Raw genomic sequence first — 140,027 nt, forward strand, 5'->3', positions numbered from 1 at the left:
GAGCTATGCAATGTGTCCCCCCAACCCCACTCCTACAAGAAGACACGTCCTGAGCTTCACCTAGAAGCTGTGCAGGTGACACAGTCCTCAGCTCTGCGGTAACGAAGGTGGGCTGGGTGCCCAAGGCAGCCTGTGATCATCACAGCTGGTTTCAGGACACAGAGAAAAGCCCAGTTCAGCACACAAGCAGCTGGGGGGGTGGCCCTCAGAGGGGATTTTTTTACCTAGTTAGGGATAAAAACAGATCTGTTGCAGTGCCTGGGTGCAGACTTGGCCCTTGGCTAAGCAAACGTACCCCGTGCACATCCAAGAGCCATCACTAGATCAAAGTATGTTCCCTACATACAAAACTAAGATAGTTTTGCCTTTTCTTATTCCTTCCTGTCTGCACTCCCTCCCATCTGCCCCCAGTATCCTAAGGCACTTAACACCTTCATACTTCGAGCCAGCTTGATTGAACTGAGCCGATGCTGATGTTACCGATAAAGGCTTCCGTCAGCGTGAAGAGCAGAGCCCTGAAACACCCTATGTGAGCCTTAAGAACTTCTTGGCAAAAGGGAGGGATTGGTGAGGGCCCCAGAGCCAAATCCAGGGCTACATGGGTGGCTGGCTGAACACAGAAGGACCCTTAGACAAAAGAAGTTCTCCAGCCCCTTGGCCAGCTCACCTCTGCCCCAGCAGGACCCGAAACTGAGCCCTGTGCTATTTAAGGCAGCAGATTTTAATGAGGGATGTTTTTATTACCTACACTGAGTGGTTTTATGGGCTTTGACATGACAATTTTACTGTTCCCAAAAAAGTAACTGGTAGAAAAAAGCTTTTGAGTCCCAGTAGCATCTCTGCTGTGTCACTGTGACAGTCCTTGGTGGCACCTGGGGGCCATCCTCCCCCCTCTCCATGCTCCCCAGCTCTTACCACCTCTGAGAACCAGCTGGGTCTCCAGCAAGCAGCAGCTCTGTAAGGAAGAAGCTTGGAGGGGGTGGCTGTGAGGAGGCTCAGTCATCATCAGAGAAAGTTAAGTCTGCCACAATGTCCTCTTCCCCTTGGGCCAGCTGCTCGAGGTCGGAGCGTGACATCCCACGAGCGCCGCTCCTCTGCTTCCGTGACCCTTGGGAGCCCTCAGCAGCTTCCTGGTCTTCCTCTGGGGGAGGAAAGAGTGAGAGGAGTGAATCCTGCTTTCCTGGGAGCCAGAGTGAGGCGAGTCGAGGCAGCTCATTGCTAATTAATCCCAGACACTCATTAATTTCTTGGCGCCACTGCAGCTCCCAGCTAGCGGCAGGGCAGCGCTGCGGGGTGCTCAGCACGGGGCTGCTCCTGAGGGACTCGGGGCGGTAGGAGGGGAGGAGACTGAAAGGAGACTGAACAAACTGCTACACCTGAGGCAGAAATGCAGAGTAAGAACTGGGGGCATGAGACAGGCTGTGCCTCCAAACCTTCAGCCCTCACAGCTCGGGTCAGTGTTCCTCACTAGAGATGTCAGGCTGGGCAGTAAGGGCTGACAGAAGCTGTCACAGGTAACAGCAAGACTCCCACATGCAGACCTAGCCCCAAGCTCCCTCCTGTTGGAAATGATACTTTAACAGCTGGGAGCACAAGGGAGAACTGTTTAACATGTCCTCATTCCCACTGCCCTTCCTTCTCATTCCAGAGCAGCAGGACCACTGAGGTGCCTCTCTCAGGCACTGAGAGGCGGTGCAGAGTTCTCTCCCCTAAGGGCCTGGCCTGCTGGCAAGCTGTCACAGACACAAGCTCCTCACTGTTGTGGTTAAAAGCACAATAGGGATGCTCAGGACACAGCACTTTGCACTCAGGAGAGGTGGATCTGCCTGGCTGATGTCTGGAAAAAAAGTGCCACAGGCCAGGAGCACCCAGGCCTGAGTGTCACCCCCACTACACCACTGTACCCAGGCTGCTGGCTCCACACTGTGTTCCTATAGCCCAAGGTGAAAGAAGCTGCTGTTGGGGGTGAAGGGAGAGTGGATCAGAGCTCCTGCTCCCCCAAATACCAGGAAAAAGTGCTTATCCTTCAGCCTCAGTACTCTGGTAAGCAGAGAGGGAAACACTCCCTCTCGATCCTTTACGGCATTGTCAGAACATGCATCAAATCCCCATCTATTCTGGGCGCTGAGGTTTGGGTGCTCATGCCAAGCCACAGCCATCTGCCACGCTAAATCAGTCGGATTTTGCTCTCATTTGGACTCTTTCCCCCTTCCTGCTCTCCCTGCTCCCCCAACTAGCAAAGAAAGCCAGCACAGAGGAGCCTCTGTGGCTGCTCCCCACAGCCACACATGGCACCCGGTGGCACGCTGAGGAACAGAGGCTTGGCACACTAATGCAAAAGCCTGAGCAAGAGGCACAAAGAAACCAGCAAAGGAACCCCACAGCAGCCAGAGCCTCAGCAGGCCCAGCTCTGCTGGGGGCCGAGCAGGCTGCGGTGCTCTGCAAGGGCTGGACGGGGAAGACACGCTCTCCTCAGCTGCAGCAAAGCCTGGCTTGGTGGCACCACAGCCCTGGCAATGCCACTGGCATCAGTGGCCATCCAGGTGGCTGTCAGTAGCCACTCAGGTGGCTGTTCTGAACCTCAGACACCCACACCCACCAGCCACGGCTCTGGGCAGCAGCTACAGCCTGGCAGAAGCCATCAGGACCAAGCATGGAGCAAAGCCACAGGACCTCTACTCACACCTCTACTGTACCAGTACAGAAAACCCAGAGGAATGCAGGATACAGACAAGATCTCCTACCCTGAGAAGCAGCAACTAAAAGGTTACCCCTGTGCAGCACCCCAAACCCCAGGCAGGGCTCAGATGAAGCGTGAAGCACACCCCCTGCACCCCCTGCACGTGTAACCTGTGGCGAGCCTGGAAGCAAGGTTTCTGTGCCCCCGTTGGGCTGGGCTGTACTTCAAGAGTTTGTTTGAGCCTCTCTGCAGGAGGCCCCAGAAAAGAGATGAAAGGGACCGGTGGCTTGTTAGAGCAGGGCCTGCAAAGACCTGCAAAGACCTGCAAAGACCTTAACCCTTTCGCTCTCTCCGTGGTGTGAGCTCAGAACTGCCGTGTCTCCCTGGCCAGGGGGGTGAGTTGAAGTCCCTCCTGGCACCCCGCAGCACAGAACAGCAGCACAGCAAGGGAAGCAGATGGGTCCTTTGCAGGGGAGCACACACACCCCCCAAAACCCTCTAAGAAAGCAAAGGAGCTGCCAGTTACCAGTGAGGTCAGTAATCCCCTCCCCTTTGCCCGACTTACCACCCGAGTCGCTGTCTTCCTCCAATTCTTCCTCTTCCTCCTCAACTTCATACTCTCCTTCTTCATCATCATCATCCTCACCATAGTCCTTGCTGCTTGCTTCTGAACTGTCATCTGATGCCTGCTTGGCTTTGGCTTTACCTGCAAGTGTACATGGAACCATGAAGAGCAGCACACACACGTGTGAGCAGGCAGGATGCACAAAGGGTGAGGCACTGCCATCCCATCACCTCAGGAGTCACACACACACTCAAGTAGATATTTACCCTGTTTCTCCAAAAGCCACATCCCCTTGAGCCAGAGGCCCAAAGGAGGATGCTCTTCATTTCAGAGGCACCTGCTAGAGGCCAGGGAAGCCGGGCCACAGGCAGAGGCACAGCCTCAGAAGCCCACAGCAGGGTTTTGCTGCTGGAAACCAGCGTTTGCTGCTTCCTGGTACTTCTGGAGCACCCAAGTGCTTGTCATGGCAATACCTGTCTGCCCTGCTCAGAGACATGAAAGCAAGGAGAGGAAGAAGGACCAAAGATTACAATGAGAAGAAATGAGCCTACTGATCAGCCATGAGAAAGGAGGAGGATTAAGCCCCGAAGTTGAGGGCAGGGAAGGGGTGGTTCCACTTACAAACTGTGCCTGTGTATACCTACCTGCACCCCTCCATGGCTATGTGCAACAGAACACAGGTCAGGCTCCCTGGTTTGGGGCATCCTTGTAAACCCTTCTCAGTTTTATACTCTGCAGAGGTGGGGGCAGAAGAACTGGCTGCTTCCTGCCTCCTTCCAGCCACCCCTCCTGAGCTAAGCCCAGCTCTGCTGCAGGCTGCCTGCCTGAGGAGAAGCTATTTATTCACCCTTCAGACTCTGCCTGGAGTCCAGTGGTGAGTCTCAGCCCCCACCATGGCATCTATTTTCTTGCCCCATCCTCCCTCCTCAGCAGCTGACCCATGTTACTCACTGAGCTGGATCCAGAGCCATTAATAAGCTGGCTGCTCCGTTCCCAGCTCCCCACCATCGCCCTGCTCACTCTGCTCTCACCCATCTGTCAGCCCTGCCAGCACACAGCAGCCTCTGTGCAAGTGCCCCCCAGGGATGGGAAGCTCTGAGTCAGGCTGGAGCTGCTGGGTGCTGCAGCCACGCGGAGAGCGCCCGCTCCAGCGGGGATGGATTGCAGGGCTGCTCACCACATCCTATTGATGGGCACCTGAGCAGCTCAGCCAACAACTGAGCAGGGCACGCTCTCATCCATCAAGCAGGAGCAGCAAAAGCACAGATCCAGCTACCAGCTCATCTGGGGGTATCAGGGACTGGGTGTCGGGTCCTCATGTGGTTCCCACGCAGGAACAGGCCACTAAGAGGAATGTGCTGAACTGCTCCAGCCTCCTGCTCCTCTCCCCTAAACTCAGCCCCCATCTCCCCTTCCATCACCCACACACAGAGGCCCCAAGACAGCCTTCAGGCAGGAGGCAGCTTCCATCTCCTGAGGCAGAAGCGTATCAGTGAGACCCCAGACACCAACGCTCAGGGTGCTCCAGCCGACCTCTCTCATCCTCCTCCAGCTCCTCAAGCTGACAGCCCCCAGCAGCAGTATCCTGCCAGGGAGAAGGGCTGTGATCACTCTGCTAGGAACTGGAGATGTCTGACCTCTCCCTCCACACCCCAGCCCCCAGCAGTCTGGCATTAAGCTGATGTAACGTGATTACCTGAGCGATAAATGAAGAAACCTGTTCAAGTTCATTAGAGACACCAACACCTGATGTGGACAGACCACTCATTACAGCCAGGCCCGGAGAGACGCCGCAGCCACGCTCCCCTCTCGCCTTTAATTGCCTCACAAGGCAGCCCAGCACCTCTCCAGAGCCATTAATGACTTCCAGGAGCAGCCGCTCTTCCTCCCAGAGATCTGTCAGCTGGTGAGAGGAACTTCCCACCTCCACCAGCACCACGCAGACTGATCAAACCCAGGCTCTGTCCTCCCCATCTCCCAGCTCTTTCTGCCCTGCTTGGGGGTTCCCAAAACGTGCCCTCTTGTTTCTCTCAGCCCCTTCAGACCTTGCACAGACCCAAGCAAGGGAGCCTCTCCTGCCTGGCAAATGCCTTCTCCATCCCAGGGGATCTACCTTGATGTGAGGGACCTGTTTGTGTTCAGCACCTTTCCCAGCCCCCTGGGGAGAACAACCGGGGGTGGAATCCTGCCAAAAAGAGCAGGCAGCTTCCAGCTGCACCCCCACGAGGCAAACAGAGGGGGAATCTCTCTGCAGACACACGGGATTAAAAGACAACTGCAAATTCATCAGCTCCCTTCCTTTCCCTGTGCAGCCACCTCTGCTGCCTGCCACCACTACGCTGCTTCCAATCCATTCCCTGAGGTGTGGGCTGAAACAAAGCACAGGGACCAGCAGCATCCCCCAACAGCCATCGGGGCTGAGATCTCCCTGAGCAACACAGGATGCTCTAGCAGGGAGCAAACCAGTGCTCCCAACTTCCAGGTTCTGAAAGGAGAGAACCACCACCCTCCCTCTCCATCCTTCCAGGAACCCCCAGATAAAGAGCAGTGCTGGTACTGACAGCTCCCCAGCCCCTCAGCCTGGGAAAAACACCTGTGGGATTGGAAAGACTTCTCCAGAAGTCTACTCTGCTCTGAGAAACACCAAGGTCTTTGAGCTAGAAGTTAGTTAATGAACAAGCTGTTCTGGCTAGCAATGGTTAACCCAGCAGCTCCCCAGGCTCTTCCAGAGGGACTTGGGATGGTGTAAACCAAAATCAAGTGAAAGAAAAGGTGAGGGGCCTTTGAACAGCAGCTCAGTAACAGAAAACTGATGATTTCCTGGACTTTAGCAGACAATTTTCCACTCTTGTGGATTTAGTCTGGGACCTGACAGGCCAAAACAACTCCTAATGGGAAGGAGAACATCCTGTCAACACCAGGAAGGCTGTGCCAAGCCAACCAGTGCGGCTGGGGAGAGATGGGAGCCGCTCTCAGCACGCCTCCTGCCCACAGCAGAGACACGGCGATGCTGCACCAGGCTCTGAAATCCAGAGTCCCATGTAGTCATCAGAGTCATCCTGCAACCACCCTGCAGGACTCACCCCTGGGGTTGCCTGGGAGGATGTTACAGTAACAGAGCACTGCAACTATCTAGCTAGGATAGTCCTGGCAGGGAATTTCTTCCTTTCCAGAATCCCTTCCTCACACTTCTTTGCAGAGACTTACTTGCTGGGGGCACATCCTTGCTTTTGCTCTCCCCTCCTATTCTCTGCCAGATCACCTACCAAAAATCCACTGATTTCAACCTCAAGCTATCCAGAGAGAGCTTTCCAACCTTTTCTTCCTCCTGTGTCACAGATGTCTGTGAGGGAGCCAAGGCTCAGCAGTTCAGCATAAGTCCCAAGATGTACCCTCACACCACACACACAGACCAGGACACAGACCAAATCACCAAATCACCACCCAAGAAAACTCCATATTCCTGCAAGCTGCCCCACTATACAAATGAGAATGGATTCTGAGAACCTGTGACATCCCAAGCATCCTAAAGTACAGAAAGAACACCCTAAGTTTTTCCTCCAACTACATGATGAACTTCTCAAGCAGGTTCCACAATTTACTGTGGCCCTCTCGTGGTCACAGCCAGAGGGTGACATCACTCTGGTTTCTCCAGAGGCTCTAGACTTTCTTGGCTGCTCAGGAACACCTGCAGCATCAGTCACTATAAAATAAGTCAGTCAGAAGTGCATGGAAAGAGAGGATAACCATTCTTCCATCAAAGATGCTTGCTCTGGTAGCCAGCCCCTGTGACTGCTACTGCTTGCAATGCCATACACAGCACAGACCCAGCACACTGTCAGGCAGAACAATGTTCTTATTCCTCTTGTATAGGTGCAGAGACAAAACATGGGCTTCTGCACCTCCACTCATGATGCAAAGAGACTGTTACATTTTTGTCCTGGCTTTGCCCCTCCTTTCTCATGAAGAGCTGAGAAAGTCCTTGACTGTCTGACAGCAACTCAAACCATCAGGGTGTTACCAGCACTGCTTTCATTTTAACACCCAAACACAGCATTCCATCCACTGCTACAAGAGAAGTTACCTCCATCCTGACTGAAACCAGGACAGTTTTCCAAGGTGTGGCTTCAGCCCAGAACCTGCACAGGTTTTGAGCACAGGAAGGAGAACTCCCTCTTTAGGAGTTAAAACATGAACCACAGCTGCTGTTTGGAAGCAGGGTCTGTGTTCAGCCAAACATCCCCTGGTTCCTGGGTTACAGTGTTGAGAGTCAGTATCTATGACAGGAGAAAGGTGCTAAGGGGAGGAGAGAGTACAGTCATGTGCTGAAGATGACTCATGCAGGACTAAGGCTTTAAAACGAGTTGGAGCAAGAAAGAGATACAAAAGCCTCCCAACTACCTGCTGCCTGTCCCTTTGCAAAGCCTCCAAAAGGCATCATCATCCTGTGCTCTCTCTCCCAAACGGTGTATCTTGAGTGGGACATGGCCAGTAACCATCCCTCAGAGCAGAGCCACCTCAACCCACATCATACAGAGCTCTGGAGAGGGAGAATGTATGCCCAGCTCCATACCTTTTATATGGAATCCATCATTCTCCTCATCAGAGTCACTGTCCAGCTCAAAGAGGTCCTTGAATTCCTTCTTATCTTCCTCCTTGTTTTCATTTTGCTTCTTACGTTTAATTTCTGGGAAGTTCAAGTCTTCAAGCTGGAAAAAACCAAAACCAACAGTAAGAACAACCTTAATTTGTACTTTTAAACATAAAATGCTGAGCTTAAACACAGGAACTTGGCCTTGACCCGTGAATGTAAGCTGCACTGCCAAGAACAGTTGGGTCTGCTGCTGCCAGCCAGGGAAGAGACAGCTGAGATTTGTGAGACAGTCACAAAGGTGAATGATACCCTCAGAGCACCACTGCTCTATTGATCTTTACCTAATCATCTACTTTTGCTAATGGGCTATCTACCTCTGGCACCTCAGCATGGATGGGAAGGACAGCCAGGACAAGCTGTGCTGCATCTCTGGACTGAAAGCCACACACCACACACAATCCAGCCAGGCTGTGCTGGTCACCTCTGAGGTAGCTGTTTTCCACCCACTCCAGACGCTGGGATGCCTGCAGGAGAGGCTCTTTCTGGCTGCAGATTTCAGCCCAGTTAAAGGACAAGGTGCTGAGGATGCTTAAGGTCTGTCTACACCCTGGCTGGCCCGGTTGACAGCCCTTGAGGAGATCAATGGGCCAAGAGCCTCCTGCTGCAGCCAGCCAATACCAATGCCATTAAGCACTTGCAATTGACACCACCTCACTGCTCTTTACACCTCTCCGGAGGGGGATTAGGGGGAGGATTTACTCGCCAGGGCTCAGGCCAGCAGGGCAAAGATAATCAGAATGCAAATTAAACCCCAAGTGCTCTCTGAACATCAGCTGGCCGCTGCCCGTGCCTGGCTGCTCTCCTCCTGGGAAGCACTCCGGCATTAGCACACATTAGCTGGCTTGGAAACAGTCACCCGAAGAGTAATAACTCATTTGCTCTCTCCCACCCATCAGACCACCCCTCAACAGGCTCCTCTCTCTGCCCACATCCCACTCCAAGCCTCCTGGGAGCTTCTCCCAGCGGGAGGAGCAGCAAAGCAGGGTCTGTGCAGGAAGGCAGCTCCCAGCAGAGAGGGGGAGCAGGGGGATGGGGAGATGGTGAGACACACACAGAGGTGCATTTGCTCCTGCAGCCAATTCCAGCAATTTCTCCCAGCCTGTCTCATGGTTATGGTCCCCAGCTGGGCAATATTGATTCTGGGAGCTGAGCACTTACAAGCAATAATCTGCAGCACCAGGATGGAAAGTCAGAAGCTGGCCAGAGAAAGGGAGAAGGGAGCAAATCACCAACCCCCATTTGCAGGGTCCTACATGTTAAATCCTCTCCCCACCAGCTCTCCTCCACCATGAGATGCCTCTCCTTCCACCAGCTCTGCAGAGACCTTCTGGGCTGCCTCTGAGCTGGGAAGACATGTGATGCAAGCAGCACACAACTGGCTTTCCAAACATGCCAGGGAGCAGAGTGGGGAAGCAAAACACAGCAAGAGCAGCAATCCAGAGTCAGGGCCAACTGCCTGCCCTCAGCTGACCTAACAATGGACTGCAACCACCCTCTTCCCTAGGGTCATCATGCTCCAGCAAACTCTGTCCTGGGGCAGGGGAGCTGCTAGGATGGAAACATCCTCCTTACCCCCTGCCAGTTCTGGTGCACAGGCCAGGCCTGTGCTCCACTCCCCTCATCTGTTCTCACAACAGCTTCATGGAGGGTGGGGCAGACACTAGAGAGATGGATGCAATGAGAAGCTCCAGAGATAAAACACAAAGCTCTGAGGCATCAGGCTGCAATCAGACACAGTCCCTGCATCTGCTCCTTTGAATTCAGACATCCCTTGTGTCAGTGCCATGGCCAGGTCACGCTGCCACTGCCCCAGCCTCAGGTCCAGCACCCGTGCTGGACCACCACGTCCTCCCTCAGCTGCTCCATCTGGGAGAGGGGCTCTCATGCCCCAGAGATGTGTCACTCCAGCAGGTGCTGGGGACTGTACCCTGTGGCATCAGCACAGGAGCTGAAGCTGGAAGTCTCACCAGCACCTTGGAGCCCACTTCTGTCCCAGAAGACTGGTAGCACTGGTAGCACCGTGCCAGGAGACTGGTGGCACTGGTAGCACCGTGCCAGGAGACTGGTGGCACTGGTAGCACCGTGCCAGGAGACTGGTGGCACTGGTAGCACCGTGCCAGGAGACTGGTGGCACTGGTAGCACCGTGCCAGGAGACTGGTGGCACTGGTAGCACCGTGCCAGGAGACTGGTGGCACTGGTAGCTATCGCTCTTCAGCAACAGCAGCAGTTAAACGGGAGCCCAGCAGCACCTCGCCAGGAACTGGATGAGGCTGCAAGTGTCAGGCACAGGGATAAAACCAGTTCTAACAACAAAACAACTGCTAACTGCTCCTAGTCCTGTTCTTAATGACCCCAGCTCACTGCTACTGCTCAGCAACAGTAAATGAAATGCAGAAATCAGCCAAGGTCTCATTCTCCTTCCTCACACATCCTGAACAGGGGATGTTTCCATGGAACACATCACCCCATAGGTTCAAAGTGGAAATGGAGCAGTGTAGGAGTAAAATGTCTCAAGTATGTGACGTGGAACAGTCTTCTCCAATACTCCAAGCCTCTCTGATTCAAGGGAGTAAAAGTGAAGTATCAGCCCAGCATCCCATGCAGGGCAGGTACAGCAGGGAGCTGTTAGCTGGGACTTGTCTTTTCATACTGCCTAGGGGAAGTCCCCACTTCCAAAGGCACCTGTAGGTTTGGGTGACATCAGCACTGGCTGAACTCAACACCTGAGCACATTGAGAAGGACCTGGTGTGACTCATGCTGAGTTGTGCTACCTCCAACCCTCTGAGACTCCACAGGAGCACCTTCAAGATGGGCACCTCAAAATAAAGGCCCCAGAAACCCCCCCCTGGCTGCAGAGCGATCCCAAAGCAAAGGAATGAGATTTGCACTGAGCCACAGCCCACAGCTCACAGCCCCTGCTCATCACCCAGCAGCAGTAATTAGGTAATTTGGGGGCCAGTCTTTTAATCCCCAGCTAGAAGGTCACTATCTCCTGAGTCTCACCAAGCCGATTAGTCCACATCCCATTAAAAACCATTGGGAAAAGCAAATGGAACGGGCAGAGGGGGTCGGTGTGGTTATATAAGGAAAGCTGCAGCTCAGAGCAAGGCTGATTTTTTCCTGTTATTATGTTTTTCCCTCCCAATGGCTGCTAATGGGACATGGATTTTCCCAGCCCTAATGGGCCTCATGGTGTTCACTCTCCTGCTGGGGCTCACAATGCTGCATCATTAAGCTGGCAGCCCCCACCGAGAGAGACAACAGCCCCATTCACCAAGCAAAGCTGTCAGGCAGCCACCAGCCTTTCAGGAAGCTAACTCCAGAGGCTGGCTCTCTACAGTTTACCTGTTCAGGCCACCTTCTCCGAGAGAAAACAAGTCCCTGTCCCTGCCCTTCAGACTGGCCCTGGCTTCACAAGTCACCCTCTCGAGCCCTGCTACAGCAGAGCAGCCCCTCTCAAGATCTCTTCACCTCAGCTGGTCCTGGTCACCCCACGGAGCTCCTGCTCCCTTCAACATGATGGGGGCATGTCTGTTTTATAGACTAGAATGAGGTCTACACTGAGACCTCATCTCCCCTCCCCTTGTGACAGCCGCTTCAGTATCAGGAAGTGTCAGCTCACACCAGCACAGACAGCTCTGGGCAGGGACCAGCCCTGCTCACAGCCACCATCTCTTGCTGTTTCTTAGCTTTCTCCTCCAATTTCCCTTCTGCAAAGGCCAGGTTCTCCTGATGGGTTTGCACAGACAACAAGCATGCTTTGTGTTCCCTCTGCACGGCTGCCCCAGAGAATTTCACCCCCCTGTCCTCATCTCAGGCAGTTAGATGGTGCTGAGCATCAGATAGGATCTCCCAGGTCTCCTACCACGCTCTGGGACCTGGCTCAGAGCCAAGCATCCTCATATCCCATCGATTATTTTAATTGTTCCCCACCATACGCTGGAGACACCAATTATATCTATTTCCTGCTCCCTGGCCAGGAGCCTAGCTCAGCCACTTTCATTGCATTAGCATCCAGACAGCTTTCCCTCAGACTCCTAATGTAAGCAAGCTCCCACCCCCTCTCCTGCACCCTGCCCTGCAGCAGCACCAGGAGCAGCCACAGAGCCTTCCTCTGGGTGGGAGATGTGGGAAACAGCAGCCTGAGCTCTTCTGTCCAGAGAGTAAGTCCCACCTCACACCCAGCTCCCCACACACAGGTGAAATCAGAAAACACAAGCCAGAACTCATTTCTGGTAGTCCCTTTGCTGGGAGGGAGGCACCTTCCCCTCCCTCCTGCCTTGGAAGGTTTTAAGCACAGCAACCCACTCATGCTCTGCAGAGCTGGGGAGAGAGCTGGAGGCTCAGAGCCATTTGATTTTACTACAAGAAAGCAACAGAACAACCAAGAAAAGATGCAAACTGACTAAAGCAATGTGAGGTGGCTCAGGAATGTGGTGGTGAACACACAGAACCACCACGCTGTGTGGAGTCTGAACTGCAACACCACATCACATACTCTGCCCAAAGGAACACCCACAATTAGGCTACTGCTCAGACACAACCAAGTCCACCTCCCAGCACCAACCCCTGCCAGGACACACAGTTACTCTGTCACTACTAGCTGTGGCTTCTTACCCTTGGATTACAAAGGCTGCTGTACAAATGGTTCTTGAACAGCACGAGCCTGAACACAGAGGGACAGGCACAGCAGTGCTGCTTCACCCAGCTCACCTGCCCCAGGCTGGGCAAAGCAACAGGCTACGAGCAGAGGGGACAGATTTTTGCTCCCAGAGATCCCTGCAAATCCTCAGGGAGGTGAAGAGACCAGCTAGGCTGCTGTCCAACCACACTCACACTCTCTCCAAGAACACCCAGCCTCTGCTCTCACACAGCTCAAGCCAACCTCAGCTCACGGCCCTGGAGCTGGTTTTAACCAGTCACTATCCTGCTGCCAGGACTCTCTTGTCTTCCCAGGGCAGGGATGATGCCCAGGAAGTCAGAAGATGCCCAGGAAGTCAGGCATTTCATTCTTACCCTTTCTTTGCCACTGATTTCCAGCTGTATCTCCTTCTCTCTCAGCTTCTTCCACTGAGTATAGTACTTGGTCAGAGGTGTCCCCTCCTCTTTGACCTGCTTCTCCCATTGCTCCTGTGGAGAGAAGGGGTGCAAATTTAAGAAAGGTTTCCAAAGCAGCTTTTCAACACACCTCCTGCCAAATACAGCAAGACAAGAGCAGAGGATAAGACCCTTTCCCAAACCACCTTCTCCCAGCTCATGGGTAGGAAATGGGTGACTGTGACCAAGACTCCAAGCAGGACTGAGTGTGAATTCAGACACAACCATTTAAGCAACCAGAGAGTCAGGAGTGGTGTGACAGCTCCTCTGAGGTAAAGCAGCAGCTGACACAACACTAAAGCACAGAGACCAATGGCACTGAAGGACAGCATCGTGTCCTCATACAGGAGCATCTAGATGGTTGTCCATAAGATATTTCAGCTTATGGAAGATCACCAAGTTTTCTCAGCATGGTGGCCCCAAATGTGGGTTCCCAGAATCCTGCTTCTCCTTTCTTACAGAGACCTGATTCTCAGAACTGCTATGAGCTCACAACAGGCTCTCCTAAAACCAGCTCAGAGCCTTCTGGGATCCACTGTTATCTTGCCCTTGAAGCTTCACTTCTACTCCAGCTCTAATGAGAAGAGACTGATGCAGAAGTCAAATCAGATGATGCAGCCCAATAAAAACCAAATTCCTTCAACTGAAACCTGAAGGTAGCCCTGGGACAGGCTGCCCAGGGGGTGTGGAGTCTCCTTCTCTGGAGAGATTCCAGCCCTGACCTGTCCTAGGGACCCTGCTTGGGCAGGGGGTTGGACCCCATGGGCTCTGGAGGCCCCTTCCAACCCCTGTGATTCTGTGAATCAAAGACACAGCTCAGAGGATCTATCAGGACAAAATTTATCCCCTGCTCCTTCAACAGAGGCATCTGATCACCTGCTCAGCACTTGCTTTTTAATTCAGAAAAACCTCCCACAGGCATTTACAAGACTGAAGCACACAGCATGTCTGAGTGCCTTTCCCCCTGTCCCACAGCCAAGTGTTTACTTCCCAAACAAACATTCCCCTGCAGGGCCTTGGACTCATCCCAAGCTGGAGAGAGCAGAGCAGGAAGAAGTGCTGAGCCTGTTTCTGCTGCCCAAGCAGGGAGAACCCAGGAGCTGCAAACACTGTAACTGGTGGGAAGCAAATTAGATGGTTTAAAAATCCTTCTCCACTTCAATCCTTTGGCCAGTTAACGCTGAGAGGGGGTGGTGGTAGGGCACAGCCTCTCATTCTTAACCTGCCCACACAGAGCCCTACCTGTTAACTGGATTAGCACCATGCCCATGGGCTCTGAACCACCCCACAGTGAAAAGCCAAGCTAAGGTAAGCAGAAAGACATGACATGCAAATGGGAACTGAAACAGGCAAAGGAGGAAGCAACAGTAAAGATACACCCAGAGGTCAGCCTGGAGCCAAAGAGAGCATCCCCAGTCCAGGGCTGGGAACAATCCAGCTCTGTGTACCCAATGCTCCTGTCTGAGGCTGGGAAAGTAAGGCCAGACCAGCAGAAAACACACCAGCAACAGCTCAAATATTCTTCAGTAGATCCCAAATCAACTGCTTCTGGGGAGCTGACCCCCAAAACTTGGGAGCTATGGCGTGTTGGCTGCAGCCTGGGAGCCAAGGTGGGAGAAAGGTGGTTTAAAGAGCAGTGTGTGAGCAAAAAGGCAGAGAGAGAGAGCAGGACTCTGCAATGGACAGCAGCACAGAGCTCCCAGCTCACACACAGAACCAAGGACTGGTACATACTGCTGAGTGAAATACAGCAGGCTGTGCCAGCTCTCCCTGTGCTCCATCACTGGGAGGGAAGTGGAGATGATCTGCAGTCTCCCCAGCTGGCACCAGGAGCTGAACTTTGGCCATTAAACAGCGACCAGCTTGTGTCACCTGCACTCTAATGGCCCAGAATCTATTTATGCATCCTGCAACAGGCACTATCAACACTGCATCCAGCCAAACAGGCCCTTTCTGGCAATCAGGGGTCCCAGACTCACCGCCCCCAGGGGACTGTTTGTAAGGCAGCTCCAGGTCTGCAGGGCTGGAGCCTGTGTCTGCTCCCAGGGCTCCTCCCCGGCACGCTGCCTGGGAGCAGAGCTGATGTCCTGCCAGCCCAGCAGCACTCCCTGGCCAGCAGAGACACCAGGCAGCAGACAGCACAGCCCCACCGGCCGCCTGACCCACCCCTGGAGTCCCCCTGCTTACAGACCAGGCTGTGCCAGGCTGCCAGCTGCAGCCAGGCAGCGTGCTGAGGCTGTTTGGTATGGACAGACTCCTGAGAAAGCCTCTGCTTACAGAGGGCAGAAGTCTATTTGTGCTGATACAGCTCCTCTTGTTCTGAGAGTGTGCTGGAATCCAGAGGTAAAAAAAGACCATTAACACCCTCACATCTTTCTAGTTAGAACATCCCAGTGTGGATTTTGAGCGCAGATGCCAGCACAGCCACCTTACCCATTTGCAACTCTCCTTCTATTACCCTTTTGCATCGCTCTGCTGTCTCAGGTAACACCCCTGGATCCAGCCTGCAGTGCCAGCACCTCTATGAACGTAACAAGGATCATCACCCACCCTCTGGAGAAACCTCCCATCTCAATGTGAGACAGGGATGAATGCAGAAGATCTGGAAATCCCATGGGAATGAGGCTTTCCAGCAGCTCATTCCCTCACTTCACACTGCACGGGGCTGCTCAGTTCTAAAACAAAGGTTGCCCAGGTCAGTGCAGGGATCTGCCTGGGAGCCACAGAGCTGCAAGACATCCCAGCACACATCCCAGGGCCTGGTGCACTCTCTTCCTTCCCTGCATCTTCCCATGCCAACCCCAGGCCCACACCAGTGCAGATGTTACACACTTCACCACGCTCCCTCCACAGCACCAGGTTTAATCCTCAGGCTGTTTCTTAACAATTACCTAACACAGCCCCTCAGGTAAAACCCAGTCTTCCCAAGCATGCCCACTGCTCAGGAGTGCAGATCCAATCACTTTCACAACCTTCATTCCCCCCATTTAAACCTATTTCTCTGTAATCCCCCCCAGGAAAGCTGCATTTTGGCATGTTGCATGGAAGAATTAGCTCCAAATTTGGGCTCTGCTCCCTCCAGTGGAGCAGACACAAACACATGGGTGTGAATACCAGGGAGCATTTGCTTTCAATCGCTCCTGCTGGCAAGGGGGACGTGCAAAAACCTCCCCTCACCCCTCTCTGTCCCTCCCCCTTTCTGGCAGCGTTTGCTCAGAAGTGCCAATGCCCCATGTGTCCCAGGGACAACCTGGCAAACTCAGCCCAGACTTGAGGGATACTCCAAATCATTCTGGGAAAGCCAGTCGCTGTGGGAGCTTTGGCCCTTCTGGGGAAGCCACACCATCTGCTTGCAAAGGAGGTGTAGGGGGGTTAAAGAGAGGACCACCAGGGGAACAGAACCTGCCCACAGATCAGCCACTGCTGCTCCTCCACCCCACACAAGCACTGAGGGGGCTGTTCCCTCTGCTCCCAGGAGCACTGGTATCCTGTTAATTGAAGGAAGAGAAAGGCTCCTGTCTCCCACAGGACAGCACGGTGTAAGAACAGATCAGGGAGGCAACCCAGGCCCCCTCCCTGAGCAGGGCTCCCTACTGCTCCCAGCCCTTCAATGGCAGAACTGGTGGCTGCTTCCACAGCCACCCCCATGTCCCCACTCAAGGCTGCCCAGCCAGAGCCAACCCAGCACGGTTCACACAGCCCCCCAGATGCTCCTGGGAAAGCAGGTGCACCCATGAGGAGACAGGCAGGCAGCAAGATGTTCAAATGATCATGTAGTGCTGACACAAGGGACCCCAGCCAGAGCTGCTGCGAACAGCAGGGATGTTGGAAACCCTGTTTTATTCAGCCAACGACCTTCCCCAGCCCATCTGTTCCATGGAGAGCCCCAGAGGCTGGAATCTCTACCTCTGCAGAGCGGGTGGGTGGTCACAGCTCTGCCCACAAACACTACAAACCCACAAAGCCCTAACCACTTCACCCCAGGCAGGAAGCCTCAGTCCTCCAGCAAAACAGTCCAGCCCAGAAAGGCATTTACAGAACCAACCACCAGCCACCTCCAACCCGGCTCCAACAACCCTTTAATCCCAGAATAGTGCTGCTGTGTCCTGGTGTGGAAATGTCAGGGTTCCAAAGGATAACTCTCCTGCAGTCCCTGCCCCTGAGTGTCTGAAGAGGAACTGGTCTGCACTGCAACTTCTGCTCCATGCCCAGCCCCGTGCCAACAGGTGGAGCTTCCAGTGATGGAGAACTCCAGACTCCCCAATGATAGCACGTGGCTGCAGAAGACCACTCTGACCCATTAATCTCCTTGCAGACAGAGATCTTTTCACCTCTTTCCTGCCAGGCAAGGAAGAATCAGACCCACTGCTTCCTCTCAGAGGCATGCACACATGCAGATCACCCTCTATCAGGCTTGCCAAGGCTGCTGTGCTGGATAAAAAGCCAAGATAAAAGATCTGTCTCAAAGGAAACGTAAACGAAGCTTCACTAACAAGGTTTCCTTCCCTTGGCTTCATTTCCATAGGGCCTGGACTTCAAATACCTCAGGGTTGAGGTCAGGTCAACAGGTCCCCAAAGAAGGATGGAGCAAAGCAAAAGGAAGAAAAGCTTCAAGCAAGGACACTGAAAGGAACACCCTGACCATATGCTGCATCGTCCCTAGAAGGATGTGGCTCAGGACAGGCAGACTCCTGGAGCAGGGGAAAACAAGGAGAAAGGCAGCATATAGCTCAGCCTGTTCCACCCAGAGCCACTGCAGCTTTTCTCAGTGTCAATATGCTCAGTGTTTTCTCAACAGGCCTGGTGCTTAAGCTTCAGACAGAAGAAGACACCAGCATGTCTCCTGAGAAGTGCCTAGGATGCTCCAGCACTGTTTTAAAGGCTCACAATGCTCCTGGTGATACAGCTGTCCTCCACAAGGGCCCAGGAAAATGGGGAGAGGTTTGCCTCAGGATCCTGCACTGCCACGTTGTGGGTTCTACGCTGCAGAGACTGGTCTCTGCAGACTGGGAGGACACAGAATCCCCCATTATCACTGGCACCTCCGTATCAGGAGCGATGCAAAGCAAGAAACCTCTCAGCAAAGGAGCTGCCCCAGAGGCCCTTCCAAGGGTGTCATTTCTAAACTGTGTTTTCCATAAGAACTTGGCTGCAGAGTCCTGCCAGCTACAGCATCAGAGCCCTGCCCAGCTCAGCTCTTTGCAAGATCTGCCCCACCCCACACGCTTCCCCCCCCCCATTTCCATGTTCTCCTCGGCCCCCTGCCACCCCCTCAGCCCCAGCAGCAGCTGGAGTCTGTCTGTCTTTCCAGGAAGCCCCAGTGGCAGCAGCAGACTCACCACAGCCTCCCTGCTCGCCACGCCAAAGGGGGCTTTCTGACGCCTGCTGGAGATGTAGGCAGAGTTTTCCTGCAGCTTCTCCAGGAGCTGCCTGATGGGCTTGCAGTAGTTGGCAACCTTGCATTCCTTCAGGAAGGATTTGAGCTGGGAGGAGGGAAAGGAGAGGAAGAGTAAAGCAATGTAACAGCTTCCATAAGCGGATCCCAGCAGCAAAGAAACGTTTCCCACCCCTGTGACAGACAGCACGGGGCTGCTTCTCCCCTCAGTTCATACCGTGCTCTGAAGTACCACCTGTGTGCAGCCCTGGGGAGGTCCCACCACCCTGGGCTAGGAGCTGCACTGACAGCCCAGATGTTTGAGCAAGCCCTCTGCTCTGGATCCTGTACAGCACCAGCTCTTTGCACCCTTTCAAACTACTATTTTTGAGAAAAATCAATCAGTGGAGTTCAAGCAGCAGCAGGAAAGCAGCCTGTGTTCTCTGGGGCTGCAGGTCCTAGCTGCCACTGTAGCTACACCACCACCTCCTGTGGACCAGGTGCACAGAGAGCAGGGATAAGAGGATACCTGGGGATGCTAGATGGCCAAGAGCACAGGGAAGCCAGGGTTGGAATGGGAAAGGTGTCTGTGGGTTAGGACTGTGGAAGACCAGTGGATATTGGAATGGGAATACCAAATACAGGAGTCTGGGGGTGAGACTGATGGCCAGGATTGAAGGCAGAGCTTGTGAGGACTTAAAATCAGGGTTGGAAGTGTCTGTAGGCTGGGACCAAGGGTCTTTGGCAGAGCTTAGTGGGAAAACTTGGTGCTGCAGTAGCAGCATGTGGGTCAGGACAGACCTCTTTCCTCCCCACCAAAGATTTCCCCTCCCAGTACAAACCCCTCTCCAACACCACTGCACTGCTCTGACACCTCCAAACTAAAAGCTGAGGCAGCAGTGGTTGGGAGAGACAGAGATGTCCAGCTTTCACCAACCCCAAGACAAGCCTCTGGAACACTGTCCAAATTCTGCAGGTCAAGCTCTTTGCCAGAGCCATACGTACACATACTCATGCAGGACATAGAGACATTTCATGTAAAGAAAGAGATCCAACCAGGCAAAAGACAAATGCTAACCACAAGGGAACCTTCCCCTCAGCTGGGACCTGCAGATGCTGTCACAATAAAGGGGTCTGAGTCAGCTAACACGCTGCTGTCTTCTCTACTTTGGGCTTCGGATGCTCTGCCTCAAAAGACAGAGCTGAGGGAAGGAAGAGGTCTCCCTCCTTTCAAGCCTAGGTGTTGGCTTGATCTTACATGCCTGGTGGGTAGGTATTAAATGTTAATCAGGAGGTGACAGTCACACCCAGCCTCTCCCTGTCAGGACACTGCTCTCCTGACGGGTTTATTGCTGCAGGATCTGCTACACACACACAGAGAAGTCCCCCAGCACCCAGCCCCAGGGGCCTCTCTCATCCCTTTATCCCCAGCACACGTCCACCTGCCACCATGCACCCCATTCCAAAAGATGGGAGGTAAACCCAACCTTCCCCCCTCCCCACAAAGCAAGCAGCCCATCAAACCAGCACAAAGGAACCATCAGCAAAACTATTCTTCTCCTGGCAAAGCCTGTCCCACCCTCACCCCCCCCTTTCTAAAATATTTATTTTTTATAGGTGCTGCATATTTATCTCCACTGAGAGATGCATTTGTCATTCGATTTATCTCCCTTGATCCCCACAGCTGCAGCCCCAGATCCATTTCATCCGCTGCCACATACATTATCATTTTTCTTTCGTTGCAGAAGTGTCACCAGAAATCCTGCAAAATCTCAGGCTCTATCTGTGCAGTTGGGTGTTGTGTGTTCACCCTCCCAGACATATGCTTCATTTCTTCCTTCCCCCCTCCTCTCTCCCACCCCTGCAATCCCTCACAGTCCCACCACTATCTGCCACAGATATTAACGAAACGTAATGAGATCTCAGCCCTGTGCAGAGAGGAGGGGAAGAACCAAGGAGGTAAAAGAAGATAGAGAGAGAGAGAAAAGGACTCTGTGTGTGCCTTTTTCTGCTCAGCCAAATACAACCACCATATCTTTCCAGAAGAAAAGCAATCAGAACATGCATATGTGTGTGTGTGTGCACACATATGTGTCATTAACATCTCGTGTCAGTTCCTAGGGAAGCAGCTCTGTGATTAGAGGGATTGATTCTGTCGAGCTGCCAGCCTTAAACACCAATGGTTTATACCAGCAGAGACCACAGCAAAACCCCAGCTTCTCTTACTGTAAACGACGTGGGGAACTCTAAATGATCGGAAGCAGTTGGGTGTATGTGTTCCAGGGAACCCAAATCGAGCCCAATCCCTCAAAAAAAGCTGGGGGAGTGTTCAGCTAGGGACAGAGAGCAAACAGCAGCAGCAGGAGTGGCTGCTGGCAAGGCAAAGTGGCACCTCCTGCCCTTCTGTCCAGCTGCAAGACATGCCTACACCATGCCACCTCCTGCCTGCACCCAGCACTACCCATGCCTGCCCAGTTTTAGTCTGTTATGTGCCCATCACTGCTCTGGGAAGTCTGTCAGGGCTCTAGAGGAGGGAAGAGTCAGCCCCTGCCAGCCATCCAGGCACAGACACTCCATGCTCCCAGCTCCTTACCAGCCCGTGGAGGCAATGACCGCCCTGGGGTTGTCCCAGCGGTGGGGCATAACAAGAGCCTTCGAACTGGCTCTCCCTACCTTTGATCTTCCTGCCTTCCAGGCAAGGAGGTTTTTAAAGTTCAGTCTGAAGGCAGCTCAGCCCAGCTTCTCCCAAAGCCGCTGACCAGAAGAGGAGGAACACAGCCCTCGCCAGCTGGAACCCAGCCCCTCCGACACGGCACTGCGAGAGGCGTGAGCTCATCAGGGAGGAAGAATCAGGACAGATGGAGTTTTACAGTTAACTGGAAGCATTCCAGGAGAAAAGCCTCTCCCCCCCTCCCCAACACACACACACTTTCCCGAAGACTCCGAGATTTTGGGAAGCTACCCTCCGCACCCCAGCCCAGCAGACGCCGCGAGGCTGTGGTTAGTGGCAGCCAACCAGGAACCCGATAGCATGAATTTTCTGCAGAAACACAGCCCGGTCCCAGGGTGTGTTTGGAAGCCACAGGGTGCTGGGTGCCAGAGGGCCGCCAGCCGTTTCTCATTCCAGCTCCAACATCAGCTCCGACAGCTCCGCTGCTCTCAACAGCTGCTGGCTGGGAGCAGGGGGCTTTGTTCACTGCCGACAGGCGAGGAGCACGCGAAGCGGGAGCAAGCACGGGAGCTGCTCTCCGAGCACACAGAGCCTGTCAGCTCGCATTAGCCAAGGCTGCCTACTGCCAGCCAGGCGACAGGCCTGTGCCAGGCTGCAGGGACCCCGCCAAGAGCCGTGTGCCTGACAGATGCCAGCCTGCAACATACAGCAGAAACGAGGAGATTTGCCTCCCGAGCAGCCCGGGGGGTCCCAACTGAGCCGCTGCTCCCATGGCAGCAGCACGGTGTGCGGACACGGGGTCTCAGGGCTGAGCCCAAAGCAAAGCTGAGGTTCGTGTCCCCCAAAGGGAATATGGCAGCAGCCCTCTGCCAACCTGGCAGGACACCTGCCACTCGTGAGTTAAAAATAGGACTGGGAGGATGGGAGGGAACGAGTTCCAACACGTTTGCGCTGAGCAATCCGACCGTTCACAGCAGAGGAGCCACTGCTCATTCAAACCCCACACCACCCAGCTAGCAAGGCTTTAGGGGGGATTATGCACCCAGATGCACAGTGCTGTCAGGCAGCTTTACTGTCATCTGCAAAGTATGTAAACATGAGGTAGCCAGGAAGAACACCCTGCGCCCTGGAACGCCAGGGAGAGGCAAAGGAGACCGCTTGGCAGCACTCACTGCTGTTGGGTGAAGCAAGGAGGGAGGGAGACAGGAATTGTACTGTTTTGTGTGGAGGCTTGGGGGAAAAGTGCCCCAGTTGAGAGAGACTGTGAAAGGAGAGAACATTGCCATCTTGTGGAAAGCACGGGAGGGAGGCTGTAAGGCAAGGAGAGAGGCTACGGGCTCACAGGGCACGGATACTACTCTGGGACTACACAGAGCTCATCTACAAGCACTAGTCAAAAACCTATCTCTACACTAGTTATGTGGCCCTCTGTTCCACTTTAGTTCCCAAAAGAGTAGCTAACTCCACAGCCACTTTCACCTACCTTCAGTCTCCTAATTACACGATGCCTCTGTTCCCCACCAAGAATTCCCAGAAACACAAAGAAAAACTCTAATTAAGAAAAGGTAAATGGCTCTTCCCCCACACTGTGAGGACTGTTAGCTTAAAGGACTTTATCCCACTCCATGTGCCTTCATGGTACGACTGAGGAGCATCTTGCACCTTACCTGAATGACAGTGGGGAGAACCAGCTCTGGGAATCCAATGCTGCAGGCTTGGCATTGGAGATATTCAATCATCAGGTCATAGAGCTGTTCAATGAGTCCATCCTGAGCAGGGGAAGCAGAAATAGAGATATCAGATAGGAAATAGACCCTAGAGCAGGCAGACTGGAAGTCTCCAGCACTAGAGGGCTGGAAGATGAAGCCATGGCAACTCTGCTGATCAGAGAGCTGTGTGCTGTGGGCCACTGCAGCTCCACTTACTCGGAAGGCCTTCTCCTGCAGGTTGGCATTGGAGAGCTTCAGGATCACTGCGAAGTTTATGGGCTTGGCACTGATACGTCCTGGCTTCTTGTTGAAATCCACTTGCTGGAAAACCTACAATGGAAAAAACTGCGTGTGAAGATCACCACAGTGCAACACAGAGCAAATGGCTCAACTGAGATCGTGCAGGTGGTGGCAGAGCTGGCTGAGAAGACACTCCAGAAATCCCAGTTCCTGCTTGCCTGTTCTGGTAACTGTCCTACAGCTGGGGGAACACTATCCCAGCAAGCCCAGGGTGCTCTTCCCCTGAAGTGGGGATACAGGAGGGAGCAAAAGGTTTCTAAACTGAGCAGTAATTAAACTGAGTGTGTCCTTTCCCAGCCTGGCAGGGGCAGATCTCAGGAGAAAGATGGTAAGAACTGTAAAACCCACTTGAGCTGGGGCAGATTCCCAGAGACCCCACCTGGGGATAAAGGGGCCATCCAGGAAGGTGTTCACTAGGAATGGGCTCTCATTTTAACAAAAAAACCCGCAAACCAAACAAAAAAGCTGCCAATAATTAATAATCATTTGCATATGCAATGATCACCACTTTGAGGGGCTGATGAGAAGCATATCCTGCCCACCCATACTTTCACTCACCTCAAAAAAAACCTCCAGTTCCTCTCCCTGTCCCCAGCGCTTTTAAATCACACTCCTCAGCAGGAAATAATTCCTATTCCCTCTATGCAGCAGCACCACATCCATCATCAGACCCCAACCAGCCCAGCAAGGTGTGGACACAGCACAGCGACTGCTGGAGGGAGAGGTGAGGAGGAAAGGGAGGGTGTTGGGGTCACACCAGTGCCCCCAGGCCAGAGAAGCATGGAGACGACTATTGATCTTTTTACATTTTATTTGTCAATCCAGGTTATTTGGAAAGGAGGGGACAAGCTTGGTGGCTTGTGAAAACAAAGAGCCCTAGCCTGGGGAATCGATGCTATAAACCTCGTTATGCACGGTTATTTCTTTGGCCAAAACAGCAGTATTGATCCCCGAGGTCAGAGGCATTAAAGTGAAAGGCACGGGGCTCTGTGGGACCCTAACGTGGGCCCTGGGGGATCCTAACGTGCTGCCAGGCAAGGGGGAAACCAGCCATGGGCTTTGAAACTCTCCCAGGAGGTGCTAAGGAACCAGTCAGGACGTGTGGGAAGGGGGAAAATGTGGTTCCCATCTCAAGACTGTGCAGAACGGATCAGCTACCAGCCAGACTCTGAAGGAGGGGATGACTGATGTCTAGGAATCCTGTGGCAGGGTGGAGAGGCGATAATGAGGGACTGGAGGGCCAGAAAATGTCAAAAGCCAACAGCTTGGCTTAAGTGATAACCACTAGCAGACAGAGGAAAGGACAGGGCAACCCAGGCAGGAAGGAGAAGGATTTTTGGCAGTCTCAAGCTCCCAGACGATTTCCACGTGGCTCGTGGGAAGGGTGCTCAGCCAGGGAACCAACTCTGCACCCACAGCACCGCACCACCCACTCCCCATTTCCTTCTCCCAGGCTCCAGAAAAAGCCTCCTGGCATCTGCTTTTGATCCCCCCCAAAGCCAGCTGCCCCAGGCCAGCTCACAGCAAGGATTTGGTGCTTCCCTGGGCCTGCCTGCAGCTCTCCTCAGGTCTGTCAGTCACAGAGGGAATAGCTGAGTGCACCCAGTTAAGCTGCTCCAGCAGAATCTGGTTACTGCCAAGTTCAGACAAGCTGCCCAACTTTCTGCAGAAGCTGCTCACAAAACAGTTGTGGACAGAAGGGATCTCTGGAAGTCACAGAGCAGGGTCAGCTGGAACAGGTTGCTCAGGGTCATGTTTGGCCAGACTCTGAGTTTCTGCTCCACTATTTATCCAGGCAATCTGTTCTAGCCTCACCAGAGAAAATTGGTGGTTTGGTTTTTTTAGTGTTTAAGGGGGATCTTAATACCTCCTGCATTTCATTTTCTATATAGTGCCTCTTGTCACTAACAGACACTGAGAAAACTCTAGCTTCAACCTCCTTATTCACAGGGTGGCTGAGGCTGGACAAGAGCTTTGGAGGTCCTCGTGTCCAAACTGCTCTGCTCAAGCAGAGCCACCTAGAGCCAGCTGCACAGGACTACATCCAGGCTGCTTCTGAGTATCTCTGAGTGACCCTCACAGTGAAATAAAATAAGTTTCCCTGTGTTCAGGCAGACCCTCCTTTCAGACATTCTGATGGTGCTACTCTGCTCTACCATTCAAACCATTAATGAGTATGAAAACCAGTAGCAGCCCCAGTATGGATTTCCAGGGTACACCACCAGTGTCTAACCTCCAGCTAGATGATCAGTGTGAGCCTGGAAATTCAGCCAGCTGTCAATGCCCCTCACAGTCTGCTTATCTAGTCTGCAATTCATCAGCTTGTCTGGGAGGAAGTTACGGGAGATGGTATCCAAAACCTTGATAGAGAGAAGATAAACAACATCCCCTGCTCTCCCCTCATCTGCTGAGCCAATCATCTCATCATAGAAGTCTATTAGTTCGGTCAGGCATGATTTCACTCTCACAACCTCTGGTACCTGCAGGGCTGTGATCCAGAATTTAAGAGCTGCAATATAGTGGTGGAGGGAGGAGAATGAGGAAAAGGAAGGACAGGGCTTCAGTTCGTGCAGTGGTTTCACTCAGTCTGTCTGAAGCTGCAGCTTTTCCTCTCTATAAAGGAGGCAGAGAGTCCACATCTCTTAGAAAACTAATTTCAGGTCTGTGTTTAAATGTATAACATCTCACATTATCAATTCTCCAAATATAATCTTCACATCAGCCAACCTCCTCCAACACCATCCAGGTCCCACTCCCATGTATGTTGCACTCCAAGCCCCCAGGGACTGTGTCTGAAGCAAGCTGCACATCCAAAGCAAGAGTCAAGCCACTTTTAAGTGTCCAAGTAGAAAAACTCATGCCTTCCTAAGCATGTCAGGGTTAATTTTAAACTGGCATGCAAAGGCTGCCTGTGGGGAGATTTCCACCTTGTTTATCCACACCTGCCTTCCAGCAGAGGAACCACCAGTTTTCCTGCTGCAGAAACTGTTACACAATAATTGAAGTGATTAAAGAAGAGCCTGGGATCTCACAGTAACAATACAAAAATAAAAGCCTGTCTGATTTACACGCTCTCCCAAGCCACCTCCACCTATCTAAAACGTAATTTTACCAAGCTGCTTTTGCTCCATCCTGGAAAGCAGAGTCAGAGAAGAGACAGCCCTGGATGCCCACGCTGGGGAGCATCAGCCCTTGTCAAGATGCATCAAGCAGCCAGCTCTCATCTCCACTGGCAGGGGCTTGGGGAATTCCTGTGCCCACGGGAATCGCACAGCCGTTCAAGCTGCCACCTCCTGAAAGCACAGCAGCAACTGAGCTGAGACAAGAGGCAGCAAGGGCTGGGTTTCCTTGATGGAGAGGGGGAAGGGAAACAGTCACACAGTCACTATTTACACAAGGAGCTTCAGTGAATCTACAACTCTAAGATCACGCTAAACCCTCTCTAAAAAGGGCCCAAAACAGGGTCACCAACTCACCAGCCATTCCTTTATTGCACTTGTGGATTCAGGTCCAGCAGTGACAGAGCAGCCTTTCCTCCTCTCTACCAAACAGAGCACACCTTATGTGGGGGAGGCTTTGTTCTGCTCCCCAAAGTCATGCCTCTCAAGTTGACTCCTGCACCAAAGCTCTGATCAGGCCCCTCAATCTCCTGAGGGTTTGGATAATGGTCTTTAAATGGAATTTCTTTCCTGACATGGGGTGGCATGGGATTAATTGACATCTATTGACTTAAGCCACTGCTGAATTTATGAGCTTGTAGAAACAGGCTCATAGTTAAAGCACTAGGATGGACATCAGAACACAGATTTTCCCCCTAGCACCACAACAGCCACCTCAGGATGGTAGGCTGGTCACTTCCTCTGTCTGCTAAAGCTTCCTATCATCATCCACCCAGCCTGCAGACAGCTTGTGGAGACACACAAAGGGTTAAGCGTTCAGATACCTCTGTAACAGGGAGAAGGGAGTTCAGAAGAGATACAAGTACAAGGGGAAAAGCCCTGAATGCTGTTGGAAACTCCATCTGAGGGATCCCTTGCAGGAGATGGGCAAGAAGAAGGGAAAGGCTGACAGCTGCAGGGAGATCTGGGCGTTCAACATCCCACCAGGCACCTCGGGTTGCAGAAGTTAAAGCAGAGTAATTGTTGAAATAACGTGAAAGAACATGCAAGCAGCACACACAGAGACATCACCCTGCCCCCAGCCCTCCCTTGTCTCCAGCACCTGGACCAGCAGAGCTGAGCAGTGCCTCTCAAGCACACACAGCGGGCTCGGATGTGGTTGGGGGTTTGCGGAAGCTGGGAGGAAGCCCAGCGTGCGGCGTGGTAACGCCTGGCTGGGGCCAGGCACACAGATTACAGCTGAGGTGTCAGGGCCAGAATGCAAAGAGGTGGGGAGGCCCTGAAGGGAAAAACACTTTATCTCTCAGAGCACTAAAAAAAGCAAAGAAACCATCCTCATCCCAAGCCCCACCACCCCGGAGCCGAGATGCCTCCCTGGCTGAATCTGGCTGGCAGAACTTCAAATATGCACGAAGAAGAGGAAGGAAGCAGGAGAAGGGTAAAGCCACACAGGCCAGGGAGAGGCAGAGGAGGAGGGAGAGCAGGAGATTTATAAACATCGCTGCCTTCCACAGGCACAGAGGATGTGGTTTGCAAAGGACGTTTACAACAACACAAAACCACAGAAGCCTTTGCTTCAACAGAACTTGATTAGCAACGAGCCTGGCTGACTCAGGTCGTTTATTATAGAAGTCTCCCTCCCTCCCTCTTCCTCCTCTATGTCCAGCCTCATGCTGACCTACTGGGGCTCCTGTGCTCCTCACCCCACCTCGCTCAGGCTTCTTCAGTGAAATTTCACCACACCACTTCTGTACTACCCTCTCACAACAGAGAGGCTGGAAAGGCCTATGTGGACAGATCACAGACTCACAGAGCTGTAGGGGTTGGAAGGGACCTCCAGAGCTCATCAGGTCCAGACCCCTGCCCAAGCAGGGTCCCTAGGACAGGGCACACAGGTCAGTGTCCAGATGGGGCTGGAATCTCTCCAGAGATGGAGACTCCACACCCCCTGGGCAGCCTGTCCCAGGGCTCCCTCACCCTCACCAGGAAAAAGTTCTTCCCCAGATTGGTGGGGAGCTCCCTGTGCTCCAACTTGAGCCCATCACCCCTTGTCCTGTCCCCAGACACTGAGAAGAGGCTGCCCATGGCCCCTGTGTCCCATCCTTCAGATATTGATAAACACTGATCAGATCCCCTCTCAGTCTCTTTTCTCAAGGCTGAACAGCCCCAGCTCACTCAGCCTTTAGGTGTCTGAGATGTGGGGAAGCTGGATGGTCTCTCAGCATTGATATTTCACCAAACATCCTGCACTTTACCAGGCTGCATTTGCAGAGATCTTAATCCTTGAAGGGTTTTTTCCTTCCCTTTGTCTGCAGTTAGGAGAACCTCTTCCTTTTGCTAAGTTATGAACACATTAGCAGGATGAAGTAGCAACAGCTTGGGGAGTTACCACCACCATCAGTTGAGCCTCTAACTCCCTTCTTTGGCAAACTCTTTGCCTACTCCAGAGACATTAGTTAAGCCACCTAGGAATGTATTTTTGCACCCAGCTGATCTGATATTCTCTTCTCACAGGACAATAAAGAATTAAATCCTATTTGCTAACTAGAACAATACATTCTGTCTGATGCTGTTTGTCAGAGGGTTTAGGAAGGAAGCAAACTGGGCGATCTGGGGAGCTGCTGGTGAGTACTGAGCTGTTGGTTAAGTGATGTGTTTATTAGGGAGTAGGCACCAGCCATCACTATGTGAGCAGGAACCAACTAACCTCCAGGATAAAGGGCAACACTGGGATGAAGGTCCTGGTGTTCTCAGACAGGAGTGTGAGTGCGCGGATGCAGTGCATGCGCAGCGGGTAGAAACGAGCCATTGGGACCAGCCTGGAGAGGGAGAGAGAGAAGACAACATTAGGCCAAGTCTTTGGAGGAGCTGTACCTGCAGCCCTTGGCGACACCTGAGACAGCCAGCTTCAGGACTGCACAGCAAACTGAGCTGCTGGAGCTGTGCCACAGCTGGAAATAAAATTCACATGTGTTTGAGCTACACAACACACAAATTCCTGCCCAAAGGTTTCATCTGCTGCTGGGAGAAAGTGCTACAAGGCACAAAGCTCACCACTGATGCTGTAGCCACGTTCAACACTTGCAGCTCTCCTGCTCCCAGCACAGGCAGGCACACAAGGAAACAGTGGCAGGAACACCCATGTAAAGCAGCAAGAAAAGGGCTCCCCCAGGATACCAGAGGGACTACAAGGAAGATGAGGTTTCCCACTTCAGGCTACAACACTCTCCATGTGCCCAGAGCTCATGCTGCCACCTGAACAGTGAACCCTCTTAGTGTGGGCTGTTGCTGAGGCAAAAGGACCTGCACTAGCAGTGACCAGTGTACCCAGATGGACCAAAGGGCAATCAGTGACCCCTCAGAGCCAAATCTGGGCAGCCCTCTCCAATCCAAAGGAGCACCTGTACATTTGAACAGCCAGTAATCAGCATGGAGGGGAAGAGGCCAGATTTTCTGACCCACCTTTCAAGCCATTAGGTATTAAGCAAGAAGTCCAGCCAACTCCCTTTGTGAGGCTGGGACTGAGAAGCATCAGCAGCCCCAGCCCCACGTGAGCCAGGAGCAGCAGGGAAGATCCAGAGCCATCCCTAAAAGCCACCAGACCTCATTATTATACCACTCCAGAACCCTCTCAGGCTGAATGACCTGCACTTGAAGACATGGATGGCTCCAGCATTAACAAGAATTTATTTTTATTTTTTAAAAAACACAGTTCCCAGACAACAGGCTCAAGGCTGATAAATGAATACCTCCCCTCCTCAAAGAGCCTGCACAACAGTCCAGGAGGTGGGGAAAAAAAAGCTTTACCAGGCATCATAAATCACCTGCATCTCCCCCCCCTCCCCAAATAGTGAAATAATTATCATTGGATCCATTATAGAAATAAATCTACCTTGCACCCCTGATCTGGCACCACTGGAGATGACGAAAGCCATTCTCAGGAATTAATTGATCGAGGAATAAACCTGTTAAGTGTATAGATTTACTGTAAACCAAGACCATTAATTTTAGAGTGCATGGCGATGCAACACCCTGCTCAGCTTCCCGATGGCTGGATGCACAGGGAATACAAAACACAGCTGGGTCCCAGCTCTGCTGAGGAAGATCCAACTGCCTAGTCACTCCAGGGCACAGCCAGGGGGGGTCAAACCAGCTCACATTGTCTCTGTGGAGAGTGTTCTGTAATATCTTGCCATCACTATCTCCTGGAATGCATGCTGTACCTCCCCCATGCAGCCTGGGCACAGGCTGTGGTGTAGAGAACAGTCTAAAGGCTCCTCAAGGTTTATTTTTACTCATTAACAGCTCCTTCTGTTACACTCCTGAGTAACCACAATCTTCCTCTGGCTAGAGAGGACAGAGGAAGCTTCTTTTAACATCAGCCTCCACCCCACCAGGACAGATTCTGAAGAGAAGCCACTCAGGCACACCAAGGCTATGCTTGCTTCTCCCAGGAGGTGGCTGTACCTGCTTTCTTCCCTGTACATGCTGAGAGGCTGGAAACTAAAACTTAACAGGCATTAAAAATCCACACTTAACTATAAATCAAGAAGGAACTTCATTTTTATAGCTTAGACTGTGAGCAAGACAGAGATCCAAGCAGATGTGTTTGAAAAACACTTTGAGATGAGTGAAAAAGGGGGTAACACAGACCAGGACCTTCAGCAACAACTCTGCTGCATAAAAACACAGACAACAAACTTGGACATACACAAGCACACAGATGAAAAGGGGGGACTTGAAGGCTATGGAGGCAGAGAAAAGCACAAAGAAGAGAAAGGAAGGAGGGAAAAAAATCACCTCTCCTACATCCTCCTATCTCTGCAATACCTACAGCCCCACTCCGCTGGTCAAACTAACTGTGACCTTTCAGCTGTTTGAGAGATCACCACCACTCATCATTACATGGCCATCCCAGGAGAAACACTCAGCAATGAGGCTCTTCCCAGCATCCCAGGACTCAGAAACCATCAATTCCAGCGCTTCTGTCAATATCCCAACTTTCCTAAACCAACACCTTGAGCACAGGTAACTTCAGACACAGATGGGATCCTCTGATGAGATGTGTTATTATTAAAACCAGTTTCAATGCATTTTACATTCTGGAAAGCACAAAGAGACAGTGAGGAAACAGGGGAGCCAATTCTGATCAGAGCAGGCAATCCCTTTCTACTCATTACCTCGTTTGAAACAAGTTCTGCCCTAGTCCCTGCATAGAGCCAAAGGCCCCTGATGGGTGGTGGTTCCTCCCCATTCCTCTAAGAGGTCCAGGCTGCACAAGCACCTGACAGTCCCACAGACAGACAGACAGACAGCCCAGCGCTGCCCTTTTGCTGGAGCCAGGCGCCACCTCCCGGTACAAGCAGCTCTGGGGAAGGGGACTCCCCTCCCGGCACCAGCCCCCCTCCAGATGTGCCCGAGGGCACTCTGCCACATCTGGAGCAGCAGCGAAAGAAGCTCTTCCAGATGTTACACAGCGTCCTGCCCCTCCACCTCCTGACAGACACCTCGTAAAGCAGAGCAGCCCAGACAGACACAGAGAGGGCTCCATCTCCACGAGAAGGGCTGATCCCAAGCAGCACCCAAGCAGATGCACCCCCCCAAACAGACCTTCTGGAAACACACAAATGAGTACATGAAGCAGAAACCCCCTTGACCCACAGGCTGGATTGTTTCCTCCTCTCACCTCAAGCAAACAGCTCGAGTTCTTCTGTTAACACTCAGCTGCCACAGATGTTTACCTGCTCCAGGGGATGAGGTACAGAGACTGACCCTCACCAGCCAGTCTGTGCCACAAAAGCTGCCCATAGGCAGGAAGGAGACGCTACATATAGGGGAATGAAGGTTTTAAAAGGGTAGATAATAGCAGGACAAGGGGGAATGGATTGAAGCTGAGGGAGGGAAGGGTTGGGTTACATGAGGTATTGGGGGAAGTTTTTTAAACAGAGAGAGTGGTGAGGTGCTGGAAAGGGCTGCCCAGAGAGGGGGTGGGTGCCCCGTCCCTGGGGGTGTTCAAGGCCAGGTTGGATGGGGCCCTGGGCAACCTTGTGTAGCTCCAGGCCTGGAGGTTGGTGGCCCTGCCTGTGGCAGGGGGTTGGAGCTCTGTTATCCTTGGGGTCCCTTCCAACCCAGACCAGTCTATGATTCTACAGACCGAAGCTCATGGAGCCATATCTGCTCACCTACCCACCCTCCTTTACACCCTGGGCACCAGCTTGGCTCAGTAACAAAGCCAGACTGGGATCTATTTTCCCCATCCTAGAACCCATCTGGTGGGTTCCCAAATCCCTGCAGCCTTGCCAGACAGTTACTATACTTCATGCCAAACAGCCCTGTCCATCGTGGATGCCAGCAAATACTATCTGCTGCTCCTGCAGAAATTCACCCCACTCACCTTTCCTCAGCCTCAGACAGCTGATTTATCTGTCTGGACAGGTAGAAAACTGCCTGGATTAGTCTGCAGGTCAATTGGAGCTCTACAACAGCAGCAGGAAGCAGCCCATGTCCATGGGGGCTGGGAAGAGGGATGTATGCACAGCCTAACGATCATTTAAATCTGCTTATCTTCACCACCACTTGGGAGTTGTTCAGACCAGGTGGGTGGTGTTTTAAAGCTGAGAATCTGGTTAACAGCACTAACAGGATTTCAAAAGATCACCAGAGATTCAGAAATTCCCACAATGCTCATTAGTAACAACCATTTCAAAGCACAAAGTTTCATCTATCAACTGATGGGGGGGGGGAAAAGAGAGAAACATTTATTGTTTTGAGTTTGTATCTGCTGAGAGTTTGTCCTAGTTTTTCAAATTCTAGAAAATATGCATAAGAAAATGTACCTTCTAACTGTATTTACAGAGCTAGGAATGAGGACTGGAGTCTGTACTTGAGCACTAGTGGGTCCATTTTTCCTTGCCACTTTGCACAACTGGGAGAATAATCTGTCCAGGTTATTCAGGTTGAACGTCTGTGGAGCAGAGCTCCATCACCTACCCTGCACACCATCCCAAAAAAGAGCCTTGCTACTACACAACATAAAGTGACTGGCTGGTATTAAGAGATCATCTCCCCTTGGTCTCCAACTGCACACACACACATTAACACCACTGGGATTCTATGATAACCACTGGGAACTATTCCCTCGTGGTTCAACTTCATTAATGGAACTACTGGAGTTCAGCAAGCTTAAATGCAGACTGCTCTACCTGGCCAATGCTCTGGAAAGAAAGGAAAAATCTCAACCCCCTAAAGATACAAAGAAATACACCCAAAACCCAACCACCCACACATGAGGATAGTTTTGACACTGCCAGAGATACCTGAGCAGGCTTTCCCACCAGTGTGCATAATCTGACCACGCTTGGACCCCAAACCCAAGTCCCCACCTCCTCCCTCCTTTTTTCCCAAGCAGCTCAGCTCTGAGACAGTCAGAATCTGCTATACATGGCACACCTGCCCTTGGATGGTTCCCCATGGAAATGCTGAGGCTGCTATAACCTCTTGGAAGGAGCACTCAGCAACACAGCCACACTACCTGGTGCTGCAACCGCCCCACACGTGACAAAGCATTCTGAAGGATGTTAAAGGCTAGGCTTCCTCCCTTGGGCTAGATCTTCATAGGAATGTTTGGGAACTACTCTGTTATTTTAAGCTTTTTCCAAAAAAAAAAAAAAAGACACTATCTAGAAACTTCTTGGGGACAGAGGTCTCCAGCAATAGGGGCGTCCTGTTTTTTTAGCAGCACAATTGCATTGCTTTGGCTCTCCACAGCTCCCCACTAGATGAGAGTAAGAAGTGTTTGCCCTACTCAGACACGTGCCCAGACCACAGAAATCCTGCAAATATTCTGGACCATAAAGGAAGAGGAATGGAAGAGTAATTTCTGTTCCCACTGCTGGGCACTTCTTAGCTACTTCTCAGATTAGCCCAGAAATGGTAGCAGTTTGACACTGGTCACAGACCAGATTCTCTTTCAACAAGGAAGGACTGGAACTGGACACCAAGCTATGCAGAACTGAAATTCCTTATACAGACAATTCAGTTGTGATGTAGGTTATCATCTCCAAGGCTTTCTTGCCTCCTAACCACACAGGTGCTCACATCATCTTCAGCTCAAATACTTCAACCAAAAGCAGCTCTCAAGATAACTCCTTACAAATCAAAGTTGAATTCAACTTGTGTAACAGTAACACCCCTTGGCAAGTGCTCTGCCACAGAAAGCAAGAGGAAGAGGAATTGGCAAAATAAGGAAAACTCCTACTTACTTTATACAGCCAATGATGACCTGTGTCAAAGGGTAGATCAGTGGCTCCATGACCTCACTGGGATAGATTGTGCTGAGAACCCGACACCAGAAATACAGGCAGTGGATATACTGCCAGTTATAGACAGACTGGAAGTTCTCCTGCAGAAAAGGGACACAGACACAAACATGAAAACGGGGCTTTTAAGAGGAGTTCACTCTGGTTTCTCCAAGAGGACACTGTGTATTGTTAAGAGGACTAATGAACATTCCAGCTGGCACTGTGGCACCAGTGGCTGACCCACCACCCAGCAAGTCCAGATGCTGCCCTGACAACGTGATGACTTGGTTCTAGTTAGTGCCTTAAAGGGAATAGTGGCCAACACAGACTGCTTTTCTTCACAAGCATGGCTCGTTCAAGAAGGAAGATTTAATGGCCCAGCTCACAGCAGATGGTGGGATGAGGCCAAGTGTTAATAAACCTTTAATTATTCCACTCACCCACAGTCCCTGGGACAGTCCCTGATGTCCCATGGGTAGGGAGGCTAGAAAGTAGTGCCTCTGACACCCTCATGAATTGTCTTTTGGCCTCTGCAGACCAGAAGAGGGGGGAAAGGCATGTAAAGCTACACCACAGAACCAAATTAGTAAGAAGCTCACCTGAATTCATCTGGATTTCCCCTCTCTGCACTCAAATGCCTCTGGCAGCTTTGTAGCAGCTTTCCTTCCCTCAGCTGTATCAACCAAAACCCTCAACCATCACACCCCTAACTCTAAAAAGTAACATTAGTCCTCATTTTAAAGATGCTCCTATGAGTGTTCACTGTCAAAGCCAGGACCAAAAGACCATCCCAGCACTCCTCCCTGCTTCTGGAGAAGACACTACCCAGGGTAGTTTGATGTCTCAGTTGTAGAGTAAGAGTGAAAGACAGCAGAGCTGAGCACAAACCTTCAGCTCTCTCAGTCTTTGTGGTTACCAGCAAAAACATCCAGCAGCACGCCCAGCACACAGTGACACACTGAACCAGACTGCAGGATGGGTAGATGTGGGTCAGGTCTTGCACCAATCCAAGAGACATTGTCTTCAAGAGCAAGGCAAACCCCACCTCCCTCCTTGCCATGCATTTAAGCAGCCTATAGTGCCAGATGAAATAACAGCCCAGAAGAGCAGGGAAGCTCCTTAAGGACACTCTTTCTAAAAAGTTCTGCAGGCCCAGAATTGCACTGAGACCTCAGGTTACATTTAAGGTGCCCCAGCTCCAGCTTTCAAAGCCCAGGTCACCTCCTTTATGGCATGGATGAAGCAAGATGTCCAAGTCCTGACACAGGACCAGAAACCCTCAACTGCAGCCACTGGGCCCAACCTTGCAGCAGGGACTTAAGCCACAGCTGGGAACAGCAGAGCTTTCCCAGCTCCCAACAGGCCACTGCGACGTACCAAGCTCTGTTCTCAGCTTCTCCTGCTCTGAAGAGATAAGCAATCTGCTCTTGTAATCACCTTCCACAACCACCCACTGCTTAACTTAAATTAATTGGCTTACTGCTTGGATTTGTACATTTTGGTGGTGGTGGTGTCATTTAAAAGTTCCTACAACCCTCCCCAGCTGTGAAATCAAGCGGATTTAGTTCTTGTCTGGGCCAGGACTGAGGGTGTAAGCAGCCAACGCAATCCAATTAGGGTATATGCAGCCCAGACTTCATTTATCTCTGCTCATTTATCCCCATGTCTGAACAGTCAGGAGATTTAACTGGTCACCAATCCCACGATGTTTGGGAGCGGCCCAACAATTAATCCCCAGGGGTCTGTTTTGCTAAACAGGAATAAAGCTGGGATTAGCAATCTGACTCAGATTTCCCAGGTCAGACTGGAGGTGGCTGAAATCAGGGCTGTTCCCAAAGGTCTGAGCTGCTTTGTTCAATTAAGTCTTTTAAATAGCGTGGACTTCACTGGGAAGACACAGGCACCAGGGTGGTTCCTAATCTTCTTTACCTTGAGGTTTTGTGACAGAGGCTGCAAACAGCAGTATCACAGAGTGGGAAAAGGGTGCTCAAGGCAGAAGACTGAAAGCACATCACCAATTCTCACAAGGTGGGAAGAGGAAAGTGACTTCCAGCCTACAGATGTCTTTTCACAGAATCACAGAATGACAGAATCTTAGGGGTTGGAAGGCACCTCCAGAGCACATGGGGTACAACCCCCTGCCCAAGCAGAGTCCCTAGGACAGGGCACACAGGTCAGTGTCCAGATGGGGCTGGAATCTCTCCAGAGAAGGAGACTCCACACCCCCTGGGCAGCCTGTCCCAGGGCTCCCTCACCAGGATGAAGTTGTTCTGCAGATTGGTGTGGAACTCCCTGTGCTCCAACTTGAGCCCATCACCCCTTGTCCTGTCCCTACAGGCACTGGGAAGAGGCTGCCCATTTCCCCCCGTGTCCCACACTTCAGGTATTTATAAACATTCATAAGATCCCCTCTCAGCCTTCTTTTCTCAAGGCTGAACAGCCACAGCTCACTCAGCCTTTCCTCACAGGGGGGATGCTCCAGTCCTTTAATCATCTTCTCCTTTCTTGTTGAAATTCTAGATATGGACAAGGGGATCTCAAACTCCCAGCCCCTGGCAAAAAAAAACCCTCCTTGGCACATTACAAAATGGGTCAGACAAGCACCTTTTAGAGAGACTACGAAAAGCCCACAGTGGCTACCATCCTTTTCCCCTCCCCACACATCCCCTGTCAGCAGGACACACTCTTCCCAACACTGATGGGTACCTACCTTCTTCTTGACAGTCATGGCGCTGCGCAAGTGAATGGCAAGCTGGCGGATGTAGATGAAGGCGTGCTGGTAAGAGGTGTGTGTGTCCAGGGCATACATCTCTGTCAGCGTGCGCTGCATGAAGTTTATCATGGGCAGGGCGTTGGGAGAAGTGAACCTGGAGTTCTTCACAAAGGCTATGTACATTTGCTAGGAAAGAAACGAGATGTAAACACTTTAAACCAGAATAAAAACACGCTGGCGCCAGCCTCCACCCAGCTGCGCCCAAACCAGGGGGGAAGTGTTCCTTTTGTAAGGCAGCTCCCTTCAAAAGAACACACAAAAGTCATCTGCCTGCTCCTTCTTCAGAGAGGACAGTAAGAGACAGAATCTGTTTGTGCTCACACACTGTTTAGCACAGAGCTTGCAGATGCCCCTGTCATTGCTTTTTCTGCAAGAAGAGAGGAACTGCAGGAGGGCTTTGAGCTATACATGCTTACAGTTGGTCCCAGTCCTCTTTCTGTAACAGTGGTACATCAGCAAACTACACATGAGAACCTCAGCTGTTAGCTCAAAGATCAGAGTAGCACTGAGCAGTGTGGCAGCACTTGATGAAAACCCTCAAGATTCTGGAAGATGAGTAGTTATCCAGTAGACAGAGGAGTACCAGAGACCTTTCCTGCTCAGACCCTGTGTTCCTCCAGCAGGAAGGGCAGGTGTAGGAAGCAGGGTATCACTGACCTAGCAGAATTTCTTCTGTTTCTGGAGTAACGAGCATCATCTCCAGCTCCTACCCTGGCTGACAGGCTGTAGCTCATGCTCTAAGGTCTTCACATACATGAGAAAGACAAGCAGCAGAGTACAGCAAGTACCTTACCTTGAGCAAGGGACTTAGGTACACCTCTTTCTTGTAGCGGCAGATCTTGTTCAGCACAAGGAAGGCCAGTACTCTCACTGTTTCCTCACCAGTGCTCCACAAATTAATTGCTTGCTGGAACAGAAAATAAGACACAGATAAGGGACAAAACCCCTTCCTTGTCGTAGATGTTGGGAGTACAAGTTTCCTTCCTCTTCACACCTTTAGTCTGTGTAAAGCTCTAGGCTAACAGACAGCCCACCAGTGACATGTAAACACATTAATCTGAGTTTCATGTATCTCTGCATCCGGTAAAGCAGTCACAGACTGGTCTCCCCCACCAAGTTCTTGAGAAGCAAATGAATAGATGTCATTCTTCCCATTCCTGTCTGCGTTTGTCTGTTCAGAATACAGATTCACTTGGACATGGCTAGCCCCATCAGGAACCATCTGGTACAACAGGACCACAGTTGTGATCGATGTCTCCAAAAACTAGTTACCTTACTTGCACTAACAAACTCCATTGGTAAATCAGAGAGATTCCAGCTGCAGGGCTAAAAAGGCCTTCTCAAAAATCCCTACTATAGCAGCAAGCAGACTGCCACACCTTCAGATATGAGCTGTACCAGCCTCCCATTGCCGTACACCAGTCATCTATCACCAAAGGTTCCCAGCCTCATTCAAATGTTGTGTTGCAGCTTTTCATTTAAATGTCACCCTGTTGCTGTCTCCTGCAATTCCACACCTCCTTTGTTGTTCTTAAAAGCTCAGCAGTTGTGACTTCAGTTTCTGCAAAAATATTCCACCCCCGGCTCTGAAGAGGGAAATTCTCTCCCAGCCACACACCCAGACTGCACACAGGCAGCAATTACTCCATCTGCTCTGAGGAAGCAGACAGCCTCCCCAGAACCCCTCTGTGGCACTTTGTGTGGGGATTAGCAGGAGCTACACACAGAGCCACACACCCACTCACCTCAGCATGCCAGCTCTTCACGGCACCTTGAGCAGGAGTGCCTTCCAGGAAAGAAAAGCAAGGGAAGAGGAGGACAATAGACTGAGGTGTCACAGGATCCTGCCCAAATGCCATGAAAGGCTCATCTGAAGGGGTAAAGTGCCTCAGATCCAAGTGGCTTATCATACAGCATGTCACCTTACCTTGAGAAGCGCACGGCACTGCTTTGGGAAGGACAGGTAATAAGGCACTGTGGAAATCACATGCTGAAGGACTGCTGCACCAACTGAGGCTTCTGTTAAACAAGACAGGAGCTAGAGATGGAAAACAAAACATGATCTCATTTAGTGTGTAGTCCTCATCACCTCTTCCTTTACCATTAAGCATCTGTATTTTGCTGTTTGCAAGAGCTTCTGCATTACCAAGGGACTGGAAGAGCAACCTCCCCTAGGAGGAACCTCAGATAAAGCCCAAAAGCTGTTCAGGAAAGGAGCAGACATGGTGGGTGAAATAACTCCCCCTTGCAAGTACATCATCCTGGCAGATGTGAGCTTGGTCTACTGGACTTGGATGGCTAATGGCACCCAAGCTCATTACATAGAGCTTCATTTGTGTCACAAGTCTATCTACAATTTAAGACCCCTTACAGATGGCACAACACCAATGCCTCTGTCACCTCACTACAAATGGTCAGAACATAACAAAGACAACCTCATTCTACACATGGCTCAGAAACAGACCACCTGAGCCACATGATGACTTGCTGGATTTCACTAGGACTTCTTTAATGGGAAGCTAAAATCCTATTGGGTATCACAAAGTTAATTCCAGCTCAGGAAAAGGTCAAACAAACTATTTAAGAAACATCCTGGTGTTTCCAGGTTATCCAGCTTAGTTCACCTGGAGCCAAACCCAGAGACTTTTACAGTTCCCAGTGTGAAGATAACAGTAAGCTCCAAGTGATTTCAGATGGAGACAGGTTCTGCCTGATGCAGTGCCCCTTCCTGCCTGTGATCCCAGTTACTGGAAGCAGAGGCCTTTTTTTCTACTTTAACTTTCCTCCTCATTCTCCTCCTTGAACTGCAGAGATCCTGGACTGAGCAGGTCTCCTTTGCAAAGTCCTTTACATACAAAAAGGAGAAGACATTGTTCAGAAACTACCATGCCAGAAAAACCCCTGTAGTGAAGCTGGGGCTGAGGGCACTCAGCACAGGACCAGGGATTGCTCCAACAGGACTGCACTGCCAGCTTTTCCTTTTTACTGCAATCTTTAGCTCTGCTGCTGGCAAGAAGCACCACGGCTTGAGGGAAAAAAAGCTCTACTGATCAAAATGCTCTTTCTGCTAAGTCATTCTGCCAGCTTACAGCTAAGAGACATCAGGGCTTGCTTTCCTTACATCCCCTTCCCTCGGCCTCTGAAGAACGAGTATTTCAATGCCATCATTTTGGGTTTGTCAGCTCCAATCTGGGGATGTGTGCTGAATCAATCTTAAAAGGAAAAAGCTTTAATGGAGGCAGGGATTTCCTTGAGAATTATCCATGATTTGTCTGGTGTTTGAGAGACATCAGCAACTTCAGGTGGACTATCCTAGTGGGATGGAGCACAATCCTACTTGGAGATGTCATATGTGAGGGGCAGAGGTTGTCAACATAACGTCTTCTTAGTATTTATGACAAGGAGGTGAGATCACAGAGCCAAAATCTGAATTCAAGATGCAGAATGCAGGAGCACAGTACTGCAGACTACTTCAGAGCTCACTAAACACTCATCTGCCCAACAAATTAAACCAGAAGCAACTGCCAGAATACTACCCCAGCCCTTCATTACAGGCTGCCTATATTGTGACCCAACTGTCCTCCAGTCCCCAAACTGGGGGGACCAAATACTGCCAAAACAAGACAGGGAACAGGGTGGGCACACAAATATGACACCCAAGGATTCGAGACACTGTCAGACTGCTTTCTGCTCACTGCAGCCTCAGCCAGGAAGTCTTATTTATTCTCCACTACAGAAGGAAGCTTAAAAACCAATATCCAAGGATCCCCATATTATGATGGCCAGAAAGTTACCCTCAAACTGGAGTAACTCTCCTTTTGAAAGGAAAAGCCCCCAAAGCTCTAACTGTTACCTGCTTCATGAATTATCTTCTTGATCTCTTGACTTTCCTTTTAACAGTAGTGTTTACAGATGCAAAAGCCCATCTGCCTCACTCCAAATCACCCTGAACAAGAGCCCAGCAATGCACAGAGCAACTCCAGCACCACAAACACTTGGAGCTTCTTACCTGTATAGTACAGCTGAGGTATGCCTTTATGTCCAGTCGCAGCTTGCTCCAAAGCGGGCTGGTGGAAGGGAGAACCATTCTGCAAAGAGCAACAGGTGGGTTTAACTTTAAAAAGATAAAAAAACCCCACTAAATCTATTAGATTTCAGCAGCACAACCACCAGTGAGCTCACTCCCTCAAAGCTGCCAGTGAGAAGAGACAGCTGCTTGCAATGCAAGGAGTAAAAGTAGTAACAACTTCATCATGGGGGAAAAGAAGTTCTTTTACTCTGTGGAAGTGCTGCCTGAAGGACAGTATTAGAAAAGTCAAGTCAAAGAGCTTCCCAGCAGAGTACCCAGCTCTCTGGAAGCGTGATACAAGGAGCTGTGACAGGCTGGTGGAGACCCACATCCCTCACACTGCTATTCCCTTTCAGTCACTGCCTGAGAACAGAGCAGCCTGGCCCAGAGCATGAAAACCTGTATTGGGGATCAAACTAGTTAGGAGACATCTGCTCAGTCTCTTCTAAACTTCTGCCCCTGCACTGGAAGTAGGACTCCCAGGCCATCCCAAAACTCAGATGCCATCTGTACAAGTCAGGCCTAGGGAAGAAAGAGGTTGGTATTTACACAAAGAACTGGAATTTACTTCTCAGACTAGGCACCACTGTCTACAAGGAATTTAGAGTTTAGCTCACCTCCCTTCATCTGTGACAGGGAAATTAAAAACAACTGCCACAGAAGTTACCCTGGAACTGAAATAGCTTCCAAAATGTGACAAATTCTCACTGCCCAACAATGGGAAAAACAGACTAGGAAGAAAGTAGTAAAACTGTGTCCTGCTGAAACTCTAGAGGAGGCTGAGGTTAACAGCTTGTCTAGTAGGAGACAGGCACTGGGGCTAAATAAGGCTGCAGGAGCTTGTAAAACATACTGGGAGCTGTGCAGCTTGTTTTGTGAAACCAGGCTCCTAGTCCCCAGCTATGGTACCAGTTCATCCAGCAAGAGTTCACACTGGCACTGGCTGAGCTGCCAGCACCTTTTCTGGTTGTTCCTGGGTAAACCACACAGATGCCTATTCAGTTATAGGACAGCCTGGCTCTGAAACTCTTTAAGCACCAACCCATACAATACCCACATAATTCCCAGCTCCCAGGCAGCAGTTGAGTCATTTTTCCTCTCCAGTCAAATGAAATTGCACCAGCAAACGTGATACAGACATACTGGACCAATGCTGTCATTCTGGGGAAAAAAAATGACTTGCCCCATTCTTTGCCCAGCTGCATGCTTGTTTCCACTCCACCCATGCTTTAACACTGAACAGCTCAAACTCAGATGAGCAAGCCCCTCAGACTGCCAGACCCTGGGCTGCTAAACCTGGATCAGGTGTCACATACTTGTGACAGTGCCTACACATGGGCAGAAGGCTTGGTCTCCTCCTCTGAAAACAACTCATAATGCTTGTACAGCACTCTGGAGTGCAAGCACATGCAACTCCAGATCTGCTGAAGTCACACACCCTCTGCCAATGGCTGGAGTCTCATACTACAGAGGATGTACTTCCAGGGAAGAAAGAACCAGCCTAGCTAATATTACTGGGAATGAGACAGCTCTGCTTGTGTTCAGGTGCACCTGCTGTCTTTTTCCAGCTTCCCAGCCAAGTTGCAATTCAGAAACCTCAAATCTCCACCTCTCAGATCTCCCCAGACTTACTTACTTTTGTTTGTTCTTTGGGGTTTTCAGGAGCAGCACCTTCTGCAGGCAGGGGAAGAGGTCCCGGATGCAGAAGGACACGAGGGCATTGAACACTGATTAAAAAGAGAAGTCAATAAAGCATTTCTAAATTGTTTTCCACAAATTCCTGGTTTCTCAGCTAATCTAAAGAGAGTTCCACAAGGACCTGAAGCCAGTAATTCCCATAGCAGAACTACTGCATTTCCACAAGCCTCTGGAAAACATCAGTTTATCTTATGCTAGATCTTTTTAATCCAAGCAGCAAGATTACAGCTGACAGCTTTCTGACACAGGGGCCTTCTCTTTGCTCTCTGAGTAAAGAGCACCAAGCACAAAAGCAGCCTGACCCATGGCTAGGGAGTCTATACTACCATGAATCCCCCCCCAAAACGCAGTGAGAATGAAAGTGTGACTTTATTAAAGAGTCACAGAAACAGTTATGTAAATTCTATGTAATGTCTTACACTAAAGAATGAGAGATATAAAAACCCTACTCTGGGCAAGAAAGGATTAAGGAGAACACGTGGGTTTAAGCAGTCCCACTCTACAGTGCCAGTTCCAGATGGCACACAGTAACAAGCCCATAAAACACAGCAAGAAAGCACCTGCTAATTCAGTGGTAAAAGCAGGCAGGCTGCAGGCCACGTCCTAGGAGACACTAACAGAGATGTTCCCTGCTCAGCCATGCTGTTTGAGTCTAAAGCAGGACTGCCTGTGAAGCCTGGAGCTCACACAAAACAGGGCTAGGCTGGAGAGAGCAGCTGTGTCTCCTTTGTTCTCCAGGCATGACAACCCTGTAAGAAGGAGATCTAGGAATGCAGCATTTTGAGAGGTTCTGGCTATAGGAAAGTGAATCTGACAGGGCAACTGAGCTCTGAGCTGCTGTGAGGTTACAGAACGCTGTTTGGTAAGAAGACTTAAAATAGTCTTGTAGGATTAGTTCAGGGATCAGCAAGAACCATGCAGCAGTTGCCCAAAAGCAGCACACTACAAGTATGTAAACAGTACCTAGCTTCACCTGCACTCTAACAACACTGGGAAATGAAGCATGGTACATTCCTCAGGAGCCTGCAAGCCCAGCTGCTCCAGGTGTGCACACCAAGAGGCATGCTTACACACTGGGACACCAGAAGAGACACCACTGCACAGACCCACCCCCAGGAAGAAGATAAGCTGCTTCAGTGCAATGAAGCCTAGGAGAGGTTAGGTTCACTCCTGCCAGTGCTCATCCCTCCCAACAGCTAAACCTTCCCTACCAAAAGGCTTCCCATCTCTCACAGAATTAGGATGGTGACCAACTCACCTGCAGCATCAGTGACTTGAAACTTGCTGGGATCAGCCCCACCACTATCTCCTTTGGTGGTTGCTACAGCTGCTTTAAAGGCTTGAGTGATTTCATGGAAAAGCTTTGGTGTTAGCCTTCTCTGGGGAAAGAAAAGGGATTGCTGAGGAGAACAGGGGAGCAGCATTCTGAAACACAGAGCACTTCACAGGGATGGGACTATTGGAATTCATGGTTTGACTGGAGAAACAGCTCCATCCTCTCAGAGGAAGGAATAACGTCAGGACTAGTCAATGCTAGTGGCCTTCACTGGCTTTAAAACAGGCTTCCAGGGCTTTTAATTGGCCAGGGGTTGAGAAGCAATGAATCAGCTGCAAGCAACTATCCAATCTGACTTTGGCCCCCCACCCTTAGTCAGCAGCAAGCTGTTTCATCTCCACTTAAAACGTGACTAAAGAAGATCTTGGATCTGCCAAAGACATGATATTCAGCAGGAGGATGAATAATCAAAGCTTAATCATTCAGACCTCTTCTGAACCACACAAGTTTCTCCAGCTTCTCCCTCAGATGAAGTGCAAGTAATCTAATCTTGCAGCAGCCCAAGCAAAAACATGACCTTGTAGGTAGGACATTCATCATCTCTGGAGATTTGTGTGGAAGATGAACAAATTAAAAGTTGGTCTTTTAGCAGCAGCAACACATAGGGAAGAGCATTTCAAGGGGAACACTCAAGCACCTCATACTGCAATCCCTGCTCACCTCTGCATCTTTTTTCCATTCTTCAACCATTTTCAAGCTCACGGAGATGAGAGAAACTTTCTTCCGCTTGACTGGTTCGCGTTCTTCATCATCTTCATCCTCATCACTTGCTTCCTAGAGAAGTCAGTACCAAGACTGAGAAAAGGCCTACACAACACTCCTTGTCTGGCCCCACCTCTTTTGCTGAGTAGCTACCAAAGAGGAAGGCAGCTGAGAATTCTCTCAGCACTGCAATCAATCAGCACTTTCCATAAGGCACTAACAGAGTTACAGCTACTACAAGCTCAAATCAAAGCTACTTAAGCCCCACAGCTTTGGTACACAAATACAACAGGGAGTAACATAAAACATCAAGGAGAAGACATATTGCTTGAGGCAAAGCAAATTCTCAGTGGGAAAGGAGTCACAAAAGCAAAACCACAGAGAAAACACAACTCAAGGCTCCCTTTTCCCAATCTTTTAACAAACTCCTCACACTCAGTTCAAACCCTCAGCTGATTTACAGGTGGGTCTTTGGGGAAGCTCCTCCCCAGCCACTTGTGCCACTACAAGCCCAAAAGTTCCTTGCACAGGAACTCAGACACTTAACACGTTACTAACTGCAGTAACTGATCTCAGCACTCCAAAGCAGCACTGTACCTCCAGGGTATCAGGGGGTATGTGCAACGGCTCCTCCTCAGAGCTGTCTGAATCATCAAAGTTCAGCAAGGTACGGTCATTTTCCTCCAAAAACTTGTAAAACTCAGGATCTTTGTCCTTCAGCCGGGTGAGCTGATCCTTATGTTCAGATGCCTTTCCCTTCTTCCTGGGAGATAAAAATGAACACTCATTTATTCCTTACTCCAGCTCCTGCTGATGCTGTAAGAACAGGAACCAACTTCTGGGCACTAAAGCACACCTGGGGGTTATTTGAATGCTGATGATCTATCAGGGCTGTGGCTCTGAATCTCATTTAACACCTGCTCTAGAGGACTTGCACAGGTTGTTCTCATTAAGCATTAAGTAGCTTTGATTGCAAACGACTGGTTTGTATCAGGATACCCACCAGAAGTCTTGCAAGCAGAAAAAAGTCCTTTCCTCAATTTCTCAGCGTTACTCTCACAAGCTTTTCATACAGAATAGTGAAAGCTGTACTGCTATAGGGATCACAGAATTGTGGGGGTTGGAAGGCACCTCCAGAGACCATGGGGTCCAAGCCCCTGCCCAAGCAGGGTCCCTAGGACAGGGCACACAGGTTGGTGTCCAGATGGGGCTGGGATATCTCCAGAGAAGGAGACTCCACAGCCCCTGGGCAGCCTGTCCCAGGGCTCCCTCACCCTCACTGGGTAAAAGTTCTTCCCCATGTTGGTGTGGAACTCCCTGTGCTCCAACTTGAGCCCATGGCCCCTTGTCCTGTCCCTACAGACACTGAGAAGAGGCTGCCCATGTCCCCCTGTGTCCCACCCTTCAGATATTGATACCCATTGATCAGATCCCTTCTCAGTCTCTTTTCTCAAGGCTGAACAGTCCCAGCTCACTCAGCCTTTCCCTGTAAGGGGAGATGCTCCAGGCCCTTAATCCCCTTGGTAGCCTCCCCTGGACTCCTTCCAGAAGATCCCTGTCTTTTTTATCCCAGGGAACCCACAACTGGACACAACACTCCAGGTGAGGCCTGACCAGGGCAGAATAGATGGGGATGATCCCCTCCTGTGACCTGCTGCCCACACTCCTTTTAATGCACCCCAGGAAATCAGACAATAAGAACTCAGTAAAACGTTATCCAGCACCAAAGAACTGGTTTGGCTTCTAACAAAGATCAGCAGTGCCTAAGGACTACTTCATCGTGTCCTAGTTGCAGATGCTCCAATGTCTTTCAGTAAGAGCAAGCCCACACACACTGCAGGTGAACACTGCAAGCTCTGTCTGACGCCAACAGAACCTGTGAAAGGTTAAAAGACACTCCAGCTTTTCTTTACAGGCATGACAGAAACCCAACTGTCCTGCATCCCACACCCACACCACGCTGCTGAGCACTGCCCCATCCCAGCCTGCCCCACAACGAGCTCACTGAGTGCTCATCGCGTATTTACACAGTCACCGTGCATGGAAAACGCCTTTAACACCATCAAGTCCAACCGTCGGCACCACACCACCGTCACCTCCAAACCCCCCCCCAGGCACCACACCAGCACGCTGTATGACCGGGCCCAGGGACGGCACCTCCCGCACCCCCGGGCAGCCTGTCCCAGCGCCTCAGCGAGGAGCTTTCGCCCAATATCCAACCCGAACCCATCCCCTGCTGCCCTGCCGCTGGTTGTCAGGGAGAAGAGGCCAACCCCCGCCTCGGACAAAGCCCCAGCCGCTCAGCAAAGGCGGCTCTAGGGGCTCGCTGGCCGGAGGGGCCGCCCGGCCGGGGGCCGGCAGCGCGCCCTTACCTCCCCGCCGGGCGCGGCCGCCTCTCCCTGCCGCCCTGCCGCCGCTGGGCCGCGGCTCCCTCGGCGGGCCTGGCGGCCTCCTCCTGCTCCGAGCCGCCGTCTGGCTCCGACTCGGAGCCGGCGGCGAGGAACTCGTCCAGGCTCAGCTCCGCCAGCTTCCTGGTGACGGAGAGGAGAGGAGAGGGAATGAGGTGAGGTGAGCTCCGCGGGGGGACAGGCAGCGCCGGGCCTGCCCGCTCGCCTCAGCCCCGGGGCCGGCAGCGCGGGGGTGCCGAGCTGAGCTGAGCCGCGCCTGGGCCGGGGCCACCCCGCCGGCCTCCCCGCCGCCCGCCGGCACTCCAGCCCGGGGCTGCCCCCGGCCTAACCCAACCCCGCCGCCGCGCACCTCTTGCCGGTGGGCGCCATGCCGCCCGCTCGCTGCAACGCGGCCGCCGCTTCCGCTCCCAACGTGCCGCGCGGCTCTGCGGGGCGGAGCGGGACGCGCCGGTCCCACCCCCGCCCGGCCCTCGGCGGCCGGGCCGCGGGGCTGCTTTGGCGGGGCCGGTGCCACGCGTGTCCCCGCCCCCCCCCCCTCCGCAGGCCGGGCCCCCGCGCCCGATAAAGGAGCGGCGGGGCGGAGCAAACACCCCTTGCACCATCCCCCCTCCTCCCCCCGCAGCCCGGTGACATGTGCGTGGCGGGATTCAGCTGCGGGGAGGCGCGGCGCAGCGGCACGCCGTGCCGCGGGCAGCTCTCGCACGGCTCCGTGGCGGGGTTATTCCGGGTGAGGGAGGAAGCCGCAGCCGTGGGGCCGCCCCGTCTCCATCCCCATCCCTGTCCCGCCGCGGCCCGAGGAGGAGCCGTGCACCTGCCCGCCCCCCAGCCCCCGCCGCGTCTCCCCGCCGCGGGGCCGGCGGTAGCGGTGCGGGTGTAGCGGCGCCCGCAGCATCCCGCGGGCCCGGGGCCGTCGCTGCGCCGGAGCCGTGAGTACCGCCGGGGCACGGCCCTGCCGCCGCCCCCTCCTCTCTCCCTCTCGCCGCAGCGGCAGGGCCGGGCGCTCGGACGCGGCGGCGGAAGGTGGGGGGGGCGGGCGGGCCGGAGGGGTTGTGGGGAGGGGGCGGCGGCCGGAGGGTACCCCCGGAGCTCCTCGCCATCCTTCCCCCTCCGCTGCTCCCCCGCAAGTTTGCTTGTCGGGGTACGAGGCGGCGCGTCCGGAGGGACACCCGGTGCGGCCGCTGGCGCTCCGCAGCCGAGGGCCGGCAGCGTTTCTGCGCTATCCTTCCCCCGTCCTCTGCCAAGTTTGTGGAGCGAGCCCCGTTGGTAGAGGAAAAAGCCGCAGCTTGGAGCCTCGCAGGATGCTGGGGCGCGGGGAACGGCGGCACAGAGGTTCTGCCGGTGCTGCTTTGGCTCAGCCTCGGCGGAGCTCAGGGGCTCCTCGGTGTCGTTGGCTGTGGGGGAGCTGAAGGGCACGGGGAGAAAGCTTGCCTCGGGTTTTCTGGGAACTTGCAGGGGGAAGCAGGAGGCAGCTTTTTTCCTGGCGTCTGCAGTGACCAGAAGGGCAGAGGGCTGTCCTGGAGCTATAGCATCTCTTGCGGAGGGGTGGAGGGGGGTTGGCCCTAAGGAGCAGCAGGGCTGGCAGCTGGCTCGGCTCTGCTGCCTGAGCAAACACCTCCCTCTCCGAGGAGAGCCGGGCCTGGGACCTCGGCTGCTCCAGAGCAAGGAAGAGATGCAGCGGTCGGGTGGCTGTCCCCGCTCCTGGTGCGTCAGTGCACAGCCACGGGCTGACCAGGCTTTTGTGCCAAGCTAGCAAAGTGCAGGAACAGCCACCTTGCTTGCTTGGGGTTTGTTTATAAAGGAAGCCTCCCCCATGATAGCACACCTCAGACAGCAGTCGCTGAAGCCAAAGGAGAACAGTGGAAGGCTTCCCTTATTACAAAGAGGCTTCCACTGTTCTCCTTTGACTTCAAGGCTGCTGTCTGAGGTGTGCTATCTTGGGGGGCTCTCTGTCACTGGAGACCACAGGGGAGGGTGTTAGCTCTGGAGTGATTCAGCAACATGTGGATATTCAGGTGCTTTGGATCCTGACAGCTTCCAGGTGTGCTAGGCTGATGCAGGTAACTTGTTGCCCCTAGGGCAGGGCACAGCTGAAACGAGCCTCAGAGAGCTACAGCCCCTTTTCAGTATGGATAGTGTGAAGGCAACGCATTTGGGATGTGTGTGTGGTAGGGATATGCACCAGGAGGGGCTGGTTTGGGACACATTCACTGTCATGTGGCTTGCTAACGCTTCAATGCCCAGCAGCCTTCTGGTTATGGTCACTTCGGGCTGGCAATCACCTCTCTGGAATCTCTCCCCTCTGTACCCCAAGTTTCTCTCCTGACCCATGAGCATCTGCTGGAAAGACTTTATTCGACACGGCAGTGAGTAAGACTCCTGGGAATCTTGGGTGTAAAGATCTGAGTTTCCTTCCTGAGAACTGACTCATTCATGAGTCCCAGCAAACAGCGTTCAGCTCGGAGCAGACCGGGAGCTGGCAGGTGTAATAGTTGCCTGCTGTCTTGGCTCGGCAATCTGGGATCCAAATGGAGCTGCTTCTTAGCATCTTGGGTAGCTGGGCTGGGCCCTTATGCCTTCTGTCAGCTGAGGTCAGCTTGGTAAGGGTGGCAGTGGAACCTCTTTGCTCTGCCAGCCCATCTGGTGGCCATCTGCCTTTGCTCTCACCAGCGTCAGTCGGGGTCTCTGTAGATGGAGCAGCATGTGAAAACTGAGGCAGGTGTGCTCTGAAGGCTGGGGATCTGCTGGGGAGACTGTTCCGAGTTCTGGTCCTGCTTTGCTGCATTTCAGGCTCAGGAGCTAACAGAAAAGAAAATCAAGGAGCTGTGCCGGTCTCCGTGCCAGTCTCTCTGCTGGCTTCTGTATTTCATCAGGGGCTGGAGCCTTGTCTCCAAACCCTTGGGCAGGCTGGACTTGGTAGCCAGAGAGCCTTCACCTTTTCCCGGGCTGCTAGTACTGTCTGCAAACCACACTGCCTTTACTAAAGGGTGTGACTCCTCAGGGACAGGAATTGAAGCTCCTTCAGCTGGAATTCCCGTGGTCTGGGACCCGCTGGCCTTGGCAAACTTGTACCAGCAAACTCAAGGCCATTCTGTCACATGCTCCTCACAGCTCAGCTTTCACCTCCACGGCCTGTGCTGCTGCCTGCAAGGAGACGTGAGGGAATTGTCTTAATTGTTTTCTGGCTTGGAAACAGGATCCCAGCGCTCCATGAAGCACTGGGCTTGTTCTGAAGGGGAAACTCAGATCTGCCTATGCAGCCCAGAACATCTACACTGCCAACGCTCACTATGGCTGGGGCTGGCAGGATGAGGGATGAGGCTGGGGTGCAGCTGGTGATCTCTGCTGGTTCCCCTCTGGTTTGGAGAGTCACTCATGAGCAGCACCTCAGAGGACAGCAGCAGCAGCACCGTTCCTTGGCTTATCACAGAATCGTAGGGGTTGGAAGGGACCTCGAGATCATCAAGTCCAACTCCCAACTGTGAAAAGAACCTCATCTAAAAGGTCTACTCGCCCCTTTGCAGCCAGCAGAACCCCAGTTCTCCCTAGTCTGGAGCATCATGGAGTCAGCTTTCCCTTTAGAAGCCAAGTGGAACCTCAGGCTGAGTCTCACCAGGTTCATTGCTGTTGTCTGACATCAGGGCATTGCTGAGAGGCAACGACCTGCTCTGAACTGGCCCCCTGACATCTATTCAAGACACCATCACCTTGCACAGTGGACGGGTAAAGGGCACAATCCCTCTTTGAACAGCTGCTGGCCAAGGATGATGCAGGCAGGAAGCTCCTGGGCAAGTCTAGGAGCCAGGAATATTGAGCTCCTGTGATATGGGCTGTCTTGAGTGACCTGAGTGCTCTCATCTTGTCTGTTTACCTGTCTGAAAAATGAGTTGGGGACAGAGAATTCTGTCATGGAGGAGGCTAGAGGGAGATCAGGAGTGCCACAGTGATGGATAGCACAGCTGAAGCTGTTGACTGTCACTGTGCCTGGAGAGGAGACCTGCTTGGTGCCTACGTGTAGAGGTTTGGCACTGCCTGTGCCATAAAATAGCACTGGATGCGACAGTGGCTCCTCTCCTTTGTCTGCTGAGGGATGCTGGGAGGGGGGGAATTAGGACATGACCCACATTTCCAGCCCTTGTCAGAGGCAAAGGGCTCCTTTCGCTTAGATTTTGGTGTGCTTTGTGCTGGACTGCAGGAACTGCTGTCTAATCCCAGCGCAGCTGGAGAGCTGCATGTTTTGCTGAGCGCCTCAAGGCATCAATTAGTTTCCATTTCTTGTTTCTCCCTAACCTGGGAATTCAGCAGTTCCAAACCTATTTGGGTCCCAATCCTTACAACCACCGGTGACTCAGTGACCCAAATGTAGCACAGATGCCTCTAAATCCCTCAGCCACGGAGTCCTGCTTGGAGCTGCTGCCATCCTCTACATGCAGAATAGGGAAGGAGAAAGCTGAGCTTAAAGATGTCTGCAGGAAGCGTGCACAGGAGAGGGGGGAGAGGGGGGAGATGGGGTACCCAGCTGGCACTCAGCACGCTGGGTAGCCTTTATTGCCTTTGGGTATGGGGATGTCCCCATGCAGGCTTTAGGGCTCTGCCTTGCACTCCCTCCTCTCTCAGCTAAAACACTTCAGAGCGTGAGCTGGGGTAAGAGAGAGCAACACTGAGCTGAGTTTCCAAACAAAACTCCCCACGAGTGTCGGGGAGAGAGGCTTTAATTACAAAAGACCTCCAGCCTTCTGTGCACACCAGAGCCGATTGATGACAACCCACTGAGCTGCTGAAAGACACTGACTAGGTCAATGTGCTGAATGCCCTTCTTGCCTGAAGCCAGCACTGTCTCTGCTGTAGAGCTGGCAAACGTGTGCAGTTCCCCCCCCCCCCTCCAACATCCTTCCCCCTCCCTGCCTTGCCGAGGCTCCACATCCTCTCTGGCAGCTTGTCATTTCTCTGCAGATGTCTAGACAGGAGGATTCGGTGCGTGTCAGTTATGCCTAATTCATTAAAAAAAAAAATCCCAACCCCAAACCCTACTGGGAGCTGGGGAATCTCAGTCCTGCAGACTCAGCGCTGTCTGCCGTGCCCCGTGCTGCCTTGAGGCGAGCTCAGAGCAGATTCATTCCACCCATCACAGCAGCAGCAGCAGCGTGTGCCTCGACCTCCCCTCTGTGATGGGGGGGTGCTCAGGGAATCGAAGGCAGACATGATCAGGGGGTGCAAGGAGGAGGGTTTGGGGCTGAGGTGTGTGCTCCTTAACCTCTCCGTGCTGCTCACCCCAGTTGTGTGTTCTTGGTGTGCTCGTGTCCGCTGGGAGCTGGCAGGGGGGTGCAAAGTGTCAGAGTCCTCAGTCTGGCTGGCTGAAACTGCCAGCTTCCCAATTCTTCTGTCCCTCCTGCCACCCCTGAAGGCAGAGCTGGTGCCAGGAATGACAGCTCCCCTTGCCACAGTAAGTCACTCTGCCGTCAATATTTGCTGCCCTGACCCCTCATGGGTGCAGCTGTAAATCCACAATCATAGGAGCAGCAGTTCGGAGCAGCTGCTTCCCTCTGGTCCTGAACTTTGGGTCCTCACAGTTGCTGCCCCTTCTAGGCTGAGCACACAACTAACCTTCTTTTAAAAAGACTGAATGTGAGCCCTTGCATGCTGTCAGTGGCTGTTTGAATTCCCTGGATGCAGTTAAAACGTTGCAGAGGCTGAGAAGGGTCTGAGCCCCAAAGTGTATTGATGGGGGCAGGGTGGGCAGAGTTTTCTGTCTGTATCAGTGATGCTAATGGGACAGGTCCCAGTGGGGACAATTCCCTAGATTTAGCACCTGGTTTGCATTTGAGCCCTGGGTATATACAGCTGGATGATTTCCAACCCTCTTTGGTCGTGTTTAGTGTGGGGAGGGCAGCAGGAAAGGTGGGGATGCAATAGGTTCTGTAATGGGCACTGAAAGACGCTCAAAAAAAGGAGAAAGAGCCAGTGAAATGGGCTCTGAAAGAAGCAAGAATTTGGGATATCCAAGTTTGGGGGGTAAGGGCAGGTAGTACAGATCTGCTGTAGCTTGTGAGACCAGCCCTGGCATCTTCCACTTGCCTGCTGCAAGGGGATGGCTGATGCACAAACACTGCTGGTTTGTCTGGTAGCTTAAAGCTTCACCCTAGACATGGGCTTCAGAGCCATGGATGGGGTGCAGGGGAAGGGGCAGCTCAGCCAAATTATCAGGGCCTCCACAGAGCAGTGAGGAAGCTGAATATTTTACAGGCTGCTGAGTACTCAGCTGCATCCCTGGATGCTGGTCTGAGCTGTGTTAGTGGTTTTACTTCGCAACAGCACAACAGCAGCTATTGTTACTGCCAGCTCAGCTGCTCGTGTCCCTTGTCTGCTGAAGGGAAAGAACACAGGAGCACATCTTCTTCCCAGCCCTGCTCCCAGGAGGGAAGAAGCTACTCGTGCTTGTGTGCACACCCACAGAGCTGGGGCTTGCCTGTGTCCCTTAGGCTGCCCTGCCCTGGTCCTGCCCCGAGCTTTAATGTGCACTGCACGTTTTGGGTTCTTTGGGGGGATTGTGGGAGGCTGCTTATGGGTAAAGGGTCCTGTGCTTCCTCTCAGAGGGGTTAAAAACAGGATTTCTGGTGTCAGGGAGATGGAGATGGACTCAGAAGCAGTGATCCTTGCCTGTGCCTTTTCCCAGGGGGAAAAGGCAGCTTGGCAGTGGAGTCACAGGCAGGATGCTCTGCCCCAGGATGGGTTTTGCTGTGCTGTTGTGGAGGGCACTGCTTTGGCTCCACCACCTCAGCGAAGACCCGCAGCTGCTGGGCACAGTGCTGCCAGCAGCCCCTTCCTGCCTGGGGATGGAGCCAGAGGAGGTCTGTAGGCAAAGAAAAGGGCTTTATGCCTGGGAGATGGACCCCCAACGCCAAGGAAGGGGGGAGAAATGCTCTTCTGAAAAGGAAACTGGCAACATGGTGCCACTTTGTTGACCTAGTTTGTGCTGCCCTCAGCTCTGTTACTGCCACGATGCGCTGGGGTGAGGGGAGAACCAGCAAGGACCCCCTTATCCTGGGGGTCTGACGGCAGCACATGGGTGGGAGTTGCAGTGCCAGGCAAAAGCTGGGCTTTGTAGCCCCTTTACCACGAAACAGGTACTGGGGTGACACCAACACAGGGACAGGGCACGCGTGGGACTGGTGGCTTGTGTGTCAGGCTTTAGGGCATGTCATGCCTTGGAGTAGGGGATGTCACCTTATCCACAGCAGAGACACGTCCCCCAACATCTGACCAGCTGTACAGGATGTGTCTTTGCAGTCCCCTACCTAGCCTGGCAGGCACAAAAGGTCCATCCAAGCTGTCAACAAAAAGCCATTCTCCAGTGCCTTCCTGGAGAAAGGGCAGGCTCTGAACTTCTCCCCAGAGGATGCTCTGTTCCCTGTTTATTACTCAGCACGCTGCTTTTCCCTCTCAGCAAAATATGGGGGGATTTTTTTGTGCAACGAGAACAGACCTCCCTTTGGGCAGGGATCATTTGCATTAATTAAGGGAGCTGTTATGCGTGGCCACGCTCTGTCACACAGGAGCCAAACAAACGCTGCCTTTTCTCTTTTTGTCATAACCTACGAGTTATTCCAAGTCACCCACCGCCTCCGTGGTGGCTGGTGGGTGACACGTGTGGTCACGCTGCTGCGTGCTCCACAAAAGTGAGCCTGTGTTTACTCCCCCCCTCGCTGGAGCTCTGGACACTGCCTTACTGTCTCGTGTGGTCCAGGCTCTGTACCCCATTAATTATATCTTAGCAACGCTCAGAGACCTTCATTTCCTGGGAATGAAGTTTTACAAGGAATGTTTAGTGCTGCTCGTGAGGCTGAGAGTTCAGAGTGGGGGTGTCCTTTGCTTTCCCCCACCCTGTCCTGCTGGATTATATCCTGACCTGTTAAAGCTGTGATGGGAACAAGTTATTGCAGGCCAGAGGGGACACTGGGAGGTGGAGTTGAGGGTGCTGTACCCACTGCCAGCATCAGAGCAGACCCATGCCAGTGCTCCCTGCGCTGCGGGACCTGTTCCCAGGGTGGTTGGTGGGTGAGGAAGTGCTCTCCAGGGAAGGGACTGCTGGGGCTGTAGTGGAAAACCATCGAGCAGCATTGTTTGAGGCTGCCTGCAGCCATGAGTCAGGTCAGCTGTGGAGTGTCCTGTGGTGCAGGGATGCTCTTGGGAGCCCTGTGGCAGGGCGGTGGCTGGGATGGCATCTCCCCATGGTTCTGCTCCCTGCTTGGTCACATCAGACTGGCATGGCAATGGTGTAACTTAGGGTGCTACATGGTGAGGGAGGCACTGGTGATGCTTCAGAGCTCTGTGAGGTGCACGCCGGCCCTTGCTGGTGACAGCAGGGGGGTGTGGGTGAAGAAGGGGATGAGCAGTAGCTGGTCTCTACCTCTTGGCCATGAGAATCATTGCAAGGAAAGGTAATGTCACCCTTGTCACTCTCTGCATTTGTACTTCCCCAGGCTCGTGCAATGACTCAGTGGCAGGGCTGGGAAGAGAGCCCAATGCTGCTGACCCTCTTTGGAAATGTGTTTGATTATTGTGATGCCAACGCATCGGCTGCAGCAACCTTCAGTCTGCTGTGCCCCCTCTCTGTGTCTCCCTGCTGACTGCTGGAGCCGAGGGGCGTGCTACCCCCCTGCCTGTCCAGGGCAGCACACCTTTCCTCAGTGCCCCCAAGAGCAGTCCCATCTTCTCCCTGCTCCTCTGTCCTGTCCCCTGATCCTCCTGCTCCTGTGGAGCTGGGAGCTCCCATCCTTTGGTACCAGCACCCAGGAGGGGTGAGGTGAGAGCTCTCATTTAGGTCTGGAGCAAGATGTAAATACTGATGGGGAGCACAGATGAAAAAGATAAACCAGCTGGAGCAGGTGAGGAAAACCCTCAGGCTTGCAGCCAGGGAGGGGGATGCAGGTGAGAAAGCACAGACTGCTCTGCCACTGAACCAGATCTGGGAAAGGTGCTCTTGAGCCCAGGTTGAGATGCTGATAACCACAAACCACCTTCATGCAGCACTTCTCATCCCTCAGTTCCCACTGAGGGTGTCCTGGGGATGCTCCTGCTTTCTGAAAAGCTCAGCTGAGGGGCATGGGAGGAGAAGTTCACTTCATACGCTCCTCTTCCCTGTCAAGGGCACAATGGCATCCTCCTGTCATTGCTGGAAAGCATCAACAGGCGCTGCCTTTGTTGTGTGCCCCTGAGTGAGTCTTCCCCGCTGACGGGGAGCTGAGGAATCTCGTATCACGCAGGATGATGCAAATAGGAGAGGGCACTGCAGGCTTCTCTCCTGCTCAGGGAAGATGTTTATTCATCTCTCTTCCTCCCCCAGACTCTAGTACGTGCTACAATTGCTATTTAAAAAACGAAGGGATGGCTGCATTTGTGGCTGAGCAGGCACAGCATGGTGGGTGTCTATTTATAGGCTCAGCACGGCTGGCAACGTGTAGGTGTGGTGAGGAGCACAGGGGCTGAGGGGATTCTCTCGCCGCAGGGATGCGGGGGCAGGCGCACGAGTGCAGCACACGGGCTTTTTTTCCCTTCAAGCTGCCTCTTTCTCCTACTCCCTCCCCCTTCTCCTTCCTGCTGCTCAGTCATTCTTCACTCCCCCACCTTTCCTCCCCGTGCTGCTGGCAGGGAGACTGTCAAATGCCGTTAGAAGCACCATGAGCAGCCTGGATGCAGCCAGCATGGGAAGAGGGGGCATTTCGGCACAAATCAGCGCCCTTGTTCCTTGATAAGGCAGTTTTTGTTTGCTGTGAGCCAGTCAAGTTTATACCCCTGCTCCCTGCCTGGGCTGTCCCAGATGCTGTGGAAGGACTGCCCTGCTCCATCAGTGCAGTGTATGTGCAGACCAAGTTCTGCTTCCCGACCAGCATCTCTGTTCTTTGCTGTCTGTCACAGAATCCCAGACTGGTCTGGGTTGGAAGGGACCCCAAGGATCACAGAGCTCCAACCCCCTGCCACAGGCAGGGACACCAACCTCCAGGCCTGGAGCTACACAAGGTTGCCCAGGGCCCATCCAACCCGGCCTTGAACATCCCCAGGGATGGGGCACCCACCCCCCATCTCTGGGCAGCCTGTTCCAGCCCCTCACCACTCTCTCTGTAAAGAACTTCCCCCCAATATCTCATCTAACCCTCCCCTCCTCCAGCTTCACTCCATCCCCCTTGTCCTGCCAGTCTCTGCCCTTTAACAAGCCGATTCCCCTCCTGTTTCTCTGCTCCCTTCAGGGACTGGAAGGCTGTATCTATGTCTGAGATTCCTCTAGCCCAAGTGCAAGACCTGACACAGCTGTGTGGAACCTCATTAGGTCCACCCAAGCCCACCTTTCAAGCCCTGTCCCTCCTGTCAGCCTTGTAAAACAAAAACTACCCGATGTTCAAAGTTCACCTTTTGGAAGGGCAGCCAGTGTCTCATCCAGGGCTGCTTCTAGGGAGGTCTGGGAGCTTTGGTTGCCCAAACCACCTGCTAGGCTGGTGCAGGAATGGAAACCTGCAGTGCTGGAGTGGGACTGTCAGTGTGGTCTTAAGGCTGGGGTGAGGTTGGATGTGCCTGGGTGGGGGATTCTGGAAGGAAGTGGAGATCAGAATCCTGTTCCCTGACAACCTGGGAATCCCTAACCTCTAACCTCTGTCTGAAGAGAGACTGAGAGAGGAGAAGTCAAGTCCCTGTGTGCAGGACTGGCACTGTAGAGCTCTGTGCTGCAGTTGCCTTCACCCTCTGCCTTATCCTCCTGAACCGTGTGTGCACAGGAAGGGCAGCAGCTCTCTGAGCTTCACTTTGGAAGGCAGGTACACACATCACCAATCTCCTGTCATCCTCTGGAACCTGGAAGGGAACAGCCACCACTGGGAGAGCTGTGGTCCATAACATCACCCTTGCCTTTCAGGAACGGGGATTCCCTGGTTATTGTTTTGTTTAGGCTAATCAGGGTTGTCATGTTCACTGTCTCTGGTGGTCTGTCTAGGCTGTGTTTGATCAGTGCAGGACTGGCATGTCCTGGTGAGGCTTCTAGGATCAATGCTTCTGCTGATACTGCTTGGAAACACACCTTGTTAGGTGGATTTGGAGGCAGAGTAACTTCAAGGGGGCCCAGTGTGTGGTAGAGCAGTACCCTTCTGAAGGCAGGCGAGGAGGGCATCGATCCGGAGATGAGCGCAGCTGGGAAGCAGCGAGCGGCGTGGAACAGAGAAGGGTCTCAGCATCGCTTTGTGTTGCTTGTGCTCTTCCAGGGACTGCCTCCTCCCCATCGGTGCTTTATGAGCAGGATGACGTTTCCCTGGTTAGACATGAGCTGTTCTTGTGCAGGCTCTTTGAGCAGCAGCAGGTGTGCTATGGGAATTGTCTGGAGCCTGAGCAATTCCTGCCTGAGTAACGCTTTGGTTTCCCCCGTGGCAGTGCTGCTGAGAAGGGAAAAGCCCACCACCCACCGCCTGCAGCCATGGAAGGGGGTGTGCAGCTCCTCAACCGCGACGGCCACAGCATCTCCCACAACTCCAAGCGACACTATCACGACGCCTTCGTGTGCATGAACCGCATGCGCCAGCGCGGGCTGCTCTGCGACATCGTGCTGCATGTGGGCACCAAGGAGATCAAGGCCCACAAGGTGGTGCTGGCGTCGTGCAGCCCGTACTTCCACGCCATGTTCACAAGCAAGTAGCGTCCTCTCTTCCCCATGGCCAGGGTGTCCTGTTCTTCAAACCCTCTCTTCCCTGCGCACCCCTCTATCTATCCTGCCCTGCTCCCCTTCTTACTGCCCTACCCTATCCATGGAAGAAGGAGGCCTCTGTATCATCTCTGTGAGCAAGTCCCTGGGATGAGGAGAGGTATTTTGGTGCCCATCCTCAGACAGACCTGTTCCCTAGAGTATACTGCTGCTCCTCCTTGATAAGAGGTGGGCAGGGGATCTTTGTGGGCTGTGATGCTGGGCTATGGAGGTGGCTTGTTCCATGCACAGTCAAGTCTTCCTGTGGGGAAACAATCCTGCTGAGGGACTTGGCTGATGTGTAGTTATCTGTGTTGTCCCAGATGAGATGAGTGAGAGCCGCCAGACCCACGTGACGCTCCACGACATTGACCCACAGGCCCTGGAGCAGCTGGTGCAATACGCTTACACGGCGGAGATTGTGGTGGGCGAGGGGAACGTGCAGGTAGGAGCTTTCCCCAGATCCCTCCTCTCCACCAAACCTTTGCGTACGAGACTTCCCTCCCCAGGGACTCCTCTCTCCCTCTGCTCAGCACTTTCAGCTGTTCTGTGATGGCACCTGCATCTCGCAGTGGGCAGGGAGTTCATCTCAGAGGTGCAGGTCCTGTGACTGCTGTGGCTGGGGATGGCCCCTGAGTGCTCTGTGATGGGCAGGTCTAGTCCTGAGCATCTGCCATGCCCTTGCCCTCTGGGGAGTTACAGGTGCCCTTCTCCGCTCTTCTTCAGCTTGGTCCTGTTGGAAGCAGAGAATGCTTTGTCCTCTGTGTGCCTGAAGGTTCTGTTACTGACTTGCAGTGAGACAAGGGTGAAAATGGTTTCCTTGCCCTGGAAACTCTCTTTTCCCCCCCCTTTCTTTTCCACTGCCAGACACTTCTTCCTGCTGCCAGCCTGCTTCAGCTCAATGGTGTGCGGGATGCTTGCTGCAAGTTCCTCCTCAGCCAGCTCGACCCATCCAACTGCCTGGGGATCCGGGGTTTTGCTGACACGCACTCCTGCAGTGACCTCCTCAAGTCTGCTCACAAGTATGTCCTCCAACACTTCGTGGAGGTGTCCAAGACAGAGGAGTTCATGTTGCTGCCTCTTAAGCAGGTGAGGTCCTGACAGGAGTGTGAAGGTATGGCTGGGGCAAGGCTGCTCGTGTCTGGCCAGGAAGGCACAGTGTCTGTCTTGGGAGCCCAAGGAGCCTGCCCTGAGGGGTAGGATTTGGCAGGGGAATGTACCCAGACTCTATGCTACAGTCCTCTCTGCTCGATGGAGAGACAATACGTGGAAGAGTGCTGTCAGAGAGTGAGCTTAATCCCATGTGAAGTGGGAATGGGATGGTGGCACAGGGGATAATTGCTGTTGCCCGGTGCTTGCCACGTGAGCTCTGAGCACACCACCCTCCCTCTGGGAGCACGGGCCAAGGAATAAGTCCTGACTGCCCTGGTCACAGAGCTGTGATGTTTAATTCAGAGCTCAGCTAACGTTTCCTGCTGCTTTTCATGTGGTGCCAGTACAGCCCTGGGCTCCAACTGCGTGCGGGGTGCTGTGCCCTGGCTGCAGGCATTCCCAGTCCGTGCTCTGCATCTCATGACCCTTTGTGGTCCCTCATCAGGAGACAGACACTTCCCTTCACCCGTTCTCAGGGCAGTGGGGTGTCTGGCAGCAGGAGGAGGGGTATGTATCTCCACTTGCTCCAGCTCTGTTGTCCTTGGCAGATGAAGTGAGCACTGGGAACAGCCAGAGCACCTGGCTCTGTCCCATGAAATATTGAAGGGACTCGTGCAAGCTCGTTCGCCTGGTCCTGGTGATGCTGATTGGAATTGTCAGGCACTGCAGCAGCCTCAGACGCAGAAGGGGGGGATGAGCCAAGGAAGGTGATGGAGGGCAGAGCTGTCCCCACACCAGTGCTGCACGGAGAGGAGGGGGCACAGCTGCACCTGCCTGGTTTGGGGACCTGGGTTCTCTTCGGATCCTTCTACCTCCAGTGAAACCACTAACATCTACAGGGGTTCTACCTCTGTTCTGCTGGGTCTATCATCTGGGTATGTGAACATGTCTGTTCCTCCCAAACCACACCAAACCTCCCTTCCCACCCCACTCTGCAGGTGCTGGACCTCATTTCTAGTGACAGCCTGAATGTGCCATCAGAGGAAGAGGTGTACCGGGCTGTGCTCAGCTGGGTCAAGCATGATGTGGACAGCAGAAGACAGCATGTCCCCAGGGTGAGTCTGCTGCGGAAGGTGGCCTGGTTTTACCCACCGGAGCTGAGGGATGCTGCAGGGTGGCCAGGCTTGTAGGGGAGATGTGGGGGCGGCACTGGGACGAGCCCTTCCCACCCTAATGGTGGGGCCTGACTCCTTTCCCCTCAGCTTATGAAGTGCGTGCGGCTGCCCCTGCTGAGCCGGGACTTCCTCATGAGCAACGTGGACACGGAGCTGCTGGTGCGGCACCACTCGGAGTGCAAGGACCTGCTGATCGAAGCCCTCAAGTACCACCTCATGCCAGAGCAGAGAGGGGTCCTCAGCAACAGCAGGACGAGGCCGCGGCGCTGCGAGGGGGCCAGCACCGTGCTCTTCGCCGTGGGTAAGGCCCTGCCACGCGCCCCGGTACCTGCAGACCCCCCTTCCCAGGGCCTGGCACTGTCCTTTGCTCTGTTTGCCGTCCCCTGCGCAGGTGGGGGGAGCCTGTTCGCCATCCACGGGGACTGCGAGGCCTACGACACGCGGACGGACCGGTGGCACATGGTGGCCTCCATGTCGACCCGCAGGGCCAGGGTGGGCGTTGCCGCCATCGGGAACAAGCTGTACGCTGTGGGCGGGTAAGGAGGGCGCGGAGCCGGGCACGGGCAGCTGGCAGCCGTGCCTGTGGCAGCACAAGCTGCTCTGGGAGCAGAGGTGGCCAGCGGTGCCTCCCAGGGCCTGCCTCTGGGTGAAGCAACCCTGTACCTGGGGTACTGGCTGCAGCAGCAGCAACTCAAAACTCAACTGATGTCCCTGCCCTCGCGGTTCTGAGCAGGGAGTCTGGTGGTGGCCCTGTCCTGGGCTTCTGCTGTTTCCTCCCGTTTGCCCTATGCCGCAGCCTGTAAAGAGGCTCCTAACTCCCCAGCCCACCTCTGTCCCCGTGTGTGGGGCCAGCTGAGCCCTGTTTTCTTTGCAGACCCCAGGAGAGCTCAGCTATGGGCTCTGCACTTTCAACAGTTGCTTTTGTGCACTCTGCCTTGACAGAGCTGGGCACGGGGGAAGAGGGGAGGGCTGGTGAGAGGGACGTGAGGCTCTTGGTTGACTCCAGAGCTGTAGGACCAGTCCAGAACCTCACCAGCAATTCAGGCTTCCCAGCTCTTATGTATTTTCCCTTTTGCTCCCTACAGCTATGATGGGACCTCTGATTTGGCCACAGTGGAGTCCTATGATCCTGTCACCAATTCCTGGCAACCTGAGGTATCCATGGGCACCAGGAGGAGCTGCTTGGGTGTAGCAGCGCTCCATGGGCTTCTCTATGCTGCTGGAGGATACGATGGGGCCTCGTGCCTGAACAGGTAGGGGATTGCCTCACTACAGGCTGCTCCGCTGCTCTTGCATGCACTGTTCTTGGTGCTGGGTGCCTGCTCCTGACAGACAGACTGGCCCCAGAGTAGATGCTTTGCAATCCAGCTCTGTCTTCCAGTGTCTGGCCTGGGAAATGTTTCTTCGGGGGGGAAAAAAACATTGTGTAGCCCTCTGCCACGAGAGAACACAGCCTTTGTCAGTTCTTCCCTCCATTTTCCCTGTCTATTCCCAAGCTTCCTTGGGAGCTGTCCCTGAGGGCCTGTGTCAAAGAGCTTTGACCTGGGCTTTGCCAGTGTCACACCTTATGTTCCTGTGTCCCTGCCTGCTGCAGCGCAGAGCGGTACGACCCTCTGACAGGCACCTGGACATCCATCGCTGCCATGAGCACCAGGAGACGCTACGTCCGGGTGGCAACGCTAGGTGGGTGATGGCACGAGGACCTGACTGACCATGCACACTGTCCCTTGTGTTTCTGGTGGCTCCTTTTGGTGTTGTTCTGTTCCAATTCCTGCCCCTTCCCCCTAGATTCCCTAGCTGTGAGTCTAGGTACCCCAGCCATTCCTCTGCCGTGTCCTGATGTGCTCCCTGCCTCTGCCTTCCTCCTTGGTCTCCCGAGTAACTGGGTTTCATCACATTCTGGAGGCAGTTCCTGAGGGGACCCACAACTTGTTCCTCAGCTCCTTTATGCCCCTTCTGCTTTAGAGCAAGAGGGCTGGCTGTGGATGATCACCTATCCCTAGAAAGGAAGAGACAACCTCATTACTCCCTTGTTATGAAAGCAGGACTGTCCTTTTAATGATGATCCAAGCAGTAGCGTGGGGTCAAAACTGTCTCTACCAGGGGTGTCACAACATTAGGTGCCATGCTGTGTTGTCCCCTGGCTCCACTGAACAAGTTCTATCCTTAAGGAGGCTGCAGCCTGAAAACTGTCCCCCTCATTCTTTAGTGCAGCTGTGGGGTTAATGCAGGTACCACCCTAAGAGGTGCTGGACCTCCCTGGGGATGCCGCAGCAGCTCCCCACTGTCCCAGGAACTGCCGTGCAGCGTCCCAGTGGTGCGTCTCCCTTACCCTGCTCTCTGGTTTCAGCTCTCAGTGCTGACTCAGAGGTTCCCTCCCCTCCCTCCCCAGTTCATACCCTGCCTGCTACAGCCTTTATTGGCATTCCCCCTCTCCAGCCTGCGCTGCTAAAAATAACCCGTTCCTCAGGCGGGAGCTCTTGCAGCTCCCATAATGAGAAGGTCAAGAAGCGGCAGGCGAGCGACCGACCTCTTTGGGGAGCTTGCAGCACGGCAGAGAGATTGCCTGATGAATATTTCACAATGCTCCGTGCTGAGAGGGGAGGGGGAGCTGGGGGAGCCCTGCTGAGAGGAGCGTGGCTGCCTGGGGAGGGAGGCACTGTGGCTGGGGCTTGTACCGACCCTGGGCACCCTGTGCAGGACCTGGGGGAGGCTGTGCTGGGATGGGGCCCTGCGCTTTAGCTAACGCCTGTGTGTGTGTGTGACTGTCTTTGCAGAAGGCAACCTCTATGCCGTTGGGGGATATGACAGCTCATCCCACTTAGCCACAGTAGAAAAGTATGAGCCCCAGGTAAATACATGAGAGCGTGCCTGGGAGCCCTTCTCCCCTCCTGATGAGATCCTGAAGAGGCCCTACAGAAAGCTGAGGGCCACATGAGTTGCCTAAGAGCCTGGCAGACACTGAGCCACCAGCCACATGTGGTCTTTTAGCAGACTGCTGCTGTAGCTGAAGATGTGTCTGCTTCCGAGCGAGGTATCGCACTGGAGCAGGAGGGATTGCCCACATGAGCCCTGCCTGCCTCCTCCAAGGCCAAAGTCACCCTGCATGACTCTGAGATGGAGTGGGGTACCAGCCCTCACCCCAGCTCTTCCACAGGGGTGGAGTATCTGGGGTGCAGTCCAGAGCGAAATGAGCCAAAGCTCATCTGTATTTTCCATCAGAGCACTCTGTATCCCTGATGCCTGCAGGCCAGCTTGGATTCTCTGGGAAGAGCGGTTCTTGTTTGTGCCTGGAGCTGTTTCCAGCTCCCAGCTGAGGCCCTTGCTGCATGGGCATCCAGGGTTGGGGCAGGCTGGGGACGTGTGCTGTGCCCGGGGTCTCACAGCTCTGTTAGAGCAGGCTAGATCACTGGGAGATCAAAGGGAAGAGCCTGGGGGCATTTCATGAGTGGTAAAGCCACAGCCCTGAACTTCCACAGATTTGAATATCGACAGTTTAGCCCCCATGACTGGGCTGGGATTCAGCTGTGATGGGACTGGTGGGCTGGCACTGAGAGCCCTGTGCTCAGGCCCCCGGCATGGCAGCACTGCTCCCAGCTGTGGCTGTGCTTTTCTGAGCCAGGCTGCAGAGGTCTCCTGGGGCCCTTCCCGCAGGCAAGTTAAAGGGAGAGAAGCCCTCCCCAGGACTAATTTCACAGCACCGGGTTGGAAGGGCTACGTGAAGAATGACTTCTGCCTCTGGCTAATGAATAAAGCTTTGCCTCTTCCCAGATCAACACCTGGACGCCCATTGCCAACATGCTGAGCCGCCGGAGCAGTGCAGGAGTGGCTGTGCTGGAAGGGATGCTCTACGTGGCTGGTGGCAACGATGGGACCAGCTGCCTTAACTCTGTTGAGCGTTACAACCCCAAAACCAACACGTGGGAGAGCGTGGCGCCGATGAACATCCGCAGGTAAGGAGCTGTGCCCCTGCCGTGCTCCTGAGCTGCAGGAGAGCCTCAGCTGCTGCAGTGGGGAATGGGGATCCCATCTCAGCGAGAGCTTTGCTTTGCTTGGCACTGTGAGCTGTAAAATGCCCCAGGGCCTGGCTACCGCTGCGGCTGGCTGGCTCTGTGCTCCCTGCTGCACTGTGAGGGGCTGTGAGGTGTTTTCTGCAGAGGGATCTTTTCTCAGCAGTCTGTGTGGCCGTGAAGAACCAGGTGGTAGAGCTGGCTGAGGCCACTTAGGAGATGTGGCTTGGCTGAGGGAGGATTTAAGGCTCAGAAGCCCAAGGGTTTGAGGCTTCTAGGGCCTCTTATTTAGTGGCACTTCTCCAGTGGGAGAAGGGTGTCAGAGTGAAGGGCAAGACCTGAGGCTCTGTGCTGCACTCTGCCATGGACGCTTTGAATCCCAGTAGTTCATTTTCACTGGGCATTTGCGAGGATGGGCGCTCCCTTTTGTGGGTGGCAGAGCTCTGGCCAGTTCATCTGAGATGCCCAGCTCCCCGGCGCCCCACATACGCTGTGTTTGAGCTTCACACACCCCTGTGGTCTCTGCATGGTCGTTCCAGGAGCACCCACGACTTGGTGGCCATGGATGGGTGGCTGTACGCAGTGGGTGGCAACGATGGGAGCTCCAGCCTCAACTCCATCGAGAAGTACAACCCCCGTACCAACAAGTGGGTAGCAGCCTCGTGCATGTTCACACGCCGGAGCAGCGTGGGGGTGGCTGTGCTGGAACTCCTCAACTTCCCACCCCCCTCCTCGCCCACCCTGTCGGTGTCTTCGACGAGCCTTTGACAAAGGATCAGGACCTACCTTACCTCAAGGGGACAGGGGTGCCTGGCAGAGCCCTAGGCCAGCGTGGCCGGCCCCGCGGGGCAGCCGGTCGCTGTAGGGGAGCAAAGGTACCGGCTGCTGCCTCCAGCCCCAGCGCTCCTGTGAACCCCTGAGAGCCATCCCCACTCTTGGTGCACACGTCAGACCAGCACCACCACAGCAGTTAGAAAAGTGCTTCCTGGACAAGCACCCTCCTTCTAGAGGACATGGGGAGGGGGATGCTCCCTGCTCCATTCAGACCCATCCCACCGCTCACCCAAAGAGCTTGTATTTTCTTTGGGGAGGGGAGAGACTTCAAACCATTGCTGCTTCTTGGATTCACGTGATCCAGCCGGTGCCACACATGAGCACAGCCAGCCTTGGAGGCTTCCAGGAGCCCTGGGGGGTGGCAGAGGTGGACAGCACTCCTCCCAAGGACTCGGCTGAATGTGCAACCGCTCCTCTGAATGTCACTGTAGCCAAACTCTTTACCAAGCCTATCGTGCACTGTTAAAGACTCTGAGGCCGCCGTACGGCTCCCGTTGGTGTCTAATTGATGCCTTAAAATACACAAACAAAAGAAGCCCAGCGAAGGGGCAGGGCCTGGAGGAGGGGAGCTTTGGAGACAAAACTGGACGCAGCATCTCGCACCCTCCGGTGTTTCCATACTCAGCCGGCCCCACCTCATTCACTAAGATCCCAGCTGACCATTGCTCTGGGCAGTCCCCAGCCAGGCAGAGGGGTTGAAGGACCTTATCTGCAGCTCTGCCACCGCTGTCCCAGGTTCCAGTGACTCTGCAGCTGCCTGACCTCTGCGCGTGGTCCTGGGTCGCAGTTTGGCTGGGGATAGATCGGCCTGTTTGCTGTTTCCCTCTCTGCAAAGCAGATCCTGGGCTCGTGGAAAGGTGTCAGTTCTTAAAGAAGAACAGTCCAGCCTTCTGAGTGAGGAGGATTTCCTGGTGTTACTCTTTTTGGTGATATTTTTTTTGCCTTTTTTATTTTAATGCTAATATTTTAATTTGTAATGACTTCATATCCCCTTATTTTTTACACTGTCCTGATATTCCCCATCCCATCTGCTTTTAAGGCAGCAGAAGGGATGCAATTACTCTTCTCACTTCTTGATGAGATGATGACTGTCCTGGAAGACGTTCTCTATCTATGTGTGGGTATGTGTGAAATACCTTATGTACAGCGAAAACAGCACGGAAGGGACCATTTGCAATTAGCAACTCCTTGGCAATTAAGCAATCAATTTAATTAACAAAAGGGTGAATAAGTTAGTACTGTAAGTCACAGGCCTGTCCTAGACCCAGCCTGTGCCATGGAACCTCTTGGGTGGTGTTTTCAATGCGTGCGCTGTCGGGTATGTGCATGAGCCTTGGACTGAGACACACCATCAGGTGTTCTCCACATGGTAGAGGAGTGACTCAACCACTGGTACCTCAGTAGTGTTCAAATGTAGCATTGGGAATGTGGTCTGTTTGTTCTGAACTAATTCCTTTCTCCTTTTTTTCCCAGCTCCTTCTCAGTTCTCACTTCCCAGAGTTCAGGTTTCGCTCGTGATGGTGTTTGTTGGCCCAGATTTGTTGGCTAGGGATTTCTTCTCTCTTTTCTTTGAGGTGAGAGTTTGAGATGAGATAGGGACTCCCCAATTTAGGACAATTTTTTCGGTGATCTGATGTCTCCTGGACAGGTGCCTGCATGCTTTACAAGCCTGCTTACAGTGCCTAATATTAGACACCTGAAATTACCAGAGGCTTCTGGAAATCTGGGCTGCTTCTCCCCACAAGGACAGTCAGGGCTTCTCAGGCTGTGGATGCCTTTTTGGTTGTTAGAACAGACTCTAAATTTGCTTTTCATTCCCCTCTCACTTGCCAAGCCCCTGCCCCAGCCTGTCCCAGCTCAGGAGCTCTCCCACTCCTCTGTATTGCAGAGGCCCCTGCGAATGTCCAGGCTCTGCTCATGCAGGTTGCCCCTCAGTCAACGTGGCAGTTGGGCTGCCCTAAGTGAATGAATCTTTCTTTGAAGTAACGATGGAATTGGTGAAGTCTGTGTACCCACGAGCGAGGTCTTGATCCTTTTCTTCCCATTCCTACAAGCAACATCAGGATTTTAGTCTTCTGCTGGACTCGTATCGCCCAGCACCTTCAAGGTGCCCCTGGCTCTAGGGTCCTTTTTGGAGGAGGATCAGCCTAAAACCCTCATGGCTCTGTCAGAAGTGAAAGGTGCTGGTGCTGAGGGAGGAACAGGGCTGGTTTCTAACAGGGAATGAGTTGTTATAACAGCAGCTTGGCTTCTGGTCCAACTGTGGCTGCTGTAGTGCGAAGGGAGGATGCTGCCGGAGTGGGACGGCAGGCTGGCCAAACCAGAGGGGTAGTGAGCTGTGTAGCAGGCTGAGGGGAGTGTTTGTGCCACGTGCCCTTGGGTGTAGTTGTGATCTTTAGCAATTTATACTACAAACGGTGTGCAATGCTGTCCTGCCTCTTGGGGATAAGGGAGACAGGTGGTGTGGCTCCTGTCACCCACCGGTCAGGTCCTGAGCAATATCACCACTGAGCCTGTTCTGCAGAAACCAGGGGAGGAGGGAGCCTTTGTGTCTCTGATGTACTAACTATGCAGGTGCTCACTGCTTTCCTGTAAAGGAGAAGGAAGGAAGGAAAGGGAAAAATAGTTCCCTGGCAGCTCGCGGGGGTCCAGAGCACCCCGACCCACACTGTGTGGACACGAGGTGTCAGCGTCTGCCCTGGGAGATGCCAGGGTGGAATCGCTTCTGGTGCTGCACATCCCTTGCTGAGCAGGAGGCCTCGGAGGGGATGTGTGTCTGTGTCTGTCTGTCTGTGCGTAGTACCCTGTCTGAGGGGAGGAGAGCTGTCCCGGTGTGTGGACTCTCTGCCAGTTTTAGTTGGCGGTGTCTCGCCCAAAGTCTCGTTCGTGCCATTTCCCATGTGAGCTTTTCCCAGCAGAGGAGCAGCCCCGAGCGGGTGGCTCCAGGCTCTGTGTCTTGACGTGTTCTGCCCAGGGACCCCGGTGTCAGTCTGCAGTGAGATGGCAAGGCAAGGCAGGAGCCCTCACCCCAGCGTGGGGGGAGAGGTTTGCTTGGCCTTACCGGGAGGCAGACTCAGTCTACCCCATGTCAAACCGTTGTCACTTTGATTTCTCTGTAAGTTATCTGACTTATTTATGTGGAACTCTGTTTCTCTGAATTTTTTGCACTACATGGGATTGGGGAAGGGATACAAGCAATAGAAGCCAACATGTACAATAAAGATGTTTTCTTGAATACTGGATCCTGCCTCTTGCATCCTTCCTTTCCTCTTCCCTGGCCCTGCTCCTGTGAAGGTCGGGAGCTGCTCTCTGTATTGCCCTGTGCAGAGGTGGGGAAGGAGCTCTGGGCAGAAGGTACATGTAGCAGGCTGCTGGGTTGGAGGGAGACCTATTTTGAATGGTCAGAGTTTGCACTGAGTTCTGCAGCACACTTGAGCAGCCACTGATGGCATCTGGTCTGCCTGGCTGCTGCCACTCCAGGCTTCGAGGCTCTTTGTTGGAGAGCAGGGACAGGCACCCGTCTGGAGGCCACTGGGGACTGGCCCTGCTGCTGTGTGCATTGGCAGAGGAGCCAAAAACCAGTTTGGAAGGATCTGCTGCACCACAGGTGAGCTAAAAGGCACAACTCAGCCCAGGTCCTGGCCCCACGCTGGGTGCTGAGTGCCTGGCTGGGGAGGTGCCTGTCCTGCTGACAAGGTGCTTCGTATTTTCAGTAAGGGTGCTGTGCTGGGACTGCCTACAGCTCTATGCACCTTCACCCTCTCCCAGAAGAAGAGCAGGGCAAAGATGCTGATGGCATTGGAGACTGCTGGGGAAAGCTCAGCCCAAAGCATTGGGACTTTAGGAGCAGACTGATTTACACCTCTCCTCCTGTTAAAAATCTAGCTTGGTCTCCCTAGGAGTCCCCATCTCCAGGACTCTCTGTCTCCATCACTGTTGACAGCTTCGCCCTGCAGTGGAAATGAAAAGCAGGTAAGGAACAGCCTCCTTCACCTCCAGCTGCCCCACACACCTTGCCTGGGGGCAGGCGTTGCCTGCGGCCAGGCAGAGCTGGTTTATCAGCCAGGAGGTCTGGAGCAGATCCTATCAGCCTTCCCTGGCTGCTGCCAGTCCCTGCTGCCTGGGGGGGAAATACTAAACCCATTTCACGGTGGTGGGAGTGCAGGGGGTGAAAAGAGCAAGGAGAAGCTGTGTGGCAACGTCCCGTGGGGCCTGGGAGGGAACTTTCCCATGCGTGTGTACTCCAAGCCCTGCAGTTAAGCCAGACTTGGCTACAGCCAGGCAGTGTCCCCTTTCTCTCTGCTCTCTAGGCTCTTGCTTCTCTTTCAGCTTCTATAAATACCCACTGCACTGCAAGAGCCTCCAAAGTGCAGCCTGGCTGTTTCCCCACCCAGCTCACCCCCCAGGCACAGGGCAGGGGGGGCCAAGAGAGCAGTTTGCCCTGCAAGCCCAGCACACAGAGGGGACCCATCCTCAGCCATCAGTCACGCTCAGCCCTGCCAGCCATGGTGATGGCCCAGCGAGGGAGATGATGCATATTTGCAGGACCCACAAGAAGGGCAGGAGAGAAGCGGTTCTGTCGCTGTCTGGAGCTGTAAGGTTTTATTTAGAACCCTGGTGGAGGCACAGCACGTTTCTGGTCACAGTGCTGCCCGTGTTAGCTACGGCCCTTAAGAGGAATCATATTTTTTTCCTGAATAAAACCCAGTTGTTGCTGTTACTGTAATTTTCTGGCCTCTGCCAGGAGGTGCTGGGATGTGGATTTGCTGTTGGAAAGTTATCTCACAGCTGCCAGAGAAGCAGCTTTGCAGAAGCACCCAGACATAGATCTGGAGTTTCTGATCGGAGCCCTGGGGTGTGAGGGGTGTGTGGGGGGGGTCCTGTTGCTTTGCCTGGCTGTGAAGGGTTAATGGATTATACAAACCCAAATGGGAAGGGGATAAAGAGACTGTTCTTAAAGGTCAAAGATGTGGAGGACTTTGAGAAATTTCATGGCATGACTGTTAGCTGCAGCCTCTCTGGGCAAGTGTTGCCTGGCTGTACAATTACCTCTTTGGGGATGTCTTGGTTTTGTTACTATGAGGTGACTTCAGTTCCAAGACAAGGCAGATACAACAGAGAGCCTCACAGGTCCAGTATGCCTGTAAGACTTGACAGGGCAAATCCCAGTTTGATTCAAACAGATTTTCTAGGAAAGCATCCTCTCCCGGTTTTAAGAATCCCTTGTTGAAGAAGCCATGAGGTCCTCTGGGAGTTATTCAGGTAAGAAATGACCTCTCCCTTCACAACACGTGTTCCTAGGTTCAAATCATCCAGCCTCACGTTCTCAGCATCTCCTCTGGCTGTCTCTGCCAGCCCATGTTCACAGCTCCCATTCCCCGTGCAGGTACTTCCAGCCTCCCTGCATCCCTGTAGCCTCTCTGCTACTGTAGCAAGATGGAGCTGCTGGACTGTCACTCCAAACAGCCTGGAGACAAGACCTGGAGCACCCAGAGGAAATGCTCTTCCTGGAGAACAGTCACATTTGCTGCTCCCTCTCCCTGGCTGGCCAGTCTGCAATAGAGCTGTGGATCCTGAGGTCTTTGTAGGGTTTCAGGGTCTCACTAAGAGGTGTGTGACTCACAGTAGTTTCTTAGATCAGTGCTAATATTTATGTTAACTGAATATCTTTTCATTTTTTCAAATGTGATAGCAAATTAGCTTGACAAGATCTAATCCTCATAACCTTGAGTTGTTTGTATTAATTACCTTCTATTCCTTTAATTCTTAATCAAACTCCCTAACAGCTATTGCATCACATTCCTTGGAATCAGTATCCACTGACAAAGCCATAATTACCCATGGAAACATCGGCAGCCCATTAAATTATGGAGTTTCTCTGCAAATTCCATAGTTTCTTCTAAAAATACCCCGTTTAGTTTTGCTGGGTGTACACACCTCCTTGTGATCTTTGCTTCCTTTATCAATTTTCCGTAATTCCTAGATTCCAGTACAAGTTGGCACTATGTAGAGGGCCACATCTTGATAGAGCCTCACCAGCTCAGTACCAGCTTTCCCCTGTTTGTTGCAATTTTATTCCATCTGTTTCAGTTTACCTTGTTCTTTGTAACTGATTCAACCTTTTGTGTTGCAGCTTTTGGAAGGCCTTGGAGAAACCTGAAACAATAATCACTGGTATTAGCTCTCTGCATCCATTTGTTCTCCAGCTGAACCATACAGCGGTTGTTGTCAGGGCCTGGAACAGGCTGCTCAGGGAGGGGGTTGAGTCACCATCCCTGGATGTGTTCAAAAAAAGGGTATATGAGGTACTTAGGGTATGGTTTAGCATAGGATGGGAATGGTTGGACTTGATGATCTTCAAAGGTCTCTTCCAACCTTGTGATTCTGTGGTTGATTGCCTTTGGGAAAATGCTCCAGACTCATTTATTAAGGGCTCCAGCTTCGTCCTGTTCGCTGCTGAGAAGTGTTAGGGTGCTGTGGTGGCACCTAGGCACGGCTGGGTTGTTAATCCTGTGGTTCATTCCTCTTTCCAGGGATAATGAGGTCAAAAACTGGATTTGTCCACCTTGAGGGCACCGCTCTGTGAGTCGAGAGAAGCCCAAGCTTGAAGTGCTTCCAGTAAGGAGAGATGGGACCGGGCGTGGAGAGGAGCTCGGGGGTGAGGGCAGGTGATGGGGACCCGGGCCAGGTCTCTGAGGGAGGCTGTGGGGACCCAGCTTGGCTTCCCATAGGATGCTGCAGGGACACGGACGGGGTTTCCGAGGGAGGTGGTGGGGACCCTGCCTGGCTTCCCATGGGAGGCTGCAGGGACCCAGCCCGGCTCCCCATGGGACGCAGCGGGGACCCAGCCCGGCTCCCCATGGGAGAAGTGGCGAGGACCCAACCCGGCTTCCCCTGGGACGCGGCGGGGACCCAGCCCGACTCTCCGAGAGAGCCTGCGAGGACTCAGCCCGGCTCCCATGGGTCGCGGCGGGGCCCCAGCCCGGCTCCCCGGCAGCGCTGCCGCCCGCGGCAGGGGGATGCCTGCGCTCCCCCGGGGCACCGGCTGCCCGCCCTCCTCCGGGGCCGCTGCCGCTCACCTGGCTCGCCCCTCCCAGCGCCGGCGCTGCCATTCCCCGGCGGGGCGGGGGAGAGGGGCCGGGGCAGGAGCGGGGAACCTCGGCCGAAAGCCACGCAGAGCCCACACCCACACGAGTCACCGCGGGCGGAAGGGGAGCGTCTGCCCGCCCGGCACAGGCACAAACCTCCGCGGCTCCCCAGCTGCTCCCGTCGCTGCCGGCATGGGGAACATAACTTGTGTGCCTCAGGCCCCGGGCAGGCTCAGGAGCTCCTTCAGAAGGAAGCCTTCGCTGAAGAAAGAGTAAGTAGGCTGGCGTTTCCCTTGGGCTGCTTTACAAGGGGTGCCGAGTCTCCCGGTGCGATGCCCGGTGCAGAGCGGGGCTGGCAGCAGAGCCCTGCTCCCCCCACACCCCAGGAGCTAGTTATGTGGGGGGCTGCGTGGTTTGATGGGGTATGTGTGGTTTCTGTGGGGTTTGCCTGGTTTTGGGGGTCTGCTGGGATTTTTTTGCGGGGTGCTGGGCAGCACTGAATGTGATCAGCCCACCACAAGTTTCTGGGAGGGAATCCCAGGGCTCAGAGTATATCCCAGGGGCACTGTCCCTCCCTAGGAGAAATCATTTCATTTTGAAGACCCAAACTCCTTCCTACAGGACAGGCAGGACAAGGTGTGGAATGCCTGACGCTCCTTGTTTTCACTTGCAATTGTTGGGGGTTTTTTCTTTGTGTTCACAACAGCTGGAGTTGTGGTGCTGTGAGAAAACATTCCCACTCCTCTCCCTTCAGGGAGAAAGCCCCAAATCCCAACACTCCGCTCAGTGTGATTTGATCTGCCTACATAGACCCTAAAGGAAGGCATGATGTGTATGTCTGTGAAGTCCTCTGGGGATCTGGGTGCTGGGCTGGCTGGGGCAGTGCTCAGGTACCACAGCGATGGGTGGCTGTCCCAAAATAGAGTGAAACGGGGAGTGTGGAGCAACCTTCCCTGAGTGCTGCCCATCCCGCTGCTCGTGCTCCCATCAGTGTGCTGACAGTGTTGCTGCTGGTACCCAAGCACACCTGAAGCAGAGCCCACCCTGTCCTGAGCACCCCAGGCTGGAAGGAGCTCTGTTGGGAACCAGCATGGTTCTTTGTGAATCCACCAACCCCATCTACCTTGGATTCAGTGTACACGCTGGACTTTGAGACAAACCTTAGAAACTCTGCTAGGCTGAGGGATTCCCAGGCACCAGGAGATGCTGAAACTGTCCCCTCGGTCTCCTGTGCTGCCGTAACTCAGGAGTAAACCCATAGGGATCCATGGAGCCACTGTGGGGTAAAAGAGAGGGCTCATTTGGGAAATTTTGGGCCAGGAGGGTGGACATCAGGTAGCTGCAGCGCAGTGGCCAAGCCCCAGAGCACCTCCTGTCCCACTGACTCCCGGCTTCCCATGCTCAGGGCTCTCTGTGGAGGTCAGTCTGGGTTCTGCTGAGCTAAACGCCATAAGCTGGTTGAAAGAGAGAGCAACTGCTGGGAAGTCCCAACAAAGCGATCCTAGTGCTTCCCAAACGGCATCGGGGACTGGTTGTTAATGGTGTGCAGGCAGAGAGAAGCTGGGGGCCTTGCTGGGGGGGGGGGGGGGGGGGTGGTGGTGGTGGAAGGAAAGAGAGGAAAGCCACAAAGAGAGAAATGAAACCTGTCTGTGTCTGTACATCGTGTGTGTGTGTGTGTGTGTGTGTGTGTACACACGCATCCCCACGCTTCAGGATAGTCGTCAGGACTGGATTTGGTCTTTGTGTTTTGCAATAGAACATCTGGTCCCCACGCTGATTTGGAGATAGGGGTGAGCCTGGCTGAGCGTTTTGTGAGGCCAAGACATACAGAAAAGCAAAGAAATGCAAAAGCAAAGTGCGCTACAAACCCCATTCTGATTCTCCCAGGCTGTTTATCAGCCCTTTGCTGGTATGATTAGAAAGCCCGTGACAGATTGCTTACTTGGCTTTCTGGCTTCCTTATTTCTGGGCAGAATTCACTGTGCTTCAGCCTAGATCTGTGTTTGTATGTGTGTTTTATTTCTGTTTGGGTTTTTTTCTCTCCCCTCTGTAGACAAAATGGCAAGAAAAAACTGCCCAGCTTCTTTGGTACAGAAGGAGGGCAGGAGAGAGATACGACCACAGACAAAATCCTGCAGTATATTCCAGGAAAGGCAAGTACAAACACATCTAACCCCCATTCCCCACTGCTCCCAGGGGTTATTCCCACAAACCCCAAGGACAGCTCTTGTGCACGAGGGGGTCTGGATCGGGGTGGGTTAGTACCATGTCTGGACGTCACACCTGCAGCCCAGGAAAGGATGAGCCTTGTGCCCTTCCCAGCAGCAGAACTGGCTGCCCGCAGTCCCCATGGAGCTGCTGAGGGGGACACCTTGGCCATCAGCCAAAATGTTTGTGATGGGGTGAGGGTAGCAGGCAGCATGGCAGGGGCATCTCCTGCACCCCTTCACTCTCAATCTTCTGCCTGTGAGAGAAGGGAAAACTAGAGCAAGCATTCAAAGGTAGGATGATTCATTCCCACGCTGGAATGAGACGGAGCAGGCAGCGTATTAGCAATAAGCCCTGGGAAGGTGGTAATCAGGAAGGGCAGGTCTGTCCCAGGCACGTACCAGCCTTGTGGCCATATGGCCCGTTTCCCAGCACGGCTCAGGGAAAGCAGAGATGAAGTGATGAGTCCCAGTGTGTTAGCTCAGTCCCTCTGGGTGGGATGTGGGCTAAGCTTAGGGGTGTGTTGGGCTGTGCTGTGCATCACCCCCACAGCACGGCAAGTAGGCTGTGTGGGTATGGTAAAAGGGGGAAACTGAGGCAGAATGATGCAGCTAGACAGAGGTCATTTCAGAGAGGGTCAGCAGCAGGATGTTATCTCCTGGGCTTCAAGCTGCTGGTTAGGTGGATTCCACTGGTGATGAGGTCAAAGGCCTGCTGTAAGGCAGGACCTAGCTCTGAGCAGCCCTGCTAATGTGCTTCTGGTTGCTGTGGAAATTCAAATGTCTGCTCCCCACACGCTGGGACCCTGTGGTCCTTTTCCATTCGGTTGCTCCCAGATTGGCCCTTTCCAACTCAAAGGCCCTTTGCTTTTCCTCATGAGAGAGGAGTGGGACTGGGATCCTACTCCTGGCTTGTGAGGTGGCTGTGGGGGAATGCCAACCCCTCTCTTGGGGAACACATCCTGGGCTGTACAGGTGGGAAACACAGCAGAACTGGGAGTGTTTCACAGTGCTGCCCCTTCTTTGTGAATGAAGGTCGAGGGCACGTGGCGAGGGCACGGTTCCCTGCGGCCTCAGCTCCATCCGGAAGAGCTGGGTGGTACTTGACGAGACCCAGCCCCAGATGGACCCTGGATGCTTCCCCTTGGGAAGGAGGGAGAGCTGTCCTGTTAGCGGATCCTGGAGAATGAACCCTGGAAAACGAATCCTGTGAGCTGACAGATCAAAGGTCACTGGGAGATTGTTCATTTGGGAGCACAGAGGAGTGTGGGATCTCTTCAGGGAAAGGAGGAGGGCGGAGCAGTTGTTTAAGTGTTACCCTCGCCTGGGGCAGATGAGATTCAGGCTCCCTGCTCAGCCACAAGCTTCTTGTGTGGCCTGGAGAAAACCTTGCCTTCGTCCCATTCACCTCTTTCCAGAAGGGACACCTCCAAGAGCAGGAGGTGACCAGATTAAGCAGGAGCTGTCAGCATCATACTCTTCTGATGCAATCCCAGAGGAGATGGGATTGTCAAACTGCTGGCCATGGCAGCCAGTTTGGGACTGGGACAAGTGACATCCCTAAAAACCAGCCCCCCCATCAGGACCCTGCCACGGGCGGCTGGCACACGAAGCCTTTTGCTCCCACCTGCCTTCTGTCCTGGTTCCCACACTTCCCAGTTAAGGCTCCTGCAAAGGCTAAGGCAAAAGTGAGGGGAAAGGATGTGCCAGAAGAGCGGTAACTCTCATTAGCTTATTTTATCATTAAACAGCAGTTTTTGGGGCCCCGGGGCACCAGCCTCGCAAGGCTGAGCTCTTCCTGCTGCCAGGATCAGTGATTCAGCTGGGAGTCACTGGGGTCTGCAGGGGCTGGGGCAGGTTAATTATTAACTCGCTCTACCTGTAGGATGAGGAATCTGAGACAGAGGGAGAAGAGCGAGCGAACATGTCAGGGCACTTGTGAAGCCCGAGACCTGCTGCTTCTCCAAACCCTGACAGAAACCAGGTTCCCAGAGACCTGCTTTGCCTCAAAGCCAGAGGGAGGGCTGAGCTAACGGGAACGGTGCTGAGCAGGATGGGGCTGGGGGAGGAGAGAGAGGGCTTCCAGCCAGGGGAGCACATGGCTGGCTGGGGAGGGTTTCAGAGGGATGACACACACTCATTGCCTTTCATTTTGGCTGCACGCTGAGGCATCCCCATGGTTTGGGGGGGGTAAGTGGGCCAAGGATATAAGTGATGCTCGTGGAAGAGGCTGTGACAGTGCTGGTCCCTGACCTTCCAGGACATAGACTCATACGATCACAGACTGGTCTGGGTTGGAAGGGATCACAGAGCTCCAATCCCCTGCCACAGGCAGGGCCACCAACCTCCAGGCCTGGAGCTACACAGCTTCACTCCATCCCCCTTGTCCTGCCATTATCTACCCTTTTAAAAAGCTGATTCCATCATGGGGTTCCAGTGCTATTTTGGGGGGGACGGCCAGATGCAGGCTGTGCTGGTAGCTGTAAGCCCATCTCAGGGATGCCCTTATAGGTCTGAGCCCAGAGACACCTAAGATTCAGCAGGAGCTGTTTTCTCCAGAGTTTGGGTTCAGGCAAGTCTTCCATGTCATGGGAAATGTCTGCTGTGCCTGGACAGATGATAAGGCGTTTATGGGAAGTACCAGCAACCTTAAAGAGGCTTGTTGCTCGGCGTGAGAAAGCGTGAGGCAGCCCCAGTCAGCCAACTTCTCCAAACTGGGGACAAAGAAACCACAGGAGTCGCCGACGGGAAGCAGAGATGAGCTCATGCCCAGCTCCCCAGGCTCCTGCTGTGGCCTGGGCAGGATGGTGTCCCAGTGCCACCACCCAGCCTGAGAGAAAACCACAGAATCCAAGGTGGCAGCTGTGGCACCTTCCTCTGCCCTCACTACCTGCCCGAAGGACCTGAGCCATCCTGCTTCGTCCTGTGCAATACTTGACCATGAGTGATAAGATTTCTGGGGCTCCAAAACCTGGTGTGGCACAGGTGGACAGGGATGCTGAGGGAGCAGCTGGAAGGGTGGCTGGAGATTTCAGTGAAATGATCCTGTTTTGTCCATGAGGACCATGGAGATGCCCAAAGCTTAGCCACTAAATCCAGCTGTCTGCTCAGTCTTGCTGCAAACCTACACAAGCTGGGTGTCCTAGATGCTTGCTTGGGAGAGAAAGATACTCCCTTTAATTAATTTCTTGCCACACAAACAGTGGCAATGGAAGTTCTCCCTTTCCTTCCCAACTCTGGTAGGATCCCTGCAGAAGCTGGTGGATAAGCTGAACGCTGCCAAAGCTACAGCTTTGGCTTCCCAGCTCCCAGGTTGCTTTTGCTTCATGGGGCCTTACTTATTTCTGGAGAATTTGGCTGCCACGTTCCAAGCAGCGACATGGCCTGGGCAGCTGGTAGCCTGGGCACTGCTGCTTATCGCTGTGTCTCTATAATTTCCTTACTCTATCCTCTTCCCTCCTCCCTGTTGCTTGTTGCTGCTCTTATCCAAGCAGTGTTTTGCTTTTGCTGCTGCAGCTGTCAGGTGATCAGTTGCTCTTTGTTCTGATATGGGTTTGTAGCACAGACGTAACCTGTCCCTACACAGAACTGCCTCCTCCCTGTGAGTCGGTTGATCAGCAGCCCGCAGGTCCCACCTCTGGGTACCTGTTTGTGGGTACAGCAGGGAGCCCGATGGAAAAGCCAGAGGGAGACCGAGCAGGGAAGATGTTGTGTCCTAAAGAGAGTTGTCTAAATTCAGTGGGGTCCCCCCTGAGCTTTACAGGTGAAAGGGTCCCCACAGCATTAGGCTCCTGTCACCAGTTCACCAGCTCCCCTCTGGCCGCTGCGGATGTCCCTGGCATGGCCATGAGGGGTTAATCTCATGCCGGAGGGGTGAGTCACAGATGCCCCAGCAAGACAGATCTGGTTAGCTCTGCTGGCTCTTCATTTATCATGGGGCTTATGCAGCTGTTTCCTTGGCACGGTGCACTGGGGGGCAGGTTGGGTGGTGGGGAAGCGCTGGCTGCTGGAAGCCCCTGGCTGTGCGGGGTGATGGGCTGTCACTCCATCCCCGCCGAACCCTGGCAGCCTGCTCCCTGCTCATTCCTGGAAATGCAGTTTGGACAGGAACATATGAACCCCAGGGAGCCACATGCCACTGCTACACCCTGCCTCCCAGCCCCAGCACCGCCCTGCCCTTGGCAGGACCATCCCCGGGAAGTGCACGCACCAGTATGGGCAGTGGGGTCCCACGGAGGCAGCCTCACAGGCTGCAGGCAGAGCACCAGGGCAGACTCTGCACCTCCCACCTTCTTTTGGGAATTAATATCCCAGAGTCTGTGACGTGTCTCACAAAGCTGGCATTTCAGACTCAGATATGCAAGTGGGGGGATGACCTGGGGGACATCAGTGGTGTCCATGGTCTTGCTGGGACACAGCCCTTCCCTTCTCCCCTGGGAAGCTGGAGGCAGAGCTTTTCACCCCTGGAATTTATGCCGTATCCGGACAGTGCAACAGCTGCGCCAGGCTGTGAGCAGCAGAGTGCTGTAGGGAAGAGGGTTTGTGCCATTACACAGAAGGAAGAATTTCTGTATAGCCAGAGGGAGGAAAGAAGGGAACCCCCAGCCCCAAGTGCCATCTCCCTCTTGCATTACCCCTTGCTCTCCCCGGCTCTTGCTGCAGCTTCAGGACTCAGAGCCTCACAGCTACTTCAGTGCTTGTGGGACTACCTGCAAAGTGCCTGGGCACCAGACTTCACCTTGAGAAACCAAGGGCTCTTAGCAGGTGGGAGAGCCAAGCAATCCAGGTGGAACTAGAGCAAAGAAAACCTTTCCACTAACCCCAGCAGGCTGTGTTTGCTTAGCCTTGGTCGGTCCTTGTTCCAGGGACTTTGCTTAGGATGGCAGGAGGTCATCCATGGAGATGGGAGACCCTAGAATGTGCTTCTCCACCCCCTTTTTCCCAACCTAGAAACCCTCCCTTTGGGTCGGTGTCTCCCCCTGCCCAGGGAGGACAAGCCTCCCAGCAGTAACCGAATCCCCCGCTGGCATGGAGACCCAACAACAAACAGCTTGGCCTGGGACCCTGCCTAGGGCACCTAAGCAAGGAAACCCTTCTGGGAAGGTATTATGTGAATGTCTCTTCTAGACATCAGGCCCTGATCTGTTTTTCCCTGAATCCTTTGTACAGAGTATCCATAACCAGGAGAACCAGAAGGAAAGCTCAGACCTGAGCTTGGCCAGCCTGTTCAAGAAGAATGGACGGCGGAGAACAGTTGTCAGGAATCTGGGCCAAATGATCTATTACTCCAAGGTCAAGTTTAAGTTCCAGCACTGCCAGGTAAGCTGCAGCACCTGCTTGTGGGCGTTTCTCTTCCCAGGCGTGGAGTGACTCTGCAGAACTGGGAAGTAAAGTGTGATTCTGGGAAACGTGACTCACAGACACTTCCTTGGGCTACTGCCTGGCCCAGGCACCTGCTGCCATGGGTGCTATGGTGCCCACCAGCTCCCATCCCAGTGGGGATGGAGCTTCTGTGCTCAGCTGCCATCTGGTCAGAGATGTGGAGGGGGCCACTGGATAAGAGGCTGCTGGCTTTTGTATGCATGGATCAGTCTGAGATGCAGAGGAAAGCTGGGAGGGGAGGAAGGTGTCCTGAGATAACCCCCCAAACATGTCTCTTCTGCAGGAGGTGAATGACTGCTTCTTGGAGCTGTTCCAGTCTTACTTGTACTTCCAGTCTGTGGGCTCCAATGGACTCACCTATCAGGTAGGGCATCTCCCAGACAAGCCAGGGCACTGGGGAGTTGGGCAGTGTGGCCAAACTGGGGGCACTGGGTGGAAGGAATGGGGCAGGACATGGGGCTTTGAGCCTGGGGCTTCCACTGGCCTCCCCCTGGTGACCTCAGCAAGTCCCTTCCTATGGATGCCAAGCTCAAAATCCCATTGGCCTCAGTGCTAGTGGTGGAGTTGGCCCTGGCTTTGAACCAAGGGGGAGTTCTTCATCTGCAGAGAGAGATGTGGGAGGGGGTGGAAACAAAAAGCTGAGGGCAGCTTTGGGGCAAACAGTTCATCCCAGTGTTTTAACCTGGTGCAACAGGCTGTTTTTTGTATGTACAGCCAAGAAGTCACCACAGAACGAGCAGGAAGCCCTGAATGTGCTCTCCCTCCGTGTGAGCGAGTAACTAAAACTGGCCATGGATGTTTTGTAGGTGTTTGTAAACTTCCTTCCTTCCAGAAATGATTTATTGTCCTCTAGGTGACTTGAGGTTAATGCAATATGCCAATACAGTCTCTCAAGTCATCCAGCAAGTCGGCCTTCAACTGGAAAGACACACGTCAGGGTGCGAACAGTGTTACAAAATCCCGTCTGCTTTTATAGAAAGCTCCTTATATTATTAATTATACAGGAATTAAAAAGGAATTAATATACTGGTACCAGCCCCTAGACATTACAGCAATTAGCATCTTTTACAGTTCTTGTTTAGAAAGCCCAAGACAGGGAGGACAAACTTGTCATCTCTTCCTGTGCTTTGTCACTCCAGGACTCCAAAGAACTGGAGTATAGAAACTGGACAGTTTTATTCTGCTTTTCTTTTGGTCATTGTCATCTCCTGGGCTTTCTTGTGTGAAATCAGCATTGTTTGGCTGAGGTTTCTTTTAGAACTTGAAATACTTGGAATATAAAGGAAGGGTTCTTGCCAGCACAGCAGCTGATCACTGCGGTGTACTGGCACCACGGAACCCCAGGAGCTGCTGAACCTTCCTCCTCTGGGGATTGTGCTGGATTGAAGCCCCAAGTGTTTCCCCACAGAGCAATGATTTGCCATCTAACACTGTGAGCCACAGCAACCTGCTGGTGCTGAGCCTGGGCTCCCAGTCACCTAGAGCAAAGGGGCATTCATTGCAGAGCCTGCCCCCAAAATAACAACGTGTTCTCCTTACACAGGGAACACTGCCTTTGAAAGAGCTGAACGTGTGTGAAATTGAGACTGGGAAGAGCACTGGGCAGGAGGAGCACGCGTTCCGCATCGCAGGTTGGTGCCTCTTCGTTTGCTTTGAACAGAGAACAGAAGGGGTTTAAATGTTTGAATCACAGCTCTGCTCTTGATCCTGCTCTCACCTACTCCCAGAGAAAGAACCACACTGTGAAAAGAGGCTGCAGGGAGCCAAAGCTCTTCCTCCCAGCATCTTCCCCTTCAAGGCTTCCCTGCTCCTAAACACCCGGACGGACAGTGATGCTCAGGGCTGCAGGCAGGGAAGGGACTGGGGAAGGATACTCCTGTGCTGGTTAGTGCTCTGGACACACTGTGACAATCCCTAGCTTTTTCCACTCATTTGCTCTTTGTGCACTGCATTTAAATGAAGGCATGGAAGAAAACTTCTCCCAGCTCTTGTCACTGTATAAAACCCTGAGGCCAGGGTGTGATGCTGAGCAGGCGTGTGTGCAGCACTGTGTCTGGCACTGCTCGAGCGTACAGGGTGAGGAATGGTGCTGAGGTGCCTCTACCAGTAATGCCAGGCTGGTGCAAACCCCCAGGAGCATGTTAAAGCATGAGGTCAGTAAATAACCTGGTAATAAGTCAGAGTCGAGAAGGCTCATTTGTGTCCTCGTCCCACTGCCTACGTGCTCTGGTTTCCCTTGGTCAGAGGGAAAGTTATACAATGGCCACTGAAACAAAAAGATTTCATCAATTATAAATTATAAAAAGGAGCTGGTACAAATGACCCATTAATTTTTAAGGGCTGCCAAGTAGTGGTCTTGTTGCACTGTACCAGGCAGGGCTCTCCAGTGCTTTTGGGGAGTCTATGAAAGGACAGAAAGCTTCCCCCAGGCGAAACCCATCAGGGGCATCTGCACTGGGGGGTGTGGACTTGTTCTGCTTGTATGAAAACACCCTGGAGAGGGGCTGGGTGGAAAATTGCCTGAAGCTTTGTTGGGTTCATGTCCTGCTTAGGGAAAGAAAAAACCCAAGATCTTTCTGCTAGAGAGGGCCATCCACATTGGGGTGGTGCAGATTGCCAGGAGATCAGTGCAGCAGTTTTATTTTCCTGCTAGAGGGGGGAGAAATCAAGGCACAGAAGGGGTAAGAGCCCTGTCCATGGCTGCACACAGGGTCAGCGTGGAGGTCTTTCATCTCATGACTCTGAGACACAAAAACACAACCCCATTCTCTTGTGAAATCCCGTGGCGTCAGTAGTTCCCCATGAGCTGCATTTCCAGCGTGGTTCAGTACATCAGAAGATGCCGGCACCAGTCACTGGATGTGTGGAGGTGAAGTGGGAGGTCGAAGCCCAGCAGCATCCCCTTGCCACGGAGAAGCAGCCGGTGGCTGGACATCAGGAGCTGATGAACTTGTCGAGCACCTTGAGTTACCTCTGCCTGGCCTACAGCTGCTGCGTGTTTTTAATGTCTCCAGACAGAGACATTTGGGTGGGAATAGACCAAATAGACTGCTGCTGCTCTGGGAAGGGGCTTTCTTGCCTCCCATTTCCCTCACAGCATTCACAGGGAAAGAGGAAGGACAGGACAGAAGGGACAGCACAGGTTGCTGGGTATGGCTGCGTCACGGCCCTGCCGCAGGCGTGCCCTTGGGGCTGAGGGAAATGGCAGCCACCGAGTTAGCGGCAGCATTTCAGGCTCTGCTCCCCAGCTGCCCCTCGCACGAGCTCCAGGCCTGGCTCAGGCTTCAGGCAGGAGTTTCCCTTCTCGTTTTCTCTTCTTTTGAAGCCCCGTTGCGATGTGACAGCCCTCAGGATACATCCTGAAGCCTGGCCTCAGGGGACACGGCGGAGCAGCGCCATGTTACAGGTCATGCCTGTAACCAGGCAGATTCCTGCTGTCTGCAAGGGCTTGGCTGTCCAGGGGAGTGTTCAAGCTATCGGAGTATCTAGATAATGCTAGCATCGTTACAGTGGCCTTAGCAGTTCTGTGACTTGGGGAATGGCTTTTTTGCAGAGGCAGGAAGGCGAGAGGAGGCCAGAGAACTCCAGGGCCGCAGGGACACAGAGTAGGCCTGACACGTGACGTGACGCAGACACTTGGATGCCCAGTCATGCTGGACACCTTATCACTGTAATGGGCCTGATTTATGGAAAGTAAGGCAGGGAGTGTCTGCCTCAGTTTCCCCACCTCTGTATTAGCGCATTTCCTGCCCCACAGAGGTGTTTCAAAGTCTCAATTAACTGTTGTTCATAAATTCTGCAGGATTTATGGGATGAAAGACTCAACAGAAGGGCAAAGTATCATGCTTATCCGGTGTACTCGCTTATCTGAATCCTTCCAAGTCTCACAAAGGCAGATCTTACTGAGCATTCACCAAGTAAATATGAGTTCACTGGTAAATTATTAATCATAACATACAGTCTACAGCCTGACAGAAATTGTTATTAATGTCACTAGGTTATGACTGTAGTGAGTAGCAGAGGGTGTGTGAGATCTCTCTTGCTCATGCTATTAAGCAAATGATAGCTGGAAACATTAAAATCAACACGATACAGGGGCTGTTCCTCCCTTCAGGAGTAGGTCTGAGAGCAGCCTCAGCTTATCTGGCACAGATTATGTTTGTGAAGCGATAAATAAACAATGTCAGAAAGCTCCCAATGTTCCACATCTTGAGGGCCAAAGTGAAACCAAGCAATCCCCTGGAAGGTTTGTGTTGAGTTGGGCTGCCGGCAGTAGCACATTGTGATGGTCTCTGCCCACAGAGATGTTTTTTGTGAAGTGATGGGGACCTCCAGAGCTGAAACCTGTTGATTTTTGGTTCTTGGCCTGGGTTTGGGCTGAGAAGTGACTGACGGTCAGGGCTAGCTGTGGTGGCATGGGCAGGAGGTGAGAGGGTGCTGAGCAGTCGGTGCCGGGGAGCTCCGCAGCAGCCTGATGGGAGGCAATGCATGGAAGGTGCTGGAGCACCATGTCAACAGAGCAAAGTACTCACCAGCAACCCACAGTGTAATGTACCAAGTGTGTAACAGCTCTGGGCAGCTGATTGCTTGTTGATGCTGCAATTGGTGCCTTTATCTGCTCAGCTCATCTTGTGTTTTGCATACCTAGGTCCTCTGCTGAATCCCCTTATTGTGTTCTGCTCCACTGAGTCAGAGCTGAAGCAGTGGCTTTATCACCTGGAGAAACAGATCCAGCTGAATGGAGGAAAGCTTGGCTTGCCCTTCCTCTCTCAGGTTGGTGTCTTGGGACAGTGAGGGGTGCAGGTATTTCCTGCACTCATAGCTGAACAACTGGGATCACTTGTGTGGATGCTGCACTGCTCCTGCTGCGTTTAGGGGGAGGAGAGGGAATAATCTCTGCAGCCAGCCTCTCTCACCCATTTTTGATGCACTTCCAGGCACTCACCTTCCTCTTCCTGAATCGCACGTGCCCCACTGGGCTCTGGGCACCTCCTCCAGGCTGGAGAACTTGAGCAGAGGGCTGGGGATGGAAAGGGAGGAGGGGCTCTGGTGTCCACTTCCAAATGCTCCTTGCTGTGCCTGTTGCTCTTTCCAAATGTTGGAAGGAGGTGTGTAGGTAACTCCAGGCTTAATCCCTCCAGGGCTGTGCAGGGGCTGTAGTTCAGCCCTGGCAACATGTGGCAACGGCCCCTCTGTGCCAGCAGCACCAACCAGCCTCGCCAGGGCAGCAGCAGGGCGAGATGCTGTGTGTGACCCTGGCTGCTTGCTGTCTGCCTGCCAGTGCCTAGAGCTGGCCCTGGGCAACACACCTCACTCTCCCTTCCTTTAGTTCTTCCACCTCCCCTAAATAGCCATGGATAGACGTGCAAGTTGCTCACGTTGACAGACACGGTGTGTTTGCCCCGTGTATTTGTGTTCAGACATCCTCAGGGGCTTAGGTCCGTGCAACGAGCACAGGAGGGAATGGAGGATTCCAGTCCGAAAGCAACCCCAGGGGTGCTCAGTACCGCTGAGGCCTGACAACAGCTCGCTGCATTCCTGCTGGGCACGTGCACAGCTTCTAAGGTTGGAGCTTGACGTTTGTGCAGCCTCTTGCAAGGGAAGGGCGCGGTAAGAAAGGGTGTGCGAGGTGGGGGGGCTGTCAGGCTGGTGCTGAAAGGGAAACCAGGGACCCAGAGGTGCCAGCACCACAGCCTCTGAAGGGTCAGGGGTGTGGGTCTGCATCAGAGTTCTCGTGCAGTGGGCTGCTTGTGCAATGATCCAGAGTTTACAAAACATTTGAAAGAGAAGACTGGAACTGAGGCCTGAAAAACAGGGCCAGATTCAAGAGACGTGTCTTCTCCTCCAGTCCCTGCAGGGTGTTTGACTTCCCTCCTGTCTCCCTCTCCCCAGTTGTAAACCAGGGGTATTCCCCTTTGAAAGGCGATGTACAGATGATGCTAGGTACCAAGGATGATTATTCACTCCCAGGTGGAAAACTGGCTCCTGCACAGATTTATTTACTCTTTCCTGTTTCTGCCACACTTGAAAAGTGTCCTGAGGTGGGCCATGTGCTTGCTGGGCGCTGAGGCGAGGCCACGTCTACCCTGCTCATTCTGCTCCTGTCCCTAGGATGACTGGAAGCAGAGCTCCATGGGCAAGGAGGAGCTGCGGTGGTCCGTGCAGAACATGCCCGTTCAGGAGTGGAAAGGGACCCAGCGGGAATCCCTAGGTGATGTCCTCTGTGTTTCCAGAGTGAAGCTTCAGCATCTGCCTTTCCAGGTAGGACACATCTCTGGGGAGGAACCCTTCCATCAGCATGGCTTGGAGGAGGCGAGGGATGGAGTGACTGGTGCAGGTCCTGTCTACCTGCTGCCACTAACCCAACGGGGCCCTGAGGGGTCCTTTTACCCCCATCCTGATAAATCAAAACGGGTTTGTTACTTCTCTGTGGCTCAGAGGTGGTGCTTAGGGACAGCACGTGCCTAAGTGTTTGCAGGAGAAGGCTGGCAGCTGCAGCTGTCAGGAACCTCCCGTGGAGCCTGGCTGCAGGGAAGCAGCTCGGCGTTTAGCAGAGCCCTTGCCTCAGGCTGCTGTCAGAGAAGCAAAGCAAAGGGCTCTCCAGACCTGAGCCCTGTCTGCGTGTTCACAGGGATCCCTCTTCCTCTTTCCTTTCCAAGGAGCAGCACGACCGGCTGCTGGTGCTTTACCCATCCACCCTGGTGATAGTATCTGAAGAGCGCAACAGCCTCTGCTTTAAGGTAAGTCCATTTCGGAGCACCTTCCTGCTCTCTCCCACCCAACCCCTCACAGTGGCTGTTTCAGCATCTCTTTGGCTTGTTGCTCCCCTCCACCCAGGCTCCCTCATGCTCCTCATGTTGGCAAGGGCTTTCCCTGCACGCTGTGCCCTTGCCAGCTGGCAGGTGAGCAGCAGGCGGAGGGATGGTGCAAGCTATCTTCCCATGAGAAACACCTTGCCCTCCTACAAAAGCCGGGTGGGAAAGGAGCTGGCTGCCAAGGAATCTGAGTCTCTGGGAGGAGGGAGGCTGGCATGTTTCTGTGTGGTTATGCTGGCAGAGAGCCTGGCTCGCTTGCTGGAGACGGGAGCTGGAAGAGCCCCAGAGAGCACCCTGGGGGGGGCGGGGGGAGCTTGGCTTCCCAGGCCCTGCTCTGTGGGACCACTTGAAAGCAGGTAGCAACCAGGCATCACATCTGATGCTCGTGGGGAAGGATGAAGGCAGTTAGTTGGCTGGCAGGCAGAAAGGAGAGGCTGCTGCTGGTGCCCTGCATTTGCTCATGCCCCACGTTTCCAGCTCTTCCCCTCTGGAGCAAGGGCCCTGAGCAACTCCTGGGCATGCCAGCGAAAGGGCCAACAAGGGCACGGAGTCCTGAGTGCCCCAGGGGGTGTGAGATGAGCTTCTGTAGCACGCTGGTGTGTCTTTGCTCACAGGAGCAATGCTGGGAGCCCCAGCACAGGTGGGCAGTGGCACTGTGGGCCCTGGGAGCTGCCTGCAGTCTGAACGGCCCCAAAACTCGATTGCCAACATCCATCTTAGGCATCACTGTGATGGCTGCTTAACAGCCCTGTGCTTTCTGGCCCTGTTTTCCCCTGGTAGAACCAGCATGCCCAAAAGAGCACTGAGCTGTTTCTGCACATGCAGGTGCAGCACCACTGGCACATGGCAGAGCACATCCGAGCTGCTCCTTCTTCACTGAGAGAGGAGCCAGCAGCAAGGGAACTCTGCAGGGATTGAGGGCTTTGGAACTCAGTGTGAACTCACCGGGGTCCTTCTTAACGTGATCTCCAGGCCCTGAGCTGTGCAGGCTGCTTTTAATTCAAGGGCTACCCCTAGGAAAACCTCCCTGGGCAGAGAAGATGGCTGCACCAGCCATGGGAAGCATAGTGAGGAGGGACAGCCACCAGTCAGAGCTCCTCCATCACCAGCAGAGCAGCGGAGGGTGTCTTCCAGCAGCTGGTGGCTTGTGTGACACACCTCAGAGAGAGCTTGTTTTCGGGAACATGTTGTTTGCAGTTCTTGGGAATGGGGCACCGCTCACGGGGGCCTCGGGCTGGGCTCTCAGATTAACTCATCTCTTTTGAAATCTTAAACCAGATTTGTCTGCCCTGTCCGTGCAATGTTCCCTTCCCACGGTGCACGAGCGTGGGTCCCCAGGCATCTCGCTCGCTGGGGTAATGGCAGGCTCTGCAGCTGAGGGCAGGAGGAGGTGATTCACCAGCCTGTGACACTGCGGTGGGAACCTGATTTTCCACAGGCATGTCAGGGCACAGGAGCCTTCTCCCAGGGCTTCTGCAAATTAACTTCCCTTCCCTGCAAGCAGATGCTGAGCCCTACGGTTTGTGTGTGAAGGAATAGCCCGGCCCTTTTGTTCTTCAGCTGCACACAAACCACAGGAGCCGCTGCTGCCAAGTTTGTGTGTGGGACGGGGAAGGGGAAGGCAGGGGCTGAGCTTGCTGGGCCGGGGCTCACCCAAAGCAGCGGGCTCTGGCTCACTGCTGGTGGGAAAAGGCCCTGGGCGAGGCGTAACTCAGCAAGGGAGGAAGCTGCTGGGGTGACAGGAGGTTCCCACCATGCCTGGGGAAAGCCGGAGGGGCTCTCCATGGCTGACGTGCGGTGTTTGTGGGATGCTACTGTGCTTCCCGAGGTGGGACTCTAGCCCTGGGTGTTCCAGGAGACAGGGGGGCAGTTGCCTGAGGGAGGATGGGGTACCGGGAACCCAGGGAAGCCCTGTGCACTCGTCCTTGTTGCGATGTGCCGGGGAGCTGAGGAGTGGCAGGAGGAGGTGGTGCCGGCACCATCCACACACAGTCTGGCAGCACCTGCACCAGCCAAAGCGTCAAAGTCCATTTGTTGGAGCGTGAGCTCTCGCTCCCAAGGTCAGCCTTCCTGCTCTGCTCAGCTCATGAATCACTTCTGGTGCAGGAAAACGCCACAGAAGCTGGTGTGTGCCCACAGGCTATTGCAAAGAGGCAGCTGGCCAGCATGAACTGCAGACACCTGTCTGAGCTCCACGTTTTCCTCGTGGCAAAGCTGGCCCAGCAGCAATATTCCCTGTTTGCAGTGAGGACGTGATGAGGGGTTTCTGCTGGGTGCCTTGTTTTGTAGCCCATAAGCTTAGGCAACCGAATCCCAAAGCACCGCACCTCTTGGGAGGACTTTGGACTAAAGGACGGGGCTTTGCTCACACTTCCTGTGCTTCCTCCACTGCCAGGCATGGGGGAGTGTGGGCTGAAGTGGGAAATCCGGTTCCTGAGCTCTCCCCAGAGCTGTGTTTGCCATCCTGGCCAGGAGATGCTCCAGAGCTGTTGCCACCAGCTGCCCCTGCCTGGTGCTCCGTGCCTGCAGTGATGCTTGGGGTCACATCCTGCTGAGGGGGACAGGCACTCAAGGAGCAAAGAAACTATGAAAGAACCTTGGTTTCCCCTGCTCAAAGAGAGATGAGAAGTAAGGCAACAAGCTAACCTGTGAGGTGGCTCCAGTGCAAAATCTGCTTCAGCTACTCTCCCAGGGCTGTTCTTGTCCCATTTATGTAAGGAAAATTCAGCTTGGGGAGCCCCTAAGAAAGAAGAGACCTCGATCCGAATTCAGTGTTGACAAGGCCTTCTGCCAGGTTGCCCATCACGGAGAATTAAACTGCCTGTCAGCAATGACACCAAAGGACGTCTGGCAGCAGTCAGCAGAGCAGGGCTCTGGTGCTGAGCTGAGGATGGGGTGCCAGAGGTTTGGTACAGCTTGTCCCTACACATCCCACAGAGTGGGATGGAGACCTGGTCCCGATACAGACTGACAGCCAGGCAGAGGCAGGGATGACCAAGGGACACCAGGGTGATGGCAGAGAGGACAGTGGTGGATGCACAGGCACTATTGCACTTGGGGGTAATGGCATGTGGTATCTTCTAACTCGTTTTTCCAGGGACAGGGTGCTTTAGCTTCTCTGCCTGAGCTCCCTGCTAACAGGAACATCCGTGCAGTGCCTGCCAGGAGCAAACCCTGCTCCTGTGGCAGGAGTGGCATTCACAAATGGGCTGCACAGCACAGGAGCTCAAGTTTCACAGGATGGCATTTACAGAGCTCGAGCCCATCTTTGTTAAGACTTTGCAGGGTAGGGATTGTGGGCATTCCTGTGTGCAAGGCTGGGAAGTGCCAACCCAGCAACTAAACCCCTGTTTGGGACCATGTCCCAGAGAAATCAGCCATGAAACTGCTGGAAACAGAGCTAGAAGGGAGGGAGTGTCTTTCCAAGCTCAGGTCTCAAGAGGGACTTTGTAAGAACAAAGCTCACAGAAACGGCTCGTGCGGTCACGCTGGCTTCCGAGGCATCATTCCTGTGATAAGGCTGGTGGTGGGAGAGCGAGCTGTGAGCAGGGAGGCTGAGATTATCGGGACAAGGCTGAGTCAGTCTGCTGCAGACTGAGCTGTCACTGTGCCTGTGCCCCACACCTATGAAAGTGCAGAGGTACCCAAGTCCTCACACAGAACAGCAGCAGCTTGGGTACCTCTCATCTCCTGCAAACCTAGCCTAGGGGATTTAGATGCTGAGCTTCCCCTTCCCTGCAGAGGGGATTGCTAGCAAGGATGAGCTGCACCTTGCCCCTCACTTAGCACCACAAGCAGCTGGGCTCCTGCTCGCATTGCCCTGTCCTCACTGCTGGCCCTGCGCTGGGGGCTTCCCTCCTCGCCCTTCCAGCTAAGCTGGCAAGACTTTGCAGCGGGCTCCTAAAGCCTCTTGGATCCCCTGGTGGGAAAGCCCCTGCAGAAGCAGAGTTTCACCAGCCAGGTGCTGGCAGGGACAGCCCGGGGCATCCTCCCCGCACGGGCTGTGAGCTGCGCGGTCCTAAGCCTGCTTCTCTCTCGACAGGGCGAGCTGCCACTCAACGCCATCCAAGTGCTTTTTGAAGAGAACGAGAAAACCTCCTTTTTAATAGAAGGTGCGTGTCCGGCATGCCAAGGGGTGTGCTGGCAGCAGCCACGGAGGTCTCTGGGGTTGGGCTAAGCTGCTGTGGCCATCTTCCTGGCTCTGCTGGTTCACATCGGCACCCAAGCTCGGTGAACTGAACTGCTTGGAAGTCTTGGATCATCTGGGTTTGTCAGGGCTCGGCTTTGCTGGCAAGGAGAGGCTGTGAGCCAGCAGCAGCCCTCACACCCGGGCGTGCGCTGGTCCCAGTGTGGCTGCACAGGTTCTTCCTTGCATAGGTCTGGCCAGTGTTTGTCTGACATGGTGCACATGGTCAGCACAGTTCCTGTTGTCCCTGCACCGGTGTCAGGATCTCCAGACCCCGGGAGAACATGGGGAGGGGATGGAGCAGGGGGATTCCGAAGGAAGCGGCACAGACCCAAGGCAGTGACAGCAGCGAGGGGTGTTTTCACAGGCCGGCTGATCAATTCCATCCGGGTGATCTGCCGCAGCTACGATGATTACCAGGAGTGGCTCTACTGCCTCAAAACAGCCCAGTTTCGAAACGCCGACTCCTCCCTCTCTGGATCAGAGAGTTTCTCAGGATCAAAGCTGCCACACCCTGGCCAGGTAAGAGATGATGTGGGTTTGCATGGTCATCAGGAGATGTCTCCCAGGACTCCCATCCATCCTATCTCTGGCCATGGGTGAGCACCCTTGTGACACAACAGACTTTACTTCAAGTCCCCTGCTCGAAGGCTGACAGGAAGTTGCTGATCCCCATGAATAATTTTGGAGCCCTATTTTATGTTGTATGGGTAGATATAATGTGAAGCTCCTTCAAAAGCAGAGCCCTGGCCATAGACCCTGACAGCGTTTTGCAGTGGGATGCTGGCACAAGGACAGTAACAGGGTCCTGCAAGGAAGGGGGGACCCACACTGCCAGCACTGAGCCAGGATGGGGTCAGGGTGCCTGAGCACCCTTCTCCTGAGCCCTGATCATTCACCCTGGGTGCGGTTCCTGGGGCAGCTGTTGGCCATGCATGTGCAGCCCAGCTCCAGGCCTGATCCCAGCGTGTGGGATGGAGCGCCAGGCTGGCCCAGCGATGCTTGGGGGGGATGTGCCTGCAGCCACACCAAAGGCTGTTCCTATGTGCTGTTCTTCCCCCCTATCTAGTTTGCCAGCAGCGGGAGAGGGTCGCTCACTTCGGATGGCCGTACAAACTCCTGGGCGTCGGGAGGGAGAGTGGCCACCTTACCACACGTCTCCCAGAACAGCAGCTCTCTCCCAGATGGACAGCCCTTCGTGCCGATGCCCGAGAGCAGGCTGCTTGAAGATCCCATCTCCTCTGCCTATTCCCAGCCGCTCAATGTAAGTGAGTCCCCAAAAGCCTGGGACACACATGGGACAGACAGGGACACACATGGGGCACCTTTGTCCAGGTGCCCGGATGAGCTGAGCTCCTGGGGTCAGTGTTTGCATAGCGAATCCATGCCTGGAGCCTGTGTTTGCCCTGGCTCAGCTCTGGCATTGCCCATAAAGGAAAAGGCTGCTGGAGGTGCCGGCTCAGGCCTGCACCCTGCCTAAGGACTGTTTGTGCAGATTGCAAAAGGGCAAACGGGGCTGTTCAAAGGTCAGGAAATCCCACAGTAAAAGCCCATGGGTGGGAGGAGGCGATGGGCTAAGCAGGCCTTTGCTCTGAGCCCATGCAGCATTCGTACATCCAGGGGTATGTGCATCCATGGAGCCTGAGCCCAGCTCCAGGACCGTGCTGATGCACGAGCGTGATGCCCCCAGCACCCCCCATAGCAGGGGAGTGCTTTGCATTGGCTGCAGGTGGGTCTGCATCCCTGGGGCTTGCCCCAAGAGAGACAGCTCTGGGGTCTGCTGTCTTGTTTCAGTGCCTGGCACAAGCCAACTGGCAGGACCTGCGGAGGGGAGGCAGCGCCAGGAAGTCCAAGGGCAAATGTGGACCCTGTGGCCAGCAGCTGCCCTGCCAGGACACGGACAGGACCACCTGCAGCCTCATTCCCGAAAACCCCGGTGGCGAGCTCCTCTCCTCAGTGTACAACGAGCCGTACTCCGCACGCAGCTCGCAGCATCACCCTCCACCACACCTGGACATGAGCAGTGTAAGGGGGCTGGGATGCAGGGGGAGCTGCCCTCCTGCCTGGGAAGTGCCAAGAGGAACCGGTGCATGGTTTGCATCTTCTGTACAGCACTACTGGCAGGAGTAGCTGTGCTGGCAGCAGGAGATGTAGCACCCCTTTCAGTAGGTCTGAAACCTGTTTCCATTTGAAAATGGCCCATGGGAGGTGAGGTTAATGGAGCAATGTCTCCTGGAGCCCTGGGAACTGATTTCTGAGGCATCATGAGCTCTGCAAATAGGAGTGTTCTAACTTCATAGGACAGAGCCTCTTCTGAGGGCTTTCCAGCATGTCTCCATCACTGGTTTAGTGCGTGTGATGCCACGTTTCCCTCCCCTCAGCCTCACTGAGTGTGCATCTGCCCTACGCCCAGGGAAGTCCCCTTGCCAGACGAGTCAGCCCCACCATCCCTCAGGGCTAAAGCAGCATTTGGGACGAATTGCCGGGACATTCCCCTGCTCTGATCCCTCCCGGAGATGAATCGCAAGCAGAGAGCAGCATTGTCATGTTCCTGTTTCAATTCTGCCTTTCAGCTGAACAGATGGAGCTCGGTGAGAAGTCAGCCCTCGACAGCTTCCAGCTCCCTGGAGAGGCCAGCCATGTCCTGCTCCCCCCTGTACGCTGACCCCTATACACCCAGCTCCCCCAGCGCCCGCAGCCTGGCAGGCTCCAGCCGCCTGGAAGAGGTACCCTGCGCCTGGTTACTGCCCTGACTCAGCACACAGGCTTTTGGCTCCAGAAATCCTGCCTCAGGCCACTTCTTTTCCTGCTGTCTGCCCGAGTGGGGTTGTGGAAACGCCAGGCGTGCGTTTTGGGGAGGGGCAGGGCACAGCATAGTTCTCTCCCTGGTGTTTTTTTCAAGCCAGGACAGAGTCAGAGGGGAACAGGTTTCCCCTGTCTTATCACCGGGTGCCAAAGGCAGAGACAGAGATGTGATCCAGCCTACAGAAACTAGGGATGAGTCAGACACAGAGACAACTTCATCCACCCCCAAAAGTTCCAGCTCTGATAGCCTTTTAAAGGCTAGTTTTGCACATCTCTTGGGAAAAGACTGTTTCTGAGTCTGTGGCTGGCATCCCCCATGCTGCTGAAGTCCTCCCTTCCCTTGGAGAGGTCTCCTGGCTGTTCTTGCTCCATTTTTGTCTCCCAAGTAGTAGGTTTCACCCTTCTGCTTTCACATCTGGCCAACTTCCATGCACTGTGGGTCACTGCAAGGGACCCACAGCCATTCTTCCTTCCTTCCTTTCCCATCTAAGGCCTTCAGGGCTGGGATGTAGTAGAATTTTCTTGGTAAGCAGAAAACATTGGTTTGCCTCAGTCTGGTAGGTCAGCAGGGCTGGGTTAGTCAGTGTTCCCCAACTCTCCATAACAGTATCAAATATGGAGTTTGTTTTGGTTAAGTTCCTGCAGTCTCACAGACAGACAGGTTCATTAGAGGCAAATTGGTGCCCAGGCATGTCAGCAGCTTAACATCTCTCTCTGCAGAAGAGGAACTGCCAGCCCCTGCCCAGCAGCCACGGCAGAGAGGTGCCTGTGGCTCCGAGTTACAGCATCCCCAGCACCTCCTGCCGCCTCCAGATGCGTCCTCCTGCCGATGCTTCTTATCTTGAAGATGTGAGTTTGTAAATGCAGCCCACACTGTGCAGGCTGCAGGGGAACACACAGGGATGGGGGGTCCCGCCTTGCCTTTCCCTGGGCTGGCAGGGTGGTCAGTCACTGCAGGGCTCTGAGCCCTTCGCTCTGTGGTGGGTGCTTCCTGGGGAGCTGGGATGGGGGAACCAAGAGAGGAGCGATTCCTGGTGTGCTTTATCCCAGGCACACAGTGCTATGACATCTTCATCAGCGCATCTCGCTTTCCAGGTCTCTTCTCTGCAAGATGAACATCTGGGCCCTTTGTCACAGCTGTCAGGTGAGACTCTTGGGAGGGTGCTGGCATGCTGCAGCCCATCAGTGTCTGTCTCCATAAGCATCCAGCTGTCTGTCTCCATAAGCATCACCCTAATCAGGGCTGAGAGGGATGGCGGGGACTCGTGCATGCCCCTCCTTCCTCCTGCTTCCCTGTGGTGGGCCTGTGGCTGTTGCCATTCCTGTCTGGTGGAGGCAGTCACCTTGGCTTCCACTCGCTGCCCACTGGCTCTGGCTACCTGTCACCCGTGTGGTTTGTAGCTTCCACTGCTTTGCTCAGGTCTAGCTGCATCTGGGCTGTAAATTTTATTTGCCCTCATGTATTAACTGCTGGCAAAGGGGTCTGCAGGCACCAGCTGGCTTGTGAGCTCTCCAAGTGCATGGGCTGTGTCTCCACAGGTGGGAATATCGTCATGTACGACCTTCCAGAGGCCGGCTGCTCACACCATGACTCAGAAACCTACCATGACTATGCTGAGCTCCAGAGCTTCCAGAGCGACTTCAGCTACGACAACCTGTGGGAAGCTGAGGCAAAGGAGCTGGACACCCTGCACACCTCCCCAGCACCTGGCCAGCAGTTTTACCAGGCCTGAGGGAAGGACTCCATAGCATGGAAAAGCCCCGGGGCTCTTTTCTCACTGGGCTTCCCTTCAGGATGAGGAGCCTGAGGGATAGAAACAAAGGGAGAGGCCCCGCTCTGCAAAAGGCAGAACTCTGTCCTGGCAAGTCCAGAGTTCAAACTTCTCCCCTAAATCTGAGGATGGGGTTAAAGCACAGAAGTGACAGCCTCTGCAGAGCTGGAGGAGGAGCCCCGTGCACTGTTACAAGCCTGACACCTTGGCAGATGGAACCAAGAAATGTGCAGCCAGCAAATATGCCAAGTGGCTTGTGTTTACCAAGGTCTTCCCTGGAAAGGATGCTCTGGATTCCCCTTAGGGGACTGTGTCCTTTCCCCCCCCACCCCCTTCTGGCACATTACTGGACTCAGACTAAATGCTGCCTGTGAATATCTGGGCAGGGAGGGAAGGAAGAGAATCCACTACAAGCCAAACTCCAGTACAGCTGTAACACTCCAGTGGTCAGTGCAATGCCAGCACAGGCTGCAGTCTCTCTCTTCCCCCCTCCAGAGCGGCAGCAGGACCAGGACACAAACAACCAGAGACAGAATCTTGGTGCTATCACTTTCCAGCCTCTTAGGCAGATCCTTTAGCACATATAAGGTCAGCCCCAAATCCAAATGTTTTTAACCCAAGGCTCTAAATTCTTAACCTTTGTTCCCTAAAGAGGCTTCAAACCAAACATATTACCAAAACCTCTATTTCCAGTCTTTCACCGGTGCAAACAAAACAATCCAGGAGCTCTTTGTACTTGAATATCTACATATGACAATGTACTTTTTAGTTTCACAGAAGGTATCCAACAGAGTTTACATGAAAGGTTTGAGTGGATTATATGTATTTAACGTGTAAATGTGGCAGAACTGAAGATCTATTTAATTTTCCAGCTGCAGATGACGTTCAGTGCTGTAGAATGGACGCCTTGTCTGCATGTGTGAGTGTGTGTGTGTGTTGGTTTGGGTCTTCTAGCTGTTATTGTTTTGTTTCAGGTTTACTTTTATTTTGGGAAGATTTGTATCTAATAACTTAACCACCAAAGGATCTATTTATTCAGAACAAAATTGCACTAGGGAACACCAGAGACACATGGTACGCTGGGAGGCAGCCACGCTCATGAGCTCCTATCAACACCTTGGCTTTGAAGATGGTCACCATCACCTTTTTAATTGGTCTGGGACAGCAACATTTGCAGTGTATGGAAAGGGGAAAGTCCCTCCCTCTCTCTGTGAAAGTTCCCTGGTGCATTTCTCTGAGAGAATCACAATACACGTTCTTCTCCAACACTTTTCTCTCTTTCTTCGCCATCATGTGGTTAAATGCAGGTGAATTTTCATCCCTTACTGCTATCCTTTCCAAAGCCTTTCCTCCCTTGAGGACTTTGGGTCCAGGAGGATTTCCAGAGTGCTGACTGCCTGTTGTTCAGGTCAGGCACTTGCAAACACCTAATCCTAGAGCAAAGTCTCCCCTGCGTTTGTCGGGCAGCGAGACCTGGCTGGAGGTTTAATGCCAATAATCAGACTTTGCTTCAGCCCTGTGTTCTGGGGGTCTTGGGAAGGTGAATCACTTGGTGACTGCAAGTGGGTCCGTGCACTCATGCAGCCCGTGCTGTGACATGGGGATGATCCATGCTGTCTGCTCTGGGGCAAACCTGGGTGAACTGAACGGGATGCACCAGCCAGCACCAGGGTTGGAGATGGAACTGAGCCCTCTGCAGCTGCTGGATGGTTCTGCCTTTGCCCTCCTGTCAGTCAGACCTCACTTTGTGGCAGACGCTTTCTAAGAAAGGTGCTTGGGAAGCAGAGCTGACCATGGTAGGGGCTTGCTCGGCAAGGAAATACCACCCTGAGGACTGCACCCCATGTCTGAAGGTCACTTCTGTCCCTGCGTCCTCTCTGGGCAGCAGACTGGGTGTCCTGGCTGCCCCTGCACAGTCATTCCGCAGAGACAACCAGCGAGTTAAGACTCAGCAGTCTCTGGGGGCTGGGAGCAGCAGGCGATTCAATGATCGAGGTGATTCAAATTCCGAGGCGTCACAGGGCAGGCACCTGGTCTGCCCTCCCACACGCTCAGCTCTCTGCAAGACACCGACCCACAGCAGCAGCTGCTGGAAGGTGCTAACACTCAGAAAGGTGGCAGGTGTTGGTGCTGCAGCCAGAGATGCTCGGGACTGAAAAACCAGGCAAGAGGTAGACGAGTTGGCCACAGGAGCCCAGGGTATCTGTGCCCCGGTGAGCAGCTCTCCCTAGCTGCGATCACATTGATTGGTGACAGTGACACCACCAGTAGCAAGGTGCAAGGTCCTGGATTTCCAAACACCACAGAGACACGACACAGCTTCTAAAGTCATTTTAGTCCTGCATGGAGAGTGGCAGCTTCCCTCCCCAGCTCCATCTGGGCTAAATTTGTCACTCTTTCAGACGCTGCCCTTTCGACACGCAGGCTGCTTGTTTCTCACACTTCCAGCAGGCCTTTGTGAGCAGCTGCTGTGGTCTGTCCGGCTCTTATTTCAGGTCCTGAACTCCATCTCTGTGCCTGAGTTACTGCCTTGTTCCAGCAGTACTTCTGGGTGCAGAGCCTCACCGCTTCCAGCTGCTGCCCTGCACAGAACATAGCGTGTCGGGGTGGAACACGAGCCTGCTCTTAGCAAAGGGGCACCAGAGAGCAGGGCCACGGGGGTAACCACAACCCAAGTGTCCCAGCCCTGAATGCTCATGTCCAGCTGACCACTCCAGGCAGCTCTCTGCTGTGTCTTCCATGCTACCCTGTAGGGCAACAAACTGCCACGGAAATGGTTACAGAGCCCCTGCCATGAAAGCAGCTAGGGGAGTTTTACTTATACCCTTTCCCAGCTGGGCTTAGCTCCCCAAAAATAAGCCCTTCTTCTTGCTCTGCCTCCATCAGTCCCTACTTTAGAAGGCTGTACAGCTTTGATAAGGTGGTATAATTAATGCAGAGTAATTTAGCTGTGTGTACAGGCCCTTATGTGTTTCCAAACCAGCCCCACACACACGTTAGATTGGTCAAGACCCACACCCCAGCTCCTCCTCACCGCCTGGCTTCCCTGCTGGGTCATCGGCTTTGCTGGCTATTTGTTTTCCCTCGATGGTTTCCTACCCGGATCCTGAACCAGGCAGCTCCCTGGCAGGTGGGAACAGGGCTGTGTTTGGGAGCTATGTTCACAGACACATGAAATCCCCACTCTTGACCTTCCTCCACCTCTTTTTCCCAGCAAATCCAGACTATAAAAATTGAGCATTTACTTAACGTGACACCAGATGTCTCAGTGCAGGTTGCATCAAGATGCGAAGCGTAGCACCTATAAACACACAAAACACCTCTTGTGTCCTGGAAAATGTTTTCATCCTTCAAAGCCTGGCTGCAGCGGGGATACATCTGAACCAGGTCCCCCCAAAACCGCAGCACCAGGGCTCTGGAGCTGCCAGCAAGCCTGTACACATCCTGCTGCTCTGCCTGGTCATGGGGTAGCTGCACCTTTACTCACAGAGGCAGATGAAAGACATCAGATGATACAAGCTGCCAACAATTCACTCTCTGACAAATGATGTCTCTGTCCCCCACCCCCAGTCCCTCCATGTGCTAAAAGTCCTGAATCACGTCCCTCCCTCCCAGCCATAGCTGGAAAACTCGAGCAGCTATTGAAATGCTGTTTGTCTCCCTCTGCTTTCTCATTTCCGAGCCACGATGTCAAACTGCTTTTGCTCAAAGAATAACCAGCAGAGAGGCAGCTTTAAAAAAGACAGTGGAACCTGTGACTGTATCCTTTGGCTTCAGAAGGTTTGGAGGAGAAGCCCCTGTAACTGAAGGTGTAGCACTGAAGTATTGACTCCTCTTCTAACCTCTGCTGTCAGAGTGGTTTCAAGGGATGTTTATAAATACAGTTATAGCACTTTACAGATATAAATATAGCTATAAATATAGCTATAAATAGAAATATATATGTATCCAGTACAGCATCAGCAGAGCAGCCCACTCAGCCAGCTCCCGCTCCTTCGCTGTGTGTGGACTCGCTGATGGTTTTACTGTATGTACAGAGACACTTGAGGTGGGAATTCCTTGGTGAGCACTTTGCATGAGCATGTCTCTTCCTGCCAGCTGCCTAAAACCACGGCTGAGATTGGGGAAGGACCCGCTGGGCAATCCTCTGCCCTGTTCCTGCTAAAAAAACCCAGCGCCTTCCTTGTGAGCCCTCAGTCCCCCTTGAGAACTTGAAGATGTGCAGGATTTGCTCTGCTCTGTGATGAGCAACTCCCTCACTGCCCTGTGGGTGGGGGAATCCACCCAAATATGTCATGCTCTGACTGCCCGACATGAAGCAACTGGCATTTCTGCCAGTGTGGGATAAAAGGGAGGTCACTGCTCCGCTGCCTGTCACTCCCGGGTCAGCACAGCACCACCAGCCTCCCGAAATCTCTCTAAGTGTGGGGAGAAGACAGCCATAACTCAGAGATATCCACAAGCTTTGCTCTGGCTTTACTACAGAGAGATGAAGGAACAATAAGAGCGAAGGAGCTGCCCTGGGAAAACCAACTGCTGCAGAACGGAGGGGCACAGCCCTTTCCCAGGGCAGGAGTCCGGCAGCCGGGTGGCACGTGGCATATGAGGGTGAGATGAAATACGGAGGCAGTTCTGGAGGGGTGCACCTGCCTGACTTTTTCATCGGCTTGGCAAGACAAGGTGTCAGATGTAGGAGCTACGTGCAAGGCAAGGAAGCAGGGTAGGATGGCAGGGCTCCCACCTCCAGCACTGGCACCCGCTCTGGTGAAGTGAAAAGGGTCTCACGGCAGCCAGGATGCACTGAGAAGGTCGTTTCTATTGTGGTGGCTGATGATGATGATGCAAAAGATGGAGAGTTCCTGGCTCCTCCCTCCAGGGTGAGACATGGGTGAGGTGACCTCGCCGTGCAGGGAGAGGAGAGAGCTTAAAAGGTCGGGGAATAAACCAAGCATTAAAATTGCAGGCAAGTCCAGGCTGGTTTACTTGAAGGGCACTAGAGACACTGCTGCTTGGCTGAGCACAGCAGACGCTCCCAGATCTGATCTCCTGATACCAAGAAGATCTTTCAATATTTCCTTTTGCTCCTGCAGTGGACTGAAAACATCTATCATCTTCTGAAATATTTATCTCAGCCACTTCTTCCAGCAGGGACCAGGAGGCGTGCAAACCACACCGATAACCTGACAGATCATCCGGCACCTCGGGGAACTTCTATCAGGGTCAGGTGCCAAATCACATTTACCTCTCCAAGCCCTAAAGGATGAGGCACCAGTTATCACAGATAAGCAAAGGGCACTCGCTGGTAGGGGTGACAGGCACCTCATGTTACCTACAGCATCACATGAGCACTGAACTCCCTTGGGAAGAAACTTAGTAGGAGTTTTTGAACACTAGGATAGAGGCAGTGAGAGAGTGAGACATACCCCACGTCCCTCGGGGTGGGAAAACAGGTGCTGGGAGCCACCATGCCTTTCCCAGCTCGAGGGGTCAGGGGCAGCCAGGACTCATCCCACCCCGAGGACGGTGGCTTGGCTATGCATGGGGATGGCAGAGCGTTACCGACCAGTCCTGCTTCTTACAACCAGGTCTGGTTCCTTTCTGGATCCAGTCTGGTATTATTACTACTTGGACCCAAACCACTCCTAAACTAGTTGTGTGCCCAGCAGTTTCCCTGCAGGCACCTGTCAGCACCATGCCCACCCTGTGCAGGGCAGGAAAACTGATGGTACTCTCCAACTGTAGCCTGATTGTACACAAGCAGCAGAACAAGTTGGCTTCCTGCAAAAGCAAAGCATGGAGCTGTCAGGCACAAGTCTCTTCCCAGCAGCAACTGAGCAGCTCAACATTCACTGTGGGGATCTCCAGCTCCCTCGCTCCTCACACAGCTGTGAGCTGAACCAGCAGCATCCCCATCACAGCAAACACCTGTGGCTTCGGCTTGTGGGGCACAGCTGAGAACAAAACTGCTTCTCCGGGGAGATGATGTCCCCAAAGCAAGGACAGTGCTGGAAAAGATCCAGCTGACATGGGTCAGCAGACCCCCACATTCCACACAGAGCCCTGCCCCATCTAAACTGCAATGGGGGGGGATAATGACCTCAAAACTGCCTTCAACATTATGGTTTCTGGCCAGAAAGTCTCCCAGGTCCAGTGAGATCTTCGGGCCAACTTTGCAATCCCTGAGACAAACCAAACATCTCTCCAAAATATTTTGCTCAGTATTAAATTCAGTGATTTTTAGCATGATCATTTATTAACTGCCAGCACAGCGCTGGGGAGTGCTGTACATGGCAGGGAGGGAAATCAGCTGTTCCTGCACCTACCATGGTGGTGGTTTCCTCCAGATTTGTGTGACAAGGTTTAAAAACACAAGAAGAGCCAGAATCCCCCTCAGATAGGAGCGGGCAGCCCTGGAGACCCCTTCCCATCAGCAAACCTGTCTGCTGCCCTCCTCTGACCCTCTTCTGCTTTGCTCTGCTCCGCGTTACAGTCTCCCAGGAAAGCTGGGAATAATGAAACCTCCGGATCCCTCCAGCTGTTCCCCCATTACCCACCCGCCATGCCAAGGCTGCTGTATTTCCACCTGCCACTGAGAACACAGAGGGTGCTTAATGGCTTATGGCTGGATAAACAGTAAACCCCAGCATATGCGAACCCTTCGGCTGTCCCTGCGCCGTGCTGCTGCTGGTTGGAGGGAGGGGGGGTCTGCTGGGCATCTTTCAGGGCCTGAGGCTGCAGTGCCAGGCGTTCCTGGATGCGGATCAGACTGGAGAGCCTGGCTGTGCCGAGGGGGCTGGGGGAGCGGAGAGGCGATGGGGATCGATGGACTGAACCTGCGTGATGCTGTGTGTTGACTCGTGCTCACTAATCTGTTCAGGGTCCCTGGGAGATGCTGGCTGGAGGGCTGGCAAGAGCAGGACTCTGCTCCAGTCCTGAGTGGTTTTGAGACAGGAAAGAGAGCAGAACCCTCTGGATCAGGCCCTCAGCAACAGCCACGATGTGTCCCAGAGGGACAGGCATAGGGATGGAGATGAAGAGGAGGCAAAGCGGCCCATCTGCCTGCACGCTCTGTCCCCTGGGGCTCCTCAACCAGCACATCAACACCTACAGTTCTGTATCAGTAAGACATGTAATGGATCAATTTCTCATTCTTTAAATCTCAGCACTCGTTCAGCAGTCACACACACACAGAGTGTAGACACAGGAATGTAGACAAAAGTATTCAATGAGATAGATCTTTATTAGAAGCTTCCAGCATATTCTATCTGTTCTCCTCCTCCACAAAGAGTCATTCTGGATATACCACGCTGTAGTCCACATAGACCCTGCATATCTCTCTCACTATTTACTGCTACATTCCTCACTGTGCAATTGCACAGTGTGCTCTCTTCCCAGCAATAACACATGGTCTTCAATACCACCCTACACACATTAAAGTTGCATGGCACTCTGCATTACAAGGAAAGAGCTAAACCTCTCCTCTCTGATTTCCTAGGACAAACATGGCTACAGTGTTCCTCTACAGCTCCCCAGCAGATCCACACAGGTATTCTGGGCAGACTTCTCCCAGTACCTCTGTGGATCTGGTCCCTAAGTGCTTAACAAATCTCACATTCATGCTGTTATCAGACATGGGAGCGAAGAAAAACCCTCATGAATAATGCCCTCAAGTGATGGGGAAGGCACTGGAGACGTGGAAAATAAATGAGCTGCTTCCTTTTCATTTTTCACCCACCTTCCATTCTAGGTGCCCTCCAGCCCAAGGTTACATGCTCTGCCATGGCACCTCCTCACCCCACATCTCCTGCCAGTGAGCTTTGTATCTCTAGGATAGGAGGCAGTGGAGGGACCAAATCACATATCCTGATCCTTCATCTGGTGATTGTCAGAGCCAAACATGTACACGTGACTTTTCCTCCTCTCCAAAATGCTCCTGTCCTGGTCAGGGGTCTCTCCTGAGGCTTCCCTGAGCTCAGTCCCTCTCCCTGCTGCCCCCACAGCTCCTTTCCATCCCATGCAGCCTCTTGCAGAGCCCTTCCTGGACGCCCTTCCCCTGGCTCTGGCTGTGTGCCACCGGCCCATCCTCTGCTAACGGGAGCAAGGTCCTTGAGGTGAGTGCTGCTCACCCACAGAGACACCACGTCCACAGCCCTGGTTCAGCAGGGCTGAGGCAGCCACGTGCAGCAGAAACCCCACCTCAGCCTCCCCAACTGTTAAGAAAGAGACGTGACTTCTTGGAGTGAAATCCAAGAGGATGAGTCCTCCTGCAGTGAGCCAAACCAATCATGGGAGACCTGGGCCTTGCCAAGCGAGCGGCCCCTCCGTCCCCCCTTAGCTGTGCACAGCTGGCACATCTCAAAGCACCATGTCTGTACAGAGACAGCCTGTCCCAAAGCTCTCTCCTGCCTTCCTTCACAGATAACCCAGCTCTTTCATTGGAACAAAGAACTTCCCTGGTTTCTTTGGCCCTCTCCTCCTTCCACCACCTCAGGGCCTTCCTTTGCCACCCAGTGACTTCATTGGGGAGGACGGACAAGCAGCACCCTGGAACAGACACTGTGACTACTCCTAGGAGATAGCACAAGTATGCAAGAAGTGTGCAAAGAAAGAACAGAGCCAGCCCATGCCGGGCTCCTCTTCTGTCCAGTGCAGGTACAATCTGCCTACAGTATCACAAACGACTGTCACCGGAAGGATCCTGCTTCCTGTGACATCCTGTCCTGTTTAGGGATGGGTCCAGAGAAGTCTTGGTGCTAGGATCCAGGCTTCTCACGTTGCCCAAGAACAAAGTCCCCGGCCTTTGCCTCCTCCATCCTCACCTGTCCTCAGGAAGCACCTCTGGTGCACGCTGGGCCTAGGACCGGGGGTGTCCTTCTCTGACCTGCCTTCTGAAGTAGCGGATGGCAGAAAGCGTGCCAAAGCTTGCCAGGAACACTGGAAAAGAGCCCAACACATTTCCAGAGTGAGTTTGGGTGCTTCTTCCAAATATTAAGATCTTTTTCCAAACTTGAAGATCACAACCTACATGGTTCATCCTGGTCTCAGTTCCCTCCTGCCTTTGCTTTCCATCCCCACCATTCTCTGCTTGTTCCCAATGCTTTCAGCCCAGAGCTGCCCACAGCCTGGACCTGTGACTGGGCTGCATGGATCCCACCACCATTTCCCAAGAAACAGCTGTTTTTAAGGGAAAACATGACACAGACTTCATGAGTGTGGTCGACATAGATGGTGGTTAGATATACAGGTTGAGGATGTCTAATGTGTCCAGTTTCATATGGGAAGCCTACAGTAGGAAATTTCACCAGGCCTTCAGGACAGTCCCTTCCTTTTCTACTTCTGTTTGGACCAGGAAGAGGGTAAAAAAAGAAAATCATTTTGTGGGTTATTTGTGAACACCCTGATCCCAGCCAAAAGCAGGAAATAACCAAAGCTCAGAATCAGAAGATGTAGAGACAGAAAAAAAAGAACTAATGGAGATTTCACACAGAATCAGGCTCTTCTCTGTACTCTCAGGTAATATTTTTAGCTTGCCTTCTAAGAGAGGTCAAATTCCCTTGATCTGGGCCCACGCAAAACTGGGAACCCAAGCCATGCCTTTGGACTTCCCTGCTTAAATTCAGACTTAATTTTGATTAAGCCTGAGATAGAGGGAAATTCAACTTGCTAGAAGCTACAACGCCAAAGGAGAGCTGCTAGTCCAGGATGTCCAAGTGCCTCCTGCCTCTCCTCTCAGTGGGGTGCTCGCTGCAGGCCTCGTTATGCAATCGTGAGGGCACGAGGCCTGTATCCCGCTTTTCGCACCCTCTCCGAGGCCAAGTTTACCATCTAATACTAAGAAGGCAAGGAGGAGCAGGCCAAAAGCTCCTTGTGATGACTGCATTGAGCAACTTAGCTAATGGGCTATTCTCAGCCCGGGGTGTCAGCTTCCTGTGTGACCTTAGTGAGGAACATTCCTCCCCTGGACAGACGGAAGGCCTGGCCCCGGCGTCTCGCCCCGTGATGGGGGCTGTGGTGCCCGGGGACTGGACCCCACACTCTGCTGCTGCAGCTGCATTTGCTGCCTCGTGCCCTGTGCAACCTGCACCCCCCGGGCCACGGCTCAGACAATTTGTGCTGGCCAAGCTTCTTCTCTCCCCACTAGTTATTCAGATGCTGTGGTTGGAGAGGAGAGGAACTGATGGAGCTCCATTTACTTGCAGGACTCGGTGCAACAGGATAATACTTCAGCTTAGCTGCATTTGGAAAGAAGATTATACCTTTGCAGTATGTTAGAAAAAGCAATGTGGTTGTTCCAGCTGAGATGATGGAGTATAAAGCTGCATACATGAGGTCCTGACTCAGCTTCTAGCCAGCACAGGTCCTAAAGAAGCCTCTCTTCCCCTGACATACTGGTACTGGTCCCTGTCAGAGGTTGGATGGAGCAGGGGTAAAGCTCTGCTCACCCAGCAGACATTTTGAGTGGGGAAAGGACAAGGGAATAGAATCATAGAAAATACTGAGTTGGACGGGACCCATAAGGATCATCAAGTCCCATTCCTAGGAATCAGGACTGCCACTTTCATAGGGGAGAGAAGGTATGAGAAAGTAACAGGACACTGTGGAAAAGCAGGAAAATGACTGCATTTTCCCACAGGCAATGGTAGGTGGGTTAGCATCCCTGCCTTTCTCTCCACCATGTCTTCCATGAGGTCCACCCCAACCCTCTCCCACCAGACTGGGTACCATACATACTGGTCTTCCAGGCATCAGGAGCTTGCAGGTCAGAGGTCTTCACTGCCCAGGATGCAAAGGCACAGAAGACGAGACACATGTCTTTGTGGGTCAGCGCCAGCGGAGCCTCGGGCCTCCCTGCGAGAAGAGCATGAGGCTTCGGGTTTGACAATGCTTCCTCTGCCACAGCCAGCTCCAGTCCCTCTGGGGCACCTAGTCCCTTGCACTCCCAGAGATAGACAGCTTTGTCACACCACTTCCCTCCCAGAAGACCTTTTTTTCACCCTTGGTCAAGTCAAATGTGTCTAATTAGGACTCAGGTTTCCTAAGAGGAGGGGCAGGCACCTTTTTCACCCCTCTCAGTTTCACACTTAATTGAGAGCCCGAAGCTGTCAATACCTGTTAATGGCCTGGGAGGCACGGCCAGTGGCCATGCCACCTCCAGCACCCCTGACTGCCCCACACCTCCCTGCCCTTCTTCCCAGCACACCCCTTTGGGGTGACTGGCAGCAAGGATTTAGCAGAGAGCAGTTCCTGGGCTGGCTGCAGGTGGGTCCAACTGGGCAGAGTCCCCTTCCTGCAAGACAATGCCCTGAGATACACGCAGCTCTGGGACAACACACACTGCCCCAAGAAGCCCCAGTGCATCTCAGCATCTCTGCACAGATCCCACCTCACTCCTGCCACCTGCTCAGTCCAGGGGGAGGGATCCAGCCCTGAGTGCTCAGCATTTCTTTTCTCTGCTGGAGTTCCAGTCTGGCACAACTTGCAGACGTGTTGCAAGAGTAGGTTATTTTTGCTCCTATGTTTATTTGATCAGGCTTTAAATTAAAGCTGGCTTATTAATTAGCTACGACCATGGTGAAGGGGCTTTTCTCTCTGCAAACAGACTGGAAGCAGTATTTTGAGGCACCCTTTTGGATGACTCATTCATTGTTTGGTTTTAATATTAACTATGAAGCACTGTGGCTGTAAGCATCATTAAAGCTTTAAGATAAATATGCTGGCTGTCTTAGTGGGTCAGACTTGCTCTGCTTTTATTCCTGTTTCACTTACTTGCCTCCAGTAACAGCCCACGTCCAGGTAACATCTGAGGTCTCTGGAGGGTGTTTATCTAATTCGTGTGTGTTTTGAAGTCCCCCTCACCTCTTCCAGCTGGAAGCCCTGGACATGACTGACTCTGGCAAACCTTTTCCCCTCACCAGTATTAGATGGATGAGCAGCCCAGCCTTAAAGCAGGACAGCAGCTCAGCAGCCATCGCCTTATCTCAGGGCCATGAGTTCTCTGATATGGATTTCACTCCCATTTGCTGATCAGAAACACAGGGATGTGGTCCTGTGGGCAGCTGGATGACTCTGGCATGGGGAATCCTATCTCTACCTCACAATAACACCGGCCACGTTCAATGCCACCCACTTCAGGAGGTTTTTCTTGGTGACAGTGCAAAAGGACAGAGCAGATCCACTCGCTATGGATCAACTGAAGGAGCTGAGACTGGGACTTTGGGTCGCACTGAGTTTCAGCATGTTGCATGCATCCTGTCACGACCGCCTCTGCCCCAGCGCTGCAGCAAAGCAAGTTATGCACAGACTACACCCAGATTCCCTATCCATGCCTCCTGGAGCACTGGGAGCCAGCCTCAGGGTCTGGCCAGCAGCACGGGCTTGGCACAGGGAACAGCGTGAGCATCGCAAGAAACAGCCAATGCAACCCAGTGTGAAACAGAGGTGACTTTACACACGCTTCCAGAGATCCCTGCTAAGGCCCAGGGCTGCTGTGAGACTGGGAATGTGATGTCAGAGCAGCTCTACCTGGCAGACCCCACCAAAATGCTCCCCACTGTATGGCAGCCTTAACGCCGCTGCGGTGGGAGTAGAGCTGGCTGCAGGAGGGCCAGGACTGGCTGCCAGGCTTCCGAGGGGCGGCGGGGGCAAGGGAGACCACGCAAGGCAGAGGCACATCCCTACGTGCAGCAGAAGCACATCCCTGTGAGCGGGGCCGTGGGGTGGGGGTCACAGTGCTTTACCTGTCAGTGCAAGAGCCATGTCCAAACCTTCCGGCTGCGCCTGGCCTCTTCCCAGTGGAGCCAGCGGGATGAGGGGCAGCTTCTCTCCGGATCCTCTCCGCACAAGAGCCTGGGGGGCCGGGGCTTGGCCTCTGACGAGACGTATTGGCCTTTGCAGAAGGGACTTCAAAGCCCCCACAGCCCTCTTCACCTCGGAGGCTGGAGTGATTGAGAAAATCCCTCTCCAGCCCACCCTGTTTCCAGGCCTATCTGGAAAGAAGTGTTCATACACCTCAGGGACTGAGATAACCAGGGAGTCTTTGACTGGAGCTGAGTCGGGATCCTCATTTTGCAGCTGAGCCTGGTCCAAGCTGCTGAACTTCTTTCGCTTCCTGTCTTTACCCTTGACTTTATTCCTGTTTCCTTCTGGTTCATTGAAAAAATATTCATACAGTTCAGGCAAGGATATTTCCCTTTCCAAGGGTGTTTTCTCCCTCTCCACTGAGTTCCCCATTCCTTCTTCTTCCCCTTGGGAGTCACAGAACAAATAGTCGTACATCTCAGGCCAAGTCACATCCAGGGTGTCTGTCTTTGCGGACGCCCCAACTGCAAAGCATGGCAGGGGCAGATCCCTGGAGATCTCAGCTGCAGGCCCCCCATGAGCTCCCTCAGCAGCATCCCCTCCAGAAACCACCACGCTCGTGGGATAGAGAAGCTTCCCTGGAACCTCCTGGCATGCTTCTCCCTGAGGAGCTGCGGCTCCGTTGGCAGGGACCACGGGCACATTGTCACGTACGCCCAAGCCACCAGCCTGCCCTGGTTTTGAATGCTTGGTGGCCCTTGCCTTCCCCGGGGACTGTGCCCCTGGCTCCTTCGCCTTCTGCTTTGGGGGAGTGCTCACGGCTGGATCGCTCTCCTCCGTGCCAGGGCTGGGCACCAGGCATTTGCTCTCCGCTGCTGCTTCACTTCCCAGCTTCACAAGAGCTGGCTTGGCTGCCTTCTCCTTCCCTTTGCTCTTTCGTGTGGTCAGTGGCGAGCTCAGAGGTGCCTTCGTGGGTACCACAGTGCCCTGTGCCGCAGCGCCCGCAACCTCCCTGTCCCCCTGGGCTGCCTCGGTGGCACTGGCTCCACGCTGCTTGCGGCTCTTTCTCGACTGTCCTGGCACCTTGGGCCTCACAACGTCTGGAGACCCAGACGGGGTGCTCGGCTTGGCACCTGCTCTCTCCCCACTTGCCTCCTCCCGTGCTGGGCAGCCAGGCAACCCGGGCGCAGTCTCTGGGGCTGGGCTCTGGGGGTGGTCATGCAGGGGTCCCCGTAGCCCAGACTCCAAGTGGGAAGCACTGCTAGGACTTCTCCTGGCTGAGCTCTCCGGAGAAGCAGCCAGTGCCAGCGAGTTGCCCGGCACCGGGGCTCCCGGCTGTGCCACCACGGGGCTGCTGTGGGGCTGCTCCCCTCCTGCATCCCCTCCCTGCTCAGGGGAGCTTGTTCCAGCCGGGTGGCTGGGAGGGTCCATGGCCTGACTGCTGCTGGCTGCTCCTTTCTCCGGTGCCGATGCCGGCTGCAGTGCTGCTGCTTCACATGCTGCGTCCTGCCCTGGGCTGCTCTCGGCTGTGCCGTCAGCCGTGCCGGCGAGGTTGGCTGCAGGTGGACAAGGGGGGTGCCTCCCCTGGGCGCTGGGCATTGGAGCAGATGAAGGGCAGCCGGGCTTGTCGCTCTCACACAGAAACCTGCTGACCGAGCCCAGGTCTGCTTCGTCCTCGCTCCCGGAGAGAAGCTCCGTCGGGGCGAGATGCCCACCGTTGGGCCAGCGCAGGGAGGCGTCTCCGGGCACCCCACGTGGGGCAGAGCTTCCCGTGCCAGGCCCTGGCCTGCTGCCCACCCTTGCTGCGATCTGCCCATTTGCGCTGGCGTGACAGTCCCTCCCCGGCACGCTGTCCCCTTGTTCAATGTCACTGAGACACTGCTCCTCGGCCGTGGCCAGGGCAGCCGGTGTGAGGTTGCATTCCTCCGATGCCAAGAAGAACTCAGCCCACTCCCTGTCGTTCAGCTGGATGCTGTACTCGAAGTTATCCATGCCTGCAGCAGCAAAGCAAGGGGAGGGGGCCGGAGAGATCGGGGCATGAGGAGGGGGGCACCAGCATCAGCAGACAAAGCTGAGGTGTCTGGCCCTAATCCTCTCCTCCCGGGTTCCTGCCCTGCCTCCCTGGCATCTGTATCCACTCGTTTCCAGCTGAACTCAGTGGGAAGCAAGGGCAGTTCCTGGCAGACTCAGCAGGACAGATATGCGGTGCTGAACCAGAAACCAGCCAGCAGAGACCACTACTACCCCCCTCAGGTCCCTTCTGCCTCTGCTCCAGGAGCACTGCAGGTTTGGGATTCTCTCCACAGCAGCATCACCCCTCACATGCTCCTTTCCTACTCCCTTTGCCCACAGCCCATTTTAAAAAGTGGGGGATCTATGGTCATGAGCATTCCCACTGCCATGGCATCGTGCATGAAGGCAGCATGAAGCACAGTCCAAACAAGGACATTTCAGCAAGCCACGGGGCAGCCCCTTCCGTACCCGTGGCTCTGGGGACAGAGATGCACCAGAGCCCAAAACCAGCAGGGGAGATCCAGCAGTAGGAGAAGAAGCAGAGAGAGAGACCACAAAGCTGCATCCTACCTGTACCACAGTCTAAGCCGGTGATGGAGCCATTCAAAGAGCCACGCAGGAAAATCCTCCCAGAACAACATGATGCTGTACCCTTGACGGGGGCAGAGAGCTCGGCTCCAGCACAGATCCATTCAGAGGCTAAAAATAGACACACCCCCCTCCCTCCCCAGTGTGTCACTTGAGATCCGAGGAGTGTGATGGGTTCAGAGAGGGCAGGCCCATATATAGAAGCTGGTGGGGAAGATGTGAGGGTGCCAGCCAATGTGTTTCTGTCCCCATGGGGTCTCTGGGACCACTCCTGATGCCCACTGCTCACTTCTGCCCTCTGCCTGGGGTTGCTCCTTGGGATAGCCAGCAGAGAAGGGGCCCAGAGCCAGACTGCAGAGCTCACAGCCTCCAGCAGAAGCTCAGTTTGTAGGTTAAACATTTCTAGGGTGGATAAAACCAACCTCAGGGCATCATTTGCCTATTGATGGCACTCCCAGGATTCTTACTTGCCAGCCTACCACAGAGCTGTATCAGAAGATCACAGCCAGTGTCATGGTCTTGAGGCAAACTTTGCATGGTGCATGGCACGTCCCCACCACCCAGGGGCACGTGGTGCAGGTAGCAGAGGGAGCTTAGGGTCAGGGACTCCGGGTGAGCCTGGCACGAGGGAGTTACAGGGCAAGCAACTGGCTGAGGTGGCCTGGCAGGTCAGCAACCAGAGCCAGAAATAGCCCTCAGCTCCTGTGAGCCTCGGAGGCCGCCTCCCACCGCATGCCCTCCTCTGTCCCGAGGCCAGAAATAGATGCCCTGAAGTAGCTGCCTGCAGCACAGTGCCCCTGAGTGGGAGCCCAAGCCCAGCTGCCCTGGGGGGTAGGGGGGAAGCGCTGCCCCGAGGCTCCAGCCATCCCTGGGGTCCCCAGGCTGCTGTAGCTCCCAAACTGGAGATGGCTCGCTGTGTAGGTGCTGCAGGGACCCAGAGGGTCGCTCTGCACCCACCCTGGGGCTCCTCAGTGCAGCTGACATCCCACGCTGCATGCTCCAGGGAGCTGGGGTCCAGCACCCAGCTTCTCCCCCACAGCAGCCCCTTGCCCAGCCCCTCCAGCACCCACCATCCTGCGGGAAGGAAGCTCCCCTTCGTGGCTGCCCTCCCACACTGCACTGCCAAGGAGCAAGCCAGAGGTGCCACAGCCCACCCGCAGCCAGAGCTGGAGCACTCTGCCCCGTGCCATCGGGAAAACATTGACCAGGACACGCTTCCTTTCTCCCTGCTCCGGGCTGACGCACACGAGGAGCTTGCTGAGCCAAGAAAATATGGAAGGAAAGAGGTCTGCTGTCTTCCCATCCTATCTCCTTTCTGATCTGGCTACACCCTTCTCCCGCTCCCCCCTCACACGCGCTCGCAGACGCAGAAGGGAAACCAACTGGCTTCCTTTTCTTGGCTGCAGTCAACTTCCTTCCCTTTGAGTCCGGCAGCCAGGGGTTAGTCAGAGAAACCTTTAAACTCTGCCTTGCAAACCGCAGCAGAGAACATAAAAGGAGACAGAGGCAGCGAGACGGAACTGGAAGCCAGCAGCGGGCTGGCGGCCCGCATTATCAGTGTCACATTTAAAACCAACGCCAGGGCAGCCACACACCGAACCCCAGAGGAACTGCACGCACCCCCCGCCACACGCTGCACCCTGGGGCCTCAGAGACACAAACAAGTCTCGGTGCAGGAGACATCCAAGTATTTATTTTAGCTGTCCCGGGGTAGAGCCCACACACTGTCCTTGGGGAAATCACACATCTGCTTCCCTGCCTTTCTCAGGGGAGGATGAAGCCCAGTGTGGACTTCAAGGGCGAGGCATGCTGCCCCCAGCCAGGCAGGCTGCCCCCAGCCAGGCATGCTGCCCCCAGCCAGGCAGGCTGCCCCCAGCCAGGCAGGCTGCCCCAGAGCCAGGCAGGCTGTGAATGGGCATCACGCCGCCTGCAAAGGACATCCAGAAGTTGCAGCCTGGACAGACGGTCTCCGATTACCTTCTGGTGTGTGGTGCGTGACCCTGTGCCTCTCGGGGACACCTGGCTCCACTCTCCTGAGCTGTCTCCAGTGGAGCTGATGCCAGATGCTGGGATGCTCCAGCACCTCCCAACCAACGTGAGCGGTGGATGCCACCTGCCGAGCTGCGGGCAGGCGGGCACAGGCGTCCCCATCACCTCCCAGCACCCCCAGTAGCGACGCTTTGGTATTAAGGGCATTATATAAATAACTAATGTCACCCTGTAATTAGAGAAGGGCCTGATATAAAGCAGCAGATGAGGCCCCGTTCTGCCTGATGACATAGGACACAGCGTGGGAGAAAGGAGCCAGAATCAAGGGCATGGAAAAGGGAGCTAGGCAAAAGAACCCAACCCCAGGAGTGGCGTGAAGGGGCACTTCCTCTGGCATAAACACCCTTCTGTGGCTTCCGGCTCCACATCCGCTACTCCCAGCGCAGAGAGACTTCAACAGACTGACAGGGGGAGAAGGAGCTATCAGAGCTGTATAGAGTAAGACTCCAAGATAAGTAATTTCCTATGCAGAAAAGCCCATGTGGGAAAATTTGACCTTCCCTGAGCTTTGAAATCAGCACAGAGCATCACGAGTGCAGGGCTCTGGCTGGACTCACTGCTGGGACAGCGCAGAGGAGAAATTGCAACACGTCCTCCCTGCCCTGGTCTAGACCCATCACATGCTGTGTGTTAGGGGATGGAGAGAGTGATGAGTTTGCAGGAAGAGCAATGGAAAGAGAAATATGTCCCCAGCTTCAGGAGCAAGACTAATTTGGCCCTTGCTGCTTCCCAGTGCCCTGGGACAGGCAGCTCACTTTGGGGCCATCCTCTCATCACTCCTCTTTTCACTTGATCATCATGCTTCAGCCTTGGTCACTGATACAGCGTGGCCTTGGATGCCCATCTCTGGCTCATCCCTGGACTCTGGTCTTCTGCTCTCACAGCACCAGCCTTTCCATCTCGTGATCTCCCCCCCGATTTGATTCATTTCTCCCCTTCCATAAATTCCTGTGAGGTACAAACTGCCACATAGATAGCTCAGACCTTTGTGGCCAGGAGCAGGGAATGCTGAGCTGCTTTGACCTTGCCCGACTAACAGCCATGAGGTGTCCCTTGTGACAGGGAGAGAGCAAACAGGGAACTCTCATCTACCCCAGAGAAAGCCTGGAAGTTAACAATACTCCCTGCTGAGGAAGGGGTTAAGTCTGCATTGAAACTCAGAGTGCAACGGAGCTGTAACCACCGGTCTGGTTTTGCTGGTTTGGGGGCAGGTGAGTGGTTAGGAATTATCACCCCCAAACCAGAAGAGGTTTGCATTGTTTTTGCCTAAACCCTTTAACTGTTGTGTTGGGGTTTTTTTCTGCCTGAAACTCCCTCCCCAGGCTCTCTTAAAATTCAGGCCCATGCTTCCCCAGCAGCCAGCAGCGGGCTCACTCAAAGGTCAGCCTGAGCTGACTTGAAACTCAGCCCGCACTTGCCTGAAACCCTGCCAAGCTCTTCCAAAAGGCTCGTATCCTGGACTGAGTTTCGGGTTGCTAATCCAAGTCTCACTGGGTTTCAGGTTTCCATGCAAGCTTTGGCAAGAATAGCCTCAGGCCACATCAATTCTGTTGGCTGGACCCTTCCTGCCCCGGGGGAAGGGGTGGCAGCAGGAGACCCCCTCCAATGCCAAGAGACCAGGAGGCAGGGCAAACAGGGCATGCCACTGCTGCAGAGGCACAGGACACAGATGAGTCCTGGACTTGGCATCCCTGAGGGACAATGTTCTGCAACTCTCTGGCTTTGCTCCTCTCGGGAAGGGCCAAGGGGCTGTGGGGCCACCATGCCCTGTCCCAGTGTGGTGCACAGAAGGACATACAGCCCTATGAGCCACAGGAGCAGTTGCCAGCTGTGTGGAGGGGACAGGCAAGACCTGAACTGGCACAGTGCTCAGCAGGCTCAAACTTAGCCCACTGCTTTAACTGGTACAGTAACACCAGACCAGTGCGTGGTCTGGTGTGGCTGTAGTGTGCCTGGCGTGGGACCAGCAGCCAGGTGACTGCTGTCATGTCACAGCCATCTATCTCTGTGCTCCAGCTCAAAGGAATCAAGAGCTTCGCCACTGACTCCAACAGCATCAGTGTTTTACCTGGGGAACTCATTTTTCCTGCCGTTTCCACTAGATGTCACTTCCAGCCAGAAAGTTAGCAGTTTCCCTAGATTTTTAACCACCTCCTGACGCACAGGTCTGTGTTGAACCCAAAAAGGGACCTTAGATGTCCAGGATATGAGGACTGTAATGGTATTAGAGCAGTTAGGATTGCAGGCTGCAAGGGAGGGGGGTGTAAGGGAAGCTAACATCTCCTGAGCATCCCGTCCATCTGGCGAGGTCCCTCAAGGGAAAAGGAAAACGTGGTGTTCCATACGGCTGGAGGAGCAGGGTCTGTGCACGTTGGGAGGCTCTACAGCAAGGCTGTCCTGCTCTGTGCTGCGTTAGACGCTCAGCGATCCACACAGGTAGGTCACCAGCTGCCACGTGTGGGTGTCCAAGTCCTGGAGCCAGCAGGCAGTCACCAGCCCGTCCTCAGTGCTTTAGGGTGAGGCACATCACTTCACACATGAGGCATTTGGCCCCGAGCAAACTCAGAGGGGCCAGAGGTGCTGCTGCAAGGCAAGGCAGCAATTCCAGGGGTGTTCCAACCGTGGGACATCAAGGCATGTCCATGCTCGTGCCAAAGCAGCTGCCTCCCTCACCCCACAGGCAAGGGCTGGCTCGGACCTTCCCTTCAGGGCTCTTCATGCATGAAAGTGAGGGGTGCAGGCAGCCCAGGGCATTGCTGAGCCACCCCTTACACCTACCAGCCAGGACCTGCCTCCCCTCCCCATGGCCTCATCATCCCCTTTCGAAAGGCTGAGCCGGGGTGCAGCTCCTCTCCTGGCTTTCCAGGGGGGCTGCTGGGGGCTCAAGGGCAAGACAAAAAGCAGGGTGGGAGAGGTGAAATTGCACCTCTTCTGCAATCAGTCTCTCTGCAAAACAGATGCTGCTGTATCAGCTGCTTTCAGCTTGCCCCTAGAGGTTTAACCAGCAGTTTCACCTGTGCTTAGCCAAAAAAAATGGTATTTTTGGCAATCCCAGATGGGCATGAGGAGGTCCTCGGAGCAAAACTCACAGGAGCCTGAGCTGGTGCCTTGGGTGACCTCTTTGGTGTTCTCCTGCACCCAGTGTTGTGATGTGAGGGATGGTGGCTGCTTTGGGCTGGAGCAGTGGAGAGGAAGACACTGCTGGCCAGCACGCTAACCCTGGCCCTCGGGAGCAAGAGCGAGCTCAGGGATGAGATGCAGAAAGCCAGGAGGACCCGAGTGTCTTCTCAGAGAGTGTCAACTTGATGAAGCCCTCCCCGTTCTGGCTGTGGACCTGGAAAGGGCAACGGTAGCTGGACCTGCAGCCACAGCTCCTTTTTCTCTCCAAGTCACTGATTAATTATGTTTTGGGATGAAAGGGCCTCCCCTCCCACCCCAGCTCCAAATGCGAGCTGCTCCACATCTGCAGGGCTCTGTCAGTCCTCAAGGTCCCGAATCCCTCGCCCCTGTGCTGCCCACCCCCTTCCAAACAGATCCTGTTCCCAGCCGAACAGGGCATGGTGGTTATGTTATTCTAACTCCCGGCAGATCGGCCACTCCACTGATCTCAGCCCACCCACTGTCAGCAGCTTCAAAGAGCAAAGGAGAGGTCAGGTTGCAAGCACAACAGACACCGGTAGCTCCTTGCACACAGGCTGCTCCACTCACCCTCTGTCCCAGGGGGTGGGTAGGGGGGTGGGAGAGTCCCCCAGCAAAGGCTCCAGCTCCGGGGGAGGCTGCCTTGTGCAGCACTCCACTCTGGCTTGAATTAAACCAACCGATGACATTAACCCTGCGAGGGCCGGGGCTGGGAAACGAGCATCCCCGAGTAGGTGTTTGCTATGGGGAGCTGCACTCCTTTCTGCCCACGGGAGGTGCCTTCAAAGCTGCTACAGACATGCCAGCACTGCGAGAAGGGGCAGTGGAACTTGTGCCAGCTGTTGAGGAGGGAGCGGTGCCAAGCAGCAGCACCGCAGCGCATCGCACAGCACACACTGATCCCCAAAGCCCGGGGAGTCCAAATGCCGCTGTCAGGAAGGGTAAAGCTCTCTGCAAGCTGAAGGCTCCCAAGGACCTGACTACATCCTTCACCTGCTTTTGAAATACGCTGCCGTGGGTCGCCCTGTGAATTAAAAGCCCCAATCCTCTGATTAGCTCTTTCCAGGGAGTTAATTTGTTTCCACATTTTGAATACAAAAGCCCCACGGAGGATCAAGGCCAGGAGAATAACCACCAGTGGTCCTTATCTCCTCAGGTTGAAGATTATTACAGAGGTTTCTGAGACAAAATTAGGATTAGAGCTGGGCCAATACCACAACAACAATTCTCTGTTACCCATTCGAGTGCCTAAGGCACTGTGTTCCAGTGATCACTGGTGTCCCGGTTATGCTCACAGGATCAGAGATCAGAGCCTGGCTGGCTCCAGGGCTCCATGTGCTGCTCCTGTCCGTAGGCTGGTGGGGCCTTCATGAGTCCTGATTGTAGCTGTAGGATGGCTTTGTAGTCCTGCGGTCGGGGAATGGAATCATCTGGGCATGATTCCTCTGCCCTGTCTGCCAGGCAGTTAACAGTGATTAGGGACAGAGCATTATTTGGGACCATTTACCTGTGAGCACATCCCAGCACAGTACCATCTTACAGAGAAAGCAAGTCCTCCCGCAGCTCTCACCTTTACCTGCTCCCTGTTTCTGGCTATTCCAGCACAGGTCAGGCCAGGGATGTTCACACTAACGTGTTCTTTACACCCTGTAACCAGGTCTGGGAGCTGCAACACACATGGGCAGCTCGTGCTTCCTTCCATCGGGCTGCTCTGCCCCCACTCCTGTGCTCATCCCCAGCTGCACCAGCTCAGAGCTCCGTGATTCCCAGCACAGAGCCGTGCCCCTCAGCACACACACACTGTACACGGGTTTGCTGGCTGTGGATCAATCTGCCTCTGAGCAGAACCAAACAAACCCACCTCCCCTCCACCAAGCTATTGTCTTCTGAGGAAATCTTATTGTTCCAGCCTTTGATATAATGCTTCAGCGAAGCCCTTCCAACCTCATCAACTTCTTCCCATCTTCCTGTCTCCTTACGCCGCATCTGGGAATCCTGTTTGAAGTAGACAGTTTTTCTCCCTCCCTTCCTCACTGAAAGGAAGGTATTTCTTCCCCAATTCCTGGTGAGTGGGGTGGATGTGTAGCTCACATTTGTATTTGCATACCAGTTATCTGGGTTCTGACTGGGGACCGGGTGTTTTTCTGAGCTGCTGGGTTCCTTTGCATGAGGCAAGAATTCTTGTGCTGCCTTGAAAAGAACTGAAGGTAGCAAAACCTGGCCTGGGGTGAGAAGGAAGACTGTGTTTCCCACCTCTAGTCAGGCTTTTTTCACTTGCAAGGCAGTTTGAGGACCCATGCACTGGAAAATAGATGAAGCCTGGGGTGCTTTGTAGGTCATCCCAGTCCTTTTGTGTGACCTTGCTGGGGACTCACTCTCCCTACTTGTGTTTCAGTGCCCTGGCAGTAAAAAAAAGGGACGCAATAGCTCCTTTGCCTGTTCAGCACATCAGCACTGGCACTCTTCTCCCCTTCTGCTCTGTGCCAAGCACAACAAAGTGCCACTCTGGACCGGAGCCTCCAGACGCTGCCGTAATAACAGTGCTAATAATAATGACAGCCCAGATGCACGGCACTAATGGAAATCTCCGTGCTACCTGGGGCTGCCAATGACTAATCTCTGGCCATTGATTTAGCAGCTGAGACCAAGCTGAAGAGACAATAACAACTGCAAAGACAGGAGCAGGCACCAGAATTACAGCTGGAGGGAGATGAAAGGCTTGGGAGGAGCACGGTCTATCCCTTCTCCCTTGCAGCAGTGCGTAGGACTCCTCCGTGCTTTGATAGCCAAGATGAGCATAGAAATATGGGGTTTCTACCTTGCATCTACCCCATCTGAAGGGAGATGTGACCCACACGTGTGACCACCACCAGCCCTGGAAGCAGCACCCAGCCTTGAGTCCCCTTCTGAGCCCTTTCTCCAGAGACGACACCCAGAGCTGCTCTTTCCTCTGCAAGCAAAAGGTTGGCACCACACAGCCCTGTCTCCCCCATCCCCATGGGCACCACGGGCCGGGAGGGGGTACCCAGCTAATCAGCTCTGCGCAGGGCAGCCGGAGGTAATTGCCCAGGCAGCAGCCTGGAGTAGGGGGTGGGCAAGGGGCTGGTGAAAACAGAGGCTGAAACAAGTCAGGCAGCAGCTGACTGTTCCTGCACCTTTTTATTTCTCCCCTGGGGGACAGGGGCTTAGAAAATCCCGGCATGGGACCAGGGCTCCCCTGTTCTGGCATCTTAACAAGAAGCAGCTGCTTGAGGCAGAGTGAGGAATCGCAGAAGGAAAAGGCCCCATTGCATTAATTAAAGGTCACGGGGCCATTCCAGAGGCTTCCCAATTACCTCTGGAAGAGTGTCGCTAATGTGAGATAATGATGTCATACAGCCACTAATGAGGCAGGTTATCCAAACCCACGGCCCCCCACGGCCCCCCCCTCCCTGAGAGGATGTGCTATCACCAGCAGACGAGCCGCAGGGAAAATGGCCACTCTTCCCCCCTCGCTCCCCTTCCCTGAGGACGAGCCTCACTGCGGCCCTGCCAGATAATGGAGCCAGGGGAGGGAGGAGGAGGAGAGGCTAAAGCCCCCTTTGAGGTTTTTGTGCTGAGGAGCGTCTCAGCAAGGCCCCTTCTCCCCTTGCCCGGTGAATCGCTCCTCAGAAGCAGTGTCAACAGGATATTGTTCAGCGCTGACCCCGCTCCCTTGTTGCTCAGGCCAAATCCAGCCCCATTAGCGCTCCTTAATTGAACGTAATTTGGAGATGAAAATCTGCCTCCTGGTACGAAGGGCTCTGGCACCTCGACTCCTTGTACCCCCAAGCAGGGGCATCTCCAGACAGCTAGCTGGGGAGAAGGTCTGTGCCCCAGCAAGGGACACACCATCCCGATGGGACGGTCCCCTCTGGGGAGCAGCCATGTCCTCACCTCCCCTCAGACCTGAGCTCTGGGGTGAGGGGTGGAAAGGCTCTGATCCCAAGAGTGGCTTTGTCTGGTAAAACTTTGACTAAAGCAGCCACACGGGGGTCTTGGGTCAATATTGGTTTTTGGGACAGATGGAAAAGATGTTGAAACGTTCACTTCTATCCACCCTCCGCTGTGCTGCTTGTCTCCAGCCTCAATGCCTGGGCAGCCCAGGAGTGTAAACACCTCTTTGTCTTACAGCTCAGGCACCAGGCAGGAGGTAAGGAGACAAAACGCTGTAACAGAGATTAAAGTAAGCCCACAAATGGAAAAAAGCCACAGGGCCCCCGAGTTCTTTCAATGGGCAGAGGAAAGGGGACAGAGAGTAAGAGAAGCACCCAACCCAAACCACGTGTATCTGGAGTTGTCCATGCCGAACTTCAAAGCCTGTGTGGAAGGGGGACAGATCATGAGGGGCAGTGGGACCCACACTTGCTGCCCTGGTTCCCCATGGTCACTGAGGCAGCATCCTGCAGGCTCTGGGCCCAGCCTGGAGCTATTGGCACCTCCCAGCCTCCCTCCTCACAAGGATGGGGCTCGAAAGCACCAGAGCCGTGGCCTCAGCCCCGGTTGCAGAAGGCAGCAGAGGAGCACTGACCCGGTCCCTGAGTGTATTCTCCAGGGTTCTGCCAAACAGGAAGGTTTCTGGTGATGAGGCTTCTGCAAAATCGATGCTTACAAGAAATCACGCTTCAGGGAGAGAGGGAGGGAGGGAGGGAGAGAGGGAGGGAGGGAGCGCGTGAGTGCAATTCAGCACCCGCCTGGCTGCTCCCTCTTGAACACAAACTGATCCAGCACTGAATTTACCATGCAGCTCTTGGGAGGTGATTAGAGGTTATCAGCAGCTTCTCCTTGGCCTCTCCCTGCTGCGTTTCCTGCTGTTTGCTCAGGTAGTTTCTGCAGCAGCGCTGATTTCTTCCCCCTATGAGGCACTGTCCCAAGCCTCCTCTTCCCTCAGGTCCTGCCTTTTTGCCTTTCCAGATAATCCGTCTTTCAACACAAAGCACTTACTTCCAGCCGACCTGACGGTAGGAAAGCACAGGAGGAATCAAGAAAGAACAGGAGCTGGCAGACAAGGAGAGCCCATGCCCTTGCCCGGAGCCCGAATGACCTGCAGAGCTGCTGGAAACCAGCTGGAAGGGGCAGAACAGGAGGGAGAGGGGGTAGGAGGAGAAGGGGTGATTCATGCCAGCTTTGGGGCTAGGGAGATGGGAAGTCTCTGCTAGCCCAAGGTCTTGGCAAAGCCCTCACAGACAGAATTGTAGGGACCTCCAGAAACACTGAGTCCACAGTGACCCCACAGCAAGAAGCTGCTTCTGTACATGGGGGCTGCCTGTGGATAAAATGACACCCATCTCCAGAAGACCTGCTAAGCCATCCCCCCCCCTCCCCATCCCTAGCTCAAAGTGAATCCTTACCCATGAGCACACACATAAAATAAGCCAAGTCTTTTGGAGCAGGAGCTGCCAGCTGCGATTTATCAGGCACTGGGAACAGACAGCACATGACTGGAAGTGAGAGAGCGTTTGCAGGGGGAGGCAGAGGTGGAGGGAGCAGGAATCTCTGAGTTCTCCCAGGAAGACAGAGCAGAGGAGTGCTGGGGTTATTAATTATCTGCAGCTTTCATCCCTCCCACATTCTGCAAGGGGTGGGGGGGGGAGAAAGAAGGGAAAAAAAAAAGAAAACAAAGTTGTCAGGGCAAAATGAGAATGGGTGGGAGAGAGAAAAGAGATGAAAAGACAAGAGGCAGAGAAAAGGAGGAGCTGGGGAGGGGGGGGTATGCTGGGATGGAGGTTTGCTGGAGAGAGGGTGCCAGGACCAGGAGAACACAGCGTTTGCTGATAAGGAGCTTTCTTGCCCATAGGGATCCCATTAATTCCCCTAACCCGCCGCAGCAGCCAAGGGGTGGGGTATTTTCCGTTTGCCAGGATGATTACATCTGCTGTAGGAATTCTGCTCCCATGGCTCCCCCAGACTGGGTGGGATTTTTCCATGCACTTACAGATCAGGCTAAATCAACAAAAAATTTTCAAGTGTAGCCCTAACCTGCAGTAAAGGAAGAGCCTGGGAAGGGCTGGAGCACTAAACCCTGACCTTTGCTAATCCACAGGCAATAACTCCAGGCGAGAAGTATGCTGCAGGCGATGTCAGGCTCTGCTCTCCCTATGGGCAGCATTTTTAACCTTAATAGCAGACGGGTTTTCCTGTCAACTTGTAGGCAGCAGCTGTGGGTCAGGGAGTTGCTGTGGAACTGTGAAGCTGTCAGCTGCCCTGTGAGCGATGGGTTTGCTCGTAGGACATTTCCAGCAGTGTCTGGTGGGAAGGCCACGGGGCTGGGACCTTCAGGAAAGCTGTGATGTGCTGCTGGGGCCTCCCAGGAGACCTTATTCAAAACAGCACCTCCCTTTGCTTACTTCTTCATTTCTAAACTGGGGATAATGAGGCTGAGACCCTGGAGATGTTGCTATAAAAAAACAACCACTGTGTAGGAACTGAAGTTGTTACGGTGGATTGGGAAGATGTTCAAGGTTCCAACCAAAATATGGATGTTCTGAGAAAATTCCTCTAATCATCTGTTAGCAGCAGGACCCTTATAAGTGAGCCAAAGCCTCATGTTTGGTTCAAGTTTTTTGGTCCCCAGTGTCCCTCCTCACTCATAATGCAAATATAGGCTGTCACCAAGCACCAGTTTTATGCAAAAACACGCCTGTTGCTGCATACAAAATACCTCCCAGCTACAAAAAAAGAATAAAATTAAATAGATGGCTACAAAGATGAGTAAAACCTGCACACAAATCCATCCTGAGCCCTCCTCCCTTCTTGCCCATCCCCGTCATGGGGCAGCCGCAGTCCCACAGCAGAGGCAGGAGCAGAGATTTCTCCTTTCTGCTCTCCAGTGGGCACGCTGCTGTCCAGATGCATGTTGATCTGTTGGCACTGGCACGTTCCCATGCAGCAGGGAAGGGGGGCAGAGAAGTTTATGTTCTAAACAAGAGGCAGATGGAGCGATCTGATGGTGTCCTAGGGCTCGCTCCAGCAGTTCCCCGGCTCTGCGCTGCCTAATGACAAAATCAAAGCCCCTCTCCCAGCTGGGAGTGAGGATGCACAATTCCCACTGGATGCACTGCAAGTTATGGGCCCTGCCCACAAATACCTACAAGGTAAGACGCCAGCCTGTGACAGATGAGCAGATGTGCCTTGCTCACAGAGCTCCAGGACACAGCAAGACCTAACCTGGTTTTAACCATGCCCTGAGACTGCCACATCATAATTGGCACTGCTGCCCTTTCCGTGCAGTTCCTGCTCCTGCCAGGCAGGGACAAAGATGGTGACATGACTGTTTCAAGGCCTGGGTCAGGTCTGTGCTGATAGGATTGTTTCCTCCATGCCCGTTTCTGCAGACAAGGACCTGGCCTTCAGCTATTCAAACTGTCGCCTTTGTCCCAGGGTCTGCCTGGAAGCCCGACTATAAATCTGGGGAAGGGCTGTTTTTCCTTTGGACCCTGCGACTGACTCCTCTTTAGGCACAAAATAAACACCCAGTCTGTCACCTCTGAGTTATGGGGGGAGTTTAGAGGCCGCAAGTGTGAAAAAGTTAATTGCCTAACACTCCACTTAATCACCCTGAGCCTACCCAAGTGCTTTGCTTCACTTGCAGGGCCCAGCGTGCCACCCAGCACCACCGTGAGCTGTGCCAGGGCCACCCCCGGAGCCGGGGCCGGTGTTCGACCCGGCACGGTCACGACCAAGGGCTGGCTGCCAAGAGATGCCGCTGAAGGATGATAACCCCTGCCCGCCCCTGCACCGTGGCACACGCTAACCCGGCTGCACATCCTGGTTTTGCAATCCCACCAGGTACAGAGGCTTAGAGGCTTTTGTGCTCGTGTGGATCTGCACGAATAGAGGTGTGGCAGGGGAGGAAAAAAACACTCGGTGGCTCTCTCTCAGCTCCCCCCAGGTATTAGGGAAGCCATCGGGGCCTGCCCGCCAGGGAGCCTGGGCCTAGCGCGGTGCTGGCCGCAGCGATACACCCAGCTCTGGTAGTTCCCATCCTCAGGGGAATAAAGCAAGTGGTTGGTAGCAGCGGGTTGCTCTGGGGTGGATTCCCCCTTCCCAAGCAACACGTTTCACGTGTCCCCTGTGTGCCCTCCTTGCACACAGGGCCCCAGGGACGGGCACGCCAGCGCTTGGGCCCGATTTCATAAGGAGGTTTTTGCCGCACGGCGTCTCCTGACGGAGCCAGGGGCTGGGGGTGGTGCTGGTGGTTGTTTCTGGTTCTCATTCCCATTAAGCAAAGGGCTAATGGGATCCATGTGACTCCACTGTTTCTCTGGAGGAAGAGTTCCTTTGCCGATGGGAGAGCGACTGTCAGGGAGCCTGCCTGCAGTTTGTAGCTCCCGGGGAGGCCACGGCTGCCAGTGCCAGACACGCAGAGCCAGCGGTAATGCCTCCGGAGGCAGGCAGCTCATTAACGTCCCTCTGCACGGCACCCCCGGAGAAGGTGCGTCACCGGGAGCTGTCGTGCTCTCTGCTTGCCCTGGGTGGGATTAGCGGCTCCCCGAGGAGCTGCTGCGGTTTTCGGAGCCAGGAACCCATCCTTCTTTTGAAGCTCCCCTTTTGCGGCGCGCCTGTGCGCACACGTGAGGGGGAAGCGAGCACGCACTGCAGCTCTGCTAATCACGGAGGCTGGCGGAGCACGGGTGGGGAGCCGGGGGAGGAGGGCGACTGGAGGAGGGCAGGCAGGACTTGGCTGCTGCCAGGCTCCAGAAAGGGAACATCTGCCTTTTAATCACGTCGACAAAGCGCCTTTGTGCGATGCTGTGCGGAGCCAGGCGCTGCCCCGTGCAGCTCCAGGCTGGAGGGTGAGTCCTTCCACCGGCTTCAGGATGTGATTTTCAGGAGAAACCTTTTACCTGAGCCGGTGTTGGCACAGCACAGCCCGAACCCCAGCAGCTGCAACGCCTACAGCCTCCCTGCAGACAGCACCGGGATCTGTTGCTCTCCTGAGGGAGACAGCCTACTCCAGGAGCAGATGAGCTGCTCTCACAGAAGGAAGACAGCCTGACTCAGTGTCCCCCATTGATTCCGGGAGCTACTGAGGCTGGACTCGGATGGAATCAGCTGGTCCTTCCTCTCCTGTGAGATCTGTCCACTTAGCCACTGCCACTCATCATTTCAGCCACAGTTTCCCTGGGTCTCTGCTCCTCAGTGCTGGAATGTGTTGCTCGGTTTGTCCAGCATCTGGCACAGCAGGGCTGTCACCCATCAGTGCCAGGAGGAGAAGGGAACGGTACTCCCCTGGCAGCGGCAGGGGCAGGGCTGGAAGGAGGAGATGCTTATTTCCAGACGTGGTATGGTAGCAGCTCCTTTAGTGCCACCTTCTCACCCCACCACCTAGGTCTTCTGCTCCACACATATTCCATGGGGCTTCACCAGGTAACCTGCAAAATGCTTTCAGAAGGGTTCTCAGCCCCTGCATTCACACACATCCCGCTGCAGGTAGCAGGACTGGGAGGGAGCCTGCCAGCTCCTATGGTTGGGAACTGGACTTCAGTCCTGCCAGCTCCTGATAAAAAGTCTGGCAGTTACAGGAGGAAAATGCCACTTCTGTGGAACCCTAAGGTCCCACCTCCCTAAAACGTTAAGCATCTATTTTTCTTCTCATCACACAAGTGCCAAGCAGGAGCCAGTCAGCCATGGCCCATCAACACTGTCAGGAGCAACAGGAGAACTTTGAAAGCCAAATTTCAACCAGAAGCAACAAATTGCCTTACTGACAGCACGTGTTTGCCTTTGCACATAGACCTCCTCTCATGCTGGTTTAGTTGTACCTGCTCCACACTCCCAGGACAGAAAATTGCAGCCGTCTCCTGTTCCTCTGCAAGGCTCTGTTCAAGATGGGCTCAGCTCAGCTCTGCCTTAGGTGACTCATGCTAAGCAGCAGCCTGGTTAGCGTGGCTGTAGGAGCACTCCCACAGCCTTTTGCACTGAGCTCAGGCTACACCGGCTTCCCTCTGAAGTCAGGCAGCTTTGCACGGAGCTAAGCACTAATGCCTGGGGCCTCCCCCCCACCCCAGTCAATAACTGCAAAGCAACAAGGGGGGGAGACAAGAAAATGTGTGGGATGGAGCATCTTTCCCACCAAGCTGCGAACTTCTCTTGACAAAGCAATGGCATTAGAAGGCATTGTTCTGCTTCCTCCCCTCCTCCCTGTCTGGCACTCTTTCCCAGGCAGCCCAGCACTGCTTGGTTACTTGTGAATGTTTATCCCCCTCTCAGGCCGAGTGTGAAACACTAATTGCTGTTGACACTTGCCAGGCTGGGATATTTAGCTCTTCCCCCCCCCACACCCAACACAGACATGTTGGGTGCTGAAAACTCCCCTGGAAGTGGCAATGCTGGGTGCAAAGTCTGACCCTGCCCTCACCTACTCACACCTCTTGGGCAAGAGCCTGACCTGGTCTCCTCTGCCCCTGTCCAAAGCAGGCGGCAGTTTTAGTTGGGCTTTTCCCCAGCAAGGCACCTCCCTGGTGCTCCCTACCACCTCCTCCAGGCAGAGGTACCCAGCAGCACTGGGGCTGGTTGGTGTATGAAAGGCTGGCACTTCCCCAGGCCTCCCAGAGCCTGGTGTTTGTCCATTCTCCTCCTCGGCTCACAACTTTCTGGCACATGGAGAACCTCTGCTTGTGCTTCCCTGAGGCAGACAGAACCTTAGGTCACACATGGCAAGACACTGCCTCTCCCCTGTCCTGCATGTGCCCAGCAGATGCTCTGCTTTGGATATGAGTGTTTCTGGCCATCTCCATCCAGCCTGTGTTTGGGGTCTGCGGGCACAGCTCAGCCCCGGTTTGGACTGAGAGTTTCTTCTACAGCCAGAAATGTCATCTGGGGATGTGACAGAAGGGAAAGTGGTGACAGAGTGGATGGGACATGCTGTAGTAGGACTGGGATGCATGGTGGTGCCAGGGGAAGGAAAAGGGGTGCAGCGGAGGCAAAGGGGCAGAAGACTTAAGCCCCCCTCTCTGAGCACCAAGCGTGGAAGGAGCCAGCCCCATCGCTTCACATCCCTGCACTCCATCCATCAACAAAAAGTCTTTCAGAGCCCTTTAAAGGGGAGCCAAGGGCAGCACTTGGTGTCTGGAGCCAAAACCCACAGCATGAGGGTGGCCAAGCTGCTGCTTGAGCTGGACCCATTGTCTCCTTCAGAGACATTGTCCCCTGCTGACAGAGAGCCCAGTCCCAGGAGGGGAGGTCAGGCCTCCAAGCAGCCCCCAAGGGATGTGCCTCACTGGGAAAGGGCTGTTCCTCTGCCACATGTCTGGCCATCCTGTCAGACACGGGAGATGCACTTGAAGCTGTGCCAGCATTCCTTCTCCAGCTCTCCAGGGACCAGCCAAGTGCAAGGAGCCTGTTTCTGCAGCAGAGAGGAGGAAGGCAGGGAAGTGAGTGGAGTGACCTCTGGGACCAGTGGCACTGTCGAGGGCCATCCTATCCGAAACAAAGGGGTGACAGCTCTGCCCTGCCTCCCTGCGCTGCTGCCCTCCCTCCTGTCACCGAAAAGGTTAAGTGCTTGCAGATGAAAGGCATCCTGGGGATAGGAGAAGTGTTATAAACAAATAAATAAAATCTCTGTGTGTGAGAGAGAAAGGGGAGGGGAAGGGGGCTCCCGGGGAACGATGCAGCCTCATAAAGTGATGCAGCCTCATAAAGTGATGACGCATGCACTGAGAGCGGTGGAAGGATGCCAAGGGATCTGGAGAACAGGTTCTCTGGAAATAAACCCTCTTGCAGATCCCTTCTGACGTAGGCAGGGGCAGGAGGTGGAGGCACCCAGGCTGATGGTGCTGATGGAGGCACCCCCTGCCCCTTCGGCTACCCCTGTCTGTGGTCTGTGGTGTGGAGCCTCCCCAGCAAGTCTCACACCTTTCTCAAAGCCTCAAGTTGCCAGCGTGCATCCTGCCACAGGACCCAACAAGCCTGGTTGCAGGAGAGCCCAAAACACTTCAAAAAGCAGCTCAGGGGGGAGCAAACACCCTTTCTCCACCACTGTGGACAAAGCTGAGCCCTTTCCCACCCAGCTGTGCCCTCACTGCTGAGGTGCTAATCCCCAAGTGCCTGATTAAACCTTGAAACAATGACAATAATGACTCCAACTTCCTTCCCACCATTGTCTTCCTGGCCAGGGATGGGGAAATCTTTGCTGAAATGCCTCTATAGGAGGCTGTTCTTTATGAGGCTGCTGCTTTGTTTTTCAGGAGTATCTCCCAGTCCACTAAACACCCCCAAGTCTGGGAGGGAGCATGAACCAGAGCAGGGAGGATGGCAGGCCATGGGCTGATCCGGATGCAGTGGGCATGTGTGTAGACAAGCCTGGTGTGTTCATCTCTTCTACTCCAAAATTAACAGAAGAAATGCCTAACAGCTAGAAATCGCTCCCATCAGGTGGAGGGAAGAAGAGAGGTCAGGGAATTGTCATGGCATGTTCTAAACTTCGCCCCGTCAGTTTTGGTGTGGCTGTTGTTTTGATTCAGTAGGTCAGACCTGTGGTTCAGCTGGTGCAGCATCCAGCAACCCAAAGTGGGCAGGACTGGGCTGCAAAAAAAAAACCCCAACCAACCCCAAACCTAAAAGAAAATCCGATTTAAACTCCTGGCAGCAGTTACCTGGGAGGAGAAAGAGGTTTCTTCCTGAGCCTTGTGAATCACGGCTTGTCTATTCATCTGTTAAGGCCAGATAGAGAGAATCTGTCTGAAGGGCTGCAAGGCAGCGAGCAAGTCCCGGAGCTTTCGGTGTTACCATGCACCAGCTGAGCCTTGGCAACTGCCTGCCCATCAGCTCTGCCCCTGCGGCAAGCGCCGTGTAACACAACCCAGCGCAGCTCTGCTGGGGCTGCCAAGCTGAGCTCAACTGAATTAACCCGCTGAATAAGAGCAATGCCCACGCCAGTTCCCTCGGTGGATTCAGTGATCTGAGCGTGGAGCTGAGCCCTGTCCTGCCTGTGAGACGGGAGAGCAGCAGAAAGGCAGAGTGGAGGTGCTGGCAGCGTGCGCACGGCTCTCCCTCTCGCAGCATCCCGAAGCGCCCCGGGGAATTGCTGTGTACATGGGGTCAGGATGCGGGTGCTGCCCCAACCCCTGCAAAACAGGCAGCTCTGAGGCTGGAATGCACCAGTTAGTTGCATCTTACTGGAAGCCTGGGAGGAACTGGGTAGCCCAGAGCTGCTCCCAGTGTCTCAAATGCTCACAGTAGCCTCACTGGTGGGTTCCATGGGAAGTCCTGCAGAGCTGGGATTTGCTTCTTGGAGGGAGAACTGGGTTTTCAGTTTAGCCCCTGGAGATCTGGGTTTCATCTCTTGCTCCTGCTCCAGTTCACCACATGCCCCTGGGCAAGTCCCTCAGGACCTTGCCTGTCAGGAAAATGAGAAGAATAATCATTTATACATCTGTGTTGTCCCAGCTCTTTGGGCTGGGGACTTTTTCCTTGTTCTGTATGTGCAGTGCCAGGCACAACGGAGACCTGGCTTTGGATGGGAGCCTGTGATCCACATAAACACTGGGATGAACTCCCAGCACTCTTCCCATGTGGCCCCGAGTTTCTGAGCCCAAGAGGCTGCGTTACTCCGGAACCAGAATGACATTCCTAGGGGGTGGGGGATGGGGTTATTCATCGTTATTTAATGAGGACATTAAACCATAGTGTTCAGCCGTGGCCTGTGCATTGGATGGCTCTTTGGGGAGTAATTGTGCTGCGAAATGCTTGCTCCCAGGGACGGACATTTGATATATTAACTTTGGCAATACTTGCAAACCGTGTCATGCCAATAAGGCTACTGAGATTGAAAAAGAGCTGAACTGGAAAGGTGGCGAGAGCGGAAAGTCCTGGAGACAATTGACAGAGACAGGGCAGGGGGAAGGTACCGGTGGCTCCTCACTCTGCCCAGATGACACTGCTTTAGGACTTAAGGAAAACTGACAGCAGCCAAGGAGGGAAAAAAAAAGTCTTCCCTGTCTTCCAGCACCAGCGCCCTGAGAAGTCCCCAGCAGAGCCACAACCCAGCTGTAAAAGGCCTTTGTGTTCCAAGCAGTGGGATCAGCTTCTCTGAGCCCTATGACGCAAAGCCATGCAGCGCAGGGGCCGGGACCCACCTGCCTGTTAGCAGCCGATTCAGGCTGGGGGGAGCCCCCCCATGTTGCTCCTGCCTGGGGCCCAGGGGTCTGCGGCAGGAAATGCTCCCATCCTCCAAAGGCTTTTATCTGCTCACACTGGGGGAACAGCAACCAGTTGCCATTTAACCCCTTCAGAAGCACAGCCAATGTTCTTGAAGCAGTCTGGGATCTGCAAGGACCATGTCTGCTCAGTACCATCCCTTCTCCTGGCACCAGAGCGAGCCACCCTGGCAGGCAGGCACTGATCAGCCATCGTTCTGTGGTGATTTTCATCACAAATTAGCAGCAGGTTGGCAAAACCCACCCCTATCCCCCTTAGAGAGTAGTAGCCTGTCCTTGCTGTTGATCTTGGCTGCGGGGGGAGCTCGCAGTGTTTTTTCAGCTGCAGAGTTTGGGGGGTGCTCTTTCTGTCTTTCCTTTCCCCCCCCCCCCCTTTTTTCAGGCCAGATTCAGATCAAGTTGTGTCATTCCACACGCAAAGTGTAAACATCATCCCGGGTGCCAAAGGCAACACCACACACATGCACACTCACACACACACACACAAGGAAATAAGGCACAGGCAGCATGTGGCAGGGCAAGCAGCATGAGCCAAAGGCTGGCATGAGCAGGCACCCTGGCTTCCCTCCTCTCTGGACATGAACTCCCTGACACGGAAACCACTGCCGCTGCGTGAGGACATGGCCACAGAGACTGTCTCTGCTGCGTGTCTCTTCTTCCTCTGCTCACTTCCCCATCCCCTGCAAATCACTGCAGGGGAGTGAGCAGGCATCTGGAGCTCTGAGTGCACTGGGGTTAAGTCTGAAGCACAAGGAACTAAGCATTTGTGATTAACCATTCCATTCCTGGATGTTTTTTTTTTCCCTGGCACATCAGCCTGTGGCAATCAGGGATTTGGCAAGAAGCAGCCTGAGGGCCCAGCTCCATCCTGACCTCTGTACGATCGCTCCATGCTCACAGAAAATACCACGATTCTTCACCTTCCCTCTCATAGCTGAGTCCCTCACACTCTCTAGCAGGAGCTCCAGCAAAGCCCTTGCCCACAGCGTGCCACCACAGCGGCAAAGCGAAGCGGATCTTCATGCCCACCCAGAACCAGCTCCGTGCAGCACAGCAGCTCCAGGAACCGCTGTAACCAAACCATCTCTGCCAGTGCCCAGGGACCTGCCAGGCTGGTGGAGGTCTGCTGGGCGAAATCGCACCCTGCACCCCTCCTGAGGCAGCATGAGGCAGCCCTGGGAGCTGCAGCACCTCCTAGAATGCCCCGTGGCTGCAGACAGGGCTCTGGACCCTGCGCTGCCACTGCCTCTGCTTGCTGTCCTTGCACAGAGCCTTTGAGGACCTGTCTCTTTGAGGACCTGGCATGCTGATTACAGTAAGTTAGCAACGCCTGCTGCTGAGCTCAGGGTGGAGCGCCCAGCCCTTGGGTGGATGTCTTGGAGACAAGCTCGCCTCTATTACTCCATCCTCCTATTTTTGCCTGGGGACTTAGGGACTGGCCCGGGTGAGCCACACGCATTTTCAAGCAGCTGGAGATGTCCAGAGCCTGAACTTCATCCAGAGTCTGTTGGGATCTTGCCACTGGCACAGTGGACTAGGTCCACAGGGTGCAAGGAAGAAACCTCAGGCTGTCTGGCTCATGAAAGAGGGGTCAGGTCTGCAGGCAGAGGTGGTCCTGTCCTCATATGGCCGGCTTTGGACTGGGACCACAAAGGATGGAAAAGCTGCATCTCGAAGCACAAGGAAGATTCAGAGATCCTTCTTGCACACCTTGGCTGTCTCTGCAGCTGGATGCTCCTCGTTTTGGTTTGCAAGAGCATCCAAGGAGGAGCAGGAGGGGAAAAGGAAGGTGAAGGGAGAAGTGTGGCTGCGGGATGCTCCTGGGTCTCTGCGGGCCATTTATGGCTTCATGGAGAAATGTGTGTGTGCCCTGTGGCATTTTGAAGGCTGAACCTTGGAGAAACCAGAGGTCTCAGCTGAGTTTGTCTCAAGTGGGTTTATGTAGTGTTCAGAGGGTTTTAAAGCCCTGTGGTCACAGCAAAAACGCTCCCCCTGATACTCAAAGCTCCGGTGACAAGTTCTCTGTTGCTCTTTGAGATCTCAGCGCGCTCAGCCTGGGACAGGCAGTTCCCATTAGCATCTTCTGCTCTGGCCAGGGCAGCACAAGGACATCTTTGTCATGAGAAAAATACACAGCCACCCTTCACCTCTCATCACCTGCCACAGCCTTCATCCCCCGGCACGTGGCTGCCCCTTCTCCCAGCCCCGTGAGCCTGCCAGCCTGCTCCTGCCTCGCTCAGGGCTGACAGCAGCCGACATCACCCCGGAGCGGGCGGATTTCTTTCCCTCTTCCCAGGGTTAAGCAACTTCTGCCGGGAGAGCCGGGGCGCTGATAAGAGACGGGGCATAAAATGTGTTCAAGGGCTCTGCATACCCGACTCCCCGGAGCAGTCCCTTTCTTCCCACCCGCCCTCGCTGGCGGGTGCAAGTCATTCACCTGGGCGTCCGGGTTGGGACCCAGGGGAGGTCTTGGCGGCACAGAGCAGAGGGGTGGAGAGTTCCCACGGCGCGGCCCCACGCCTCCCGGCAGGTGAGGGCCCAGGCGGCGGGTGCTGCGGGTGTCCGTGCCGGCGTGCGCGGTGCCACAGCCCACGGACACAGGTGCAGCCCAGCGAGGAACCGGCCCGTTTCCGCCCTGCGCGGCGGCCGCACGCGCGCCTCCGCCCTTTGTGCCGGGCAGGACAATTCCCCTTGTGTTAGGTCAGCCAGTCTGCTGGGAAGAAAGGCGCTTTGTTCCACAGATACTCGCCAAAAAAAAAAAAAAAGGAGAAAAAAACCAGCCTAAAAAAGAAAAAAAACAAACCAAGAGAGAGCCCAGCACTGCGTTTCCTCTCTGGAACAGCGCGGCCAGGGCGCCCCATGGGCCGGTTAAAGCAGATTAGCCATGGTGTGCCACATGCCTGCCCCGCAGCCCCATCGCAGAGGAAGACTTGTCCCCACCAGGAGCAGCCACGGTGGCAATCTCAGCTCCTCGCCACGGCTGAGGAGCGGATGCAGGGGAGCAGCAAGGATGCTTCTCCTTCTGCTGTCTCTGCTCAGCGTAGCTGCACATGCTGCAGCAGCCTGGCTGGGAAAGCAAGCCTGGCTCTCTGGTCATAACCTCACCGGGCTCGGGGAGCGCAGATCCCATCGCATACCAGGCACTGGCAGCAGGTCCTAGCCTAGGGCCATGGTTGCACCGGGGACTGGACGTCACCGGCTGCTTCAGGTTTCCTACCCATTAGTAATATCGCTAATTGCTCAGTGACCTGCTCCTGAGAGCTGTAGGCTGCTCCAGCAGCCAGACTGCCGATACCTGGAGTATCAGCAGCCTCTGCGGTTTTGGCAGCCGGGTAGGCTTTGAGGAGCCAGCAGCACGTGGGCACCCGGGCTCTGTCACCCAGCGTCAAACACGCAGGGCCGCCCGGCACCCGGGGTGTTTACAGTAATTATCAGCTTTATTCAGAGAGAGGGACGTACACCTAGACTCCTTTTATTTGTTGTAACAGCCAGACTCGGATCTCCATACGGACTGCATGCACAGGCGCAAGCGGATGGGCGCAGGGACACGTGATGCACGCAGATTTCACACGCTGTCTTGGGGAGACACTCTCATTATTGATGTTCGCACACGCAGATGTGTTGTACACACTGCACATCCCCACTGCAGAGGCAGGAATGTGAGAAGGTTGTCATCCCTCCTCCCCCCAGGTTCAAGAAAGCGCTTAAACAGGCGCTTTGTTTGGTTGAGTCTGAAAGCACTTAGGAAAACACTTAAATGCCATCTCAAAGGCGGCTGCTTTCCAGAACTGCGGATAAATGGCAGGGCTGGTGGAGAGGAAGCTGTTGTGTTAAGGTAGAAATTGAATTATTTATTTTGCCTGACTTCAAATGCTTTCCTCTAACATCTGAGATGCCAAGAGCAGAGATGCTCTGACTTCCTGAGGATGCCAAACCCCTTACTATTTCCACCTGAGAAATCGAAGCTCCCATCCCCACCCCGGTGAGGGTGCCTCTCGCTGTGAAGATCATTTACAGAAAGACTCTTTGTTTTGGTGCTGCACCTGAGTAACAGGGGGAAGTGAAGACTTCAGCAGCCTCTGCCCATTCCAGAGCTCTCCCATGCTCCAGGAAGGAAAGGGGTTTTTACACAGCTGGTTGTTTCCCAGGTGCTCCAAAGGTTTTCCCAGTCATTTTGCTGCCCTGGTTTATATTGTCCCTAATTTGAGACATGTTGGTTCGGTTCCTCTAGCCCTCCACAAAGTGATGCTCATTGTTTGCAACCTGCAAAATGAAGGCTGTGTGGGAAGAGCCACAGGGAGAAGGGGTAGAGAAGGAAGGGCTGTGGTTGCTAAGGTTGTCAGGGAGGTTGTACAAAAGGGACAGCACCTAAAACCCAGGTTACTTGACAATCTGAAGCAGCACAGTAGTCTTGGTTTGCCATGTGCTCCATGGTGAGGAGTGTTTTGTGGGGAAAGAGCTCTAAAATGCAACGGGCAGCCCTGCAAGGGGTAGAAGCCCTCACTCAAACACTGTGTGTTGGTTCCTACCAGCAATGACCCTGAGCCCTCTGGAGTGCCCTGGCATCACCCTGCTGGAGATGCTGCTCGGAGCTGCACCCGGAGGCAGCTGGTTGAGGGGATGAGGGCTCAGCGAGGTGCCTGTCAGTCAGGGCACAAGGCAATTCTGCCTTTCTCCCTTCAGAGCCTTGGGGGTGGCATCGATGCCCCTTTACACCACACAACACCCCGGTGCTGACTGGTTTGTGGCCTGTTTCCAAAAATCTTTAACAAGAGATGCTCCGCTGCTTTCTCCAACTAAAGCTGCTCACAGACATCGAGGTCTCAGCGACAGGAGGTTCTTCTGCCCTTCACTAGGGATGTTTCCAAGCGTAATTTAAGACTCTCAGGGAAAAAAGTGACCAGGAGGAATGTGATGAGGAGCTTTCCTTGCCTCAAGTGAGGTGATGGAAAGCCCACAGCACACTGGGGGAGCCTGGGGCGCTTAGCAAAGGAGTTAAATTGCACAGAAATGATCAGCAAACAAGTGGATAATGGTGGGTTTGGTTGGTGTGTCTCCCCTCCTTCTTCTCCACTGCAAAGTATTCCACCTGCCAGCTCCAGCCATAAAGTCATTCCCGGGGCTGCAAGGAGCACTTGTAAAATCAACAGGGCTTATCGGACCTAAACTTTGGTAAATACTTGGACAATCACTTCCCTTGTGCTTTCATCCTGGGAGTGTGTTAGAAGCCAACAGGCTCGATAATGTACCAGTAAAGATGAAGTGTCTCAGCAGCACGACCCTTATCCCTTCACTCCGAGCTCCCAGTGCCGCTCCCTGCTGTCAGCCTGGTATAAATGCTGCTGCGTGGCCCTGACCCATGGTGGAGGCAATCCACGCAGCCTGCTGCAGCCCTCTCAGCAGCTGAGCCGCTCCACAGAGGGATGGAGCTGGTTGGGGAAGGAGAGAGGTGCTGGTGGGTTCCTCTGAGGAGATGATGGAGGGCTGCAGCCAGCTGTGTGCGACGTGGGGGTGACTTTGGCTGTCCTCTGAGCTGCAGTGTGGGCCTCTGCTGCTCAGCTGCCTGGGCTATGGAGAGCAAGGTGGCCTGTGCTAACTCCCAGTTGTGCCTGCTCCCAGAGCTGGGGAAGGTGGGGAACCAGGCTTACATACCCCAGGGCTGCTCCTTTGAGATGCTGCTGCCTTTTCACCACAGCTCCCATGTCCAGCCAGTCCCTGCGAGCAGCCCAGCATTCAGCTGCACAGCTTTGCACACATCCTGCACGAGAGCTTACTCCAGAAGCACAAACATCTGTACTCACTCCTCTGTGCTATTAGGAGTATTCATGCCATGAGGGGATGCAGAGGATGGAAACATCTGGGACAGGATGGAGTGAGTCCACAGAGCCTGGAAAACGAGGAGGGTGATGTGGAACAGATGCTGGAAAGGCTGGGGATCCAGCGGAGCCTCTGGAAGGGCCAGGCGAGGGGTGCGTGCCTGCGTGCACGTGTGTGCAATAGCTCCGTGGCTTCTCCCGGGGCAGCGCTGCTGAGAGATCCAGCTGTGTTTGATACCTGCCACCCAGGGAGGAACCTGCCCTCCCGAAACCAGCTGTGCCAGGCAACAGGGGTGGCTCTGCCAAGAGCGCACGTTCCTCGTGCCGCCGCAGGAAAGAAAGACGGCTTTGTGGCTGAGCAGACGCTGCACGTGCTGTGCTCAGCCGGCCCCTGGAAAGCTCCAGGAAGACAGCTGGGTGCTCTCCTCAGTCACTAAAAGAGAAGAGCTCCATCCTGGCTGCAGTTAGCTCTCCTGGAGGATACGCTTAGCAGCTGGACAGAGTGCCCGGCTTCTGGGCAGCAGTCATCTGATCTATGACTTGACTGCACTGGCGTCAGCAGGAGAGCTGCATGTTCCAGAGCAACCAGCTTGTTTGTTTGCAGGGCTCCAGACAGGGTTGCATAACGTGGTGAGGTCTGGCTTGGGCTCCGGGGAGGAAGAGACGAGGACAAAGCAGAAGACTCTGCACCTCCTGCTGCCTCCCCTGCCAGGAGCAGGATGCTTACAGAGTGGGGGACATACACTCCATGTGTGGATCTCACTTGCAGATTCAGTGCCCCAGCTCCTCTGTCCCTTTCACAGCTTACTGGAGCCTGGTCTACACCAGCCACTGCTTTGGCTGTGCTCACCCTAGGACTGCATCTCCCATTCTAACCAAAGTGTTTCTCTCCTCCATGCAATCTTTAGGCTTCCCTTCAAACCTGTGTGTGGGTTTGGAACATATCCAGTAGAACACTGCAGAGACACTCTGCATCTTCACAGTGTTTTTACTGTGGCTCCTGGACCGCTTTCTCATCGTTTGATTCCCAGCTCTCTGTAACGACTGGGGGTGCAGTACAGCACGGGGTTATACAGAATCACCTGGCTCTATCGCCCTTTCCTTTGGGTGCTACCCAGTTCAGAGGAACCTCACTGAACTAACACCAAAGAGCTGAGGCTGACACAGGACACTGCAGCAGAGCGACAGGGAGAGGACAAGCAAGTGCCAAGACCTTTGAGATTATGGAAAGGCTGCTCCCCCTGAGCAGACCGGTGATGGAGGGCCCTCACAGGCCAACCAGGATCAAATCAGGACAAAATGTGCTTCTTTAATTGCAGGTGAAACCACAGATGCAGCAATGGCTCAGCATCAGGGTCAGAGAAGGCAGGTTAAGGCTAAGAGTTAAGACTGTTACTCTGTAAAAGCAAAGAGCCAGCTTTCCTTTCCCAACTGGGACACAGCCTGTAATTGCAATCCTCAATACACCCAACAGCAAGAGCAGGGAAGCTCTACTATGCCAAGGCTTGTATTGTCTGAGGAATGGCTTCCTTCATATCCACCAAGCCCAAATGCTAGAGCCAAGTGCAAGCCAGAAGAAGGCAGCAATCCAGACACTTGAATTTGCTCTCTGTTACAAATTACACACGCCCAAACGAGGCAGGGCCTCTGCTCTTTGAAAATCTATCCCCGAGTGTTTATTATAGAAACCAGTTGCCCTCTTTGTTGACAGCCAAATTGCAAAGGGCTGTTGGAGCTGCAAGGTCCATGCGGAGCCACGGCCTCAGCCGAAACACCCGCAAAACTCCCTCTCTGCATCCAGCAACACGAAGCTCTCATTAGGTCCTGCTGGGATTTGAACCTAAGGCTTGGGAACGTCTAGCTGTTCCGGGCATGAGGCTAAAACCACCCCCTCCAGCACCACAGAGCACTCTCACTACGGAGAAAACCCTTTGTATTAATACAGGCAGTGAGCTGCCGAGTTCCCAAACGTTTGCCATGCCAGAAAGAACACAGACGGTAATAATTAAATAAGAGTGGGGATGTGAGCTCCCTTTCATCCCAGCAATGCTAGCTGGCCACATTTTTCTATGCCTCTATTGCCTTCAGCTACCTGACTGCCAAGGATAAGAGATACGTGTCTCCCTGGCTGCTGAGCGGGAGACTGAAGGTTATCTTGGGAAGGATTTTCCTTGAAGCATTTTTGTGTTAAATTCGTTAAAAGGGCAGCGATGGCCCTCCCAAGGCAAGCGCCGCGCTGCACCGCGTGCCAGGCCCCCGGGCTCTGCCGCTAAACGGCTTTGCACCCTGGGGTAAAAATGGAGTGGAGCCCCTCAGGGTTTGCAGAAGGGGGGTCCCAGGTCCCCAGTTCCTTGCTGGGCTGAACATCTGTGCGGGGTGTACAAAGCCCGCGGGTTATCGCGGGCAGAGTCAGGAAGGTTGGTTCCTGGCCGTGCTGCTGCCTCGCCGCGTGAGTCACTTCCCTTCTATCTCACCAGTTTCCCACCGGTAAAACGGACTCGATAACCACAGGTGTGTTTACGGGGTTTAACTCCAGAGTGACCACAGAATCCTGTGGGACAGCAGGAAAGCCCAGGACGCCTCCCTGGAGCTGCTGGGTTTTCTCAGGGGTGTGTAGCCCTGGCTCTTCCTTGCTTTTATCTGCCAGGGTTTTGTGAAAAGGAAGCAGCAAGGGCAACCAGAGTGGCCAGTGACTCAGTGGCCAGTGAAATGGTGCTGATGGTGGCACTGAGTTCCTTCATGGGGCTTTTTTCTTTATCCCTGGGCACCACAAGCTGGGCTGCGTGAGCTAGACCAGCAGCAGTGACTTTGAGCAAGCCCCTCTTGGTCATCACCTCCCTCCAGCCTTTCCACATCACCTGCCCCAGTGCACCCAGCACCACCTGCTAGAAACACCCCAGTGAGCCTCC

The 140,027-nt window shown here is 54.0% G+C and overlaps 4 protein-coding genes across 5 annotated transcripts; 2 read left to right on the top strand and 2 right to left on the bottom strand.

Moving 5' to 3' along the window:
* Positions 1 to 726: 726 nt before the first annotated feature.
* NOC2L (NOC2 like nucleolar associated transcriptional repressor) lies at positions 727 to 47,849 on the bottom strand. 2 transcript variants are annotated; one of them, XM_084274530.1, is made up of 19 exons: positions 47,807 to 47,849; positions 47,422 to 47,580; positions 45,647 to 45,812; positions 45,008 to 45,121; positions 44,270 to 44,390; positions 42,950 to 43,040; positions 41,254 to 41,332; positions 39,172 to 39,282; positions 38,038 to 38,151; positions 37,182 to 37,370; positions 34,433 to 34,572; positions 28,879 to 28,990; positions 22,969 to 23,082; positions 22,711 to 22,812; positions 18,338 to 18,481; positions 12,918 to 13,031; positions 7,819 to 7,954; positions 3,246 to 3,386; positions 727 to 1,141 (listed from the first exon to the last, which is right to left on the bottom strand). In XM_084274530.1, the coding sequence occupies exons 1-19, from the start codon at positions 47,824 to 47,826 to the stop codon at positions 996 to 998; spliced, it is 2,313 nt and encodes a 770-aa protein (XP_084130656.1). In that variant the 5' UTR covers positions 47,827 to 47,849; the 3' UTR covers positions 727 to 995. The 2 variants fall into 2 exon arrangements, with proteins under 2 accessions (XP_084130656.1, XP_084130657.1); XM_084274531.1 differs by lacking the exons at positions 45,647 to 45,812; positions 47,422 to 47,580; positions 47,807 to 47,849 and having other exon boundaries at positions 44,270 to 44,385; positions 45,008 to 45,068.
* Positions 47,850 to 58,903: 11,054 nt separating this feature from the next.
* Positions 58,904 to 66,218, top strand: KLHL17 (kelch like family member 17; the record flags this gene model as incomplete). The annotated part of the gene is made up of 11 exons (XM_084274678.1): positions 58,904 to 59,120; positions 59,497 to 59,618; positions 60,041 to 60,262; positions 61,264 to 61,380; positions 61,528 to 61,741; positions 61,832 to 61,976; positions 62,526 to 62,693; positions 63,035 to 63,123; positions 64,218 to 64,291; positions 65,212 to 65,393; positions 65,990 to 66,218. Exons 1-11 carry the CDS (start codon positions 58,910 to 58,912, stop codon positions 66,216 to 66,218), a joined length of 1,773 nt encoding a protein of 590 aa, XP_084130804.1. The 5' UTR covers positions 58,904 to 58,909.
* Positions 66,219 to 73,513: 7,295 nt separating this feature from the next.
* Positions 73,514 to 96,666, top strand: PLEKHN1 (pleckstrin homology domain containing N1). The gene is given in 17 exon segments (XM_084274523.1): positions 73,514 to 73,644; positions 75,426 to 75,525; positions 80,749 to 80,898; positions 81,245 to 81,325; positions 82,505 to 82,592; positions 85,610 to 85,734; positions 87,073 to 87,222; positions 87,621 to 87,701; positions 91,819 to 91,888; positions 92,330 to 92,484; positions 93,032 to 93,226; positions 93,757 to 93,987; positions 94,536 to 94,688; positions 95,404 to 95,469; positions 95,473 to 95,616; positions 95,863 to 95,911; positions 96,307 to 96,666. Coding segments are annotated over 17 exon segments (2,112 nt in total). The 5' UTR covers positions 73,514 to 73,564; the 3' UTR covers positions 96,501 to 96,666.
* Positions 96,667 to 103,774: 7,108 nt separating this feature from the next.
* Positions 103,775 to 111,329, bottom strand: PERM1 (PPARGC1 and ESRR induced regulator, muscle 1; the record flags this gene model as incomplete). Its single annotated transcript, XM_084274632.1, has 3 exons — positions 103,775 to 105,473; positions 107,271 to 107,387; positions 109,277 to 111,329. The coding sequence occupies 3 exons, from the start codon at positions 111,327 to 111,329 to the stop codon at positions 105,394 to 105,396; spliced, it is 2,250 nt and encodes a 749-aa protein (XP_084130758.1). The 3' UTR covers positions 103,775 to 105,393.
* Positions 111,330 to 140,027: the final 28,698 nt, after the last annotated feature.

This window comes from Gallinula chloropus, assembly GCF_964237585.1.
Source record: "Gallinula chloropus genome assembly, chromosome: 23".
Taxonomy (NCBI): domain Eukaryota; kingdom Metazoa; phylum Chordata; class Aves; order Gruiformes; family Rallidae; genus Gallinula; species Gallinula chloropus.

Excerpts from the sequence above, each read along its gene's own strand:
- NOC2L (XM_084274530.1), bottom strand. The coding sequence starts at position 47,826 with ATGGCGCCCACCGGCAAGAG. Across the intron at positions 39,283-41,253 it reads ACCTCAGCTGTACTATACAG|CTCCTGTCTTGTTTAACAGA; the intron begins GTAAGAAGCTCC and ends TTCCATCTCTAG. Across the intron at positions 37,371-38,037 it reads ACCTAAGTCCCTTGCTCAAG|CAAATGTACATAGCCTTTGT; the intron begins GTAAGGTACTTG and ends TTTCTTTCCTAG.